The sequence below is a fragment of the Lonchura striata genome, chromosome 12 (genome assembly GCF_046129695.1).
Source record: "Lonchura striata isolate bLonStr1 chromosome 12, bLonStr1.mat, whole genome shotgun sequence".
Classification (NCBI taxonomy): domain Eukaryota; kingdom Metazoa; phylum Chordata; class Aves; order Passeriformes; family Estrildidae; genus Lonchura; species Lonchura striata.
The window spans coordinates 15750147-15860772 of NC_134614.1; the positions used below are offsets into that span (position 1 = coordinate 15750147).

At 45.8% G+C, this 110626-nt stretch overlaps 6 protein-coding genes across 14 annotated transcripts; 2 read left to right on the forward strand and 4 right to left on the reverse strand.

Moving 5' to 3' along the window:
• The first annotated feature begins 1834 nt into the window (after positions 1–1834).
• On the forward strand, positions 1835–44818 carry PXK (PX domain containing serine/threonine kinase like). 8 transcript variants are annotated; one of them, XM_021530984.2, is made up of 19 exons: positions 1835–2041; positions 10034–10084; positions 10748–10795; positions 14868–15054; positions 16945–17022; positions 17195–17268; positions 18099–18173; positions 19005–19109; positions 19268–19369; positions 19992–20153; positions 21410–21527; positions 21968–22046; positions 24201–24249; positions 25030–25107; positions 25493–25579; positions 26211–26280; positions 27153–27215; positions 30469–30503; positions 30773–33876. In XM_021530984.2, the coding sequence occupies exons 1-18, from the start codon at positions 1940–1942 to the stop codon at positions 30483–30485; spliced, it is 1545 nt and encodes a 514-aa protein (XP_021386659.2). In that variant the 5' UTR covers positions 1835–1939; the 3' UTR covers positions 30486–30503; positions 30773–33876. The 8 variants fall into 8 exon arrangements, with proteins under 8 accessions (XP_021386659.2, XP_021386669.2, XP_021386642.2 ...); XM_021530994.3 differs by having other exon boundaries at positions 27156–27215; XM_021530967.2 differs by lacking the exon at positions 30469–30503 and having other exon boundaries at positions 30773–30854; positions 33761–33873.
• On the reverse strand, positions 34625–39329 carry PDHB (pyruvate dehydrogenase E1 subunit beta). Its single transcript, XM_021530471.3, has 9 exons — positions 39169–39329; positions 38907–39014; positions 38773–38835; positions 38654–38689; positions 38256–38541; positions 37459–37569; positions 36800–36891; positions 36421–36562; positions 34625–36122 (listed from the first exon to the last, which is right to left on the reverse strand). The coding sequence occupies exons 1-9, from the start codon at positions 39298–39300 to the stop codon at positions 35977–35979; spliced, it is 1116 nt and encodes a 371-aa protein (XP_021386146.1). The 5' UTR covers positions 39301–39329; the 3' UTR covers positions 34625–35976.
• Positions 44793–47501, forward strand: KCTD6 (potassium channel tetramerization domain containing 6). The gene is made up of 2 exons (XM_021530898.2): positions 44793–44901; positions 46101–47501. Exons 1-2 carry the CDS (start codon positions 44875–44877, stop codon positions 46785–46787), a joined length of 714 nt encoding a protein of 237 aa, XP_021386573.1. The 5' UTR covers positions 44793–44874; the 3' UTR covers positions 46788–47501.
• A 937-nt stretch (positions 47502–48438) lies between these two features.
• On the reverse strand, positions 48439–65733 carry ACOX2 (acyl-CoA oxidase 2). The gene is made up of 15 exons (XM_021530854.2): positions 65603–65733; positions 64642–64908; positions 63303–63465; positions 60591–60742; positions 60233–60340; positions 59424–59543; positions 58834–58949; positions 58267–58439; positions 57034–57196; positions 56200–56390; positions 54909–55070; positions 53842–53947; positions 51716–51933; positions 49831–49960; positions 48439–49159 (listed from the first exon to the last, which is right to left on the reverse strand). Exons 2-15 carry the CDS (start codon positions 64799–64801, stop codon positions 49097–49099), a joined length of 2025 nt encoding a protein of 674 aa, XP_021386529.2. The 5' UTR covers positions 64802–64908; positions 65603–65733; the 3' UTR covers positions 48439–49096.
• Positions 65734–68417: 2684 nt separating this feature from the next.
• Positions 68418–96096, reverse strand: FAM107A (family with sequence similarity 107 member A). 2 transcript variants are annotated; one of them, XM_021530829.3, is made up of 5 exons: positions 95799–96096; positions 85022–85085; positions 75375–75549; positions 72113–72269; positions 68418–71705 (listed from the first exon to the last, which is right to left on the reverse strand). In XM_021530829.3, the coding sequence occupies exons 1-5, from the start codon at positions 95820–95822 to the stop codon at positions 71598–71600; spliced, it is 528 nt and encodes a 175-aa protein (XP_021386504.1). In that variant the 5' UTR covers positions 95823–96096; the 3' UTR covers positions 68418–71597. The 2 variants fall into 2 exon arrangements, with proteins under 2 accessions (XP_021386504.1, XP_021386514.1); XM_021530839.3 differs by lacking the exons at positions 85022–85085; positions 95799–96096 and adding an exon at positions 83658–83817.
• Positions 96097–99726: 3630 nt separating this feature from the next.
• FAM3D (FAM3 metabolism regulating signaling molecule D) lies at positions 99727–103889 on the reverse strand. Its single transcript, XM_031505947.2, has 9 exons — positions 103877–103889; positions 103029–103136; positions 102683–102703; positions 102074–102197; positions 101774–101832; positions 101365–101415; positions 100278–100362; positions 100009–100135; positions 99727–99816 (listed from the first exon to the last, which is right to left on the reverse strand). Exons 1-9 carry the CDS (start codon positions 103887–103889, stop codon positions 99727–99729), a joined length of 678 nt encoding a protein of 225 aa, XP_031361807.1.
• Between the last annotated feature and the right edge of the window lie 6737 nt (positions 103890–110626).

The window sequence follows — 110626 nt, forward strand, 5'->3', positions numbered from 1 at the left end:
GAAAGAGAGTGAAGGAAAAAAAAATTATCACAAAAAATGTATTGTCACAACATGTACTTACTGTATTTGTTCTTCTGAGGGCAAGACAAGCAATGGCAGATGATTTGAGTACTGACTGTATGGCTTCCCTGTCTTTGAGTGTGTGAACATAGATTTCCCTTTGTCAACTGAAAGTCTACACTTGGTAGAGTAGACTTCTGGCAAATTCATTAGTAAATCATCCGGGTTAAATTATTTTAGTACTGGCATAAGGTTGTTATACACTAAAAAACTTGTTTTAGGAAAGATTGAGGCCATCAGGGGTAAGGTGTTCAGTTGGTGGCTCATATAACTTTCTGGCAAAGCGTCTGTTACCCCCGTCTTCTCTGCAGCAGAAATGCATTTGAAATTTCCTTGACTGCAAATAACCTCAGAAGTTTTCTGCTAAGAAAAGAGAGTTTCTCCTCAACCTGTGATGAAAGCTACTGGTAAAACAGCTGCACAGCCAGAGTGCTGCACTCTTAGCCAGGTATTAGTCACACTGGAGCAGAGGGAGGTGTAATGTTTCAGGTGTTTGACTCCATGCCTTCTCTTTCTAAAGCCTGGAGTTTGGCCTGGTTGCAACCTGGAAGCAGTAATTAGGAAGAGGTTTCCTTTATCTCTTGTCTGTGGGAGCTGTTTCACTTTCCGTTTCCTTCCCTTCTGCCTCAGGTCACTGCCTGTCACTGGCTTTTGCTGGACAAAGCACTTCATCGAAGCAGGCCCCCTCCTTACCCTGCTCCTTGTTCACCTCCCTCTCCAGGTGGGAATTGTCTATGAACAAAATGAATCAGATCTGTGCCTGACCTCCAGGGTCACTGCAGGAGTAGTTTGGGGAGTTGGGGTTGCTGTTTCAGCCTGGCTGCTGAACCACAGCAGCACAGCTCATTTTCCTCTCATCGTGGAGCTGCAAGACAGAGAGATGAGGCTGTTTATGACATCTGCTCCAGGTGTATGACAAACTCCAGCTCTGCAGTCTGACATCTTAAGTGAGAGTAATCCTGTGTATGGTGTAAAAAGAGGAAATACAGACAGGTGTCCAACTTGTAGGTTCTCAAGCATTAAGTAGTATTCAAATAGAAAGTTTCTTACACTGCTGCAAAGTCATGCTGAGGAATTCAATTGTTAACAACTTTAAATCTGTGTTTTGAAAAACAACCAAACCAAAAACCAAAACCCCACAAAATACTGACTCCAAGCCCTAAATTCTAGACATTTAGTAAAATATACAGGATATTCTGATTATTTTATTAACACAAAACACTTGAAAGGTAAAGAGCAGGAAATGCGCCAACCCTTACAATTTTCCTGGTCTCTGTGGGAGGACCAGCAGTGTCTCGGGGCTGATTCCCCGGGGCTGCAGCTGCTATTGCCGCTGTCAGTGTCACCCGGGGGCACCAGGCGAGGAAAGCTTGAGCAGAAAGGCGCCTGCACTCATGGCCTCCCTCCAGCCCCTTTCCCCGTGATTGCCCGCCGAGACGAACCTCCTCGTGTCCCCTCTCCCGGCTGTGTCCCCCCATCCCGGCCGTGTCCCCATCCCGGCCGTGTCCCCATCCCGCCGTGTCCCCATCCCGCCGTGTCCCCATCCCGGCCGTGTCCCCATCCCGCCGTGTCCCCATCCCGGTCGTGTCCCCATCCCGGCAGGGTTCCATATCCCGCCGTGTCCCCATCCCGCCGTGTCCCCATCCCGCCGTGTCCCCATCCCGCCGTGTCCCCATCCCTCCCCGTCCCGCGCTCCCGGGGCGGGACCCGCCCGGAGCGGCGGCCGCGGCGCCGCCTGGCGGCGGGCGGTGGCAGCGGCGGGCGGCGGCGCTGAGGCCCCGCGGCGGCGGCGGCGCTGCCGTGTTGACAGCGGCGGCCGCGCCGGGAGCTGCCCCGGGAAGCGGGTTGGCGGCGCCGGTTCTCCGCTCCCTCCTCAGCTATGGCCTTCATGGAGAAGCCGCCGGCCGGCAAGGTGCTGCTGGACGATACGGTGCCGCTGACAGCGCAGATCGAGGCGAGCCAGAGCCTGCACTCGCACACGGTGAGCGGGGCAGGCCGGGCCGCGGGGGCAGGCGGGAGCGGCCGGGGCGGGGGAGGGAATGGAGGGAGCCGGTACCGGGGGGTGCTCGGGGTCGGCACGGCGGGAGCGGGGCCGGGCGGGCCCGGAGCCGAGCCCGCGGCAGCGGGGCCGGGGGTGCGGGCGGCGGGGGGCGCAGCGGGGCGGGCTGGGGGCGAGGGGAAGCGGTGCGGGAGGCAGCGGGGCCGCGACCTCGCGGCGCCCGGACCCCGCGGCGGGGCGCGGGCTGCGCTGCTGGCTCGGCTCCGTCCCCCTCTGTGTCCGCGGGGCTCCCGGGAGCAGCCGCAGCACCCCCGGGGGCACCGCCGGGCTCTGCGGGTTCGCTCCGCGGGGTTCGCGCTGCCTCGCGTCCCTCCGAGCCAGGCCCTGCGGGTTGCTGCCACTCCTGCCTTCCTCGGGGTGCTGCAGCCTTTGGAGCAGAGATGGGCTCCGGCTGCCGCGTTTCGGTGGCTGTGGTGAAGTTACACGTGAACGGGCTGCGTTCGCCTCCGGGTCCTGCCGTGTGGCCGAGCGGCGGCTGTGGAGCGCAGACCCCGCAGCCCCCGCCCCATTGCTGAGCTGTGCGGAGCGGTGGCACTCCGCAGAACAAGCCCTGCCGTCACTTGGGTGTCGCACATTAATTCTTTTGGGATGCTAGGACACATGCACAGTGCTTCCATAAGAACTGTCTTTGAGTATGCAGTAGTAATCCAAATTCTGTAATGTCCTGTTTGCAGTTATTTTCCACTTCCAAAACCGGGTTTCATTATAGTATGACCAAGCAGTAGCGTGAATCAGAGAACTGGCTGTCATTTCTGATTCCTGCTCTAGCTGAGAGCAGGGATGCTGGAGAAGAGGCCAGAGGTACTTTCAGCAGCAGGTTGTCCAGTGGGAAGGTTCCTTTAAATGGAGAGAGTGTTTCCTTATGTCCCTTACACATCTCTGACTCCTGCATGGTGGATTGCTTCCTGGTTCCTTGCATACCTCTAACCTGAACGACAATAACTGCAGGTTCACCGTGGGGTATATACTAATTTACAGACTGTCTTATTAAATACTCTTCATAGAAATAATTCGCACCTAAGAAATGGTTTATTTTTTGTCTGAGAAACTGCATTTATTGATGTTCCAGTCTTTCTCTGAACGAAGTTACTGATGAGAAATTGTCTAGGAGGTCTTGTGAATCCAGCAGGCTGTGGCTCTCAATTGGTGCAACTCCTCTTGTAATTAAGACTAAAGAGGTTTATTTCCTGGCAAGTGTGATGCTTTTTACCTGTTTCAATAGCTGAAGGGTGGGTGTGCCAAGTCCTGTGAGAAGTTGTGTAACTCCTAATACTCCCCAGTTAGCAGACCAGATTATGTTTCGTTAGTAGCTTGTTTCCTTATTATGCTTTTTTGTTAGTGCAAATGACAATAGCGCTTTGTGTTCTTTCCTTTGGTTTGTGTGATTCTGGTTAGAGAAGAAAAAGTCACAAAATTCTTTTAGAATGATCTCTTGGAAGAATTTTTGAAATCCAGACCCTTCTTGTTTCTGAGGGAGTGCGATAGCCCCGTCTTTCATCTCTGTATTCTGTTACTAATGGGTGTGCTGGAAAATTCTCTACTGTTTTCTTCTGATCTTTTCTTAATAACAGAATGCTGGAGCACCGTGCCTTTTGATTTAAAATCTGTCTCTAAGATACATCTATTAGTAATTGTTTGTTTTGCTGCAGAAGCCCTGTTGATAGCTGAAAGATGGCTTGAAGTGTGTTCAGCACAGATGGTTTATACAGAGCCAATGTGGGATAACAAAATACAGGAAGCCATTAATAGAGACTTGGTTTCTTATTTGATGTAAGTGGACTATTCTGTCATTTCAGATACTTCATTTTATGTCCCTGGTGTCTGAATAGCTTGTTTATTGGTGGGTGATGCTGTCCCTGATTTGAACTTTCCTGATTCAAAATAAGCTATAGAAACAAATCCTTGTCTCTGAAGAGGTGTGTGAATGAAGCACTTCTAAGAAATAAGGGTTGAAGTGTTTTTTGTGGGGTCTGAAAACTGTATTTTACTTTGTTAAATTATAGTCAGAAGAAAATAGATTGTCATTAACTGAATGCTTTTTAGTTTTCTTCCTCGTTCCACCTCAAAGTGGTATCTTTAAAAGATGTAGATCTATAAAATCCTTTATCCCAAACTAATCTTTGGAGAACTAGGCCTGTTCTAAAGCAAAGACAGCCATGATTTTTTAAAATTCTTTTGTCAGCACTATATATTAAGATTTTATAATGTTGTTTAGTGTTGCAAGTGTTGTTTTAAACTTGGGTTTGTACTTTTTTCCTGTAGATCATAGCTTTTAAAAGTGCCCATATGAAGATGGCTTAGGCTGAGTTTAGGTGCAACTTTAACATGGCAACTGAAGTAGTAGTTATATAAATCTCCTGTTGGTGCTGAAAATAGCCAGTCTTCTGAAAAAACAGCTAAGGAAAAGGTGAAGAATTTCAGGAAAAGCTGTAGACACAGTGAAATATCACACAGAAGACCAAAGCTTGTGTCTAATGAATAGTTTGCTTGTGTATTGTTCTAAGCAGTTTCTGTTAATTTAAATTTAGTACAACAGACTAGGTAAGTGTAAACTCCATAGCGTTGAATCAAGGGCTGTACTTGGCACAGGCTGAGTTTCTGTTTCCTGAGGCTGAAGGTGAAACTGAAAAAAAACAAAACTGAAAACAAAACCTGAGACTACTATGTTCTCACCTAGTTCTCCAGAAACCTAAGAGGGGATTAAGCTATTATTGAAAATGGACTTTTGAGGATTTGCACTTTTTGCTTAGTAAGAGTATGTCAACCCCCCATAAATGGGTTTTTAGATTGTTAGGGAGCCAACTGCCAAATTATCTCATAGGCACATAGGCTCAGCATACTTTGTTCAAGTCAGAAGAGCTCAGAAGTTCTTACTGGACTTAGGACATCTGAGCTGCAACATAATCTCAATGTTTTTGCATTGCAACAAAGAAATTGTTCACTGAGTTTTTATTTCTGTGTATTTAATTCCAGTCATAATTGGAAGAGGAAAATGATGCCTTTCTATGTTTGCAAAAGTTGTTTCCCTGGTTAAGTGTGTTACAAGCAGTCTGAGTTTTGTTGGAATTGGCAATTAAATACAATTAATTCTATAGCGTGGTGTTTATGGAGTCCTTTTCATTTTGAAAGCCAAAAAAATTCATATTGCAGGTGCATTCCAATGGCATCTCACTGAATAGATTTGAAATTACGAGAGCAAGCCCAGTCAGCTTCATTTTCTCTCCTTCTTTATGCTTCAGCCTCTAGCTCTGCCTGTGTAACTTCCAGGGGTGTGTTGGGCACCTTTCCACAGCCATGAGTCAGTCCCTTTGTAGGTCTGTGTACCAGCCTTTTTGTAGAAAATGAAGTTTTGTTGCTATTGCATTCCTTGACTTCAATAGGAGCAGGAGTACATCCAATATACTAAGCCATTTGCAAGTATCTCATCTTGATGCCAAATGTTGTGTTCTGACAACAGAGGCAATTTCAACACGAAAGCTTTAATAAATTTTGGCTATTAAACTTGCCTCATATTGCAATATTTCATCTCTGTGTTCACCATTTAATAGTGGTTTCTTTCTAGAGCCTTAAAATAGGACGCTATTTTCTTCCATGAAAATCTTGACATTTTCCTTATTAAGAACTATACCTGCAAGTCTGTTCAGCAGTAAAACTACTGGTGAGTTGTACGTGTTCTTAACATTTCTCAGTTCTTTTCTGAAGTAATTTTCCTTTTTCATGTGTTTCATATTTTGAAATTGAAGTAGTGAAACAGCCAGCTTTGATACAGTACATTGTTGTCTTAAAGGCATTTGGAAATGAACAGCTGAAATAAATCTCTCTCCTAACAATCTTTCAGAGTTTTTAGTTTTCCTTAAGCAGTGTTGAATGTTGACAGTCATGGCTGTTAGATTTGGAAAACGTTGAAAAAGCATTTATATTTTTCCTATATTGTTCCAAATAGAAAAATGGAGCCACATATTTCTAGGACTGTAGAGTTTCATTTAAAAGCTTGTAAAAGATTTTGTACATCTGCTTTACAAGGAATTCAGTCTTCTCAAGGCTGCATTCACTTTGGACAAAAACAAACATGAAGTTACTTTTAGACATGGCTTTACACAAGGAACTGTCGTAGTTCACTGGTTTCAGAAATGCAGTTCCTCCCCTGGATTTAGTCAGTAAACTTGATTATCTCCCACCTCTCCTCCAGCCTGAGCTCACAAAAGATGGCTCTTTCGTCACACAATTTTAATTATTCCAAACTTAGGGTTTCCACTGGTGATCTTACTAAATTAGTATTGCATTTGTAGGTCCTGTGAAGATTGTAGTCAAAATATTAGTTTCCGTATTGTACTTTAGTAAACCCTAATTAGAATATTTTTGTTGGCTACTGAGTATTTCCTCAAAAATTGTGAGTAATTTGACTTTCTGGTGAAGGTCATGGTGATGCAGAGCACTGAAAATCTGTAATTTCTCATCTCTCTCCAAGGTTTTTTGTGTTCACTAAGTTTCATTGCATGTCAATGTGTGTCCTATTTTTTCCCCTGCAGTTGTCCTACTTCATAACTTTCACTTAGTCAATGGCTGACTCATTACTACAGAAGGGATGCAGTGTGTGAATGGTGCAGCACAGACACACACCTGCATTGTTTAGAAAGTGGGGAAACACCAACCACTGCTGCTGCTTCTACCTCAGATGGGCTTAATGGCAGGCTGTGCAATAGCAAATAAATACTGTGCCCTGTAACAGAGAGGCCTCTGAGGCTGAGCAGCTCTCCTGATGTTGTTGCTACTTTTCACATGGGAGATTTTCTAAATAAACATTTAAAAGAGCTTCTTACTAGAAATTGTTCCAATCCAGCCTACTTAAGCAGGGATTGTATTCATGCTTAATTAGGCTTTTCTCTCTTTAATGCTTATAAAATAAAGCCCTTTCAAACTTTTAGTTGATGTGACCTGAAGGTGACCTGGATCTTTATAAGGGCTGGCTTTTCAAGCCTGTTGGATTAAACAGATGTAAAGCAGAAATCTGTGGAAAAAGAGACTGACTATCCTGAGCTGGAAATTTAGAGATGATTTGCTTAGGGAAACAGAATGTGTTACCCAATATTGTTGAGCTATTTCATTATAAGAATCTCTTAACTCACCACTTTTTTTTCCCCCTGTTTTGTCTCTGCAAAAGCCTTCTTTCCGGTTTGTTTCCTGTTTCAAAAACTAGGAATGATGATAAAGAGCAATTGTTAAACATTTGGAGTGCTTTGCTGTGCAATTTCCCCCCCAGGAATGTTAACAAAATTTTGCTGAGCAGCTCTGGGTTGCTGATGATAATGTTTTAATAATTGCTGGAGCACCAGGGACTAATCTTGGTGAATTTTGGGGAGAAAAAAACCCCAAGAAATGAAACCATCTAAATCTTGGCTCTACCTGAAAATGGGTGAATTCAGGGTAACATTAATCCCACGCAGTGAGTGTGAAACTGTTATCAGCAGTGTGGTTGTCACTGATCCATGTGGTTATATGGAAAATACTCCTTTTCAGAGCTCTATCCAGAATGCTGTAGTACTAGGAAGAACATTTTAGGAAATGATTGTGCAGCTGGGGTCATACATATTTCCCTGCTCCCAACCTCCTCCTCCCAGCACCTATTTCAGCTTTTTTTGACTAATTGGAGCAGCCAGGAAATGATCCCATAGGTAAAACTGCTTTGCTTGGCATCTTTAAAAATGTATTTTGAGCTGCTGCAGGAATATCAAGGTTGTGTCATGAAGTGGTTTGGCAGTACAGGTAGGAAGAGCAGCGGATGTACAAACCTTACCTGTGTGGAGGGAGCCAGGGAGGTTGTTTTGGGAATGGTTTTGTGGCTTGTCCTGTTGGAGGCTCCTGCTGACAGTGACCTTGCTGCTCGTGGGCAAAGCATAGGGGGAGGTTGTCTCTCTGCTGCAAGCTGAGACCTTTCTTTCCCAACCAGCAGCTGTTAGGGCTCCTTTGAAGTTATTTGGTAAACTGAGTCATAGGAAAAATTCTGAGCTATTCATGTAGGAGTGAAAGATGCCATGGGAATTTGTACAGGAGTGTAGCTAACATTGACCTCCCTGAGCCTGGTTGCTGATGCTTAAAATTATTTGCAAGAGTGAACTCTGGTAATTACTAGCTTTTTCTGAAGGCATTTCCACCCTGTTTTCCTGTGTTTGATGATGTTGCTAAACACAGATGAACCTGAGTGTGCCTCTGTTTTCCTTATGTTTTCATTTATTTCCTATGGGCAGTCCCACTATCAGGTTGTCTCAGAAGAAGACTGTTGTAATTCAAGTTTTTTTTCCTAACTAAAACAGAAGTTGGCAGAGCAATAAAGGCATTTATGCATTTAGACTTGAAGAGTTGAAAGCTCTTCTCTGGTCCTATGGGAAGCATATATCAGTGTGCTAATTATAATCCCACGACAAGTTTGTTGCCACACAGAGGCAATAGGAAGTATCAACTTCTCACTGGAACTCAGCATTCTGTGGTCTGCTGATTATGTGTACCCCTGGCAGATACTGAGAATGGGATTGTATTATCCTTGCTTTTCTACTATTACTGTTCTTTGACTTTCAGTCTTATTACCAGCTTTGGGGGAAAAGCCCCTCCACCAACTCAGAAGATCATTTAGGCTTTTTCATTAGTTGTATTGACAGGGTAGTCCTGAGTTGGACAAAAATTCATTATGGAGATGTGTGTGGTGGAACTTCCTTACAGACACAACTAATGGCCTCATCTGGAGAGTGTTTGGTCTTCTCTTTCCAGTTGCAAACCCTGTAATATAAGAAAGGAACTTGATTAATGCATTAGGCCACAAAAGCAGATATGGATGGGATGGGAAAATGCTCAAGTAAGTGTGGGGAAAAATAGTTGTGGCCCAAATAAGGTTTTTTTAAAATATAATCTTACAGTGAGAATGAGCTCTGTGTCCCAAGTTGTGTATCATGAGGCTCTCCAGAAGAGCCGTGTTGACCAGTGTGGTTGTGTGCAGTAAGATCCTTTCATGGTTCTTTAATGAATTTGTGTTCTGCCTGTCTTGAAGCATTTTCTTGGGGCTCAATAGAAAATGACAATCACTGGATAAAGAGCAAGTGCTACAAGAGATTGAGCAATAACTCAGCTTCTTCCAAAATCCTAGAAAAGATGAATGACTGCACATGGTGAATCATCACTGGTGTGGTTTTTCAGAAAGCAGCCAATGTTCCTTTGAGACTTGATGAATAAGCAGTTGCTGCAATTTTTTGTCTGTGTGTGAAGTAGCCTCTTCCCAAAATGCAGTAATGGTCACAAAACAAGGAAACACACATTAGAGGTGAATATGGGTTTCCAGGTGTCCCATTAATTGATTTCTGTCATATAGTTTCCAAAGATAATTACTCTGGTTAAATCTTATCAGCTCTGTGTATTGATGTTACTAGTTATGAGGATTTGGGCTTCTTGTTTTGAAGGAAGATACCATAATTATGATTTCAAATGGGTAAGAGGAAAGAATATGGAGGAGCCATGTTAGGCTGACTTTCTGAAAATAGACACTTTTGGTGTAGGTATTTACTGGCATTTAACTTTGTTATGGTGGTGGCAATAATTCCTGGGGGCACTTGTTAGATATTGGAGGTGGGAAGGGAGAGGTTTCTTCAGCTGTTGTGGGTAGAGCTGTGTGCTGAGATGCTTTTGCTGTCTTCTTCTGTTACTAAATGAAACCACTTGAGTGCCCCACAGGTGTGCAAGCTCCTGGAACTCTCCTTGTCCTCTGTGCTGGGAAAGCAGAGCAGAGCAACTGTTAGGGATGGGTCTGAGCAAACCCAGGTGTTGGATCTGAATGTTCTGCATTTGAATGTTAGTTGTCTTATTTGAAGAAGTGCCTAATATTTCTTCAGCTCATTAGTTCTCATTTCTAATTTTTTTCCCTTTTACTAGGAGTACATAATCCGTGTCCAGAGAGGAGTTTCAACAGAAAACAGTTGGCAGGTAATTTCTTAAGTTGTAGTTCATGTAACCGGGACTCCTTTTTTAGGAAAAGTTTGAAAATTGCCTATTGCTACCTTTTAAAATTTGAGCTGGAAAGAGAAATGTTGATTTGAAATTGAGAACATGAAGTGCTTGAATTCTTTTGGTCAAAACTAAGAGAAAAACAGTATTGCTGCCAGCTACAGAAGGCATGTTTTCTGCTGCAATTCTGAATATTCCAGGAAAAATGCCTGTCATGTGTTTCTACTGTGTGTTGGTACAACCATAAATTTAAAATCTAAAATTCCAGTTTGCCTTTCTCAGTGCTAAAATCACAGCTCTGCTTATATGAGACCAGTGAAACCAAGAAGTAGTAATAAAGATGAGTGTGAAAAATTGTCACATCTAATATAGCAAAAATGCCTTGTTTGCAGACAACTTTGCTCACAAGTACTGTTTTAAGGTAATTTTTAGAAATGCATTTTCTGTCTGATCAAGCTGTGATTAAAAACTCTTTTTTGCTCTCTGGCAATGTGACATAAATCCAACAGTTAGGCATTTGTACAAAAATTGCAAAAGAAGATAATTGTAAATGGGAATTCATTTTTTCTGATGGGATTTTGAGAAGTAAAATGCTAATAGAAAAAGGAATTTGTTTCCTGAACTTTGTATTTTATTTTACAGATCGTGAGGCGATATAGTGACTTTGACTTGTTGAATAACAGCCTGCAGGTAATTTTCACTCTTCATATATGAATAAAAAATGCTGTTAGAAGAATATATTCAGAATTGTGATATTTATGCCTTGTGGTATTTTTATATATTGTGGTGAAAGAAAAAAGCTCCTACCTAGTTGTAAAGAGCTGTAAACTGTGACTTCAAATGTAACATGAATATATACTTTTTCATCTTTAAGTTTTCTCATGTAAAAATTGAATTTTAGTATCAGCAGGATGAATTTATATAGAAATGGAGGAAATTGGCAGATGCTGAATCTTTCCCTTCAGTCCTGTGACTTGTTCCGGTTTTATGTGTTTTTATTTGTTCCTCCTTTGATTTGGAGAAAGCCAAGGCACATACCAACCTTATAAATTCAGCATTGAAGTGCTATGTGTCTCATTATTTATATTCGTCTAAAAGCACTACCAGATGCTGCTTCTCATGTGATGGTTTTCTGTGTCACTGAGGAGTGTTCCTTGGTCAGACACTGGACTTACTGTGTGTTTTCTTCTGCTTTTTAGGACAATTATTTCTTTTTAGTTTGTGTGGGAAAAAGCAGAAGTGTGAGTGTGTTTGGGAACGGGGGGAAGCAGCAGTGATTAACATCTACAAGAGACAAACTCATTACTTGAGATTTCCATACTGGGCAAACAGGATAAAAAGCGAATGGCACGATTTGAGGATAGATTTTTGTGACTTTAAAATTTTTCCCTTGTTAAGTGTTTCATGAATTCAAGAGCTTAATACTGCTTCCACTTCCCCCCTCCTCCCCAGATCAAATCAACTATCTGCTTGATGAGCCTTGATGAGCAAAACCCTGTAAGGATGTTGATTTGTGTGCTCTGAGAGCCCACTGTAACTGCTTCCTCTGCTGCAGGTGGACAGGGCCAAATCAGTCGTAATTCAACAGATGCAGCATGGTTACCTTGTGGAATTAATCTGTTAAATGTGCAGCAGCACGTAGGAACTTTTATCATGACCTAGAAACCTTCTCTGTGATGTGCTGAATAAATGCAATACAGAGGTGTCTCCTGCACCAGAGACATCCAAGATCTAAAATTAGACAAACACCCATGGGAACACAAGGAGTTGAGTTGGTACTAGTCATCAGAATACCTTGGGATCATTGTGGTCTAACATAGTTTGGATGGATATCACAGATTAAAAAAAATTGTGGAAGTTTTAAAAAGAAGGAAGAGTTCACTTTGCAGCCACCTATAACAAGCTGCTCTTAACCATGGGGGAACAGTGTGTTAAGGCATGAAAAGGCTTTGTTGCCTTCTCATTTACCTTTCAAATGAGGCAGCTTTAGTAGAGAAGGCAATGGACCTTTAAAACTTAAAATCCAGAAATGACAGGTACTGCAAAGTTAGGCCTATGTGAAAAATCTGTAAAGTGAAGGTAAATAGGTTATGTATGATGGAGTTTAGAAAGAAAAAGCCTTTTTATCTGAAATAGAAGCGGATTATAAAAGTGGAGGGTCCAGGAAATTATCTGAGAGCAACTTTGCAGAGTGAGACAAAGGGGAAATTGGAAACAGGAGAGACTAAGATCCAGGATAAAATGTCAGCTGCTTGGATGACTGGAAAACGTTAAAAAGAATTATCAAAATGTACCTCTAACTTAAATGGGAGGATATAAGAGGGTGGCTAAATTAGCAGGCCATGTGCTTTAGCAGTTGGTCTCCTGCAGTGGCTCTTTTCTCCCACTGTTTCAGAGTTTTTTATAAATTAATCTTTGTGATGCTGGAGCTGAACTTTCCTCATCTGTTAAGGCAGTAAAACACTTCTCAGATGTTTCCATCCAAAACTCTAAGCAACAATATTCCATCACAATATTCAGGTCCAGTGACATATTTTAAAACTCTTTAAGCTCTCATCTTGTATATATTGAAATTAGAGTAAACAAACAAAACTCCAAACAAATAAGAAGATACCAAACCCTAATCTTTTTCCTTCAAAGCTAAAGATCTGCTGGAAGAACTGCTGGAGCTTCTTTTGAGTGTAAAGCCCAAGTTCTCCAAGTTTTTCTGGCATACTTGACCTCTCTGTGTTTATGTGGATGTGTTTGAGCACAGTTGCAGTTGAGTTGGAATGCAAATTTTCTGTTCTTAATCTAGTGCTATGTACAGTAAGGATTGATAATTTAAAAATTGTCTAGGCAAAGGAATGCAGTCATGCCAAGCACCTTGGGAAAAAATGAAGTGTATATATGTGACCTTGATTTGTATCAGAAAGTTTCAAGACATGTTCCCTTGAACTCTCAGTTGTACCAGATTGAAAAGCTTCTTCCAGTCCGTTCTGCATTTTTTTCCTCTTTACTTATTTGACAGAGATCAGTGGAGATCATTCTTCTGTTTTGTCAAGTGAAGTGCTGGTACTGGAAGTACTGGAATTCACAGCAAGATATCTGGCTTTTGTGAAGCATTTTATTGCAGCTTTTGAACAGACATTCCTGAGCAGGCTGTGGTTTGAAGATAAGAATGTTAATTCCCAGGTTCTTCCCTGGCAAGCCCATCCTGGCTCCAGTGGTGAGCTGGGGCCACTGAGAAGTGGTGTCTGAAAGCATGTAAGGTCTTTGCAAGGTCAGGCTCTCAGTGAGGTGTTCTCTGCTGGAGTGCTCTTGCTGTGCTGTGCTGTGTGTTTTGGCAGATGGCTACAAAAACCTGGGCCTGAATGTTACTTTCTGTTGAAAAATAGTAGAAGTCTGATTTATGAGTTTAAAACAAATGATAGTGGTTGGAAAACCTGTGAATTAGAGTCAGTTTCTCTCTGATGGTGGCTAGCTGTCAGGTCAAGAAGGTAAAGGTGATGAAGATTTGACTTGCTTTTTAAGTGAGTAATTCTAGAAAAGGTCTCAGCTCTTGTTTAGACACTCAGTTTTTAATTAAAATGAGTGGTCTGCCAAAAGAGTTCTGTTTGTCTCTGGTGCTAAAACTAATTTGGTGAATTACTGGCTGTAAGTGATATATGGTTGCTTTTGGGTTTTCTTGCTGGTTTATAAATAGTTTCTGTAATTCAGACATAGTTATAGCTCTTTTTCAGTCCATAATTTGAAGTCAGAAAACGAGAAGTAGGAGAAGTGCTGAAGTTAGCAGAGGACAACTCCTGTGTTCAAATGAAGGAAGTAGAAAGGAAGGGGAATGCTCCTTCTGCCCCAGTTTGTTGAACTAATCCACTTTTTTCACTAGTTAAAATGAAAGTTGTTAAAACACCAGAAGTCCCAGTCTTCTCCCTGGTGAACTCTGCTTTAGAAATGAGGTTATTGCATCTGGTGTAATTGATTGCTGCAACATGCAATTCTTGAAGATAACTCCCATGGGAATTCAGCTTACCCAAGGCAGGTGCTTTGATCTGCAGGACAACGATGTGTTAACAACACGAAAAATGTGTTCTGGCTATTCACATGACGTAATTGAATCTAAACACTAAAGATGATCTCTTTGATCTAATTTGCAAAGGCTTTGAAATTTTTTTCATTGTCCTATTTTGAAGGATTTCTCTGATTTTTTCCCTTAAGTTTTGGATCTCTTGTGTCAGTATAATGCAATTAGCATACATCCCCTGGTATATTGCAGCTATTTCTGGGTTGAAAGATATATAGATGTTTAAAAAATGTACAGGAGCAAATTCAGAAGATAAAATGGAAATCTGCACTGTATTTGAAATTACATATTTATACATAGAGGCAGATGAAAGGTACTAATCTGCACTTGATGAAAAATGGTAAGGTGTGAATTGTTTTTGTGCTGTGGCAGAATAACGTCATAGAAAGAATCTGGCTGAAAATTGTCACTATTAAATATCTGAAAGTTTTGGGTAGTGATCTTAAATGTATGACTCACTAGCAAAAATTTGTCTCCTTGTATTTTCAGTGTTGTTCCACTTAATAATCTCTTCACAGTGGGATGTGAGCTGTCATCTGATTCTGATAACTGTGCTAGGAAAAATAGAAAAGCTTGTACATACACTGTACAAAGAGTTATCCAGCTTGCTGCTGAGAAACGTTTGCTTTCTGGGTTGCTAGTTTTATATCCTTGAGGCATTTTGCAAGCAAGGTTAGTAATTTTTCCTCTCTTTTTAAGATCTCAACTCTAAGTCTACCTCTTCCTCCAAAAAAGTTGATTGGAAATATGGAGCGTGAATTCATTGCTGAAAGACAGAAGGGACTCCAGGCCTACCTGGATGTGATTACTGCCCATCACATACTGTCTAACTGTGAACTGGTAAAGAAATTCTTGGACCCAAACAGCTATTCTGTAAATTACACTGGTAAGTCAAAAATACAGAACTGTACTTCACTTTGACTTCAGCACGTGCTCTGTATCTTCTGTGAATGCTGGCCAGGATCTACACTGAAGCATGGGGGGAATAATCTTCAAAATTATCCTACTGTGCCTGTGATTATTTGTGATAATGCTCCTCCAGCTCTGTGCATGGATCCTGCTGGGATTGTGAAATATAAATATTTGAATTATTTCACAGAGGAGTGAAGAGGGTCAAGATCTGTATAAGCAGAACTTGGAGGAGGAGGGTTGGTGAGAGTGACATCTAGTTTTCGTAATTCATAATAAATGAAAAGAGTTGCTCTTGGGAAATAATTTTTCTGTCAGAGTATAAGGTGGAGTTAAGTTTGTTAGCTTAGAGTTCTGTTGAAACAGACCATTTTCTGAGCCCTGAATCTTTCAAGAATTGTGGTTATCTTGTCCAGCTCCTACCCTTGCTTTGAGGTGTGATCTAATTTAGAACTAGTTGTTTGAGCTAGGTTGAGTACTTTTTCAAGGCTAGACTAAGCCAGATACTCTTTTCTCACAGATATTGGAAAGTCACTGCATTCCTTAAAATTATATCCCAGTGATCAGTTTCTTCATTGCTAACTGTTTATTCTTTGAATTTGTCTTACTGCAGCTTCAGCCATTGGATATCAATAAATATTTGTCTTACAGATTGAAAAAACTTCCTCTTAGTGATGAAACCCACTCCACAAATTTAGTTCATATACAAACCAACTTTTTGCAAAATGCAAAGCTTGTTTTCTTAGAAGCAGAGCCTGCTGAAGCAGGAACTCACTGCTTCCTTTTCACTTGTCTTTTTTCCCTCCCTTTATGTAACATTCTTGTGTCTTCAGCTTCAAAGTGCAAAGAACATTTCCCAGTATGATAAGCTGTGCAGGAGTTGTAAATTATTAGTAACTCTTTAAGGATGCAGTTTGTCTGGCTAATGCTGAGCAAGCAGTTTAAATTCTCAAGGAGGTGTTGTGATGTCTGTGTTAATTTTGAGCACTTTCATGAAGATTGTTTTTCCTGAAAGTTGCTGGGAATCTGGTGACACACGTCATTGCCTGTGGTCTTTAGAGATGCCATCAGTTTGTCATTTCCTAAATACTGGAGCAGAGAGATTATACTTATTACACATTTTTTCCTAGCATATTTCTGAAGAAAGAAGATACAGTGCAGAGAGATCATCACATCCTTACTTTTTGCTGTGTTTCTATGCCATGATTCCCTTGGCATGATTCCCTTTCTCCCCCCCAGTTCTCATTGAGATTTCCCCTCAAGTTCCTTCATGAATAAACCAGTTGTATTCCCAGCTGTGGGAGAATTCACTAACCAGATGGGTGTCCTCCCCCTTGGCCCTCAAAATGTATGAAGTCCCATGATAGCTGGCCAAATACCTCTGCCTGCACAGAAAAGGGCACAATAACCTGTAGTGAAACAGAACTAGTTTACAAACTACACTTAGTAATAGCAACATAAATGGATGTCAAAAAGATAAAAGCACTTTTACAGATGCAGCAGAAACATTTGGTGTTCTAATGTTGTGTACACCTAGTGTGGGAAATCTGAGCTGTGATTTAGACTTGGAAATGTAGATCCAGTACAGATAGAATGGAGATTGTAGGCTAAGTATTCCAAGCAGTGCTTTCTCTGTTTTCTCTCTGGATTTGAGTTACCAGGTTAAAAACTCAAATGCTTTCTAACTGTATTTTTATCTGGTTTCCTTTTGAATTGATTTTGCTGACTTTTAGTCTGAATTCCTGAAGGCTTCCTTCTGGCATTGGACCTTGCCTCATATGTGGATAATTACATTATACAGTGTCTTAAAAACATTTAAATTTTTTTCTTCTTTTTCTCCCTCTTTGTCTCCTTTTTTTCTTTCCAGAAATTGCCTTACAGCATGTTTCAATGTTCTTCCGATCAGAGCCAAAGTGGGAAGTAGTTGAACCATTAAAAGATATAGGTAAGAAGGCCATGTGTGCATGAAAACTTCTTTGATTTTTTTCCCAATTATGAGAGTTGTCCTAAGGTTCCAATACTGTCTTTGCTTACAGACCTTGTCCTACCTGCAAGCTGTGTGATTTGGCAGTTTAATTAAAGCCCCTGCTGAGTTTTTTCTTTACTTTTTCTTGTAGGTTGGCGAATACGTAAGAAATATTTCTTAATGAAAATTAAGAATCAACCAAAGGAACGGCTAGTGTTAAGCTGGGTATCTATGCTTTAATTTAATTCTTAAGTCTTTCTTAATTTCACTCAAAGTTTGATTTTGACTATCATGTGCGAGTGATGGGGAGAGAGATTGAAGAGCTCAGGCTTTGAGACAGCTTTGGAATCCCTTAGGTAGATGTGTGATGTGGAATTTCTTGTTTTTCTTTCCTCTGGTGGTAAATCCAGTTTGGAACTTTCTGTGCCTGGCCATTTGTTCCCAAACCTGCACCTCAGGATTCTTTACTTGTAATGATGTGGCTGTTGACCATAATATAAATGTGCTCACTGAAAATAATGAGATGAACCTTTTTAAAGTCATGGGTTTTCCTACTCAGACTTTTAGTTGTACTGACAAACTAATAGGTGAGCAGGGCATGAATTGCTCCCTCAATGAGAGTTGATTTTGCTCCTGTTCTGAAATGTGCTGCCCTGTTAGTTGTATGAGCACAGCTGTTTGTGAGACTTCACTGGAGAGCAGAGGTCACTAAAGCCTGTGGGAGGAGGGAAGTTTTTCTTGCTGCAGAGGAAGAAGGTGCCTTATCAGTTCCTAATGTACACAGTCCCCAGTTTAGGGTTGGCAAAGTTCATTCAGTGGTAGCAATGCATGTCAGGTCAGTGGAAGAAAAGAGGCAGTAATATTTATGGTCAGGATGTTTGTATGGCCTTATGCAGCCTCCTCATGTTTCATTTTGTATGTGTAATTTTCTTGCTTGCTCTTCAAAATATACCTTCAAACATGTGGCCTAATATGCCAAGGTAGAACATTGATCACATCTTCTGTATGGAATGCAACATGTATTTTTATGCCATTCTTATCCTGTTTACTTCCAGGCTGATCTTGGCCCTGATAAATACTTGTCTGACAGAGACTTACAGTATGCTGTGAAACTTCTTCCTTCCTGTTCTGTGAGTACTGAAGATTTTAAAATTTTGCTAGTATGAAAGTGTGTGTCAAGGACTGATCTTGGAAAAACACATGTAGCCTAGTTGGCATAGTTCGTAATTTTAGGGTTGCTTTCATTCAAGGTTTGCAAACCTTTTAATTAAATTTCCCATATACCATGAGGTAACATGTTCTCAGCACAAGTAATAATCCTGCAGGATTATTAAAGGAGATTCAGTGTTGTGGTTGATTTGATTTTTTTCCTTCTTGTGCAGTACTGTGAGATCATGAGCTTTTATTTAATCTCCTCAACACCTTCAGGCTGTTAGGATAGAACTGTTTAAGTGAAATTGCTAATCCGTGAGCTGGGATACTCCCAGGCAGCAGTGGATGAGGCAGTGGAACAAGTATTGTTATTTTTTCAGTTCTTTGGACTCAGGAGCATCTTAATAGAGCTGCAATGGAGGGTGTACTATTTAAGCTCCTGTGAAATGCCACATTATAAATCCAGTAGACATCTCTGCCTGAAAAACGGGCATTTGACTCCAAAAGGAGTCTCTGGAGTCTCTGTTTAAGGTTATTAAGCATGTGAAAAACTGGCTGAAACAGGTTTTTTTTTTTTTGTTGTTGTTGTTTTTAATTTATATGTTAATTGAATAATGTCTTTGTGAAGTTTTTTTTGCATTTACTGCAGGTTAAGACTGAATATTTTCAGTTATTCCGTATCACTGACAGAATCCAATTTACTACTTTAAATACACAATTCAGACTGGTATTTTTTTACTTGTGAGTTGAACACAAATGATTTAAAAATCTATCATCTGAAATTTACCTACAGTTTCTTCTTTTGGTAGCATCCCTATATTTACAAAATCACTTTTGCCATTGCCAACGAATCTTCAGCACTGGTTATAAGACCATTCAGTGAAAAAGGGACACTAAAGGACCTCATTTATAAGGTAACATCTTCCCCTTACCCCCAAGTCAAATGGCAGAACATATGCTGGAGTGACCATACATGTTTTTTATAAAAGTGTTTGCCATCAATTGCTAAGCAAACTAAAGCAAATTATGACTTTTCTAGGCATAGTACTTGATTCGTGTGTTTCTTTTAAAGGCAAAGCCAAAAGATCCATTCCTGAAGAAGTATTGCAATCCTAAAAAAATTCAAGGTCTTGAACTTCAGCAAATAAAAACATATGGAAGGCAAATATTAGAGGTAATTTTTTTCTTTATTTACCGGCTTTTTTGATTTATTATTTTGGAGGCCAGCTGGTCTAACTACAGAAAGTGGACAAACCTTCAGCAGAATTCAAAGCTAAATGCAAATTGAGATACACTGCTGAGTTGAATTTAGATATATTTGTGTGAGACCATTTATGACCCCCCCCTAGAAAATGCAGTTGGTATATGTAGAGCTTAAATGGGAGAGGTGATAATATAGTCTATTCCTTGTGTAACATGGGAAAGAAGTACCTCATAGCCTGCAGAACATGCCATAAATGCATGCTTGTTAGTGTGTTTTAAATTTTTTTAATTGAAACTGTTATATTCAGTAGAATTTAAAATTTTAGTTTCCAGATCTCTTTGGGAGGTGTCCATAAGCCTGCTTTGAGGATCAGCATCAAATATTTGTTTTGTGAAAAGTCCTACCAGTGAAATGGGAATGAATAGTCAGCCAAAGAGGATGTAGATAAAAGATCAAGTTGAGTGAGCATTCCAAACTGGGGCCTCATTTATTATGTGTCTGCTTTAGTATTGGAGCATTTAAGTGATGATCTTACAATCTTGAAAACATCAGACCATCTTGTGATGGTGCTTCTCTATTCAAATTCTTTCAGGTATTAAAATTCCTCCATGAGAAAGGATTTCCTTATGGCCATCTTCACTCTGCCAATGTGATGCTGGATGGGGATACCTGCAAGTTACTGGATCTAGAAAATTCCTTGTTGGGACTTCCATCATTTTATCGATCATACTTTTCACAGTTTCGGAAAATTAATGTAAGGTTCAGACAAGGAATTCATGCAAATCTTTATTCTCAACCTTTGTTTGTGGAGAACTGACTAGAATGAAAAAAAATCTCTCTCAAGCACCTTTTTTTTCATCAGAGCTTTACTCCATCAAATTGCTTTTTGCTTCCTCCAAATCACTGCACAGCAGTTCTGTTGCAGCACACTGGAGCGAGGCTGAGGCCAAAGGTAAACAGGTAGAGGGGGAGTGCAGGTGAGTGTTTTTGTGACAACAGTGCCAGCACAAATAGAGGTAAAGTGCAATTGTTTTAATATCTCTTTCCACTCTGGTCTGTACTTCATAGGAATTTGCATATTGTCTACTACAGTTTCACTTTTATGTCTGTACAGTGAGCACAGCTATTTACTTGTGCCTAGCTGGGAGAAGTAATCTTTGGTGGAGACTGTGAAAATTGATCAGATGCTTGCAGATTCTAGCTATTTAAGGGTTATTTTTATTTGTTTGAGGGGTGTCTGACTGCAGGCTTGCAAAGCAAAATATTTATCTACTGCAAAAATATGAAAACAAATATGCCTTGTTGCAGCAACATCATTCCCTGCCTTTAGGCTCTCATCGTAATAAATTCTGTGCAGCATCATGAGAGAGCTGCTTGCTGGTCTTGCTAAATAAGTTCTGTATTGTCAAAGAAATGATCACAAGTTCATGGTTAGTCCATATCTATTAGTGCCATCAAAACCTCTTACTGTAAGAAGAGCCTCTTCTGTTTAAACATGATTCAGAAATCTTGGAAATATGCTGTTTGGGAGATCAGCATGTATGTACAGCTTGCATGAACGTATGGAGGAGCAAAAGAGACTCTCCTAGGTTTGATTGGTATGCATTTTTTCCCCATCTTTTTATCTTCTTCCCTGTAAAGTGACAACTGATCATTTTATGAATCTCATTCTTTGCTATTTGACTTAGCTAGGAAAGTGTGCTTGGTTGGAACTTCTGTTGCTGTGCAGATGTCTAAACTGCTTTGTGAAGAGTTTACTACTTCACACATTTTTACAGAGCATGACTATACTGCTCTCCCATTTATACCATCTTGTACAAAAAGACAACAGAGGCTGCTGTAGCTTGTAGCATGAAAATTTCGTCTGAGCTACAGTTATGCAGGGAAATGGTTGTGGTTAGGAACTGCCTTAATGGTTCCTCTTTTCTGTCTTCACATGCAAGATCACTGGGTTAACCACTTACGAAGAACTAGCAAGGTGTGGTTTTTTTTTTCTTTTTTCCCCCACAGACTTTAGAGGGTGTTGATGTTCATTGCTTTGGACACTTGCTGTATGAAATGACCTATGGGAGACCTCCAGACATGATTCCAGTGGAGAGCTTCCCCCCTGCTCCATCAGTGTTTGTTGGTTAGTATGCAGTGCATAACATCTCAATCACAGCTGCCTGGGTACACTCCTAGACTTTTCCAAAGATGAAGTGTTGTGAAATAGCAGCCTGAGATCTTTGCACCCTGTGACAAGAAAGAATTAGTAACTTGATCAAATAGAAAACGTGTTCTTCATCAAATGCATGTAGTGTATGAATAAAACTTTTTTAGCTGAGTGATAAGGTAGTGTTTAACAAGTAATGAGATGCCTGGGTTCCCTTGCCTCATGTCTAACATTTTTGAAAAGCTTCTATGTGCAATAGTAATGCTATAATAAAAACCACATGCCACAGAGCTTCATCACTGCTTGGTTGATGCAATGCTTAGGGGAGCATCACACAGCAGTGCCAGACGTTCATTCTAAGTCATTTGCTATCCTGCTGGGCAAAAATGTGTTCATTCTTACTTTTTCTTTGGTAGTGTCAGTGTTGGAGTCCATTCTGACTTGTGAAGCTCTGAAGAATGGGATGCCAACTGTCTCAAGGCTCTTACAGATGCCGTAAGTCCTGTTCGACTTGTTTTATATTCATAGCAATGTTTTTAATTATTTTAGGAGGAAGAAACTTTCTGCTCTTGTTCCTCTTTAGAAAGATTTGCTCCTCCATCTCTGAGGGGTGTGTCCCAAGTGAAGTTGATAGGCTTTATAGAACCCATCCCTTGTTCATATGAATGTTTAACGTTCCTTTGCCTCTCGGTGTGCTGGAGCTGTTACATATGCATTTCATTTAATTATTTAGGGTTTGAATTTATCCAGCCATTCAAGTAATGCAAGCATGATTGAGATCATGTACAGATTGATTTAAAGGATTTAAAAAAAGGAGTCTTTTTGCATGCTCCCTTCAGACCTACTTCAGAAGATTTTGCTATCAGTTCACTTAGGACTGGCAAAATACATCTTTTGCTTTGCTCAGCAGTGACATTTAGACCTGCTCTGGGTCTGAAATGTAGTATGAAGGTTCTGTCTGTTTTCTTGCAGGGCTGGCTTAGGGGTTCTCTGAAGCATAGACAGAATGAATTTCCTTACAGGCTGCCCTTCAAGTTTGCAGGAAGGGATGAGGGCAGGCATGGGGACAAGGCCAGGATGCAGGAAGGGAGGACTGTCTGTGTGCCACTGAGTGGGGACCACCCCTGTCTGCAGTGCCACCCTGCCTGCTGGCACAGCATTCCAGGAAATTGCTGTCCCCATGCTGTGGCATGTCACCAGCATGCTGAGCATGGAACCACAGTTTTGGTGGGAGGTTCTTTCATTATTTCTTGATGTGAGATGCTGAAGCTGGGGCCTCCTCAATGGCAGATTGTCCATACCTAAATCTGGGTCTGATCTCACAGCACAGATTGCAGTGCATTTAGAGCCTGCTCTGAGGTTCTGATTTCTTAGTTGGGAAGAGTCACTGCAGCCTTCAATTCCTTTTTCTCCTCTCCTTTGCTTTTTAAGGTGTGAGGTAAAGAGAGCAATGTAAGCAGGGTAGAAACAATATAGGAAAACTCTGTGAATATTGAAATACACAGGTGTTTAAAGATGTTGAATAAACAGTCTATGCCCAGCTGCATTTGATATGTTAGATATTTTCATACCAGTACTCTTTACAAAAGTGTTCTACACAGATATGCAATGCAATTAATGTAATTTACAGCAATTAATATAATTTAAATACATATTTATTATAACTAGAAGAACATGTAATATGAAAAGGTCAAAAAGTCCTGTAAGCAAGGATGAACTTTCATGGATTTTTGAAGTATTTTGAAATTTGCTTTATTTCTAAATTTTTCATTCTCCTGAATTAACTTGATTCTAGATGTGAATTCATTTTCTCTAGTATAGCCCGTGATAATTTTCCATAGTGAATAGCAACTCAGAAATCTTTATCTTGGAGCCAGGATTGAGGTATTCTGTGACAGTTTTCTAGTATGTTCTCCAGCACGAAGTATCTTGAAATGGGCTAACCAGTTTATTTTCAGACTACCATTGCCCTCTAGTGTCTTTGCTTTGAATGGAAAAGGATTAATCACTTATGGTGTTTCTGCTGATACCATAGAGGGGAGAGCAAAACTATTGCAATATTTGCTTTAGTTGCCTTTTGTAGAGGACAGGCAAGAATGCAGATATTTTCAAATGTTAATTTCATTTGATCTTTCACATGTTCCTTGTTAATTCTAGGACAAGGGTTGTGCTAAGAGAAGTTTTTTAACAAGAGCATTGATTTTGTTTAGATGAAATTTAAAATAAAGTCCCTGGACTTTTTTTTTTTTTTTCTAATAAAGAATCCATACACTTTTAAGGAAAAGGTATTCTTTTTTTGGGGGGACCTTTCTCTGCCTTTGATAACTGTACATGTTCTATCCACTTTCAAAATAGCTCACACAAACCAGTTTTCTCAGCTGTAAGTAGTGGCTACATTCTGAGGGTTGGGTGCTGCTAATCCTACAGCAGTGCTTAGAAATAAAAAGCAGTACATAGAAATTTGTGGCCAAGGGTTGAGGACAGAGAAGCAAAAGGAAAAAGAGTAAACCCCTCTTTTCCCTTTTGCTTCTCTGTCCTCAACCCTTGTGAACAGTAAGTAAGCGAACAGTACCAATAGTATTCTCATTTTCTTTTCCTGTCTCTTGGGGATAATATTCCTCTTTTTTCTTTTTCTTTATCAACTCTCAGATTATTCAGCGACGTCCTGCTAACAAACTCAGAGAAACCACAGTTTAAGGTAGAGTTCAACACTGATTTGCTGATGTTTGTGGAAGTGCCAGGATGGGGGTAGTTACATATTGATTGGCAGAAGGGGTTGAGGAGAGCTGGCTTTATTTGCCTCTATGGCTGTTGCCATCAGTGTTTGCATTCCTTTGCCACACTGTCCCTGAGAACTGTCCCTGGGAACGTTGTCCCCTCCCTTAGAGGGGAGCACGATGTGACCCAGGGGTGTTCAAGGGCAGCTGCTGAACTGGATGGAGCCCATCTGTGTGACTGATGGTGATGCTCTGGCTGAGCAGAGGCTCTGAGCCCTGCAGGTCCCTTGCAGTGAGAGGAAACACACTGTAAGCACTTGTGGAAGCCAGTTTTGCTACCTGAGACCATCAGCACCTTGCTGCCAGCTCCAGCACTGGGGCATTTCAGGGGCACATCTGGTCCCACTGGAAGCTGCCCCAGGGTGCTTCTCCTGGAGGATTTGTGCCCTGTGTCTTGTGTTGTCGGCCTCATAGAAATTTGGGGATGTGTCTGGAGTCTCAAAGTAGTTATCTGTCCTTGCCTTTAGAGTATCCCTTCCAGGGTTTGGTGTTTCTTTGTCCCTGCTGATCTGTTGCTAGATTTGGAGTAGAAAAACATGCATCTAGAGTCTTCTTTCTGTTTCACTAAAGGAGTAATGTCACATCTTGGGGCTTTAGATGAGAAATGTCATCAGATGTATGGTGGGTGAGTTTTGATCAGTGAAGTTGTGCTTTCCTTTATCACATTTTGTGCTATGATTTTGTTCCCCATTCTGTATTAGATTCCTACTAAGCTAAAAGAGGCATTGAAAATCTCCAAGGAATGCATAGAAAAGCGATTAACAGAAGAACAGAAATTGGTAATGTCTACATTTCTTTATTTCCTACAGACGTTTTACATGCAGAAAGTGACTTTTTACTCAGAAGTGATTTTGAGTAGTAAAGGCTTTCACCAGCAGATTTACTTTCCCAGAAATGCAATATGAGGAGTTGTATCACAGCTCTTAACTGTATGGAATTTCACTATTTTAAGAGATGCAGTTTCACAGGTAGTGGCTCCCAAGTTAGAGGATCATTTTAACTTCAGTACAAGTCTCCATCTCTACCAGAAGGAAAGGCTAGAAATGAAAAAGGAAATCCAAGCATGCATAGTGACTACAGTGTGTTTTCTTGTATCCCAAACATTGTTTTCAAACATTTGAGATTCTACTATGGTCTTTTTCTATTTTTTCCTTAATTTTGCAGATTCACCAGCACAGAAGGTTGACAAGAGCTCAATCTCATCATGGCTCTGAAGAAGAAAAAAAGAAAAGGAAGATCTTGGCACGAAAAGTAAGCAATCTTTGAATAGGTTTCTTCCACAGAAAAATATGTGTTTATTTTTGTAATGTTTACCGTGAACAGGTTTAGCCATATGTACATGACTGTACTCCTTCCTATGTTTTTCTGTATTACTTCCTGGTTGTTTTCACTTCTTTAGCTAGGGAATAGATTTACTAAAAATTTAAGTTACAGTGGTAGCTGACTTGTATATTGGTGCAGCCCGTTTGAGGTTGCTGGATGAGACCAGTCTTGGTTAACAGCTCACACCCAGATGCTCTGCTCTGTCCTACTCCCTGGGGAGGTGTTGGAGCCTGCAGCACTGTCTGCATTCCTCTTCTTTTCTGGGGAGGGACGTGTGTGTGTGTGTGTGTCTGTGTGTATCTCAGTTTCCTTCCTTTCCCTTGTGGTCAGGGGGCACTGGAGTTCCCTGGGGCCTGGCTAGAGTTATTTGAGCACAAAACAGCCTTGCTGCTCTTGTAACCACATCAGCGTGTACTGGGTGTGGGGAAGGGGATGCTGAGCATTGAAAAACCTTGTGTGATGCAGTGGATGGCTGTTACAAATCTGTGTGTCAGTTCAATTCTTGCCATAGAAGTGATTATTCATTCCTATCTTCCATTTCCTCTGCTCCCTTTTAAAGAAGTCAAAGCGGTCTGCCAATGAAAGTGGGGAAGAACACTCAGCCAAATACAGCAACTCAAATAACTCAGGTAACTACAGAGAGAGGAATTTGCTTCTGCACAGCTATGTCAGTTTTGTTCTTATTACTGCCATTTTCACTCTGAAAAGATTTGGGATTACCAACACTTCACATATTTGACTATCAAAGCCTGGTACCACTGTTTTGGGTATTTAATAATAAGTAAAATTGAGGGCTTAAGAATCTTGTCAATTTTATATTTTCAGCTGCCTAATTTAAAGTAATGTCTCCTCTCTTCTATGCCCCATTCCTGAAAAAAATTATCAGTCTCTTCATTGTGTTTGATATTTGAGTTGAATAACAACAATGTCCATTAAGTAATGGGCCATTAAATAATGCAGTCTTCAGAGAGAGTTTCTGGTGATCTGTATTACATAGTAAGGTGTTAAGATGAATGAATTGCTCCTTCAGTGCCAATTTTTAAAACAACAGAGTCTTTGACAAATTTTCATTTAAAAGGTGTGGTTGGTACTATGGAATGAACAGATTACCAGAGTCGATTTTTTTTGGCTAAAATGTGTCCAAAACCAGCTTGTTGTGGAATACAGCAACTGACTGAATATTATCTCTTAGGAGAGATGGGGTGCCACCCATGCATTGGCACAACTCTTAATGTGAACAGAATTTGTATGATGTACTTAACAGCCTAAGCAACAGTAATGTTTCCCACTGAGAAATATTGGGTGCATTTCCTATGTCTTTGGGGCTTCTCTCATACTCTCTACTGTAAAGCCACTGTTGCTATGAGTGAGTATATTTCCTAAGATGTGCAAGGAGGATTAGATTTTCAGTCAATAAAGTTGGCCTGCCTCTAGCAATCTGTCCTGTCTGTGTTGAACTGCTGTGTCACAGCTGTAGTTACTTGACTGTTGTTTTATTCAGCAGGCTCTGGGGCGAGTTCCCCTTTAACATCTCCATCATCCCCCACTCCACCCTCCACAGCAGGTACGTTCAAGAATCATTACAGTTTTTATCTTTTTTATGTTGTTTTTTACCCCCTCTGCCCCTCAGTGGTGGTGTTATTCCCAAGATGATCAAGGGATGATGTTTTTCAAGGATGGAGCACCGAGATGTCAGTTACCTTGTGGCAGCCTGAGTGTGGGCATGTGCTATTTTTTGAGGTCACAGAGAACCTATTTTGTAATTATAACCTTTCTGAGATACACATGACATGATTTACCCAGGGTGTACCTGCTTGCTTCAAAGTCTGTATTACTCCAGGCCTACCCACATTGCAACTTTCCAGGCATTTTTTTGGGCCTCATGTTGCAGTATGCATTTGTTTTGGTGTTAATGGTCTGTTGACTCTGAAATACTGCTTGTCCATCCCTTGTTTCTTTGTTCTTTTTATTCCTGTACTGCTGTGATTTATTTTCAGGAATTTTAGGTGTGACAAATTTGGTGGCTTATGCTTCATAAATCTCCCCAGTTCTGCTACACACCATTGATAACCCAGTAGAGTTTGTAGAAACAAATCTAGAAACAAGACTGATTTGGGTAAAAATAGTATCTTTATTATTTTTGGCCAGTTCTGTTTTTCAGTTTACTGGGTGGCTGTGCAGAGAGTTTTGCTAATGTTTAAAACAGGGGTGGGAAGTGATGAAGAATCTGCTTGAGTGGGCAATAGAAATACTGTGAAAGTTTAATTACAAATCTGAATATTGAGCAGTAGTGGATATGCTTCAGTCTAAAAGACTGGAAGAGGAGCACTGGCCAATATTAATAATAAAAGATATTAACAGAATACATTTCTAGAGGGGAAGCAGCCCATGGCATTGCCATTTTTTATGGTGACTTTTGCCATAGGATTTTTAGTCCCAGGGACTTTCTCCATAGCACAAGTCATTAACCAAAGCAATGAAATCAAATTTGTCTTTGCTGTGCATAGTCTTTCAAAGGACACTGCAGTCTGTGTGATGTAATTCAAATCAGTCATGCTGAAATTCAAATTAGTAATTTCTCCTTCAAGTTGAGGGCATGAGAAGTGTGTATGGTAGGAACTAACCCGGTTAACCTAAGCAAGATAATGACTGTTACTGTGTAGCACAGTAACAGTGCTGTTCTCTGGATGCACTGACTGTGATCTAGAGAATTTGTTGCCAATCCTGCCAGGGCTTCCATAAGGATGTAGCTGACATGTGGCTCCAAAATGGACAGATGTATAGAAAGCATTCTTTCCCCTATAAAACTGCTGTTTAGTTATGTTCTGACTTGGATTTGTTGGAACTTGGTTGAAAGCTTTTTCAAGTTTTAAGCATGAGATGCAGGTTTATGTGCAGATGTGGATCAAAATAGCTCAGGTTGGTGCTCAAAGCTTGTCTCAGTCCAAACCATATTGTCACAGTGTGTCTGTTGGTTGTCTTGTGGCAGTGTGCTCCTCATGACTTGTGGGGATCAGCCCTGTCTGACATGGTGCTTGTACCCATCCTCACACTGGAGGTGCCTTAGTGAGCCAGTGGCTTGGATGCTGTTTATGAGGTGTAAAGCCAAGTGTCACATGTTCAGGAATGCTTTTGTGAGTAGAATTTGTAGAAGAAATTTCAGATATTAATTCTGAGAGAAAACTAGATTTTTTTTTTCACCAGCAGTGTTGTAGTTTTAGCTGTTCTAAGCAAGTCTGTTTTTACTGCCTTGAGGAAAGACACACTGGTCCCATGGCAGGACCTTGTTTGTGACAAGTGATGCATCTGTAGCTTGCATTTCTCTCTTCTAATTTCCTTGTACTTACTAAGGATATTTACCTCTGTACCAAAATTGCTCGTGGGTGTCAGTGTGGTGAGATGATTCTAAAAAAGGCATTGAAGCTTTCAGTCTGTCTAGTTTGGTATGGCTGTGTGAGAACTCGGGCCTCTCAGAGCATCCTGCTGATACAATACCACAGCAAAACTAAGGCTGATGGAGAAAAGTGCCCTCAAGAGAAGCTTCTGCTCTCATCCTGGCCTGTAACTGGTCATACATAGTGTGGGTGTGTGCAGAGAGAGACACTGTCCAAAGGGGAACGGGCTCCAGGCTGACTTGCCCTGGGAAGGAACCTCATGCAGGGGGTTGCTCACATGTTGAGAGGTTCTTTGTCCCTGAACAAAAGCCCTGGGAGGCTTGGCTTGCAGGAGAGTGCTTGGGAGAATTGATGGAAAACAGACTGAGGAATAAAACCATGGTTGGGTTCCGCTGTCTTACGGCAGCTGCAGCTGCAGGACGGAGAGCATGGCCTGCTCTGAGGGGAAAGGTGCCTCTGGAGATGTAGGCTCTATGGGCTCTTCTCACTGGTGAGAACCTTTTGGGCTGGTGGTGTTGCAGGTATTTGGCTAAATAACATATTTGAAATACATTGTTAGGTCAGGCAAGTGACTCTAATGTAACATCCTGCGTTTCTAACATTCTCCCAGTGTAGTTTTTTTTTTTTTTCCTCCACAATTCTTTGCTTCTGCTGGGAAAAACCATTCATTTTCTTTGTGGCTGTGAGCAGTGGCTAGGATCAGAAGGGGTGCAGAACAGTGTGGTATGGGTTATTTAAAATTTCACTGAATATTTTCTTAATCAGATAAGCCCGTAAGATGCAGCAAGATCTTTCAACAGAGAACAATTTGGAGAGTGTCACTTTTGCTTCTCTGGACTTCTCTGCAGGAATAGTTAAAGAATTAAACTTAACAATCTTTTTCCGTGCCAGTTGTTCTGAATCCTTCAGTATGACATATGTTTCATTGACAGCCATATGGTGCATGTTTCCTGCCCCTCACCTTCCTGTAAAACAGTTGGAATGCTGTAGGAAATGCTTTTCCTGAGTCTCTGACCACAAGTGTGAATACAGGTGTTAATACAGCAGGAAGTGTTTCTTGAACTGAATGGATTTTGTCTTCTGTGGCTAATCTTCCTGCAGATTTCTTTCTAAATCTCTCAAAATGCACATTAATCCTGTAGAGCTTGAATTATGGCATGTGCAACTGAAAGCATGTATGTTGTATTTGTTGATCAAGTATAATGTTTAGAGCATGGAAAATGGTGGTTCATTTTTCAGAATTGAATGAAGTATTGTAAATGTAATATGAAATAGTCAATCTACTGTCCTAATATTTGTCAGTGAGTAAGAATGTATTGACTTCTGTACTAACTTTTCAGCTAACAGTATGTTTTTCTTACTTTGACACGAGAACTGGATGATTAACTTGTGTCCTCTCTTTTTCTCTGCTGTCTTCAATAGAGCATGCATCATTTTGAACGTGAATTTTCAGAAAAGTAAGCTAATGCTGATTTATCTCTTTAAAGATGCTCTGTTTCTGAATGGGAAAGTTGGATGCAAATCTTGAAGTTGCTTAGTATTGGGAGGGAATGGAAGAAAAAAATCTGAATGTTCTTACAGATTATTTTAATGAAATACAGCATCTTTAAAAACTATCACTAAAATTATTTTCTTTGTTCACATCCCATTCTCAGCCAAGTTTTTAATGCTGTTTGCACAATTGCTGTCACTTTAAATTCATAATTAAGTTTTTGTTTCAATTCAGGCATCAAGTTTACAGCATCTGATTTACTTCCTATTCCTTTTAACACACTCTTTTAACAAAAATGTCCCTGTAAAAACCCTTGGTAAGTTCTTGTTTGAGTGTTTTATTCTTAAAACTGCATGAATGAATATGTGTGTTTGCAGGCAACGTCCCTCAACATATGTATTGGAAGGGCCTAGTGATAGCTAAGCACTTGTGTCAAATGTTTTTTCTAGCAAATAGAGGAAAATATTTAATTGTAGGGCAGAACAATTTCATCTGTAGATGTAAATGTATATGAATGCATGTGTGTGAACTAAGATTTCTTTTGCACCACTTGTATCAAGAAGGAAAGGACAACTTGGTGTTGATGACCTAACTGAAGTGAATGGATTTGAAGATTTCTGAATCATGCTCTTAATTAACAGGTTCAGTATGTAATGCCCATAGCTAGTGAGATTCTGAACCCTGCAAGTATTTATGTCTTACAGCAGAGCTCAAGTGTAAGGGTGTAATTCTCTGTTATCAGTTTCCCAAGAGTTTAACCACATGATGTTGTCACCAGCTCAATTTCAATAATAGTGAGTCCTGAGGAATTTAACAATTTTCCAGGAAGAAAGGTGATCTCTGCCCCCACTTCCGTGTCTTTTCTACTCCTGTAAAATAACCAGGCCAAAAGCTGAAGATAACACATGGAATCTTGGCTACTAATATTTAGTGATCCAAGCATTTTGTGTCTTTTTTGCCCTCTGTGTGTCAAACATGTGCCTTCTTTCACCACGTTACCACTGTATTTGTATTCCCTGGCCACTGCTTTATGGTCATTCCCTATTGCATCTTGTGCAACTACTTGCATGGTCTCTTTCAGCCTCACCTTGTAATTCCAGACAAAAATCTTGTCTTTGTTTCTGCAGTTCTTGCATCTCTTTGATGCCATTTCTTTTGTGATTAGCTGCTCTTGGTGCTTTCACAGCATTTTACCTGATCTGTTTGGAAGTAGGCTGGTGCAGGGTCCTGCCCTGACCACTTCAACCACTGAATGGGTACTTGGACTGTTCTTGGTCTTGTTCTTCCTTTGGCCAAGTTTTTCTCTCCTGGCCTCCATCCACGAGACAAACAGGACTCTAATGCTGGGATTGTTTTGTCAGCATTTCAAACAGTAAAATGATGTACATCTTTGGCAAGTGTCAAAAGCAGATTTGTATAAGTTAGAAGGCTCCAGTATGCAATTTATTTGTTTGTGCTGCCATTGTGTATAGTCTTGGTTACTTCAGAAAGCAGTTGATCTACATGCAACAGGTAGATTAAACTGTTTCAGTTGATCTCTGGTATTTCTATTAGGACTTTTCCTCTGGAAAGGAAGAGAGTGAAGATGAGCTCAATGTGTACTTCAAAGCTTTGTTTTCACAGAAGGCTTTCATGCCAATGAGAATTTCTCCTGAAGAGCTGGAAGAGCTACAGTCATAGCATATATAAATGTACACTGGCAAAATTGAATGCTTTATGTGAATACTCTGCATTTTGAGCTTGCTCTCATATGTGAAAAGTCTTTTTTCAAAGACCGGTACGGATAGAAAATGAGAGTTTTGAATTATGTCTTTCATCTAGTATAACTACTTGTTTTAATAACAGCAATTCTGTTTTTACTGTTACTTGTTAGTCTAAAAACAATTGTTGATAAGGAATTGAGAGACAAATGGAGCATGGAGAACTTTTGTCTGCTTTCTGTAGTTGAGCTTTATCCTTCATCAAATCTCTTTTGAGTCAGAGTGGCATAAAAGTTAGATAATTACTTGAATTTGCTCACTTCTAGCAAGCAGTTCTACTTCAGGAACAACAGTCTCTTGGTTGCCTTAATGTTGTTTTACCTTGCCCAGTATCACAGTTCTTGCTACTTACCAGTATATTCCTCTTTGTAGGTCAGAGCTACTGGAAGCAAGTGTTAATAGGTGTAATTTGTCTCTTCAGTCTTCCTATGGCATAACTCATGCTCTTGATGATAGTTCAGATTCGCTGCTGAGTACCAGGATATTAATAATTATGACCCTATTCCTTCCAAAATATGAGACAAGATAGGCCCATTATTGTTTGACTTGAGTAGCAGTGATGCTGCAATGTGCAGCAGCAGAGCTGCACAAGATCAGGGTGCTTGGCAGAGTGCCTGGGGTAAATAAGGGAAGCCACTTGCCTGGATGGGAACTGCCAGGAAACAGCTCCATGCAGGCCCTTGCTGCTGGACCAGCTGCATGTTCCACTGTGGGCTCTGGCTTCCCAGGGAGTCAGGACGTGGAGGCTGAGGTTGCATGTGAAGCAGAAAGTGGATGTGGCTGGCATAGAAAGCAAGGGACAGAGTACAAGGGTGGCTGGTGGGAACAGGAGAGACAGGCTGGAGGTGTGTGTGACAGTGTTGTGATTCATTTAGTCTGTCAAAGCAACCATGTGTTACAACATACTTGGAGAAAGTCAAACAGAACTTTGGAAGTGTAAAACACTTCCAGAAAACTCTATCTGCAGTTACTACTGTAGAACTGAAGTATAATCTGGCCAAGTGAAATGTTCATCACAGATACTACAGTGATGTGATTCTTCATTCATAGGAATGTCAAGTGAGTTATGTAAGTAAGAACAGGTAGTAAAATTTGCTTCCAGTCTTCGTTACTGTTCATATCCCAAAGAACAAACTGCCTCACTAGGGACAAAAAGGAGAAGCTGAATCTGGGAAGTCCCATTCAGCAATCTCTGTTTTCCTTGGTGCATGATCACACATGAGTCATGTTTTACATCTGAGTCCTGAGGCCCTTCAGGCTTCATTTCAGAGGCATCTCAGATGACATGACTCACCTGCAGATAGAGGGATTTGATCACTTCGGCATTTTCCATCTGTTCTGTTCCTCACACTCCACTGGCATTCAGGGGATGATGGGACTAATCCAGCCAAGCAGCCGCAGGCCTCTGGGGCAGGACATCCCTGGCATAATCAAACTGCACCTTCTCTCCCCACCTTCTCAGGAGCATCGTCCGTCCCCCCAGCGCCGCCCCTGCCTCCGCCGCCGCCCGCAGCTCCTCCCCCGAGCACAGAGGCGCCCGCGGCGCGGCCCGAGGTCAGCGCAGGCCGGGGAGCCTTGCTCAGCTCCATTCAAAACTTCCAGAAAGGAACTCTGAAGAGAACACAGACCTGCGACTACAGTGCTCCCAGGATCAGCTGAGGCCATTGGTCACTCCAGGATTCAATTCCCTCTCCCCCTCCTGTGCTGACCCTCCTGACCAGCAACGGACCCACCAGCACACAGCAGCTGCAGCTCCCTTCTCCCGGGTTTCAGCTTTCCTGGGGAACAGCACTGCTCTGCCCGAGTTGCTTTGCCATGCTGGCATAAGTACTCTGGTCTCTACCTGGCTGCAAGAACTGTGTTCTCTAGCTACAGTTTCAGGGGTACAGCAACTCCTCTACAGCTGAATAAAAAAAATCTGAAAATAGGAATCACCATGATGATGGTAAATTAATGCATTTTTGCTAGCTCCATTCCACCCCATTTTTCAAATTACAGGAATGTAGTTTTAGTCTGCTCAGTTTTTCAACTCTTTTCATGCACTTGTAACTCATCTTAATTCTTGCTGCATGGAGTCAACAATGTTTTACATAATCCAACCCTTAAAATGTACTGCACAGGTGAGGGAATTGGAGAATTAAATCTTATTCCCACCACGTTTGCTGGTGGAGTTAAAATGCTGTCTCATGAAGCTTGTTTAAATGGACATCCTACCTGCAGCTCCAGGGGAAAGTGTTTTTAAATGAGGAAGCAGTTGAAGTGGGAGGCTATAGGGCACTGGGATGTTATTGTTGATTTAATTAAATGAAAAGTTATTTTGAGTTAATTCTATCATTTAAACTTTATTGAAAGATCCTTTTTGATTTAAAACCTTAAACAAATTGCACTTTAAAGGATTATAGATAATCCATTTTTTTAAATTCAAGTACATCAGTGTTTGTTACTATGCAGAGAATGTCTGTACAAAGTTTCATGTAACCTGTGATATTCAGTCATTTTTATTAAAATGTTAATGGAATTCCTTCAGCAGCATGTGGTGGATATGTTCCAGTGGGATTCAACCTCCAAGCCAGACCTCCCAAGAACTGAGCAGCACCTCTGCTAAAGGAAATACCCTGGGAAGTATTCCTGGCTCTTCGAAAATAGGACCCAAGCTCTTCTGTCTGCTTACAGACCCTCTCCCCACATTTACCTGAGGGGCAGAGCAGACCCTGCTGCACAGGCTCCTCAAGGCAGCTTTCCCTCTGTACCAGAATCTGCTGAGGGAAGCCTGGCAGAGCTCCCTGGGATGCAGTGATCTCCAAAAGGCTGCTCTGAACGTGTCCTATCTCTTCATACACAGCCCACACACCTGCTGCCTAGGCTCAGTGCAGCTGAATAAACTAACTCATGTTGCACTGCAAGAACTATAGCAAGAGTGTGGTGTTGTCAGCCCAGGTGGGGAGTTAAAAAAAAAAAAAAAAAAAAGAAACCACAAAAAATCTCGAGTAGTAAAAGCAAAGCATCTGGGCACTTTTTTTTTTTTTTTTTTACTTCTCCCTTATGTGGCACCTAGTAAAGAAAAATTAGGTATTGTTTCCCATCACATAGTGGAAAGGTTCAGGATCTTTATTTAAGCTCTTGTTCAGAAACCTTTCTGCATTGCAGAGTGCTCTTCAAACAGCCATCATCTCTGAACCCAGCCTCTGGGTTGCCACAGCCTGTGCTCAGAGTTGCAGTGAACTGCTGTCCTGATGGGCTGGGCTTCAGTGATCAGCCTGATCATTTCTCTTTAATGAGCCTTGCAACCTCAGGCTCCTGCAGCTGTACAGCATTCGAGGCCTGCTCTTGCTCTCTGCAGCTCTGCACTCAATCACTGCTGCAGCAGGTTCAACACAGCGCCTCTGGTACTTACAAGCCAAGCAAAACCAGGATTTTTCCCTCACTCTAAATTTAGAACAGGGTTTCTCCACAAACAGTAGCACTAACCCAGCTGTACTGTTGAACAAACAAGCATTACCACATTGCATATAGGAAGTGTGGCTTGGGGGGTTACCCTATATAAATATTTTAGGAGGTCATTATACTTTCCCCACTGTACAAAAGATCATGGAGCTTACACAACAGAAATTATGCATATAACATGCCCAACACCAAGAATGCCTTGTAGAGCAGGATTTTAAAACATCTATTTACAACTTATATATTCAAAGTTTTTTTCACTGCAAATACTATATCCTTCACTTGAGGTATGCTGTTATCCTCTAAGATTTTTGCGTAAGGCATGGGGACATCAGCACCGGTGACACGCACAGCTGGAGCATCCAAGTAGTTAAAGGCAGGTCCTGAAACAGAAGACAGTGTCAGGTTGCCAAGTATTATGGTTTTATCTTGATTCCATTTCTGAATGTTACTCTATTTAAACAATTTTGTTCCTGAAGCTTTAATATTCCAGAAGGCAGCATTCTGGCTTGTTTGTGTTCATGCACTCTGGGGTTTGGTCATCCACCCTATGAAAATCTCTAGAGTGAGACAGCTCCAGCTCGTCTGATGTTACCTGTAACTCTGCTTTTGCCTGGCTTCATCAAGAATAATCAGGATTTAGAATAGGGAATGAGATCAATGTGCTGTGAAACTGAGTACCTTCCATGATCCTGGCACAGATTTCAGCTCCTACTCCAAACTGGGGCCAACCTCCTTCCACGGTTACCAGATGGTTTGTCTTGACCACGCTGGCTTCCACCGTTTCGATGTCCATCGGCCGAATGGTTCGCAGGTTTATAACCTGGGAGGAGGGAGAGTGTGATCCTGGCTCTGAGCTGAGCCTTCAGTCACCTCGGCTGGGGTACAGGGCCCCTCAGCACTTTCAGCTGTTCTGACTCCAAAGACAAAGATCCCTAACTCAGAAACGTGAAAGGCACATGCTGCCAAGGCACTTGCAAGCATTAAGACACTTGTAGTTTTGCAGAACTTTTTTTCCCCCACTTCAGGGATATAGAAAAGTAACCCAAACCCCACTCACCTCACACTCTACACCTTCTTTGGAAAGTACAGCAGCTGCTTCCAAACAATGGCCAACGGGTCTTGAGTGTGCTACTAATGTAACATGAGTTCCTACAACAGACACAAGTGGTAGAAAAAAAATCTCTTGAGATTTTAAGTTTTTTTCTAGACCAGGCTCCTTTCAAGGCAGCATTAGGATTCACTTCCAAATTTAAGGTTCTTATTTGAAATACTGAGCCCAGACATAACATGAAGAGCGGAAGGGTCATGTTAAGACACAAATTTTGCCCTTGAATTTAATATAGTTTTCAGATTATCCTATTCAAAAGTTCATATAGTTCAGGGGTAAATTATGAACAAGTGGGCTGAAACACTACAATGATCTCTTTTTGCATTTTTGACCAAAATCACATACTTAGGTGAGGAGAAAACTGTTTGAGCCATCACTACCCAATCTATATTACAGAACAAATCCTTTATGGAGTTTTTTAAGCTGAGAGATGGACAATCAGGTAATATTTCCTTGTAAGGGCAACAGAACACGAAACCACACTACTGGATAAAAGAATATTTGAAATACTTTCCTTTGCCCCGTGACAGCAGTACCCTGAACAGACAAAGGTTAGAAAGTCTCCAAGCATGTCAATTAATAAGGAAACAAATGCATTCTCAGCTTACCTTGCCTTTCTATTTTAGCTTTTCCAATGGGAATAATAAACTCCTTTGATTGTGCCTGTTCAGACATTTCAAAGGGAACACTATAGAGTAATTCACTTTCCAGCATCACAACTAGAAGGAAACATACTTGGATTAGCATGTACACCTGCAGGCACAGGCCTGCACTGACCACTAACAGTCCTGCAGCTCAGGACAGTAAACCCACCCAGGCAACAAGGGAGTGAGGACTATGTTTACAGAAGGAATTTTAAAAAATGTAAATCTTAAGTCTTTACTTCAATAATGAAATATTTTAAAAAACTTCTAAAACTACTCAGAAATTAGGTGAGCTATTTTACTTTTGGTACATGACAGTACAGTCACTAGTTTTAGAAAGATTTCAAACTTTTAATTACTGTTTGTGAAAAAATGAAAGTCAAAGGTTGCCCTGCTCTTAAAAAAGGACATTCTGAATTTATCATTTAAATTTCATGATCTATAAAATTGAGTTATATAGGCACTATATATGCAGGAATATAATAATATAATCCTCCTAACTCATCTTTACCCTTTTTAAACCCTTTATGGTAGATTTATAAATGCTTCCAGGTTTCCTGGTTGATGCCTGTGCAGCAGTACAAAATCACTCTGTTAGCATGGAGGGAAAGCATTAATCCCTCTGTGTCTTTTTACACACCCTACACCTGCAGCCAATCAACCTTGAGCGCTTTAAGGTTTAACCAATCTTTGTTTTTGTGGGGAAAACCAGCCATTCCTTAGGATCGGCTGCCAGGTATTGCTACGACCTCCAGGCTCACCTGGATTATCATCCCGGATGGATGCTTTCAGCAGCCCTTTGGCATCCTCCGAGCTCCAGGGGCTGACGACTTTGAGGCCGGGGCAGTGGCCGTACCAGGCGGCGAAGCACTGCGAGTGCTGGGCAGCCACGCCGGCCGCGGCGCCGTTGGGACCCCGGAAGACGATGGGAACAGAGATGGATCCTGAAGACATGTAACAGGTCTTGGCAGCAGAGTTGATCACCTGGTCGATCGCTTGCATGGAGAAGTTGAACGTCATGAATTCACACACTGGTCTCAACCCTGCCTATTAAATGTATTGAAATATGTTTTTTTACATAAAAGCATGAAGTATGCTATTTGACATAAAAACAGTTTAACCTTTAAAACCAGAAGTAGAGAAATGCAAATGTACAAACCATAGCAGCACCAACAGCGATTCCTGCAAAGCCCATCTGAAAGAGAGGAAAACCAAGGGATAAGCACCAGGGAGCAGCTGATGGAGGGATCACCACGATAGGAGAGAGGGCAGCCTGACCTCGGATATCGGGGTGTCGATCACCCTTTTGTCCCCGTACTTCTTCCAGAGACCCCTGGAGATCTGCAGGGCAGGAGAAAGGAGTCAGCGCCCGCCTGAGGCCCCTTCCCTGTCCGCCAACGCCTCCCTCGTACCTTGTAGGCGCCATCGTACTGTGCCACCTCCTCGCCCAGCAGGAAGACGCGCTCGTCCCGCTCCAGCTCCTCATCCAGCGCCTGGTTCAGCGCGTCCCGCACCGTCACCTGCGAGACAGGCGGGCTGAGCGGGGACACGCTCCCCACACGCCGGGAGTCACCTCGGCCCAGGGCCGAAGTCCCCTCACCGCCCGCCCGCCCCGGGGCCAGACCCTTCTCTGAGGGGCGCGAGCCCCGCTCGGGCGGCAGCGCTCCCCGCTACCTGAATGGCGGCGGGCGCGGAGAGGCGGAGCCCCCGGCGCTGCGGGAGCCGCAGGAGCGGGGTGCCGGCGCCGCGGCCGTGCGGGGCCGGGCGGGCGCGCAGCGCCAGGTGCCGCAGGGCCGCCGCCGCCATCTTGCCCGTGTCCTCTCGCCCTGCACCGCCGGCCCCGCCCCCGCCTCTCGCGAGAGCGCCCGCGCCGCGCGAACGGCGGCGAGGGGCGCGCGGCCTCCCTGCGCCACTTCCGGCAGCGGGGCGCGCGGGGCCCCCGCGGGGCCGCGCGCCCGAACGCCCCGCCCGCGGCCCCGGCCGGGCCCGCGCAGCCCCGCGGGGACGCGCGCGCGGGGACGCGCCCGAGCCGCCGGGCGGCCCCGTGGGCGGCGGGAACGCGCGGCCCGGGCGCGCCGCCCCGCCCCCGGCCGCCGGGGCGGGGCTCGCCGGGACACGCCCCCGCGCCGTCCCCGCCCGCGCCGGCGGCTCCGCTCCGGGCTCGGGCACCGTCCCCGCCGCCGCTGCTGCCGCCGGGCTCCGCCTCAGCGCCGAGAGCTGCGCCGTGAGTGCCGGGCCGGGCGCGGGGCGCGGGGCCGAGCCCGGGGCTGCCCCGGCGGGGCTGCGGACGGGAGCGCGGCGGGACGGGCGGCGAGCGCGGCAGGAGCCGGGCCGGGCTCCGGGGCCGTGCGCGGCCGGGCGCACGGAGCGGAGGCCCCGGGTTCGGGTGCGGCTGGCACAGGCGGTACCGGGTCCCGTTCCCGGTCGGGCGCGGCGGGGATGCCCGGGTGAGAGCCGCGGCGCCCGGCGGGGATCCCGGCCGGGACCGCGGGCTTTGCCGCGGAGCGGGCGGGGAGCGGCTCCTGCCGCCCGCGGCACAGCAGGCAGAGCCGGGCTCCGGCCGGGGCGGGGGTCGGGCCGTGCACTCCCGGGTCACTTTAAAGCGGGGAGAGAGGCAGAACGGGTTAGCTCCAGCGTCTTTGCTGAATCACTCTGATCCGGGGGAGAGTTCTTTTACCACGGTCTCGTTGGCCCTTCTGGCATGGAAACGGGCACTTCCCGGCTCCTGCTGAAGCCCTGGACCCCACTCTGGGCTTTCAGGGGGATTGCTGTCCCACGTACCTGTCACTCCTTGGTCCGTATGTGTGCTAAGCTCCACCTGTGTGTAGGCAGATTCGATGTTTCTGACGCCTGCCCTCCGCCTAAACTGTTCAGAGATATGTTTCTCATTGGAAAAACATTGGTTAATATCACAGAAGCAAAGTACATGGATAAACCCCAATTATTATAACTGGTCCTGGAAGGCTGAGTGCCTTGGGTTGCTTCAGCAGGACCAGGCTGGCTATTTAGAGTCCTCTTTTGGGTCTCTTATAGGAGGGCCAAAGTTGTACTGGAATGTGGGCTCAAATAAAGGTTTGGAATCAGGACTTAGAATGTCATAGAGCTCCTTGGGCAAGGGATGGAAACTTCAGGAGCTTGGAATTCATAGTGAAGCAATTAAACATAAAGGAGTGAAAATGTTGAGTGGCTAGCGTGAGTGTTTTTCCATCCTGCCTGAGGTAAAGACTGTGTATTAGTAAAAAACAGGTCAAGAAAAGCAAGAGCTAAGTTAACTTCTAATAAACTGCATTAGTCATGATAAACTTGACATGTGTTGAAGGCGGTAGGTGCTTTCTTTAGTGAAGCTGATCTCCTGAATTGCCAGAAAATTTGGTAACTGGTTGTTTTGAGAATGCTCCTCCTCCTCACTCCCTGGTTAGGGTGGCACAGAGCTGGAACTGTGCTCTGCAGACCATCAGCTCACTCTAGTTTGGTGGAGAACAGTCAGCACTGGTGCTGCTCAGTGTTTGTCAGTTCAGGTGAGTCACCAATAATTTACAGTAAGAACTTGCCTCTCAGATATTCTGACTGGCTGGGAAAGAGAGAGCTTGTCCCTGTACAGTGTAACTGTGCTGGTAGATGGAGTTTCTTCTCATCTTGTGAGATCTAAGTGTGAGAGGCAGGGAGCTCACAAAGGGGATGAGTAGCTGAAATGCCAAGTGTATGTCAGAGTTTTACCTTGCTCTTTTTCATTTTAAGTTGCCACTGCTAGAATTACTTCCATCTCTCTATTGACATAGGAATCAAAGGTAACTCTTGAGGTTAAACAGCCTGTGCTGTAATATTGATACCAGACTGCCCATGAAAGATGTAAATCCCTTAATTCTTTTGTTTGAAGAACTAGATGAAGAACATCCAGAGCAAATCAGGTGATCTGTGCCTCTGGACTTAGAACAGCTTGGTGTATTTCTGCTCCTCCTTTAAGTAACTGCACGTTGCACCATGGAGTGCTGGTAGCCTGTAGTCCCAGCAGTGTGAATGCCTGGCAGGGCTGTTGGCACCCCCTGGCCTGGCCCGAGTGTGTGTGTGTGTCTGTGTGTGTGTGTCTGTGTGTTTTCCCAGATGCAGACGTTCATCTGACTCTTAAATGCTTTCTTTGAATTTCAGCTTGCAAACTGGTTTGCAGCTCTGTTCTGGGAGAAGCCCTGCTGGAGTTAGTGGCACTACCTGTTGCAGCAGTGTTGCTGATAAACAGCCTTGTAATCCTCTGAGTCATAACATATGAAATAAGAGTGAGTGTTTTATAAATGCAGGTATCCAGTTTGGTGTGTTGGGTATAAAGTGATGACCTGAGTGCTTTTCTTGCTTCTCACCATGCCATTCCAGTTCTGGCTGTGCTGGGCTGTGGCAGGAGCCCCAGTGACCGTGTCACTGCTGTGTGTCCTGTCCCTGCACGCAGAGCAGTGTCACGACAGCAGGACTGTGGTTTGACACCATCTGTGCACTTCTGCTCCCACCAGAGAGGGACATCCCATTTGGCTGAACTGTGTCAGCAGTTTGTTTGACTGAATTTCACTTTAAATATTTTTTGTGGTTATCAAATGTAGGCTGCCTTGGGATATGACTGTGTGTCATCTGTAATTTGCTGTCTGGACAGGAGTAGCTGTGTTAGCAAGCTTGTCCCTGCATGCAGTCCATTGGTGTGTGACACAAGGACAGAGCTGGCTTGAGGCTGCCTGTGCTGAAGGATGGATGGAGTCTCTGCCCACCCCCACTGATGATCACTGTATCCCATTCAGGAGGATTTAAAGCATCATTGAAAGGGCACATGTTATGAAGGGTGTCCATCCTCAGCCTTGCTGTGATGTGGTTGGTGAGTCCTTAGCTCAGGTTGTCCCCAAACTAAGCTACTTTCACCTCTGAAGTTGTCTAGAAATTCAGAGCTCCCAGGCTGATAAAGAAAGTAGTGAAGAGTTGGGGTCACACTCGGGCATTTTAGGATGACCTCCTGGTATCATCCTTTTGTGTGGCACATCCTGCTCCAGCACTGGTTTTCCAGGGAGGTCTGTGTGTGCCTTGTGGTTCTGGGTCCTTACACAATGGTCACAGGGATTTCTCCATGCCCCTTCTGTGTTGAGGGCTAGGTTTGTTTCAGATGATTGCTCTTGTAAATTTTTTACTCCACAGTTACACAGCAATGCTGTGATCAAAGACTAAAGCATGCCTTTGCACTGGCTTGCAGTGGCTCTCTCTTTCCCTGATGAAGTCTTGATTCATCCGTACTGGACTTACATGCTGACCAAAATAACATCATATTCACTAGTTAAAATAACACTGATGGACATCTCTGCCTTTGAAATATTCTGGATGTGTAATTTGAGTTAATTTTATTAAGACTGCAGATCTCTTCTGTCATGATTACTGGTGAGGTTTCTGTCTGGCTGCATCATTTCACTTTCAAGTGATTATCAGAAACCTGTACAGTCTCATATGGTTTTAATGCATCTACATGTCATCCTCATCTTGTACTTGATCAGGATAACACATTCAAGTGCTAGAATTTAAAAGGTCTGGTTTATTGCTAAAAGTTTACAAACTGTACTTGAGTGACAATTCCAAAAAAAAAAAACCCCAAAACCAAAACCAAACAAAAAAACCACCCTCCAAACAAACAAATAAAAAAGTCCAAACCCAAAAAACAAAACAAAATGAAACAAAAAATCAAACAGCAAAACCCTGAAAGAATTCACTTCTTGCTTTTTGAGGAGTTAAAAAAAATAATTACAGAGGTTGGCAAAAGAGCTGGCGTTCCACGTTTATCTGCTGTAGGGGGATGTGCTTTAATGTACTCTCTTGAGGCATACTCTGTCTCTAATTTGTAAAAATAGGATCCTGGTATGACTTGTTCTGTACCTTAGTATTCCTTAGTCTTGTGTTGTCTGACCTCACTATTTTCATATACTGATTTTGTTTTTTTCACTCTTTAATCCACCTGAGATGCAGCTGGGGCTGTGCTTGTGCTGCTGGGTCCCAAAGACCTGACCTGCTGGACACTGTTTTGCCCAGGCTGTGGATTTGGGCAGGGCAGCAGGGCACAGAGAGGTGGGATGTGCTGTCTTCTTCTGTGGTGAATGAAGCCAACCTCATTTCCTAGGAATGAGAAGGGCAAGTTATCTTTTTTTGTTTGGGAATTAATTGTGAACATTCAGTTGTCTTGGAATGTGGGGCTCTGGCTTGGCTAAATCTTTTTGCTGCCTTTAGCTGGGGTGGCTGTATGTTGAAGTTTGTTAGTAACGAGGATGGGACCAGAAGTCTTGGGAACTGTGTGGTCTTTTAAGATGTAAAAATAAACAAAGCTGAGAAGCTCTACCCTACTTAAAACAAGCTGACCTAAATTTTCAGCAATTCTAGCAGAGAGGCAGGCTCTGGGTAGGGATAAAGGCTTACTGACAACTGGCTTCCCTGTCCTTCCATCGCTTGACAAGGTTGACAGGCCACCTTTGGCAAATCAGCACTGGAGTCTGAGGTCATTCACTTCCCCCTTCTTAAGCTGCCAGCCTGGCTGTGGATTTGCCTTGTGCTCCTGTGGACAGTCCCCTTGTTATGCAAGTCAACAGTTCAGCATCTTCTGGGAAGTCACAGCATGAATCTCTTCTCAAATTGCTTTTGTTGGAGTGTGTTGACAGCATGTTAGATGTCCTTTGGCTTGTCCCTACAGAGATTGCTTTTGAGAGTAGGCGTCTGGAAAGTCCTTTCATACTCTTTGTCTGTAGATTAATGTTCTTGCTATCAGTTGCAGTTCTCCACTACTGAATTATTAATTCTGCAGTGAGGGATTTTTCTTTTTAGTGTTCATTGACTTTCATGCTCAATTTATTTTTCTGAGCAGTTTGAAACTGGAGCATGGGAATGTTGACTAATATTAACGGATCACTTGTGTGACCTCAGAGGTGGCTAAATAAACTTTCTTAATTGGGAAAATGGCATCTGTCTTTCAAAGTACTCACAGTTTCCCAGGTGAAAGGTTGCTTGTGAACGTGTATTGCCCTCAGAAGCACATTGCTTGTTTTTCAAGAAAACTGGGATGTTCAGGCAACCAGTGGAGTGGTTACGTGTGCTCCAGAGACAGTCCTGTAGGTAATGTGATGGGAGAAGGAGGGAAAAGAGGGTTTGCAGATTCTCCTGCTAGTGTGACTTTGTAGCTGAATGTTTTCCTGGCAGAGAGCCTGTCTTTGATTGGAAAGCATTCCCCTTGGTGTTCTTGTAGGTACTGATGGTTTGCTGTTTTGTTCTGTGTTTGTGTGTGCTTTTTCCTGCAGGAAGATAAGAGGAGAGGAATTGTGTATCCTTTCAGCAGCCTTCTGTTAAACTTGGAATATCACAGCTCAAGCACGTGAACAGATGGATAATGGAGACTGGGGATATATGGTGAGTGCAAGTGTGCACTGTGCACTACAACTGGGCTTCCAAGGTCTTGCAGCAAGAATCCTTCCACATCTGCCTTGTGTAGATTGAGCTTCAGTTGTGAGAGAAGGAAAACTATGCCTGTTAAAATAGCTTTACAACAGCTTACACACCTTCCCTGGAGTGCTGCACCTCCTGTGCCATTTGTGGGGAGTGCCCAGGTTCACATTTGCTAGGGACAATCAGCCAGGACTGAACTGATGCCTTGAGCTCCCTGTTACCGTTTTCCTAACAAAAATGCTGAAAATAGTTCATGCTTTTTGCTTATTATTTTAAGGATTTTTGTCATTTTATTTATCAAGAAAAGTATTTTTTCTTGTAAATCTTGTGTTAAACTAGACAAGCACATCTTATTTTTCTCCCCTTCTCATTCTGCTGCCATGCATATGTCTCTTTTCTCTGGCTGGCTGCAGTCCTGGTTTTTAGAGTTGGTGGCCAGATGGGATTTATGTTCCTTTCTCTCTTGCTTCCTCATGTGCTATCTGGAATCTGATGCAGACTGGTTTGTGCTCTGCTCCCCACTTCTATGCAGCATGCTAATTTGTTAATAAATATTTCTTTTTAGAATTAAAAGCTGAAAGTTCTTTTTCTCCCTTGCCTGTTTTAACGAAGCCTCTGAGCCGAAGTGTGGATTATTTTGATTGTGAGCTCTTGGTCCCCTATGTTTAAACCTGCACTGTCTTCCTCTTTTGAGGGATAAAAAGAGGCTTAATGTTTGTTTGGCTTTTTTTTTTTCCCTGTTTTTTTGGTTTTGATTTTGTTCTAGAATGAGAGCCAGATTGTGAAAGTAAGGAACATTGCTGGTCCTCATTCTGACTAACTTGTTCTTCAGGAAATTTCTCTTTTCTCATTTCCCCATCTGTAGAATAGGAAAAAACTTGCTGCCCGAATGCTAAACTTGATCCTGCAACAGTAGCTCAGTTGTTAAGATTTCTAAAGCATTCTGGAAATGTGCATTCTGCATGCTAAGTACCATCCTGTCTAGTTGCCAGTTGTGCCTTGTTGCTAGGTGGCTTGGATTTGTTCAGGTTTGAACAAATAGAGGCGTTGAACAGAAGTGTGATTTCCCCCCAGTTTTCCAGCAGTATTTGCCAGGTGTGTCAGCAAGGTGATCGAATCTTCTTGTTGGGGCTTGATAAACTCTGCAATTTCTCTCTTTCTAGATGACTGATCCAGTCACGCTAAATGTGGGTGGACACATGTATACGACCTCCCTCACAACTCTAACGAGATATCCTGACTCAATGCTCGGGGCCATGTTCAGGGGAGACTTCCCCACTGCCAGGGACTCTCAGGGCAATTACTTTATTGACAGAGATGGACCACTTTTCCGTTATGTTCTTAACTTTTTAAGGACCTCAGAGCTCACTTTGCCACTGGACTTCAAGGAGTTTGACCTGCTCCGGAAGGAAGCAGACTTCTATCAGATTGAACCCTTAATTCAGTGTCTTAATGACCCCAAGCCGCTGTATCCTGTGGATACCTTTGAGGAGGTGGTGGAGCTGTCCAGCACCCGGAAGCTTTCCAAGTACTCCAACCCGGTGGCTGTGATCATCACGCAGCTCACCATCACGACGAAAGTCCATGCACTACTGGAAGGCATTTCAAACCACTTCACCAAGTGGAATAAGCACATGATGGACACCAGGGACTGCCAGGTGTCCTTCACCTTTGGGCCATGTGATTACCACCAGGAAGTGTCGCTCCGAGTCCATCTCATGGAGTACATCACAAAGCAAGGCTTCACGATCAGGAACACCAGAGTCCATCACATGAGCGAGCGTGCCAACGAAAACACAGTGGAACACAACTGGACTTTCTGTAGACTGGCACGGAAAACAGATGACTGATTCTGACTCCACAGGAGCCACTTCAGTGATTAGCAACTTAATTGGGCAGTGTACCCAAGAGAGTCTGGATTTTGACTAAAGCAACAATATGGGCTTTTTTTATACGACTATTTATTGTTTATCAGTGAGGACTGGAGGAGTTCCATTCTCTAGCAGCTCTGTTCTTTTGTCCAGTTCAGAAAAAAAACCGTGCATGTGCCTGTTCAGTCAAGACACCTTTTTGTTTGAAAGAGGGAGTCCGAAGAATCAGTACAATAGGGTATTTTGTGTCATTAACACAATTCTCTGACTCAACTCAAAGTGCTAAAATTACCTCTTGTTTAAATTGTTTCTAATTCATCTAATGCTATGACACTGGGAGCAAGAAACAAAAAGATTTTAAAATGCAGTTGGGGAGAAGCTGCTATTGTGTAGACTAATTTAGTTTCTAAATCAATAAACAGTATTGTAATATTCTAGGAAAACAAATCCCACCCTTTAAATGTACTTGATAAGTACAGTTTCTTACAGTTATGACAACTGTTTCTTTCTATGCATATAAATCAAGCAACCAAATATTATCTGTAGCCATGGAAATATGATTACAAATATTTATATTGGATTCTAAATGCAAAATGTCCCTGTGGTAGAATTCATATTTTTAATGCCTGGTGCAATATTATTCCCAAGTGTAATGCCTGCCAGAAGAAGCTAATAAAAATGTGAAATACAGAATACTGTTTTGTATTTTCTCTTTGTCTTTTAGAATTTTCATACTTAAAAAAGCCAACCAAACAAAAAGCCTCCCACCCAAATTCTGGTTTTTGTGCTGTGGAGTAGTTTGGGTGTTCTGGTAGGGCCCTGGTTTCTTCAATTAATGATGTAATTTGTTCCTTTTTATGTTAATCAGTTGATTAAAATGTCATTATAGACAAAACTTGTGTTCTGAAAACTGCTTTAGTTTGATAGAAAGATGGCAAATATTTGTACTGGTTAAAGGGGTAGGGATGGAGGAAACACAGGGCCTAAATACTTGTAGCTGCTAATAGAGTTGCCTGGTTTGTCAGCACTTTATGTGGTATTTTATATATATAAATTCCAACTGCAGAATGCTTTTAATAGTGATGTTGAAGTCAAGGCACTCAAATTCTGTGGCTTTACTTAATTTCATACAGACATTTCTACTTATCCTGGTCCTTTTGTCATAGTTATTAGTAGAATTTCTGGTTATGATCTAACTTGATTGCAGCTGGGAGTAAGGGCGTTGGTATCTGTTTCATGGAGTAGATCCTGTTCTCCCATGAAGTTCTTGTCCCAAGTAAGTGGGAGCTTTCCATCCCATATCTGGCTCTAAAGGCTGTCTTGGGGGGTATTTCTCTGTCGTATTTTGTCTCTTCCTGTTCATACATTGCAGGTTTTTGACTTATGCAATAAGAGGCAGCAGGGAGAGATTTTTTTCTTGCTATCAAGGAGGAAAGAAGCAGAACTGATGAAGCTCAGGAAAAGTTGTTTCTTTCTTACAACACATGGTAAGAAATATTCGTGTTAACTGGCATTGAATTATAATCACAAGATGTTCTTTGCAACACTTCATTTATGAGCAAATTAATGACTGGCCTGGATCAGCTTGCCCTTTCCATAATTATGAAGAATAATAATTAGAGAAGCAGTATTCCAAATAATACACTTTATTGGAGCTCAAGATTTATAGAAAGGAGCAGCCTGTTAATGGGAAGGTAAATTCTTCAGACTGGAGCTGGCATCAGCTTTGTCTGCATCTTCATTAGGCAGGAATATTCCAGTACTGAGCAAATCAAGAGCTATTTTAATTGTCAAAACAGATGCACTTGTTAATATGCTTTCTGATTGAAGAGAACAACTTGTTCCTAAAAACTAATCATGATTTCACCATGGATTTTTCAGTAAAGTTGGTTGTTTTGGGTTTTTTGAAGGCACTACATAGTTACAGCACACTGAGAGAGGGTTTACAGTGTGGTGGTGGTTTTTCTTCCCCTTAATCATCATATAGTGGATTTAAAAAGAGAATAAGAAAGTCAAATGAGAGAATTTTGATGCTGTCAAGACACTTCAGGATAGAAAACAGTGAACCCTGGACCATTCCTGACTAGATTGTCTCACAGCAGCAGGTACCACTCAGCACTGTTGGCATCTGTCTAATTGCAAATGGCTGGCTGAGAATCTTTCATACTTGTTGTAACTGCAAGTAAGCAACTGATTATTAATTCTGATTAGTCATTACTGATGTTTCATAAATGTACTGCTGCACAAAGAACAGGAGGAAATGTTGCCCTTCACTTCGAACATGTTCTTCATAATTTCGATAGCGTGTTGTGCAGAAGTGGCTTCAAATACCTCTCGTAGGCTGGGCTCATCTGTTCAGAAAGAGAATGTGGAAGGGAATTAATGGCAATTAAGAAGGGAAAGGCTATTTTTTTTTCTTAAGAACAGTCTCTGAAATACATAAAGCTGCACTACTTAAGAAAAAGAAAACAACCAAACCAGCAGCTCCTTCAACTATGTGCTAGATTTTTTTCCCCTATAATATGTTCTGTCCTTCATCACCAGACACCACACATCCCAAAGGGGACAGCATGCTATTTAACCTCAGAAAATATGCTTGGACTTGAATGTTTACTGAAGGCAAATTTTGTGTTCCACTGTAGAATTTCAAAGGGATACCAATTACCACAGTATTACTCCACAGGATGTATGAATTGAGAAAGCCAAGTGCTAAAGACCATGAGGGATCAAATGACCTCATTTAACACTTACACTCTTTCTGGTTAAACATATTTAAGAGCCCAAGTTTTGCACTAGTAGAAGCATTAGTGAATAGAAAAGACCCTGTATTTAGTGCTGTTCCATAATATGTAAACAGACTTTTATTTTAGCTTATTCTGTACAATGTGATACAAAGAGGAATTAAAAGCTCTTAATTACAAAGAGGAATTAAAAGCTCTCTTATTTGTACTGCTTTTGTTAGAAGAAAAGCACTTTGTGCCCTGGCTGCTCTGGAGGTTGCCCAGCTGTGATTCATCCCTACCTGGTTGGTGGGTGACTTCTGAGCCCACTCGTAGAGCCGCTGGTAAACCTGCCCGTCGTAGCTGCCGAGAGCAGAGTTCAGGCTCTGGTCCGTGAAGTCAAAAGCGTCCACCAGTGGCACAGCATCCTTCCTACAGAGCACAGGAGTGGCATTCCTGTTACTGAGAGGGTACTGCTTTGCAAGACGGGAAAATAAATCAAAGATAAGCTTGGCAGTTTCCAGGTTTCTCCTGGAAAGTTGTGCCAGTTTTCCTCCTTGTCTTTACTGGGTGGGTGGAAAATCCTGCTTGTTCTGATTCCTCAGAGACATCTCTAGGTGACCCTGCCTTGGCAGGGAGATTGGACTAGATGATCTCCAGAGGTTCTTTTCAACTGTAATAATTTTGTGATTCTGTGATGTTCTACTAATGCCCTGAGTTGTGTGCACTGTTGAGTGGGTGTTTGCAGGGTCTTCACCCTGGCTTCATCACCTGGGCTCCATCCCTAATTCAGGACTCATGTCAGATGTTTTCTCAGTAGTCTCTTCCAGTTTGTTCTTTTGATTTTTGTCTTTTCTTTGTTTCATTTTTCTTATGCTGTATGTGTGTCTTATAAAATGGAATAAGGTTCCTATTAGATTGATGTGAAGTTGCTTTGCTGATCTTCAACCTTCATCCACCTTTCAGAATTTCTATTAATCTTATCATGAGGTGCTGAGCTCTTCTATTTGTGTCTGTAAGAGCAAAACAACTGTGACCCATCCAAGGGCCCATCTAGTCCAGGGGCCAGTGTGGCAGCATGGAGAACCAGAGCACAGGCAGCATCTCCTAAGCAGGAGATTGTTTCTTTTTCCTCATCCTTTCATCATCCTGGGTGTAGGAGGTTGTGCTGGCTGTACCTCATACTTGAGGTACCAGGATGCAGAGTGGTTTGCTCAAATGTCAGCATTTCTATCTTCCAGTTCCTTTTGGGGAAGAGCTGTCTGAGGGTTTGGGAAAGGCTGGGTTTTTGCTACAGACCAGGAAGTGGTTATATTCTTTCTACTAACTGTAAATATGTAAATACTCCATTCTTGAATCCTGTTAACAAGACATGGACTAACACAGAAATTGCAATGAATTCCAAAGACAACATGTGAGGCTTTTGAAAATGTTATGTTACACTTATCACTTAATTCAGATTCTGGTAATCAGTTCTGAAACCCCTTGCTGTTTGGCTCAGCCCTGTTCAGCCCTTGCTTATAGTGTGTTCTTGTTTCTCTCCTGGTGGCTTAGGTAAATTTTAGATACAGTAGCAACTCCTCTCCACCTTAAGTTAGTATGTTCTAAACAAACAGCACTGAATAGTGAAAGCTCAACCCTTTGTCAAAAAGCCCCTGTGAGTGTTGTGGTAAGTGAATACCTTAGCTCAGAATTCACAGAGCTGATAATAAAGGGTGTTGAGCAGATGCATCTGAAGTAGCTGTAGGCAGGATTGTTTGGGTACCAGTTGCAGCTCACCCATGGCAACAGAGTAGGCTGTATTAGCTGTGACTTCAGCAGATTTTGCAATGTGTGATGGGTTGCTGTGGCTGCCTCCTGCCAGTGTGCTCTGACTACATATTTTCCTGTTTTTACTCTACTGCAGATGGTAGAAAGTGTTCATTACTTCTTCATTTATAATTTAAGACTTCATGTTACAGAACTTTAGAGATTGCAGAGAAGCTGGACACTTGGGTCTGTTTTGCCATGAAAACAAGCTCTGAGTAGACATTTCAATTTCCAGCACTGCCAGGCAATGGAAGTAAAAACTGAATGAGGTGAATTGACTGTGGAGATGTTGCTATAGGTACAGCAGCACCCTTTTATATCTAGCACTTTTTTATATCTAAACTGGATAGCTGTGTGTGTCCTGCCAAAGCAGCTCACCGAATGACAGCCAGGAGGTCCAGGTAGGATGCTGTGACCATGTCCATTTGAGCTGCAGATGTGTATCCATCATGCAAGAAGGCCCCTGAATTTGAGAAGATCCCGTGTAGTGCAAAGAGGTCACAGAGATGTTTCATAATCTTCTGGATGCCAGCCTTGGTCTCGAGTTTTTCCACAGTTTCTGCAAAGTTTTTCACTGCAATGTAGTGGCAGTGAGCCTGGAAAACAAATGCAATCAACAGTGAATGCACCTCAAACACTTTAGTAGGCCAAATGACTCAAATGTTCTTGCAAAGAATATAAAACCTTTTCATTTCCCTGGCACTTCTCCAGTCTGTATCCTTTGTTTGCTGGTTGACCAGGCCTTTTGCATTCATGGCTTACAGTGACAGCAGAAGACAGAATGTGTAAACAGTCAACACTGTGGTATTTGTAAACTCTAGAAAACTGCTTCAGAAATCATGCTGGTACTTATTCTAAGTAGTTCTGATCAATATCCCAAAGAGTTTATGTGAAGGAAACACATTGGAATGTGCTTGTGTGGTAAGTGAATGTCGGTTGTACATCAACAGGAGAAGACTCCTGTTGAAGACCTTGGGCTCATGGTACTTTGGGATGAGTGTCTACAAGGCTTCAGCTCTGGAAACACCACTGTCACAGAAAAACAACCAAATTTACCTCCCACTTTTGTGGTTTTAAGTCAACTAGTAATTTCGGGGTCACACACTAGTAGAATGTTTGACCCAGAAATGACAGAAATATAGCAGAGATGCAGAGATGAATTAAACTGACTCTTGCTATGTTGACACTGCTGGGGTTGATTGGTGGTGCTGGAATCTGTGTGGGTTCACTCCCCCACTGCACAGTTCCCTTCCAGCTGTAGGTGTAAGCATGGCACACCTGCACTGCAGCTTTTCCTGCTGGCACAGTGAAGCAGCAGAGGTGGAGGCCAGTGTGGACTGCAGAACGTGCTTGAGAAGCTAAGTGGCACTGAGTGGCCACTCAAGCAATTGACCTGTGTGGAGTCTGAGCCACACAGCTGAGAGCTGGCAGGGATCAGTTCATAGAGCTGCCATGCCAGATGTGTGGGTGAATCATCAGGGAAGGTATGGAATAAGAAGTAAATACAGAATTGCCCCAAGAAGGCAGCAGTATATAAAAAATGTAAAGTTATGGGGAAGAGTCAAGAGGTTTGGATGACATTTCCTGTCCCTGAAATACTTAAGAGAATTTAGGGGCCTGGATCCCATTTTCTGAAGAGTCTAGCAGCAGCACTGATAATACCACAGCCAGCCCTCTGCTTATGTTAGGCTCTTCAGAAATAGTTAATGATGTTAAAATAAGTTGTGGATCTGACTCAGAAGGGAAGAGAAGGAAGGCCTTCACCATAACTGCAGTGGAATTGCACTTAATTACATATTGAAAAAAGAACTTTGGTTTTGGGAGATACAGAACTATCAATAGATTTAATTTTCATTAATATTTAGGGCTTTTCTCCCCTCTTTTCTACTTAATTCTGTATTAATTCACCCTTGTTTCAGGGAACAAATGCTGCTGTCCCAATGCTACTTCAGCTGAAAGCGTCTCTTATAAATTTGAATTATCTTTCAGCAGTAGTTACCATTGCACTTACCACTGGTTTTCACTCTTTCCCCTGCAGTTATCTTTCCAGCAGATGGAAGAAGTACGAGGCATGTTTCATCCTTTTCTGTGACTCCACCAGCTTTCAGTGGAGTGGCTTTAGAAAGATCCCTCTGGGCACCAAAAACGCTGGATTCTTATAAAAAGATGAGTGTTGGCTGGAGATGGTGGGGTTTTGTTGCAGGATATGGGAGGTCTGATTCTGCCAGTAGTGGCAGCATAATTGTAAATGCATTTTTTCTCCCTTTCATTTCTCCTAGTCTTTTTCTACCTGGTCTATACAGACAGCAAATTTTTCAGATAAGGAATTGCTTCTTATTACAACTTTTCCACCATGCAGACCACAGTGACAGGCTTTTTGTGGTGTCTCTTAGATGCCAACAGGAAACAATAAACAGCACTTAGGCTTTAAGCTAATCATGCCATTTCTCTTGCATGTTGTTTCATAAATACAAATATCAGATAAGCAGACAAATTTTGCTAACCTTTGCAGCCTGCACCAGCTGCACTGTGCACTGGTTCCACGCATCGTGCTTTTTGACTCCAGACTGGATCAAGTCCTGTAGTTTTGCTGCTGTACTGCTTGTGAGCCTGGAAAATTGAAAAAGCACAAAGCATCTTGTATGTGCATCCCACCTGCATGAATTTGCACTTGGGAGTTATGTGTGACAGAAGTGCAAACTGGCATTTCTGATATCTGGAATTATCTACGCTCAGTATGAGTGAACTAGATTATGCAAAATCTAAGTATAAATTGTGAGAAGAACCCAAACCACTCTGGTGCTGAAGGATTTCTGCCTTCTCAGCTTCCAGGGTAGTTTACCAGGGGTTTGGCTGAGCTTTTCTTGGGTTGTGTGTGTGTAAGGAGAGTTTGCAAAACAAACAGTAATACTGGACTGCTGTCACATTATGGTTCTCCTTTTCTACATAGGGATTCAAATCCTGTTCCCACTGATGAAGCTTTTCAAAGAGTGGCTGTTTTTACACTGGTTTCAATGACAGTAGAGTTGTCTTTTTACCTGATTTTCAGAGGTGGCACCTATACAGCCCATAACTATGTACATAATTCTGAGACCACTCATGATGTAATTTTTGTTTATGTTAAGTTACTGAATGTGTGTAATTGAAAGGCTACAGACAGAATGAGAGGCTCTGTTCTTGCTATGGCGCAAACTGAAAACAAACATCACTTTCTTAGGTATGTGAAATTTTAAGTTTCTAATAGAATTGCTCAGGGTCCAATAAAGATTTTACTGCATGGCAACTCAGTGATGTGGTCTAGGATTTACTTTAACAGTGTCAACAACTCTGTGAACTGTAGTTGTTTGGTAGCACATGGCTTAGAAACTTCTGAGTGTGAAAGCTTCATACTGAATGTCTGGTATGGCTGTTAATCTTGCATAGCCTTCCTTTCCTTTTTCAGGAACAGATGGTAGCAATCCTAGTTTAACTTATTTTATTTTACCTCTCTTTAAAGCAAGGAAGAAGCTCAGCTCTTAACACATTTCTGATGTCAAAGAGAGAAATTCTGTCTCCCATCTTCTGTACTGACCTGATTGCCACATGTTGATAGGCCTCAGTGTAAATATCTGGACTGAGAAAATCCAACTTGTTCTTGGCTGGACACTTCCTGTGTTTCACTGCAGCCAGATAAGTGACAGATGGTGGCACAGGCTGGCCAGCACTGGCTGCCATGAAGCACTTAATCAGGAACCTGGGAAGAGGGTAACAGTCAAAGCAGGGTATGGTGGGCATCTCCTCACAGCAAACAGACATGCAAAAAGTAAAGTGGGCTCAGGTGAGCAGCAGCAAGGTGTGACCCATCCCGTCAGGAGCCCAGAATGGACTTGAACAAGTAATGACCTTTTGTTTTGCATGCTGCTTACAGTAACCTGATCTGTGGTGGGTCTCAGGGGTGGCCTGGCTGCCTTATTTAATACTACAGCAATCCATAACGATGTTTTTTTCAGCAGAAACTTGCTGTGGCTATATTAGCAGTCTAAGCAGTCTAGTGATTAGATACATTATCAGCTTTGCAACCTGAGTCTCAATGCTCTGGAGCTTTAACAGTGAGTCTTACCCTCTGCCATCCCCAAGACACAAATCACATTATGTTAACACATGAGACCCTTGGGGAGAGCATTCCCCACTTCCTTAGTTTTTTTGGTACCTCTGCTATGAGCTAGACTGACCATGTCTGGAATTAAAAGGGTACAGCATTTCTCTTGACTTTGCTGTTGATCTTGCAAAAAGCAGCAATGAGTGCAGAAATGTCTGCATGGCAGCATAGAGCAATGTGGTGGCTCTGACCCTTGGAAGTACCCTGGTTTTCTCCTTCTAGTAAAAACATACATTATTGAAAGTTCAAGCAGCTGTAGTTTCTTTATCCTGTCTCTTGATAATCATGAGTCTGTGTGTCTGGAGGAAAGTGATGCTCTTGGAATATGACTCATGCACTTTCAGTATCCAACAACTTTTCTTCCTCTGAATCGACCCCACTTTATCAATATTGCATTACATGACACCATTGTCACACTGGTTACTTAAAAAATTAACCACAAAACTTTCACAGCAATACCTCTGCTGTGCTACCAGGCAAGGAGGAAAATGAGGTTATGCAGAACAGCACCTGCATACGTCCCCAAACCAAAAATAGAAGAGATAATCCAGTTCCCACACACTTACATGCTTGTTAGACTGAAGGCATGAATAGTTTATGTCCTGAGCTGTATTTTTAGATGGTGCTGTGAGAAAGGAGTAGCTGGTTTTACTGGTTTTGGAGAAGTGGTAAAGGTTGAATAAATGGGGGGCATACTTTTAGACAAACACATTTGAATTGTTACCTGGCAGTTTGCAGGAGCAAAATGGTGTTTTCCCCTTCATAAATACAAGAGGCAAGTATTTTGGTATACAAGGAAGGCAGTCCACTCAGCAGGGAGTAGCCATGGCCCCCACAGGCCCGGAGACAAATCTCCACTCCTGCCGTGCAGTGCTGAGTGATCACAGCTTTAAAACCTGAAGATAATGCATGGAGCTGTTAAAAAAAGAGAGAAAAAAAAGCAGAGTATTACAGGTGGAATCTTCAGAGTAAGTTCCTTTTTTAAATTTTGTGCAATACCTGGGCATGAAATCTCTGTCAGGTTCCCCTTTGAATGGTGGTAGCACCCAGTTCCCTGAGCCTGACCTTTGGTCTCTGGGATGCTGCACGTGCTCCTGCTGGGCACACTGTAGTCAGTTTATGCATTTTTGGGTTTCTCTCAGCCAGTTCTGGCTTTGGCCACCTTTTTTCAGAGTATGTTTTCATTTTAAGCACCTAATTGCAAAATATTCTGTTCTGTTTAAAAAGTCGCACTTTTGGTTTTGGCTCAGATGTATGTGCATGCACGTAGTAGATGAAGTTGTGTAATAACACTGTGCCACCAGCTACTTGGGACAAGGTTTTGGACATGCTTTTCAAGGACTTTTCACTCTGCAATAGTTCCTAAAACAAAAAGTTTGGGGTGGTACAACAAATTCTGTTGCTGACTGGTTGCAGACCTGAGACACGTCATTTGAACTTCGTGTTTTCTCTTTAGTCTGTTCTTTAGTGATGAGAGGAATGCCTGTCCAGTTTGCTAAAATACTTTTAACATTTAGAGAACAGAAATGCTGTATGAGTTAATCCTGCTGAAGCTCACCTCTGGCAGCATGTCAAAGTTCTTCTTCTGGATCTCTCTGTACCCCCTGTTGAATAGCTCCTGCAGGTAGTCATTGGTGAAATGAAAGGCATAGGCTGCTGCCAGCTGGGGCAGCAGTTTCTCTTGCTGAGTCTGGTAGTCAAGGATTTTTGCTTCTTGTTCCCTGTTGGAAGACAGCTGATGAAGCAGGGAAAGTGTGGACATGGGCATAGCTACTGTTACTTTACTTGAAATGAATGAAAGTGGTAGAATGAAAATGGCATTTTTCATTACCAAGAAGCAGTGTGTGAACAAGACTGAGCTGACAGTGTGGCAGCAAATCTGTCCAGCTTGCTGAGCTATTGGAGAAACAAACCCAAAAAAAACCTAACAATGTAGAAAAGGCTTTGTGTGGTCAGTCAGTACAGAGGGGAACAGGGACTGCAGGAGGGGAAGAGAATGAGGCCTTCAAGGACAGCAAGTTGTTCGGTGTTCCAGAAAAGGCAGTGGCATTGCACCCTGATAAACTTTGGCTTATTAAATGGAATCTTTGTGGCCCCATGTGTAAAAAATGTTTCCCTGAACATATTTGAGTCTGAATTATTTAAAGTTTTCTCAGCTGTTTTTGGGTGTTCTTTATCACTTCATGTGGTTGATACATTTAGGACTTCAATAGATGGAATTGGTTATTACAATAGTTCAGCTGCTGTGGTCTTCTGTTTGGTTTGTGTTTGAAGTGAACCATGTTTTGACTAGGATCTTCCTGCTTTTGAAAGGGTATTTAAATAGAGATCTTTGTAGTCAATTCAAATTAATGTATTTCTTGAAAAATAATGGGGATTCAACACTCAATACAATTCAGTGCTCAAAGTTTGAATATTAGATTTCTGGATGTTGGAAGGTATTATAATGTTGCATCCACTAGTATGACACTATGGAATAAGAATGAATTCAGCAACTTGTCCAGTTTGTCTGGATTCTGCTCAGTTATGGGATTACAGGGGAAGGCCAGTTATAAAAGAATAAGTTGCCTGTGTGAGCCACTGACCTTTCAAAGTATGAAACTGAACTGTAAACATTCTCTTGTACTTTGACTGAAGCTCATTAATGTAAATAATGGGGAAGCATGTTTATCATGCCCTGTCTGGAAATCAGCCAGTGATGGGCTGAAAGATAAGATGAAGAGAAGAAATACAAACGGGCACAGGGGAACACAGTGTACAGCCCCCTTCCCACCGGGACACATGGCATTACCCAGGCTTTAGCTTGGACTGCCGGCGAACCACCGAGTACCGGGTGGCGATGGTGCAAGCCTTCATTAGGGGTGTCAGAACCTCGTCTGAAATGAGTGAAATGCGCACTGCTGTCATTGTGAAATAATTGATCTTCTGTGACCCCTGTCTTACATAGGTGCCATCTGGTCGAACCTAGAGTAGAGAGAGGCTGTCAGATGCTGCCTTATTCAGTACTACTATGGTTGTGTAATTGCTATGCACGGAATAAGATGGGCGTGAAAAACCTTCACTGAATGCAAACAATGCTTTTTATGTATGATGGATGGAAGACATCCATTTGAAGAGACAAACTTACTGTTTCTGGCAGAGGTACATTCTGCCTGCCCCATGATCCCCAGCTTCTGAATATGGAATTCTTGACAATGACTTTCATTTAGGATCCAGGTACCTTCTGCCCTTGGTAAAACCTCAGAGACTTGCTAATACTCAAAGGAAGATTTTTGTCCCAAATTTAGACAGGTCCCTGTTGTCTCTCTGGCTGTGGAATGAGTCTGACAGCAAGTTTGTGATGTGAGTCCACACATACCTCACAAAACTTGCTCAGCATGTTCTCCCTGGGGACACGCACATCCTTCAGCAGGAGGTAGCCATTGTCAGTGTGCTCAAAATTCATTTTGGGACCGATGTCTCCTGCACTTATGCCTGCAGCAGGAGAAAACAGCCTGCTTACTTCCACTTGAACTTCTTGCTCCCCATTTTGTGTCAGAATGGGGACCTCAAAAGAAGGGCATGGTCAGCTCTGCTTCTTCCCCAGCATGGGGGATCTTGCCTGCAGGGTGAAACAGGCATTCAAATGCCTTGTAGTAGTTTGTTTCCATGATCCATTGACAGGTGGCTCTGTGCTGGCTAGGGTCAGAACTGAGGTGTTAATGCAGAGGTGCTCAGAGCAGCCCAGGCTTCGGGTTATGTCAAGGGCTTGGTCTGGATATGGCTGAAGATATGTTAAACTTTCCTTCAGATCAAAAGGAAGTGGTTATTGATAACTACACCTTGGCTATCTCTCTTGGCTTGGTTTTGGCAATTATAACTCTCCCTGGGCCCAATGTTTTAGAAAACATTTAAGGGCAAAATAGGCAGAACACCTGCACAAGTGCTGCAGTGTCTGGGGTTATTTACCTGGGCAGAGGGAATGGTCCTGAAGGCTGCGTATCTGCACGATGAAGGGATGGATGCCATAGCACTTCCCATGGATGTACAGCTGAGCAAAGACCACTGTATGGGTTGCTGATCTTCCCACTGTGAGAAGAAAAACAGCCCCATTCCCTTAAGCAAGATACAACATAAACAGTTAAGAGAGATCAGTACTAATAATGTGTTGGGTCTTAGGTATGGGTCAGCACAAGTGTGTGCTGGAAACCTAAATCAGCCTGCTCTTAGCTCTCAGAAGTTGCACCATCATTCTGCCTCTGTTGCTGCCCATGAGGCTTGGATTAACAGTTTTGTAACAGAATATGAGAAAAAATAAACAGTTTGAGCTAATGTAATGGTGAGAGTGGGAAGTGCTGTGGCTGTTGCAGTTACTTCAGTTATTTTCTGTGAAATACCTTCCTGAAGGGAGCAAAGAATTTCACACTTGAATCCTTTATGCTGAGACTGTCTGATGACTCGAATCCTTATGCTGATGACCTCCCTGCAGGTTTTGGTTGTCTGAGTATTATTTAAAAACAAGAGAAGATTTATTCCTGCAGCGGCAAGAGCTTTTCTGAGTGAAGTTCTTCAGCCTGCAGCCCAAGAGGTTTTTGTAGATGATGGTGGCTCCTTTATGGCCTTTGAACTTGGACAACCCCCTTTCTCTTACTTGCTTGTTCATGTGAGTATCTTTTATTGAAATCTGCTAGCACCTGGGCCCTCAAACACAGAACTTAACCAGGGTATGTGGAGTAACTGAAAGAGGCAAAACCCAAGATATTTTGTGTGGTACTTACTGTCTCCAGGCCACCACTTCATGGCAGAGATCTTTGGTGTGTTCAGTATAAACTCCTGAGTAGCAGTATCAAAGACTGCTGTAGTTTCCAAACCCTGAAGATAAGTGCCTTTAAAAAAAGAAATTAAAAAAATATCTATGTAGCTATCTTCTGGTATATCACAGGGATGGAGAGAGTGAAGGATCCCTGGAAGCTGGCTGTGGCTATTTACCAGGGTTTTGTGGTTATCCTTCTGATGAGAACCATGAACGAGAACCCAACCACCCCTGTCCCAGTAAAGGATGGACAGTTTGGAGTCAAATTCCCACGGGAATCTGGGCTGTGTCATAGAGAAATGCTGTTTTCCCTGCAGCCTTACCGTGTCCCAGTTCAGTCTGCGCGTAGCTTCCAATGAGCCTGTGCTGGGTGGCGAGGGGAATCCACTTGGCAATTTGTTTGTCAGAGCCCAGCACTGAAATACTTCTCATGAAGACGCGGTGCAGGAGGAACGCGACATCTCCCGACAGTGCCCTGCAGAGAAGGCACAAGGGGTGTTTGTAAGGGAGTGAAGTTCCAGGCATGTGATGAATGAAGCAGTGGCACTGCAGTGGTCACCAGACAGTACCACCTGCTGCCTTTTGTTTTCTGCCTTGTCATACCTTGCCCAGCACCCAGCATCAGCACAGCATTGCAGGAAAAGTGCCCTTCCAAGCTGCTTTTGTCTCTTCTTTCATAACAGAATTTGCATATGTGTTGCTTGCTCATTTCACTTGGTCTTGGAGGAATTATCTGTTCTAAGTAGCAGATGCTAAGCTAAAAGCACACACAACCCAGCTCCAAAGCTCCTGACACTCTGTGAGCATTTTATATTTTTATTTTACTTTATAGGATTTTTTTTCTTGATTATTTAAGTCAGATTTTGAGGTTGAACTAAAAAGAAAGAGCAAAACAGAACCCAACTTAAAAAACCCCAAACCCCAGCAATTCACTGTGAGGCATATTAGACTGAATTACACATGTAGTTATGTGGGACCTGGATCTCCTGAACCTTCCCATTTCCATTCTGAAGAAATACTATGTTATGTTGGGTTTATTGCTGTGCTTTTTGCCGTTTGTTTGCTGCCTTTTGCTGTCAGTGAGCAATACTGGGGTTCATGAAGATTTGTCCTGAATTGAGATGTTATTTTCTTGTAGAAAAATGAAAATACATCCAAGTAACCCCTGGTCCTTCACCGTGACCATCTGCATACACCCTAAAAAGCAGTATTCCAGAAACTGTGTATGGGAACTTGGGTACAGTGATTTCCATGGTGCAAATGAGAAATTTATTTAAGCTTTTTTCTGTGTGAGAAATAATAAGAAAACATGAGGAATATAACTATATCCCTCTTCCTGGGATTCCTCAGAACATGGTTGAATCACCTCACAGATACAGGTACATGTACAAGTGAGTGCCTGTGCTGTTCTCAGTAGCTGAGTGGCTGTTAGTACATTGCTTTACTGCAGTGCTCTAGAGAGCATCTCCTTTCACATAGATACCTTCTATTGTTAACAAATGACTCTGACCTTTATTTTATACTGGCCCTGAGAGAGAATTAATCATGCTGAAACAGTGTGTGTGTGGGGGGAAACATGAACAAAGAAGTTAAAGGAAAATTGCTTTGATTAACAGAAAATGACTTAATGAATCCTTGGCAGCCTGGCCAGAAATAACGTTCCTTTAGCTGAGATTTGAAAAGCTGTATTTTAAATTGTGTGATTCACTGTGCCTGGCACTGAGAGCCAGGGTTCTGTCATAAGAGCTTGGTGCTCACCTGGAGTTCCATGAGGCAAGAGGTGCCCTGCCAGACAGCTCTGCTCCTAATCCAGCAACTGGGACAGCACAAGGCTGGTCCTGCTGCAGCCTTTGGCATCAGGGGGCCTGATAAAAGCACACCTGGGTGGGATTTTTTTTGTTCTGAGGGAGCAGTGGAGAGCTACTTTTTAATGGGAATATAATGATCAGGTCCAAGAGCTCCTGATGGCATATTTCCCCCTTCATTAGTTCTGCTTGCTGTAAGTGGTGAAGAGCTCAGCATAAAAAATTATCATCTTTCGTATGATGGGGACAATTTTCTAGCAGTGCCTGTCAGCATAGGGCAAGGAGTAATGGTTTTAAACTAAAAGAAGGTAGATTTAGACTAGACATAATGAAGAACTCATTTTCAATGAGCATGGTGAAACAGTGGCACAGGTTGCCCAGAGAGCTGTAAACATTCCAGGTCAGGCTGAACAGGGCTCCAAGCAACCTGATCTAGTTGAAGATGTTGTTGCTCATTGCAGAAGGCTAGACTAGATGACCTTTAAATGTCCTTTGCAACCCTAACTGTGTTATGAGTCTATGAAATGCCAAAAAGTGGCTCTGAGTGTCAGCAGTGCTGTGTAAGAGACAGGTATGTCTTCTGAGTGACACTTCTGAACTTGCACCTTCCTACTGGGTATGTGACCTCACCAAGCAGACAGCGTGCCCTGGGCAACAGCCAGCCAGGAACTGACTGAGCAAAGGGGGAAAGGAGGGGCAAGCAACTGAAATGTGTTAAGAAAACTTCTAAAGGAAAGGACTGTGAAAATACTTTGTTCTCATTTATCAACAAACTAAGGTGAGTTTTTTCCTTTTTGTTTTTACTTTTAATAAAATATGTGTTTTCTATATACACAAAATGTAATTTTTAATTTATTTAGAAGTCAGTAATGTAACCGAAACAGCACCACTTCCACTTCTGGTTATATATTTAAAAATGTCTAAGGGATGGTGTGAGAGCTGCAGCACAAATAAGGAGGTTGCTGAAGTGGAAATCTGTTGTGTTTGTGAACTGATGTGATCTATCACACTGTACCCATGTGCTGCTCTATGAGAAGTTCCTGGTTGTGTACCAGCATTTTCCCTTTTCCCAAGTGTGCTGCTGAAGTAAAAACCTGCAGCACATTTTTATCCAAACTTAATCTGTTAGCTGTTGGCCTTTCCCAGCCTTTGCTAAAGCTGATTCTTGTTGGCATACAAAGCTTTTAACAAAAAATTAGTTGTACATTAAAAAAAAAAAAAAGAAATCACCTGTAAATGTACTTATATTCAGGTCCATTCTCAGTCCATCCCATCTCATGCATCTTTTTCTGGAGATGAACAGCCTTCCTGACTGCTGCTTCATACCTCTCATTCTGGGTCTCGAAATACTGATATTCTCTGCTAAATACAGGGTCAGATTGGATAGCTTCCACTGCAAAGCAACACAAAACAGTTGGTTCTCCTGGGGCTGGGGAAGTGCAGGCAGTGCCTCAAGCCATGTTTGGGAAGAGCAGGCAGGACTGGACTCATGGATACTGATGCTGTGATTTTTGGGGTGCTTGAAGGCAGGTTTTGTTTTGCCAGTTCTGGCTCCCATGGCTGTCACATCTAACTCTGAAAAGCAGTGGGTTTGGGGAAGCAGAAGGGGAACTGAGTGGGCCTGAGAGAAGGGTCTGTTCAGTGGAAATGGTGACCCTGCAAGATAAGGCACCCTCCCTGGTCAGGAAGGGAGAGGTGACTTCTGGCAGAAGATGCCAAGGATCCTTCTGCCTCCAGCTGCTGTGAGGGCAGTAAGGGCTGTAGTGAGCTGCATTTTGCCCAGAGTGTGGAGAGTTGCATTAGCCAGAGGGTGGGTTACGCCTGGAGCCTGCTGGGTCTCCTGCTTGGGATGTTACCAGCCCATTGCACTGTTGCACAACAACTCAGAGTCACTTTCTGTGTCAGTTTGAATACCCCCTTGTCCATTTTGCCTTAATACCTTGAGTCTATTCACGTGGAAGGTTATGCTGAACTCCAGTGGCACTGTGAAGAGGGTGATCCCAATGGCTTTGCTGTTTTCCTTTGCTAAGTATAAGTATAATATGGATGCAGTTACAGAGACAACAGAGAGGGTTTTTTCTTCTATTTCTTCTGAGTGACAGTAATTTTTTGGCACACCTATCAGGAGTGAGAGCAGCTCAGCCTGGTTGAGCCAACCCACGCAAGAAATTCCCACCTGGATGAGCCTGATGTGCCAAGGAGGAAAGCTGGCTGTGGTTCACATGTGATGTGCATTTCTGCACAGCAGCACCAGCCCCTGCATGCATTTCCCTTGCACATGGATGCTCGACCCTCAGTTCTTGTATTCCAGTTTAACCAGTCTTGCCAGAGACAGGGGATGGGAGCAGGGAGGAAGAAAAGCTTCAGACAGCAGGAGTGGCTGCGGAGGAGTCATACTGATTTACATCAAGAGAAGACTCCAGCTCCACACTCCCACTTTTTAAACAGATGGGGGATAAGCAAACGCCCAGGAGCACAAACCCCACTGTGCTGCAAAGGAGGAGCAGAGCATCAGGACACAGGCATGGTCTGTGCCAGCCCCCATCAGGGCCTCGTAAGGGTCACTCACCCACTGCCCTCCGTATCCGTGTCTGCTCCGCGCCGCCGTCCAGCAGGGCTGTGAGCTTCTCCACGCTGAAGGAGGCTGTTTGCCGCTCGCTGGCGAGGTCGGGGTTCACGCTGCCGAGCACTGAGCCCTGAGAGTGCTTGCTGGTCTCCAGCAGAGCCATCCTGGAGCCTGCGCCGCCCTGCAAAGGGACAGGGCTCCCTGTGGATGGCTGATGGAGGCGTTGGCACAGCGACGAGTGGTTTGGGTAGGTTGGCCAAGATGTTGTACCTGCACAAGGGTTGCATTAATATTTAGGCACTATCCTGTCCTCACTGCAATGGACAGTGGAGATTTATGGCACTTCAAGGAACTCAAATTGCAGTTTTTACGACATATTTTAAAACATAAAATATTTTTCTTTTCCCAGTCTGTCCCCAGTATTCTATGAGAAGTTCATGCTGGAATATCCCACTACTATGTGTTAATGTTTATGGGAGTTTCTGATCCAGGGCTCACAGGCACTGGTGAAATGGTGACCCTGTTCAGCACTCTGCCTGTGCTGCCTCTGTCCTGGGGGATCAGCTTTACATTAACCCCTAAATCCATGCTGGTGAGATTGGTCGCAGGACACTAGTAAAAACAAAAGCCATAACGAGTAAAAATAAATCATATTTTTCCTTTCAAGAGGCTGCTGCCTTTCCAAATATCAGATTACTTTAAGAAATACAAAGTCGGGAAACCACGGCAAATGTGTCATTAACTCCTGCTTTTTCATATATTCAGGTCTTTAGTCCAAGGAGTTTCCCTGGAGAGGGAAAGGCCTCGGGGCAGCGCGGGGCACACCCGCCCGCGGTAACGCGGCGCTGCCCTTGAGCCCTCACGGGGAGCGCAGGCAGCGCCGGGCTCGCCTCGGCCTCAGCTTCCTCTTCCGCGAGGAAAGCGCCATTCCTTTCTCTCCGTGCAAACGCGGTCCGCCACGTACCTCGGCTTAGGCGTCCTCCGTGGAGCCGTCCGGCCGCCGCCTCCTGCCCGGGCCGCGGCTCCCGAGCGCTGCCGGGGACTCTGCCCGCGGCTGTTCGGGCAGCGCTGACCCCTGCAGGCGGGACAGCCCCGCAGCCCCGCTGCACTCGGGCCGGTTCTGGAGCCTTGGGATTGCACTGCCAGCCCCGTCACCGAAGGGACACGCTGCCCTTCTCCTGCTGTTGTTAATTCTGGTTTGTTGTTTTGGAAGCCTGCTCCGGGTGGAGAGCAGCACGCCGGGGCTGGCGCTGCTCCTGGCCCGGGGGTTTGGCGCTGCCCTCAGCCCTGCCCGCAGTTCGGGTGCGGGGCCGGGATGCGGGGCTGGGCCGGGTGGGGAAGGGAGCCTGGCACGGGGATGTGCTCCCTCACCTGCCGCGGCCCTGAACCTGGCCCTGCTGGGCCCGGGGGGCAGGAGATGGGGGCTCACATCCCTCACAGGACGAGCGGGATTCCTGGAGAGGAATCCAGCAGCGGATCCCCCTGCCCACGGCTCATCGATGGGTCTGTGCTGCCGCTGCAGACCCACGCTGGAAACTGCTTCGTCAGGAACGCGTGGGGTTCACTTTACGGAAGGCTTGCTTTAACATGGGAAGTTAAGCAAATGTTGAGACATCGGATGTTGTTATGGGTAACGATAGTTTTAAGCCTGGAGCTGAGCTTGTTAAACTGAGCCCAGCAGCCACGAGGAGCAGCAGTCAATGAGAGCAGCCAGCTGCAATGCAGTGGGTGGCTCAGGGGCAGTGGAAGGTGTGTTCAGGATCACTGGTAGATTAAAGATGCCATGTGGCTCCATCACACTCCCAGTGACAGGGTGTCGTATGGATGTGCTATTTTCTGGTCTGTACAGCACAATATTCCATCCCACAGTGACTGGAGGTCATGATGGTTGGGAGGCAGTACATCCTTCTGAAGTGCTCTGTGGGATTTTTCCATTTGTTCGTACATTTCCTTCTGCTGGAGTCAGGAGTGCTTGGCCTTGTGCTTCCTGACTGCTGTTTGTAAGTCATTGAGGCGTCTGGCTCTCCTGAAGGGAGGGTCAGGGATAACAGATTGGAAAAAAACTGTCCCTGAATCTCTTTGCAACCTGATGTTCATGCAGGTTTATATTTGGGCAGGCTCAGGTGCTGCCTGAGTAGGCCATTGCCAATCTGTTTTAGTCTGAGCTGGAGAGCCACCGGAGCTGCACACCCAGCTCGGCTCCAAGTGCCTGTGGATGCCCAGAGATCTCATGGGCTGTGATGAGAATCAACAAAACCCGCAAGATCACCTGGTCATGGTGTGTTGGAACACACCCTCATTATTATGTTGCTGATAATTTTGCATTTTTGCCTATTTTCATTAGGCTGGATCTCACCAGTATCATGGCCAATTCAAGGTTTCATAGAATGCTTTCATCAACACAAAACTGTCTAGTCAGTGGCAGTTTTAGATAATTTTGGGAAATAATCTCAGTATGGAGAAATACTTAGAATAGGCAGAGGCGAATTCCTGAGAAGGGGTGTCCATGGGAAGCCAGGGCTGGTCTGAGGGTACCACTGGCTTGAGGAAGACAACCAGAACTTGCCATTTCTGAGGCAGTCATGAGGAGTAAATCAGGCAGTAAAATGTAAGTGTTCCTTGACAGGAAATTTCACTGCAGCAAATTATCTAGGAGCACTTCAGGAGTGAGTGCATAGGAGAAGAGATCTCAGCATGACCTGGATAAAGAGCAAAGCTGGTATTGAAAATTCTGGCAGTAAGAGAAATCCCAGGCAATGGAGTAGTTTGAGCATAGCTAAAAGGTTTTTATCTTTAAAGAGCAGAAGTGATTGGTTCTTACTCTCTTCCACAGAAGAGGAACTGTCACAATGAACAACCATTGGCATCCATGCATGGAAGGAAGTCTGTGATCACTGACAGGAGTTTTGGGGCACAGCCCATTGAAACCTCACTGCTTGGGGCTGGGAAGCGTTGATAAAGCGTTTTACAAAGTCCTGCATGAGTGCCCTGGTCTCACATCTAACCAAAGGCCTAGAAAAGATTTATCCCTTTGAAAGGTTTATGCCAGGAAATGAAGTACACAACCTGCCATGGTAGGGTAGCAAGGGAGCTGTTATTGTAAGCATCAAAGAGGTGGGAAAATGTTTTGTGAACCTGACCTGGAATAACAGGTTTAGTGAATGAGACCACACCAGTGCCACGGGGAACACCTCCCAGTGTGGCAAGCCCCGCAGACACCTGGTGTCAGAGAAATGCATCCAAGCACCACTTTGGTCTTGTGCTGAGTGGGCTGTTGGCATCTGTGCTGATAAGGATGTTACTAATTAGATAGAGAAGTCCTTTTCATTTGCTTTGCTGCATTCAGTTTTAGTCCTGACTCTCAGGAACCATGGTGTGTATGACCTGCACGTGTGAAGCATCATCTCTTTTTCTTATCTACTACATCTGTGGTCTTTGGTTGCTGCTAAAGCAACTTTTCAAAATGTTTAAATTGGCTCACTAGTGTGAGGATTACTTTTCAGTTCAAAAATGTGTTTTTAAATTAAATCCAAGGATGTGTTTTCTTGGCTTTGTGTGGATTTTACCGTGCCAGGCAGGTGGGCATCCATTTAGAAATCAGATTGGAATTTCAGTGCACAAAGCCCTGATTTGCAATTCGTGTGCCCTTACACTTTCATCAAATTGACATAATGTCTGGGGATAAGCAGTGGATGCAGGGTTGGGTGCAGATGATTCGAAGAGCTCATTGATGAGTGAGTTAACACAACATTAACAAAGAAATTGGTGTCAGACTTCACTGTTTTTTATGTTCATTCAGTTTATTTGGCTGTCATCTGTTTGTATCCTTGGAGCTTTTTCAGTTCCTTGTGTAAAAGAGCAAAATATACAGTTATAATTTAGTTTATTTCTTCAGAAGTGTCCACATTAAACAGTGAGTTAATTCAGTAGAGGTGCATGACACATGATTTTATATAAATTTATAACACCAACACAGAATACAGACTATATACCACATAAGCAACATACACAGTGCAAAACATTGTCTCCCATCAATACTCTGATAATGTGTACCTTCTGGATACACCAGTTTCATTCAGGAATGTGCTTTAGGGGCATAGGGAAAAAAATAATGCAGAAGAAATAGAGACACAAAGATACCCCAAAATCTTCCTGGTGATTCCTACACTGATTTTTTAGGGTGCCACCTGCTCACTGCTGTTCCATGAAGCTTAAGAGCATTGGTGAAAGCTGTACAGGTTCTGTGTCTGAGCCCAGCTGGGGGTTATCAGTTCAGAGGGATGAGAAGAGCTGTGCTGGAAAGTGCTGTGGTGTTTAAGCCAGTGCTTCAGCAGTAAAGGGATAATTTCCCATGTGCCATCTCCGAGGGCTGGAGCCTGGAGCTCTGCTCAGGGCTGAAGCTCTGTCTGCCCTGCTGTGTCCCCAGGTGCTGCCTGTGCTGGCTGCCCCTGCTGGCAGCCACACAGCCCGTGGGGTCTCAGTGGGCAGCTGGGTCAGGACTTTCTGCTGTTTCTCCACTGCTGGAAGGATTTCTTGTGACTCTGCTAGCCCAGTCTGAGTTAGGACAGTGTCACCCAGCCCTCCCTCACCCTTTGGGACTTCTGCTGGAAATGACCCAGACACCCCCAGCCACAATGGACTGTGTTGTGTGCAGCCCCTCTCTGTGCTTGGTGGACAAAGACACCTTCTTGATTTATATTTTCTCCTCCAGGTAATGTTTGAATACTTAAGAAGAGCAGCAAAATCCTTTCTGCCTCTTCACTGCTGACCTTACTGGATGGCTCCCACCCAAGGACTTGCATAAATGCCCCTGTCCCAGCCTGGGTGAGCTGATAACATGGATTTCACTGGTGCATATGGAGCGACAGATTGCCTCTCCTGGAGTGCATTTCCATCTGTGGCAAAATTACAAATTAATTTGCTGAATTTTTTTGATCTCTTTGACCAAGGTTACTTAACCTGTGCCATAATTCCTCACAAAACCTCAGCATAATAATTCTGGTTACTTAACACTGCTGTTACCTATGGAGTATCATGCAGCATTCTTTACAGCTATATACAAGCATCCTTAACAACACTTTTTTTCCTTGGAGAAATCTGGCTTTTTTTTCCCCTGTGAAAAAATACTGGATGCTGCTCCTTCCTTATGGTTTTAATCATAACCTGTATAAAAAACTTCACAGTTGGAAAGGCTGTTAATAGCCTTTCAAATTTTGTTTGACCTATAGTGACAATATGCACTGGATTTCTGAAATAAAATCATGTTTAGAATAAGCATATGAGTAAGGCCCTTAAAAACTACAGCAGAGACAGTGCCATGAGATGGGAAGCTCAAGGACTGAAGCTGAGCTAAGGGCTTTTATAGTCCAGTCTGTCACAGAAGCTCCATACCTGTGTCACTGCTCTTGACACGTGATGTAGCTAAGATGTTTTACTCAAACTGACAGGTCAAGCAACAGCCCTCTGAAATGAAACATCCCACTGGACCAGGAGACTAGAGGATGGATTAGTAACTTTTTTATAAATATGTATAAATGCCCAGTTTCCCTTAAGTTACATATAGATCCACTGAAGATGTGGATAATAAATGTTGATTAACCAGGTATTACCTGCCCAGCTGACGAGGTCTGCTGAGGCCATTTGAGAGCCAGTGTCCAAAGGCAGTTGGTGAGTTATGCTGTTCAAGCTTTGCATCAGGGTTGGTGTGAGAAGCAAGAAGCTGAGATTTTCCTGAAAACACACTTCTAGCTCTAGATGTGGATATCCCAGGGCACAGGTGCCCTGTAAGTGTGACAGGCTCTGTCCAAACATGGTGCAAATGCACCGTCCACCTCAGCTTGGCTATACCAGCAGCAAGAAGAAGCTTTATAAACTGGTAACTGCAATGAGGCAGCTCTAACCTCTGGAAAAAGGGGATGAGAAGCACTGACAAGTAGTTTTGCATCAGGACCTACATGCCCTGTGCTCCTGGTGCCCACAGGTACCAGCTGCATGCAGGATGGTTAACAGGACAGCCTGGACCATGGGACATGACCACATCATCCCGTCTCCATCACAGGGCATTTCTTGTGGGTCCCTATGGTAGCACATGTCCAGCTCCTGGGCGAGGGGATGAAGCTCAGTAGTGCAGGGGCAAGAAGCACTTTGTCTGTCGTCTGCTGCATCCACAGGGATCTGCTGCCTGGTCACTGGAAACACCCAGCCTTTGCTTTCTGCACAGAGCATTTGCCCTCCACCTGGGAAGTTGATAGAACAGCCCAATGTATTTTCTGCCTGATCATGGAACTGCCCAAAAAGCCACTTTGAAACGGCTGAAATTCTGTTTAAAGGTGTTTGTGAAGTATAGCTGAAGTATAGCTGTGCTGCTCTGGTAAGGGCACACAAGGTTGGTATTTCTGATTGTACAGGTGTGCTGCTGAGACACACAGCTCAGCCACGCTTGGCTAGCACACTGGTGCAAAGCCAGTGACCTTTGGGAAAGCCATTATGGTCACTTGGGCTGTTCTTAGTAATACACAGATTGTCCCTTTTAGTTACCAGGTTTTTAGGAGGCTCTCCAGAGCTGCAGCTGCCCTCTTGTCCCCTTTTGCCTGGCAAACCTGCCACCACAAAGAAGCAGGAGTCCCCCAAGCTGTTCCTACACAGACTTCCCTGTTTGAAATATTCACTGTGTCTCTAGAGTTAACCAAGAGTTAGCTGGTGGTTAGTGTGCACCCACAGTCTGGGGGGGAAATAACACAATTCTCTCTGCATCCACTTGTGTGAGTACTCTGGTGAATACTGCACTTTTCCCACAGTGATTCCCTCCTGGTCTGGGGAAACCTTTCCTGTGCCTTCTACTGGAGCAAGTGTTAATAACTGCAAGTAGCCCCAATGGCGTGGCTGGGAATGTCCACCATGTACAGAGATTTCAGTGGGGGTGTTGGCCTTGGTAGGATCCCGTTGGGTTTTGGCAGAAGCTATGCTGCTTTCTCATCCCCCGTCACCGTTGATGTTCTTCTCAGGTTTTCCTTGACTTTAATGAATTCTGGTGCATGGTCTTCCTGCTTCTCCTGCTCTTTCTCCAGCTGTAAGAAAGAATTCATTGTACATATGAAAGGACGAAAGAGCATCAGCTACATTAAAACACAAGGCTTCATTATTGCTGGGTCCAGTTATGATTGCCCAAAGCAGTTTATTATTGCCCCATGCAGTTTAGGGTGCTTTGAACTAGAAAAAAACCCCATGGACACTGTGTGGGACCCAGAGGAGAACCAGGGTGAGTGGTGTGTAATGGGGTCTTGGGTGAAGTAGTATAAACATGTGAGGATGAGAGTGCTGCAGCTGTGTGGGGCAGCAGTGCAAGATGTATTTTGGTTCCCATTTTATGGAGGGGTAGCAGTGCCTTGGGCTGAGCCTCAGCCTCACCCATCTCCCCTGTGACTTATATCAGGTGGTTAGGTTAACCTAAGGATGGCTGAAAGCTCAGTTCTACCTGGTCCAGCCTCTGGTGCCTCTTTAATAGCTCTTTTTCAAAAGGAGACTGCAATTTCTTTGCCTCTTCCTCTTCCTTCTTCTGTTTGATGAGCAGGTCTCGCCGTCGGTGCTCGAGCACTCGCTGCAGCTCTGGCTTGCTCTCCACACTCAAACCTCTGTGGATAAAAAGCAAATAAATGAGAGCATCTACACCTGGGGTGTAACCACTGCCAGCCTGGCAACCCCAAAATTTGTCTTGGTCCTAAATGCAAACACAGGAGACCTGTGTTCCATGCGATCCATGAACCAGCCCTGATCCACAAATCCATCCACAAGGTTTGAGGCTGTTTGATGGTGCCTTGGGCTGCCTGCTGGGGGTGGACACATGTTGCTGTTCGTTTGGTGCTGGAAGTTCGGCTGATCCCATTGCACCAGGGTACCACAGCTTTCTTTGTCGGTGTGGAAAAGGGACCTTCCGTGGGCTCCTGCTGTTACTGGTTTTAGCGGCGCCAGGTGTAGATTCAGCGGCGCTGAGAACACGTGCAATAATGACGATTTTTTTCCCACCAGCAGGGGTAGTCATTGGGCTGCAGTAGTTGTCCTGGCAGATCCTTCCTCCCCGCGCATCCCATCTGAAGCTTTGAAGCTTTGCTTCATCTGAAGCTTTGCTTCCCAGCTGAGGGCGATCCCCCTGCTGACATGGATAGTTTTGGATCAAGAGGCCAAAATGGACTGTCCTTTTCTCCTGGAAGCCGGAGGATTTGCTGATGGCACAGGTGCCTGACTCCCCTTTGGCCACCTGATGCATCTCAGGTGAACCTCTGTTCTGTGAGGGGTGGGATCATAGGAAAGGAGACACAGCAGGGCCATGCACGCAGGGCTAAGTGTGTGGCAAAAAGTTGGAAGGTTCCCTGGACAAATTTCAGAAACCTCACACTTTGGATGTTGCCATACCTGAAGTAGTTACAGATGGTGTTTGGTGTTCCTATGCAGGTCTGTGCTGAGAGAGGAGGGGAGGACCTCCCCATGCCTGTGCTAAGGGTTTGCCCAGGGTGCCCAGGGCTGGGAAGTGCTGTTAATGTAAAGCTCCTCCTCAGTACCAGGACGTCTCTGCTGACCAAAGGCTGGTTGTTTTCAGCCAAGGTTGTTTGAAAGTAGAGACATCAAACCCTGTGGGCTGTGGATTTCTTGGCAGGGTAGCAGCTGCCGAGGTGGTACCTCACATCAGGAGAAGCTGAACTGGCAGGCAGGAGAGAGGAACCACTCTCTCCAGGTGCAGAAAACCTCTGCACTGTCACAGCATGGCTGGGACCCAGTGCTTGCATCCCTCCAGTACCACTTTTAATGATATTTCCTACTGTAATTTCTTTTTTCTTTGCCTAATGACAGGGCAAAGTTCACAGCAACATTGTGAAGGCAGCCATAGCCTTGGCCCCAAAGCTTTCATCATGGTGTTTGAAGCAGGAACAATCATGCTTTTTGAAGCAGGAACAACTTGGATGCTCCAAAATTGCTTTTCCCAAGGCTTGAGAGAAGGAAAACGTGCCTTGGCTTGCTGGAGACACAGCTTGCAATGTTGCCTGTAGATTTGTTACTATTCTTTGATTTAATCAGCCTGTGTTAGTGCCCAGAGGTGTTGAGTAAGATAAGGATTTTGTTACACAAGCTGCTGATTTCAGTTGCTTCTCCCTGCTGCTTGAGGGGGAAAAACCAACCAAAGCAGAAACAGGAGCAAGTCATAATTCCTTCTGTCTCCCCTTCTCCCCTCTCTCCCTCTATAGTAATATTTAGCAGGAAGCAAAACTGGTAGATTTGAGAGTGACAAGAAACCAGCAACAATGGATTACTTCTTGCATAAAGGTTTGTTTCACATATTTGCTGAAAAATACTTTCAGAGGGAGGTCAGAGCCTAAACAGGTTTAAACTTTGCTTGAGAGGGGCCACAGGAGTAGGTGGTGCAGGATGTCTGTGCTGGAACTGCCTCCTGCCAGCACCTGGTGGCACACGTGGATGTGACACGGTGGCAGGCACAGAACTGGAACACAAAGAGATGATGCACTTTGTGTTTGCCAGTGTGATCTGGTGCTGCAGGGTCTGCACCTCCTTCACTGCCATTCCTCTCTGCTTCTTCCATTGCAGGGGTGTCTTGTTCCTTTGCTTCATCTTGGTTAGACTGGAATAATGTTCTGTGAGATCAAAGACAGTGCTGGTAGGTGACCCTTTAAACTGAGCAGTATCACTAGGGAGGAGATGGTCACTGTCAAGCCAAAGACTTTTAAAAATATCTGGCTGGTATAGTGACATCTGCCTTGATGCCAGAGAAAGGTCCCTGTAATTCTTCTGATTCTGGGAAAATCAAATCAAACCCAAGCCCAGCCAGTGCCAGTATTGATTAATGCACCCTGCTGGCAGGCTTGATTGTTCCCTGAATTAATATACGTGTCTGGTTCTTCTGATGACTGCAGTTCTTTAGAACAGAGGCTGTGCTCCTTTTAATTAGGCAGCCAAAGAGCTATTGTGTCAGGGTATTTCAGGGTGTTCAGAAAATGTCAATAAAAAGCCAGCAGATTTTTTTCTGTGCTTAAAAGCCTCTGAGCAGAATATGATTTCATTTCACTAATGTTCAGACAGTTGGTACAATGGAATGATGTAGTTGTAGGTTATTGATCATTGTTATGGTTTTCTTGATGTTGTATCTGTACCACCAAAGAGTTAAACTGGGGTGATGGGGTAGGAAGTTAGGAATATGAATTCTAGCCTGTCTTTACCCATTTGATATTTAGGGAGTTGGTGAGTAGCCTTGTGCAGATGATCTCACCCCACTGCTACCTCAGCTTTCAATGGCTGCATCCAGCCTGCACCTCTTCCTGCCTTTGTATTGACCTTCAAGTGCACAGGAATGCTGTACATTGCTGGGGACTTGGCAGATCAGTGATGGAGATAGAAAAAACAGAAAACCTCCAAGGGAGACCAAAAAGGGGATGTTGGGATGCCTTGCATCTTCCAGTGCTTGTGACTCTAAAAAATGCCAGCCAATGCTTCAGGATGGCAGAGCGGGGGCTTTTCGTTCTGCTTTATTTTTGTAAAAGAAATGGTCACATCAGAGAAAAGAGGAAAGGATACAGCCAAAGACGACAGGATACTGTGTTTGCAAGTGAGGGGATTTACCCTGCTGTTCCAGCTTGCAGTCTGTCACTATTACCTGTGCCTCAGCTCCTGAGCTCTGATGCACCTCAGCACCTCTTGGGCTGCTCCAGTGGCAGGCTGCAACCTCCCCTTACCTTTTGTGGTTCATCAGCAGCTCCCTGTGCAGCTCTTGATGGCTCTTCGAGGCTTTTACAGGATTTAGGAGCTTTTTAGGTTTGATGAGGTCTGGGTTTCCATCTATATAGTCTGGGTGAGTCAGGATATTCCCACCATCTGGTCGCTCCCGCTGTATTTCCGTGTACATTGATGCTGGAAGAAAAAAAGAGGTGTTTGCATGAGAAGTCTCACCCTGCTTGGTGTGAGAACCCCGGGCAAGACAGAGGAGAGGAGCTGGTGCTTGTCCTGGCTGCTTGACACCATGTCAGAATCAGAGTGCATGTGCCTTCATGTACTGGTGGGGGATTTTTAGAGGTTTTAAAAAGTACTCCCTTTGTGTTGTTGATGAGACACATATTAATTAGATCACTTAAATTACTTGCCAGCCACTCACTTCAGTGGCTGCAGAATTTAGTGCCAAGGATTAATTAATGCAAGATAGATCTAACTAAAACTGGAAGCAGCCATGGGTGTAGACTGTGTTGAGCTGCTGCTTTGGGCATTCTGGATGAGGCTGTTGGTCCCATAGCACAAGGGGATGCTGTGGGATTTAAGGGGCTTCTTGAAACACTGGCCTGAGGAAGTCTTGCTGTATCTGAAACTGCTTGTCAAGGAAAGATTTTACTGATACCCTGCTGACCTATTCATCAGGATTGGGTCCAGTGCCAAGAAAAGCATCCTTCGCCCATGCAGTCTGTGATCATGCTGCAATAATTTGTATGTTCTGGATGTAAGAGCAAGAGCCCACTGTTTTGGAAGGCATGGCAGCTTGGATTTCAGGCGAATCACAGAGCATGCTCACTGCTAGTGTTTTTCAATTCCATTACATTTTCTCTTTACAAAAAACTCCTATACAAAGTGAGTGCAAAGCACAAGTTTTAAGACAAACTGCATGTGGTGGGCTGTGTCTTTAAATGAGCACAGTAGGTCTGCCTCCAATTACTCAGTGTATGGTCTAATCAGGTGCTCAGAAAGAGCAATTTATTCCTGACTATTCACTTGAACAATTTGGAAGTTTACCAGTAAGAACCAAAAAAGTCCCAGGAAAAGGGTGTAGGCAGCTTCATGTCTTTAAGTGTCTCATTATTACAGTATTTTTTGAGGCCTACTGTGAAGTTATATGGGTTGATGGAGCTGGAAGAAAAACAGTTGTTCAGTAATGTTGCCTCTTTCTCTTATTTCATTCTCATGTATAAAAGGAATAAAACCTTTTTAAAAGAGAAATCAATAAAAAAAGCCCAGAGAAAGCAGGCTAGGTCATTCTTTCACAGTCAGTAAGCACTTAAAAATGTGAAGTGGATTGCAATCAAACAAAATTGTGTAAGGAATAATACTGCTAAAGAAAAGATTCAATATCAAACAACTTCTCTTTGAATGTTAATGTGGCCAGTGCCCTACTGCTTTGGGCACAAAGGAAAACAAATCAGAGCCCATTACAGGAGTGTAATTGGGGTGAATAGTTCGGTACATATTTAAAGGGTGCTTGGAAGCTGCAACCAGTAATTTTTTGTGTCACATTATTTTCCTCTAGGATCACACATTCCCTTCTGCTGGCAGAAGGGAAGGTGGTGTGGTTTGATGTTTGGTGGCAAGTGCCAGGCTGACTCAAACCCTTGCAGGGCTGGACTCCCCAGACTGAAACTGGGACCTCAGCCTTGCCTTCCAGAGAGATGCAGGGACTGAAGAACAGCCAAGGGTTAAGGCAGTGCAATTTCATGGCTAATTTTTGTTAGATGAAAGACAGGTTTGGAACAATGAGAAAATGTATCAGATTTTCGCTGGGGTAAAATGGCTTCATTTTTTTCTTGCCTTATTTCTTTTTTCTTTCTTTCTCCACAGAAGAGGCAGAGAAAAGACAAGGAAGGAAGGTACAAAAGCAAAGGTTTGTTTTGGCATGAATGAAGTGGTTGAACTCCTATTTCAAATGGCAAAGCTACATCTTCATTTTTGAAACAAAAAGGTCTCTCCATGGAGTAACTTCAATAAAATGCCAGGTGTTTTTAATGGAAGCACAGTTTTTGGAAGCTGTGTTAATAGACTAGGCTTAATGTTACTGTGTCATCCCACTGCCCTTTCCTGCTGTTCCTGTGTAGTCCAGAGCTGCCTCCAGTGACACAGATGCCCACAGTTGCTTGTGTGTTGGTACCAAATCCTGATGCATGTCAGGAGAAGGGCTGGGACATGCCCATCTTGGATTTGCCTATCTTAAATCCACTTGATGTGCTCTGCTATGGGATAATGCTGTGAGTAGCGAGCATGGAAGGATTATGCAGCCAACCAAGCCTGAAGGACCAACCTGAGTGTGTAAATGGCTGAAACTCAAGTGACTTTGGTATCTTTCTCTGGACCAATTAGCTCTTGTGTCCTGTTGCTAAGCTCTTGGGGCATTGGTGCAGCACGGCTATTTATTAAATGCTGTTTTCCCCTGCCTTCATGATGTATGTTTTTCCTTTTGCAACTCAGGACTGGGAGTCCCTTCTTCCCTACCCCAAGACCCAGATTTTGGGAGATTTGCTTGGGAGATTTGCTTTCTCCATATCCACGTAGGTCCAATACCCAGCAATGCACACCCATGGAATGGTGTCATCCAGTCCTTCAGTCTGGGCTTGTGGTGTTTCCCCAGACACCCAGCATGATCAAGGAAGGGCCCCTCTTCTGTCTTACATGGCATTTTGAGGGAACACTATGTTGAGCCTGGAGGTTTTGGATGGGCTAATGTAGTTATTTCCAGACTGCAGCAATCTAATGTTGCATGACTGAGGCTTGCAAAGTAACAGCAATTTATCAACCTATTTACTGAAGGCAGATAGGGAACTTTTCCCTTAAACTAGTACAAATTAAGAGAAAAACTGGGAAGGAAGGAGTGGGAGGAATTGAAACGGACTGGAAGCTTTTCTGCACCAGTTCTGTTAAACCAGCATGTGAAAGTCCTCATGAGGAGTGCAGTTTGCCTTAATAATCTGCGGGGGCCAGGACACAGCAGGTACTTTTGTGCTTGGTTTTCATAGCACTAGAGGTGCCTAGGGGTGTGCAGAAACCCACCTCGAGGGTTTGGCTTCCCGTGGGTGTCTGTACTGCTGCCCCAAGGACAAAGTCAAAGCCCTGACAGGGACTGGAAGGAGCCTTAAACCTCTCTACAAGAATAACACTTTAAACCTTCAGAAGCTGCCAGCCTGGAACAATTCAAGAAATGTCTTCATTTACACTGAGCAGAATAAGAAAAATGAGAATATAAAAATACTGGCATGTTTGGAGCTTGGGGTTATGCTGAAGATGGGGCATCCTTTCTCCTCAGGTTGGCAAATAGGACCCAGTGCAAAATATCAGGGAGTAGATCTATCATCTCTGAGACCTGAGGTAATGCATGTTCATGTAACAGAGACAGAGTGCTATCAGCCTGCTTTTTGTCATTATTTATGGTGCTGGAGGTGTAAATCAAGCCAGGTCTCTGCAGTGGATTTACAGCAGGATGTCTGTTTTTGCATGATTCAGCTGCAGATCAATGAACAAGGCTCTGCTCCGGCACCTGCCTGGCCACCATCATAAATCAGCAAAAGGTGTTGGACATTTTTATTTTGTTCTTTGCAAGATACAAACAAAAAAATACATGTGGATGTTAATACCCCCTGCTGCGCTGAGGAAGACAATGTGACTTTTTAAATAGGTCTGCTTTGGAGTGTTGCTTATAAAAAGTAACTCTGTTTGCTTCAACGCACTCAGGCTTTTGCTTGCTTTTAGGTAATTTCCCTTTCCTCATTTCTAGAAGGTCAAGGCTTTCTAGGGAATGTGTGTTTCCAGCTGCTTTTCTGTTAGTAAAAAGCAAGACTGCCAGGATGAGGATGCCAGGGCCCCTGGCAGGTACTTGGACATCACACATGGAGTTATCTCCTCTCTCAGCTGTAGTGCGAAATGAGCCTTCAGTCTCTATTAGTTTTCTAGGAGACCACACACAATTCTCAGCATCTTTGAGGTGGCCCAGTGAGCAGACACCCTCCTGCCCTAGGGTTGGGACTGACTGGAGGAGAAAAGTGACATTTTAATATCTTGTTCTGTTCTGACCTAAAGCAAACCCCAAATTCCTGCTCAGACCACCTGGAAATACTTTTAAATCCCCTAGTTCCTGGGAGAGTTGCAATAAAACCATCACTCTGCAATCCTGGGACAAATTGTTTCCACTTCTGATTATGCTCAGCCAGAATCTTTTTGGGAAACGGGATATCAGGCAGCTTTGGTGCAGCACTAAATACTTTTGAAAGCATGAATGCTACAAATATATATTAAATATGCTCTACTAGGAGTGTAAAACAGCGTGTGCTGCTTGGGGTGCTGAGTGGCTTTTGTGCTGTCCCCCAGAACAAGGAGAAAGGTTTAACCTGCTCCTGGAGAAGAGGAAGAAGAGGAGGAGGGAGAGGACTGGCTCATGCCCAAGGGCAGGCATTGGACATGAGGGTTTGGCCACAGCTGGAGCTGGGCTATGCTTCCTTTGGCTGCTGCTGCTTTTTGGTTTTCCCTCACAAGGAGGAGATGCCCTTCACAGAACATTTATTTAGGATTAAGCAACTTGTCTCCTGGTGGTGGATTTCTGTGTAAGCCCCTCTGTGTCAGGGCTGTGCACTGCTGCTGGCAGCCTCTGCTACCTTCCTGTTGGGATGGAAATAATCCCCAGGAATGTTAAAGGGATTAACAGTCCTGGAAAGGGCAGGTAACCTGAGGGATGCAGCTCTGTTTATGGCTGCCTACATGGCTACAGCTGTTCTTTACAAGGGAAAAATGAAACAGGTTGGAAATGGAGTTAATCCATAGCTATTGGATTTAGAAAGCTGTTGGATTTAGAGTGGAGATCTGGGGTCCTGCCCAGCACCTGTCAACTTGCACCTGTACAGGACAATGGAGGGTGCAGCAAGACAGCAGCTGCTTTTTGCAGGTTTTTAAGTGAAATGCCTGACCTGTGTTTTGCCAAGGTTTCCTGACATCCTGCCCCCTGTGACAACTCATTTTTTCCCTGCACATCCTTCAGCCCTTTCCCATGCCACCTGCATCTTTAAACTGCAAAGCTGTCAGTGCTGCCTTCTGCAGCACAGGTCAGTGTTCAACTTTAGCTGAAATCTGGAAAGCAAATGTAGTTCACAGTGTTTTATTTCTACTGTCTGTGTCATTTGAAAACTGAACTAGAGCATCTCAGAAGAGTTTTCTCAATAGGGCCAGATGATGACCAAACTGATTTTGTTAAAAATATTGTATTGGCATCCATTTCTGGGCAGATAATGGGCCTTTGGGAAATGCCACCCATGTAAAAACAGTCAGAAGGCATTATTTTGGGAGTGAGATCTAAGTCAGAGGACATTTCTGTCTGTAACCTTGTGAGGCCCTGTCACTTGTAGAAGGGATAAGGCTGGAAAAAACCTCAGGATGTCCAGGGTCAGAGCCCTGGACTGGGTTTGTAAAACCACTGATCCAGAGACTACTTCCTGAGCAGAAATGATCACTTACAAATGTGGTTACGGGGAAGAACCTCTGTTTTTCTAGATGCCTGGGATTGATTAATGAATTAGTCTTTTTTAAAGAACCAAGAGATTAATGAAGGGCTGCTGACAGCAGCTGGTCATACACGTCCTGCAAGTCAGGTGGCTGCAAAGCCAACACACCAGTGTGGGCCAGCAGAGCGAGTTTAAAGCTGTTTACACAAGTAGCCTGAGCCTGGGGAGTAATGGGGGTTTCTGACACTTTTAACTGCAATTATGGGGGGAACCATCCCTTTTCTGGGCCTCAGACCTGAACAGCATCCAGTCCCTGGGGAACCCTCCTTTCCTCAGGGTGAGAGTACTGTCTCTTACCCCTCTTGGGAAGGCTGAGAGGAGCAGGGCCTGTCCTCACTCCCCACAGGAGTTTCCATGTACAGGTGGAGGTGTGTGGGATCTTTAAACCAGCCTCTGTTACTTTTAAGCACTTGCATGCTTCTCTGTTAATCAGAACTTAACTTTTTTTTTCATTTTAGAGTATGAACTTTCTGTCAATGTATTTCCAGTGTCTGAAGTGCAGCTGGAGTTTGGCTCTACAGCTTTTCTTGTGAGAGAGTAATGGCAGAAAAGGTCATGCTATATGTTAAGTCCTACAAAGAATGAAGGTAAAAGTTTGTTATTGGTTTTGGATTCTTCAATTGATGGCACTTGCTATGATCTTCCTAGTGTTAATTAACTTATTTTAGAAATATGGAATAGCTGGGGTTGGCAAAATGGGAAAGAATTCCATGTCAGTCTCTGAAAGCCCTAAAGCTTTGTCTGATGACAGCAGCTTTCAGGTGTGCACCTGAATTGCAGAGGATCATCTGCCAGGAGGACAGCAGGTTTGACCTCAAAGTCGGGCACTTGCTTGAGGAAGCCCCTTGTGCATGGTCGGTGGGTTCAGGTCAGAGGGAGGCACCTGGATTTGGGGCTGCTTGATGGGGAGGCTCGCAGTGCCTGGACACCCTTTGGTGGGTGAATCCCCACAGCTGAGCCCACAAAATGTGCCTTATCACCCCAGTAATCTGTGTGCTGCTGTTACAACAACCTGGAACAAAATATCTGTAATTCACATTAGCCTAATGACTGCTGTGGCTTACTGCCCTGGTGATGGATGATTGTGACGTTAATAATGATAATAATAATGATAATAATAATAATAAGGTGAGCTCAAAGATTGGCAGATGCTAAACATTACCCTCCCTGGGTGAGAAGGCACCAGCTCCCACCCTCACCGTGATTTTCCTCTCCTCTGGCTCCAGCTGTGCCAGCAGCTCGGGAGCACCTCATACCAACAGACCTGGCACAGTCCCCTGTGCTTGTCACCAGGCGACCGTACCTCTGATAAATGATCTGTGTGCTCAGGGAAGGAGTCAAAGAGCCTTTGTCTGCTTTTAATCTATAGTTTTAAATAATTGAGCAAGGCTAATTCTGGTATTTATAATGCAATAGGGTGAGTGTAACTCGATGTGACTGCTTTGGGAAGCAGTTCCCAGCTATCAAGTGGCTGCCTCAGGGCAGCAGGCACTCACACCCCAGGTCCCCTTGCCTTCACTCAGCCTTGACAGTCAGAAATAAACCCCACGGGGTCACAAGGTCAGAAAGGCAGAGAAAACCCTAATGAAAATGTAAAACAGGGCTGGAGAACACGTCTCTGCAGCTCCCAGCACTGCTGCCACGTGTCACCACTGTTCCTACCTCTGTGTCTCTGCTGAGCACATGCTGGGGATGGGGCTGCTCACCTGTACAGCCAGTGCTCCCCTCCAGCACAGCCAGCATTCTCTCACTGGTGTAGCCAGTCTCCCCAGTTTGTCCCCAGTCCTCTTGCCCTTGCTGAGCCCCGTGCCAGCACTGCAGCCCCCAGGGCTGGGTCCTCCATCTGCACCAGCACTGCACCTGCCTAAGGGAGCACAGAGCAGGTGCTGGGCTCTGCCCTGGCTGCTCACCTGCCATCACCAGGTGAAGGACTCTGGATGTCACCATGGTCATCCACTGAACTTTGCACATGGATTTAGAAGAGAGAAATCCCACCAGGGTTGAGGCTTGCTGAGCTGTCTGGCATGTAGAAGTTACCAGCTGGAAATACTTGTACTGTCAGGCAGCAGCAAAGTGCCTCTCTGCTGGCAGGCAGGACTGGGTGTGCTGGTTAATAATTTCATTTAATTACCTTGGACTGTGATAAGCAAAGATAGCAAGGCTGGGATCTTTGTCTGTTAGCAGTCACCAAGACGTCCCATGCCTTTTACAAGCAGCATGTGGAGCACTGGTTTAGTTTTGTTTGACTGTAGCAGATGCTTAGCAGTCCCTCTTGACAATCATAAACTTAGTTTTAATATCTCACCAAATATTTGTTCTGCACATTTGCCCGCCAATGACAGAGATGCACATCAATCAGTAATGAATGCTTAAAGTTAAAAGGTATTTTGTTAAACACAGAAAATATCCTCCTATGTTGACTTGTAGGGATCGCATTAGCCCCCTATCCAGCCCGGTGCTTCTTCAAGAAGGTCTGAATTGCAGGATGGGTATTGTAAGGGAATTTCTTGTGATATATGGAAAGGCAGAAGCAGAAGGGCAAGCTTCTCAACCAGCTACAGAACTAGTAAAGTAGCATGATATCTCAAATAAAACTAAAACCAGGTCCCAATTCACCTGTATGCACAGTGCAGAGCAATCCCAGGGGATGAAGCAGCCCATCCCCGCAGAAGGGAGCACCAGCGCAGCGAGGATCCCCGGGGCAGCTGGGGGCCCTGGGCTTACCTGATTTCCTTAGCGAGGCCCTGGGGAGCCCGGGGGGCAGCTGCTGCCCTGTGCCCCACGACATGGGGCTGCGTGGCCGAGGCTGCTGCCGCCCGCCCTGGCGCCTCGGTGACTTCTGGCCGCTCCAAGGAGGCTGTCCGGCCGCTGGCAGGTGTGTGCGGTGGCAGCAGGGACGGAAGGTCACGGGGAGGTGGCAGCTGCGTCCCTCCCTGCTGCTCCTGCCACCCCACCAGCACCTCCCCGGGCGCTGAGCTCAGCTGGCAGCACCGCTGGCCTTGCTCACTCTTCGGTGCCGGTCCCTCTGCCGCCCTGAAAACTTCTTCCCTTTGCTCTTTGTTGCCTGATGGTGTTTTCCCAGGACAGATGAACAGGCTGATCGCTTTTCCTCGCCAGAGCAAACAGCTCTGTGCGTGCCCAGGCACCCGAGCTGCCTGCTCGGCACAGCCACTGCTGCTGGAGGAGAGGTCGTGTCCCTGCTCCACGGAGGACGATTTCTCCTCAACGTGCCTTAACCACGCTCCTGGAGAAATCAGATCGCCCCAGAGGAAGCCGCACGCCCACTCTCTTTAGCAACCACTGCAACAGCCAAGCCGGCACCAGGGCAACCGCTCGAGCTATCGTGATTATTCCCTGGCATGTTGCAACACCCCGCCATCCACCAAGTGCTGCACAGGGGTAAGGGCTGCCAGAGGGAGAAGCAGCCCCTACACGGGGGCAGCAGAGCTTGTGTGATGCCACAGCATTGCTGCCCCAGGTCTGCTGCTGGAAGCAACCCCTGCCTGAACTGGGCTCCTCATCCCCATCGTCACTGTGGCTGGAAGGAGCCGTGTTGGCTGTCCCTGAACTGCCACAGCCTGGGAAACCAAAGGCTGCAAAGGTGGGGGAGAAGAAGGGGTTAAACCACTCCAGAAACTCCTTTTGGCTCTTCAGTGGGTTCTGTGGTCTAGTTCTGCCCAGGTTGCCCAGTGCCAGCCTGCAGGTTCTCAGTGTCCCGGGCCCAGGAGACTCAGGGTGAAGGAAAACCATTTCCACACAGAGGAAGGGGATAGGGAAAGCTGGGGGGGCACCACTGGGGTGCCCAGTCACCTTCACACTCTGTGGCACCCAAGGTTGCATTGTCCAGGCCATGTCATGGCCTGACACTCCTGGTCCTGTGAAGGACTGGAGAAAGAAGCCAGGTTTTCACAAACATAGGGGTGCTCTTTCACTTACTTTCACTTTTCCACAGTTTGCACCTCTCCACATCTCAATGTTTTCTCCCATCCCAGCCAAGGGCTCAGCAGCACCAGGTGTGAGCCGAAGGCCCAGCCCCTCCCAGTTTCCTCCAAAGCTCTTTAGGGTCAGCATGGGCTGCTGGCACTCACCTGAGCTGCCACTCCCTGGCTTCTTGCTTCCACTTGGACCCTTGGACTGAAGGGAATATTCTTTCTGGATGAAAAGACAAGAGAGAAATGAGAAAAGACTGTACAGGTATTGCTCTATCACAGGAAATGAGACATAGGAGAAGTTGCCGGTCCTTTGCTAGCAGAGACTAAAAAAAATTATTATAATTTTTAACCTCCTGAGCAGGAGCTGTTCAATTTAATTGACATGAGGCCTCAGATGCAGGAGAGGAGAGGCAGGCTGGTCCTTACTCCAGTGTGTGTGGTGTGTGTCTGTGTGCTTGTGAGTGCAGTCAGTCTGACCTGTCTAGCCATGGATTACTCACAGGCAGGGTTTGGAAGACCCCACACAGCTTTTGCATCTAAACCAAGGCTGTGGCAAAGGAGAAGCCTTTAAGTGGGGAGGTTATGCAGATTTCTGCTCAAGCTGTGACCTCACAGCTGATGTGTGCCCCACAAGATTTTCATGGCCCAGCAGAATCCCCTCACATCATGTGTTGTCCTGTGGTCTGTCTGCTCATTGCACATTCCAAAAATACCATTTGGCTCAATTTGAATGGAAAAGAAAATGGATACACATCTGTGCTATTCCCCTTGGGTCACCTTTGAACAAGTTTCAGGTCTGTGAGTTCACTGGAGATGTCACAGGGGGATGAGAGCATCGATCTAAACATGTCCTGAGCTCCCAAGGAAGTGTGGTTATGGCTGGTGGATGTGGGAATGGAAAAGGGCTGTGATCCATCAACATCTGCTTTTAACTGAGTAAAATCAGAAAAAGGCCAGCTAAATTTTCTGGATATATTTCTGATGTACCCTTGTGCCTGACCAGCTGCACATCTGGGCTCCTCTCCTGCAGAGAGGAGGAGGAAGTGGGTTTGTGGGGTGCTGAGCCAAGGGACTTTTCATGGCAAAGCTCTTTTTCTAGGAGCTCCTTGGAGAACAGTTCTCTTTGCCATCTAAATTAGTAAGCAATCTCCCCCTGTGCTCCTGTGTCTTTGAGATTAACAAAAAGCCTTTGTGCTGCCCCTGTAGCTCCCTGAAGGTTACTTTGTGAGGGTGTTGATTGCTGGGTGAGATTTATCTGGAGTGGCTCCTGCAGACAAGGAGTTGCGTCATTCACCAGCTGCCCTGTGTGTCTTAGGAAGTGGCTTCATGTCCAAGGAGAAGGTGACATAGGGAGATCATTCCAGCATCACCCATTGCATCTCCTGTACACAGGATGGTTCAGTTGTCGCTGGGAATGCTGCAGGGGTTTTTTTGGGAGGTCTTCCTTGGAGGTATCACCCCAGAGGAGTGAGCCCAGGGTGTCCCTGAGTCAGCAGCTGGCAGGCCCAGGCAGCTCTGGGATAGCTCTGGAACAGCTCTGGTACAGCTCTCTGACGTGTGGCACAGAGGGCTCATCCCTTGGGAATTGGGCTCTCTGTGATGGGGAAATGACATGGTTTTCTCATTCAATGGGCACATAAAGAGAAAATAATGCTGCACCAGGAGTGTTGCTGGCAGGTGGCTGTATGGTTATTAATGAGTAATGGGAATAGGAAAATGGTTCTGGAGAAGCCCAGAGCCAGGTTCTTGTTACCAGGGCTGTTCATTAGATGGACTTTTAGCTGCTGATATTGACTGCTGGTTGTCATCTCTTTAGCCAATTGCTGTGGCAAGAAAGGAGCTTTCTTGTGTGGACATGTCTCCTGTGTATTAAAAAACCCCAGATGTGTCAAGCCAGTTCCCAACACCAACACTCGCCCTCCCTGGATGGGCAATGCTGCCCACTGATACGAGTGCAGTGACAGTGGCAGTGACAGTGTGTGCCTGCTGAAGAGCCTGGCTGCAGCTGGGAGGGACAGAGCAAACAGCTCTGCATGGATTTTTATTAAATCTCCACTCTCAGCATGGGGTTGGGATGGCAGCATCACTGCCAGTCATGTCAGGCTCCCAGTCTGCAGGCAGAACTTTATTCTGCTCAAGTCATCTAGGGCTGGACTCAAAGGCCTGCTGCAGGGGGCCCTGGAGGCTGGTTAAACATTTGCTCTGCTGAGTTAATGCTTGATGTGGGCTGAGGTGCTGCTTTGTGGTGCTAGGGGCTGGCTGTGCAGCCCAGCCTTCCCTCCCACCCTGTGGCACCAGCTCCCAGCACAGCCTCTGTGCAATCCCAGTACAACCTCAGAAGTCATGCTGGTTGCACTGTGGTGGTGACCTCGGTGGTGACAAAGCCAAAAGCAGGGAATGTGTAGGCTGGTCAGACCATGCTGGGGCCCTGGTACCCTGTCACCTCTTGGCACAGGTTGGTTGGTAACACACTCCTGCTAATCTCCACTGGAGCCATTAGTGTATTTGCAGAGCAGGACAGCTTTTCTTTGCACCTCCCCAGCTCACCAGGGCAGTTAATGATTGCCCAGGTGATGGAGACTTTTGCCTGCTCCCTGTGGGATAAATTAGGTTATGGCACTCTGTCCCCAGCCAGCTGAGGGACAGGTGTTATAGTCAGAGGGTTTAATTTATCATAGGGAGGGCTCAGATAGGGAGTTTGTGTTGCAGTAAATGGGCAGAAAATACCTGCTATTTCCCAAACCCTTCTATTTCCATGTGAAAACCACTTCTGTGTGCAGTGTGACTGCATCTTGCCAGGAGTAAAAAGAAGCAATAACATCTAGGATCAGATAGAAGCACTGTGCTCCTCTGCACTGAGCAGGACAGTCCTGGAGACATTGCTGATGGGAGCAGGTGCTGCTTCTAACCTGCAGGCCAGCTCCTCCTGCCTGGGATCCCCATCCTGCTTTGACCATGTCAGTGAGGACACCCACTGTTTCAGCTGGAATTAGCCTGGTGATTAAGTGGGTTAAATCCCATAGAGCAACACAAGGTATAAATAGTAAGTAGTTCCATGCTTTACGTGCACTATTCTGTGTTACTCCCAAGCATCCTGGGCATCTCAGTGTCCTGGCAGGACTGTTCCTGGTACAGCAAGGAGCTCCTGCAGCAAATGTCTGGAGGCAGCATCACAGGCATGGGCTGCTTTGGGCCACCAGCTCTAACCACTGTCCTCCTCCCTGGCTCCCCACTAGGGGAGTGCAATGCTCCTGCTGAAGCTTAAAGCCAGCCAATTTGAATAAACCATTAATCAGTGTTATTTGTCCCATGTGGGTGCTGTGATGTTTACTTGTAGCACAGCTGACAGTAATTTTGGACTCTGTTTGTGCTCTGACGAAAGCAGGGAAAAGAGCCAACAGCACGGTCAGAGTGAGAGCCATGGAAAGGGGGATGAGAATGGCTTCAGTCAGGTTCAGATCAATACAGGTGCCATTAAGATGCAGTATCAGAGCATCTGTATTACACTGTAGCCAGAGTCAGAGCTATTGAATTAGGTAAGAAATTGTTGCAATCTGATCGGGGTGATAAAGAGGTATAAAAGTAGGCAATGTGTGACTGTCCCACATGTCTGCTTTGGGAGGGAGACACCATTAGCAGGGTGAGACATTGCTCAACCTATTTAGGAGTAGATGGACTCAGAGAAAGGTACTTTGTCCCTAAGGTGCTGTAGCAGCTCCTGACATTGGTGTGCAATTAATGACCACATCCATTGATTAAAATAGTCTTATTGCCGAACATAGAGACTTTGAAAGGAGTTGTCATGACCAGGAACAAGGTTCATTGATGGCTGGGAGATCAAAGCCAGCATTTCTGTGTCTGATGAAGCCACAAAACATGTAGCTTAGAGGTTAACTAAATTGTTCTCTACCATTGCTTTTGATTAACTCCAAATACCTTTTGCTCTTTTCAGTGCTCTGTATGAAAACATCTCGTACATGCCCCTGGACTCTGAGATGCCATCTGAGCTGTTGCCTAAATATCCTGTGTTATTGCTGAATTTTGGTCTATCTCTGCTAATTTGTGGCAGCTGGGACTGATCCAGAGACATCAATGAAGTCATCCACTGGAAGGAACTTTGGAGGATTAGTAAGACTTTTTTCCCATCTGTGATGTCAATGCACAAAAATCTGTCAGCTCAGTTGTTTTGCTGCAAAGTCCTGCCATGTGAGGTGTTGAGGTTTATTTGATTCAGCAAGTTGGGGTCATGTTTGCTGGGATGACACCGTGTTTTTGGTAAGGAGAAACACAGAAAATCAGCAACACAGCCCAATGCCTCACACTGCTGCTTATTCCCTGAAGGCATTGGCCAAAGGAAGCGCTGCAGTTCAGATGAATTTCCAAAATTTCTTGAGGGCTAGGAAAGGCAGTGTAACATCCTGATCCCTCTGGAGTTTACAGACTGGGCTCTGCCCTCCTGGTGGTGGTCAGGATGAGGCTGCTCTCAGGATTGTTGTGAGAAACTGCATGTTCCTGTCTCTTGCAGAGGCAGAGCAGTGCCGGGTTTGGGAGGGTTCCTCCTTGGCACGGAGCTTGACTGCACATTCCTGTGCTCCCAGCCCATTATGGGACGCTGCTACATTGGCAGATTTTGCAATTGGGACGGGCAGGCTCCCAGGAGTCGGTGTCCAGGCACATCCCAGCATTCCTGGGCCAGCAGCTGCTGCCACGGCGTTGCCCTTGTCATGGGAAGGGGTCTTGGAGCCACCACAGCACCCAGTGTGTGCCTCAGCCCTGCCCCATCGCTCCCTGTCCTGTGCCCGTGCCCAGCCCTCCATGCACACCCGCCCAGAGGGAGCTGGTTTTTCAAACCAAGCTGAGCTTGTATTACTCCTGGTCCCTGGCCACAGCCATAGCTGATTTCACTATCATATTGCAAAGGACTCTAAGAAATATCAAGTTATTGGTGTAAGATTTCATTGCTGGTCTTTTGACCTCTACAAGTCTGCAGCTTTTCTTGGGTTGAAGTGAGCTGAGGGCAGATGCATGTGGCCACTCTCACAAAAGCAGCCAGCAGCCTCAAGGATATTTCAACCACAGAAATTTGTAAATTTAGGCTTACAGAAGGGGATCAGGCTCTTGGTCTGCCCATGGGGTCAGGCTGACACTCCTCAGCTCCTGTGTCAGTGTCTGGGAGCACCAGCCAGGTGGCCACTTAGCTGCCTAGTCGAGTAGAAAATTGTAAATGCTTCAAATAGTGCTTGGTGTTATTTTATTCATAAAGAACACACAATTTGACACAGATGAGTGCTGTGCTGACCCCTGCCTGTCTTTTTCACCAATGTCATTCTCCCTCCCAAATCCCTGTGGCCCCAGAAGGCAAGCACAGCCCTCCTGTGGTGTGAAAGCTGGCAAATCGAGTCCCATGTCACCGACTGTCAACTAAAAAGGAAAAAAAAAACCTCAAATAAAGCAGGGAGGCAGCAGCATGGGGATGGAGGTTTGCTGGAGCTGCCAGCCCGGGGCAGGGAGCTTGGTGGAACTTCCCACCGTGGCTGAGCCAACACTGCTCCCAGCACACGGCTGGGGAGGGGGAGTGCAACACACCAGACCTCAGCAGAAAACTTCCTGCAGATTAATGAGAGCAATCAGTGGCAGGGCTCAGCCCCACAGCAGCCACTGCACAAGGCTCGTTTGTCAGCATTGGAGCTGGCTGTGAGGCCTGACATCCCACTGAGAAGGGCACGGAGAGGCTCTTGGCACAAAGCAGAGCAGTGCACACACCGATAGACCAGCTGTTCTGCCTTGATCCCTAAGGAAGTCCTGGCTTGCAGTTCATTGCTTTTTAATCTGGTCCCTTGCAAAGTGCAGAGCACACACCACCTCTGCATACCAGAGCAAAGCCAAATTGTAGCCCTGTTCACTGTTGGAGATACCTGTATCACCCACCTTGGTGTTGTCAGCAGCAGTTAAAAGTTGTTGCTGCAATGGATAAACCAATTTTTACGTGTCTCAGGAGCTTATTCTTGCCCTGTGCTGGAGATATGATACCACTGCTGATATGAAAGACGGCTCCACTATTTCTGGGGATGCTGCTGATTGCACAGGAAGAACATCAGTCACTGGCACAAAAGGACTCCAACAGCTTTGGAGTGAATTGTTGTCATGCTGCAGAGAGACCATTAAGACACTCTAAAATGCCTTGAAGAATGTTGTTTTGCGAAAAGTGAGGCTTATGCCACATGATTAATAGGGACAGTGTTTATTTCTGGCACAGTGTCATGCTGTCCTGGAGCTGCCAGGCTGCAGTGGCATCATCACTCAATTTCACAACTAGGGACCATATGTTAGGGGCCAAGGATAGAGCTGCCATCAGAAATTTGCTCTTATGACACTCCCCTGTTGGGCTCTTTACCTGCCCAGGGTCACTTGAATTGCTCCTTACCTTGGAAAAATGGAGTTTGTGAAAAGCAAGGGCAGAAATGCCTGACCAGCCCCAGGCACTGCTGGTAGCAAATGGCCAAAGCAGAGTGGGGTCTGATCCCTGTGTGCCAGCTGGGTCCTGTGCAGAGGAGACCCCAAAGGAAGGGGCCAAAAGGGAGGAAGTTTGGCTGTTGTCTGGGATGAAATGCCACCTGCCAGGCTGCAAATACCACCACGAGCTGCAAATGGAGGAGGCAGAGGAGGAAGACATGAAGCATCCCTGTTAATGCAGGGTTCAGAAGGAGGCAGCAGATGCCACTTAAGCCCCCCAGGAGCAGAGAGAACCAGTGAAGCCTTTAATTACTTTAATCTATTTTTATTTGAGGACTGCTGAGCCATCCCAGAGCCAGCAGCTGCAGCATTTCCCATGCATTGCTGTTCTTGGTCTCTCCATGAGCACATAGTGCACCTCCCCTCAGTCTGAGCCCTCTCCATGACCCCCTTGCAACCCCAGTGCTGCAGGCAGCATTAGCCAGTGCTGGATAACCTCTGCTCTCACCCTGGAGGGTCTGGCAGCAGATTCCTCTGTGTCCTGCTGAGCACCATCACCCGTGGATCAAACCCTTGTGCCGCTTGTCATGTATGAAGGCAGAATTTCAGCCTGGGCTAGCGGTGTCCAAGTGAGTTGCCAGTCTCACTGAGGCCATTTGGGCTCTCTCAGGACCAGAATCTCAGCCTGTTTGGTGGCAGGGAGTGAATTATATTAGGTGTTGGAGCTGGCTTACTGGTGCTGTATAGATGCTTGGGATGGAGAAGTAAGAAATCAAGCTACAATCTCATTCTAGGAGCTAGAGCAGCCCCATTGTAATGAGTTTGGCTTCTGAGAGCTGGGATGCTACAGCATGTTACTTTAAAAGCTACAAAAGCTCAGAGCAGTGTCTCCACTTAGAGTCTCCATGTGTCACCATCTGTGGGACCTTAAAGGGTTGAAAGAGAGGAAGGCAAGAGACAGGATAAAGTCACCTTAAAGGGCTTCTGTAGAAGTTTTGGGACCAGCCCTGGCCCAGCTCTCCACTCTTGACTGTGCTGTCAGACAGATGAGAGGACTTAGAGATGTTTGCTGTCTCATGATAGCATAACCATTATTTTCTGGGTGTGTGTTATTTTTGCCCAGAAATGGGCTTTTTATCACTAGAGTCCCCATCTTGAGGCACTTTGGGACTTTCCTGCTGTAGTTCTCATCCCTGCCTCTCTAAGCAAGCTTGTTGCAGGCAGCACATGCAAACCCTTCTCCCCAGGAAGCTCAATGCTCAAGGACTCTGAAACATTGTGGCTCCTGATTGCCATCTGGTTTTTGGATTGCTCCCGGGGCCAGTGCCACCAAACAGCCTTTGGCATTCTGTGACTGTCAGTGGACTTGCTCTGCTCAGGGATGGCTGGGGCTGCAGTGCCTGAGCAGGCAGGGTCCCTTGGAGGGATGCTTCCAAAGAGCTGGCAGGGACACTGGCTACCAGCTTGGTGAAATACTTGTCAGGGAGAGCCAGGGAAATCCCACTGTGCCTGCAGCTCTGTGGAGCATGATGGAGCAGAGGTGTCCCTGCTCACTGCCTTGGAGTAATATTTCCTCCCAGGTGAGAGGGGCTGCTGGACCATGGGTCTTCCTTGGGGTGTCACAAGGTGCTGGCTGTTTCAGACCTCTTTGTCCTTCTGTGGCACAGGCTAAAACACTTCTCTGGCCAGACTCTGGGGGTCCCTCACTAGTGGGGCAATTCATGCTTGTGGGGAAATCCCACCAGCAGCTCCCAGGAGTGCTTGTCCTGTCCTGCTCAGATGGAGGAGTTTTAAAGGATGTTCTCAAAGCCCTGTTTTCAGCATGGGCAGCCAGGTACTGTGGTTTGCCTGAATAAGCAGAACCTCTCTCCCTGGCACTGGCGTGCTGCCCCTTGTTGTTCTAAACCAGCCACAGAGCAAAGCTCCCTGCTCAGCAGCAGGGCTAATCCAGGCTCATCTGACATTAGTGTAAACTGACACTCTTGGGAATTTGGGGACAGAGAACTTTCCCTGGGGAAACAGCCACTATGCAAACTCTGTCTTGAGAAAGCATGGAGAAAAGAATTGTAGAGGTGCAGGTGCCTGGGAACAACCTCCTCCACTGCCAGAGGGTATGGAGCATCTGCCCTGGCACCCTGGGAATCTCTTGCTGATGAGGCTGTGCTTTCAGATTATTTGAAGGATGTTTGCTGGGGTTAGAGGGATGTCAGCCACACCAGTGGGGCTGAAGCCCTGCAGAGCAGAGGAATCAGCAGGGAATCATCACCAGCTCTGCAGCACGCACGAACCAGCCTGTGGCAAAGTCCTTGCCTTCCCTTCAAGAGAAGGGCAGCCCAGCAAAAATCTGTGTCTTGCTGGAGCCCTGCTGTTGGCTTGGGCCCACAGAACACTGGTGATACGAGAAGAGTTTTTTTGGGACTAGATGCAGCCTTTTAAAATAAAAATGTCCTCGGAGCCATGCTGGCAGCCTTTCCGGACCCTTTTGTTGTGGAGCTGGGGATTGCCTTGCACTCCACAATCCACTACTGTAATCCCCTTGGAGTGCTGTTCTGGACTAAGCCTGAAAGAGGTGCAGCTGGGACTGCTAATGCAGGCTGTGCTGGCCAGGGGTGCTGAGCCCTGCTCTGTGCTCTGGGTCCTCTCTGGGCTGCTGCTGACACATGGGCTCAGCCCTGGCAGGTCCCTGTGCCCTGAGCTGTGCCTCAGGTCCCTGAGCCCTGGTTCTGCAAGGGCTGGGGGAAGGGAAGCTTTCCTGTCACCTGGACTCATCCTGCTCTTCAGGAGAGCTGGATCCTGCTGTTCACACCCACCCTGGAAAGGCAGCAGAAAGAATTGTCTTGTTTTCATCTCCCACCAGCATCAGCCTAAGGGTAAAGAACCAGGAGCTGCCAGTCAGACGTCCCTGCTTGGTGCCAGCTGGGCAGTGGCACAGGCTTTTGTCAACCCAGGCAACATTCGGGAGGCTGAAATGGGAGTGACATCTCTGACCTTTTGGTACCCATGAAAGTAAAACTGTCTCAGCTTTTAGGAGCTGCCAGGAAGCTGGAGAGCCTGAGCTCCCAGCAGCATTTCAAAGCCAGGCCATTCAGTGCTGGGCTGTGGTGGGATCGTGGTGTTTCAGAGAGAGGGAACAGTGGGCAAAGTTGTCCAAAAGCAGCCTGGTCTGGTGGTCAGGAGGCTGGCATGGGCTGCTTTGTATGCAGCGGGGCTTAACTGGGTGGCACTGAGCCAAGCCTGACCTAACCAGCTTATTTCCCTGCTCCCAGTAATGCCTCTACAAATGCGCTGGGGCCTGAAGGTCAGGGCCACGTGAGCAGGGGCCTGGGGATTAGCTGTGGGCAGAGCATGGCTCCTCCTGGGTGTGTTGTAGTCCTGAGCCACAGGAACAGCCACAGGAACAGCCTCGGCTCCTGTGTGTGCTGGAGCCAGCCCTGCCTTGGGAGCTGGGATGGGAGCTGGAGCAGCTGGGGCTGGCTGGGAGCAGCACCTCCTGCACCTGGCACTTGTCAGAAGTCCAGAAAAACAGATACATCTTTACTACTCCCACTCCAGCTCTGATTTTCCTTCTGGGTGTTGGTCACGCTGGCCAATGGCCAGTTTTTCACATGCTTGCCCTGCAAGGGTGTCTAGCTTTGGCTTTGGAAGAAAGTCCAGCAAGTTGGCAAAATTCTGAGAGGCACTTAGTGACCATACCTCTGAAGGCCTCAGTCATACTCAGCTGAGCATGAAGGGTCCCTGTTGGGGCAAAGGGTCACCTCTGTCCCCATTCCAGTGGAAGTTATTACCTAGTGTAGTGCACAGGAATGTTTCTCTTAGACCTGGGAGATGAGCTATGGAAGTCTTACTCCAGACAGGGCATTGCAACTGAGCAGGGATGATGCATCTCTAGGCACTGATGTCATAAGCCATGGAAGCAAAATGACATGCAACATCCTCATCACAACCATCTCCAGCCACCTCTGCAAGGCTCTGACTCCATAAAACTCTCCATTTGGAGCTATTTGACCACTCTCCCCAGGGAATCTGGAGGACAGGGATACGCGTTGGTGCTGTGGGACCCGGCCCAGCCCCTCCCTGTCCTGGGAGGGAGTTGGCATCAATTCCCAGGCCAAGAAACACTCAGGACTTGCTTTGCCCTGCATCTACAGGAGACATCCCAGAGGCTGCTGGAGGCATTCAGAACAAATCTAACATTTCTCCCTAGAGAACAAAACTTTGTCTGTCCTAAAGCCACACTTGCAATGCTCTCACCCCCTCCTTGCTGTCCTGAAATCCCCGGCAGGCCGCGATGCTGAGCCCATTAGACGGAATTACTTAACGCGGCGCTGCTGGGAGGCACCACACCCAGGAGCGGTCCCTTCCCTTAATCGCGGCTGCCGCAGCACGCGTGGGGCAGAGCGGGTCCCATGTGAGCACAGGGTGCCTTCTCCATCACCTCTCGCACCGCAGCCCGAGGAGAACCGCCCCGGCAGCTTTTTACCTTTTTGCCGTGAGACGCCCCCATGGTGGCTGCGCAGGCTGCGGGAGCCGCCGGCTCGCTGCGGTCACGGCCCCGTTACAGCGGCGGGGACAGGCGGCCCTGCTGCTCCCGGCCCCTCCGCCGCTGCTGTGGGGAGCCGAGGGTGAAATCCAGCCCGAGTGTGGCGGGCTCGGGGGGGAAAGCTCGCTTTTCCTCCCTTCTTCCAGCACGTGGAGAACTCATTTTCTTCATGCACCTAACGGCTGGCTCGCACCCAGGCTCTGCCCGGGCACAAAGGCAGCTTTCATGCTGTGGATGCCCGGTTTCTAAGCCGGGATCCGTATTTTGAGAGGCTGTGGAAGATTACAGTAATTGCACTTGACAGGGCAAGATGTCACAGGATGCGGATTCGCCCAGCTGCGGCCCGGCACCCGCAGGTCCTTGCCTGTGGCATCTTTCCTAGATACTCCTTTGGTGCTTTGCCCAAATGGACCCTTAAATATAAAGAAAGATTATCCCTCTTCTGCCTCTGTATCCTGGCTCCCAGCTCCTGTTGCAGCACTGGATTTTGCAAACTTTGCTCCCACAAACACCCCAGGTTGCCTGTTTGCTGCTGCAGCCTTGGTGCCTCCTGTGACCCCAGGTGAGCCCAGGTTACCTGAAGCTGCATTCTGGGAGTCTGGGCGGCTCAGGCTTGTGTTTGGTGAAGATTCTGGGGATGCAGCACAGTGCAGAGCAGCCAGGTAGGTGCCTGTCCCTGCAGTAATACAGCTTTCAAAATGCCACAGCACTGCAAAACTTCATTTGGAGATTGCTGTCCCTGCACCCACTGTCCTTTTCAGATCCATTTAAAGAAATTAGTCAGTTCAGTTTGACTCATGAATTCATATTTATTCTCTACCTCTCAGTGTCTGGATATTTAAAAAACTCTGATTTATTTATCAGGACACAGGGACTTTGGCAGGAATGACTCTTGAAAACACTGGCTGAAGGTCCCTGCACAGGAATTGCATTTTTAGCTCTCCCTATTTCTTGAAAATAGTGATGTACCTTAGTAACTGTTCTGTGATGGATTCAGAGCTAGTTTTAACTGCCTGTAGCATGCTGAAACATAAATTTCCTTTATTTTGGCTTTAAACCAGATTTCTAATGTGCATTGCAAGGGGTAGGAAGAGTTTCCTGCGGCTGAATGGGGCTGGTTGTTTTTGGGGCTGTAGTTGATGCTGTGCTCTGGTTTGCCCTGTGGAGCCACCTTTACAGCTCTTGGGCTGTTTTCAGTTTGCTTTATGAGTGAATCTAGATCCTTTGAGGGGCTTAAAATAGTTGGCATATTTATGCTGGCAGCTCGCAGGGCTGTTGTGTCTGCTGGTTGTGTTATTTCTTGCTGTGCCATGGGTAGGGATGATTCAGCGCTGGGGATTAACCGCTGTTGTTGCAGCAGATTTAGGGATCGATTTATGGCAGAGGTTTCCCTCAGTACCATCAGGTGTGTGCTAAGAGCATGGGAGGATAAGCTGGGATAAAATACTACACCTCTTCGGGGATTCCTCTGTGGTGGCTGTTTCGGGGTTTTATTTCAGTTCTGCCTTTGGAAGCCCTTACAGGTGTTACACAGTTTATGTGGGGATTTTTCCTTGTTTAGGGAAAACTGATAGATTGGTGGTGTTGAGTTTTGGATCCAGGGTTTTGTTCCACAGGTGGCCAGCACAGAACAGGCTGTGTCCTTTCCTGGCCTTATCCTGCCTGTGCTCCTCACTTCTGCTCCCCTGGGGTGACCTGAGAGCTCCCATAACCCTGTGAAGTGCCCGCTAGGAGCTGTGCAGGGGCTGTTGCATGCAGAGAAGGCTGCTCCAGGAGAAACACTCCATCCTCATGTTTTGCAAAACTGCTGGTCTGCTTCAGAGAATGGGGAAAAACCAGATACAATCATCGGAAATTAAAGTCTGTATGTGATGCAAATTCATCCTTGTCTCTGATGGCAGATAAGCCCAGCCATCACCCGTGGAGCTCATCTGATCCCAGCAGCGCCGGGGCTCGGGGAGGGGCTGGGAGCAGACCGTGCTTGGCTGGTGCATCTGGGCAGGAGTGGGGGGCAGATGCTCCCCAGGACCTGCTCGGTGCTGGGGAGCAGCGTGGGGACTGCTCTAGGAGCACTGTGGGGCTTTGCTGCTCGCCTTCGGGCAGGGATCTTTGCTCTCCCCGTGGTGCCGGCTGGCCCAGGCTGGGCTGCAGCTCCCGGTGTGTGGCTGACCCAGCGGTGCCAGCCCGGGCGCGTTGTAGCGCTCCGGAGCGGTGCTGGCCCCGGCTCTACCGGTAAAAGGCTCCCACCTATTGGTTGTGTTGCACAACTTCAGCTGCCCAAGAAACCCTGCACATCCATCCATCCATCCATCCATCCATCCATCCATCCATCCATCCATCCATCCATCCCTGAGGACAAAGCAAGGCTGGCGCAACCCTGGCATTATCCTGGCCTTTGATAGGGGTGTGCCACAGAGGATTTAGCTTGGATTTAACCTGGTGTAAGAACCTGATAATACGAGAAAGGCTTCAAAAATTTTTTTGTCATTATGTCTGCTTATCATCATCACTCTTGAACACCTGAAAACTACGGGTGGGATGGACTGCCTTGAGACCCATAAAAAGGAGTGCAAACCTTGTGCAAAATGTGGAGGGAAAAGCGAGGGGCAGAATCCTTGACCTTTGCCTTTCCCCTGCCTCCACCACCATTGCCTGCTGTGGGACACCCTAAGGCCTCCATGACACTGCCTGCTTGGGGAGGAACCCCTGATCCTGCAGCCCTGGACTGAAGTCAGGAGTGAGTTGTGGAACCCTTGCCTGCTTCTGTGTCCCATGGCAGGGAGGGAGCACCACGAGTGGACCAAGGTTTGGCTGCAGAGACCGGGCATGGCTCCTTCATCCTAAGGATGGGTGGCTGCATCCCAGCCAAACTGCTCCTGAAGTTGGGGGGGCAGATAAGATAATTCAAACAGCAGAGAAAGAAGGACAAAACCTGCTCTGCTCCCCACACCCTGTCTCAGCAGCAGCCAAGGTAGTACGGTGAGGTGATGACCTATCCTATGCTTTTAAAAGTAACCTTAGTATTTTCGAACTTTTCCCTACTTTTCACTTTCTTTCTCTTTGCCTCTCTTTCTATTAAATCAAAATCTATCAATTTTTTTGGTATCAACATTTAATCTTGCTTGTTTTTTTATCTTGTTTTTGGGAAGATTTTGAACCTTCAAAGTTCTTTCTATTTTATACATAGAGACTTATTTTCTTTGCTCTTCTGGGTTTAAACCAGTTTTTAACACCCAGGAATGATGCTTTGGTCTGTAAATATTAACCTACATTGCTGTGTGCTATCCCTGTGGATTTCTGGCCATATTGTGGCTGTAGGAGACTGTAGGACATTGGCAAGAGCTCCAAGGGGAAACCACCAAAGTCTGAGCATCCCCAGGGATGACTTTACCCTGTGCCATGTGAGGAGGGGGAGTCCTGTGTGCAGGGCTGTGGGATGGGTGATGGTGATGCTGGACTGGTGGCAGAGGACCTGGCATGCTGTGCCTGTGGGAGAAAGTGTTGATTATGCTTGAAAATGGAAGGCAGAAGGTAGTGTTTTGTAATTAGAAATCTCATTGAAGAAATTTACAAAACCTTCTACAAAGTTTTTAGTTAAAAGATAGAAAAATAAAATACCCCAAATTGACCCATTGATGAGGATGGCTTGGCTGCAGTCTGGCCACGTGTCTGCTCTGCTCTGCAGGCACTTGTACAGCTCTTCTCCAAGCCATGCACAGTTCCTGCTGTGAAACAGCCAGTTCCCATGAGCAGGCAGCAGCTGCTGGGCTCTGTGACCTGGCAGTGGAGAGGCTGCAGTCCCCACGATGGGGCTGGTGTCCCTGTGTGACTGGTGAAGCTGCCCTCCATGGCAGGCTGGAGTTTGATGCTAGTCCATCTTCCTGGGGGCACAGCCCTCCATCTCCAACAGCTCAGGCCAGCCCTCATATTTATTTGTCTCTCCATCATTTTTAATGTACTGCAGGAATAAGAGAGAGAGAAGATGAATAAGGAGGTTGGAGCAGTGCAAGTTGGAAAGGTGGCAAAAGCTGCAGCTCGGTTTGGCGTGGGGGACAATGCCACTGGTGCTTGTCTTCTGCAGGCAGGTGGGTGAGATGTAGCTTGGGGGGTGCCATGGAGAGGATGGAACCTGCAGGGGAGGGCCATGTACCTTTTCAAAGGGGCTCTTGTTCATCAGCCCCTTTGCTCCCAAGAAGATCCAGTTGTCCCGGAAGCCCAGCTTGCCCACGTGGCTGCTGCCCAGCTCCGTGAAATATGCCCGTACTTTGTCATTCATCCTGAAAGAGGTTCAGAAGGTGTTACTGTGGTGCCAGCTGGGTATCCCCTCTTTTTCCCTCTCTGTTGGTGGCAGCAGCATGTCCAGCTCCCCCAGCTGAGTGTTTTTGGGGAACCTGGTGTTGCTTCCATGGGCAAACTTACTTTGTGGCAGCATCATCGTAGCTTGCTGTCAGCACAAGGGTGCCACGCTTGATCCCTTGGAGGAAGGTTTGCAGCTTGGTAATGTCTGGGAGAGAACAGCATTAGGGAGAGAAAAAAGGGATTTAGTAGGTACTTCTGCACGGGGGAGCCTCCTCTGGTTTGGTGGGAAATAACCTGACTGTGCTGGTGCTAGCCAGGATTTGGGTGAATGGTGGGCTCCCAAATGATGCATTCCCCATCCTGTGTTCCCACCTGGGCTCTCCTGCAGTGCACAGTACTGATGTCCTCCTTTTGGAACAACTGCAGGGTGGAAATTCCTCCTGAACTTTGCTTGCTAACTCTGAAATCCAGTTGTGTGACTTTATCTCCCAACACACAAGAAATGAACCTGCCTGACCACAGAGACGCTTTCCCTGCCATCGTGCCTCTGGCCGTACTGGCAGAATTGCTCCTCATCCCGCATCTGTGGGATGCTTGAATCCAATGCCCCATCTAGTGGCACATGAGCTGACTGCTGCCTTCTTCCCAGTGCCTCTCCCACCGAGCATCTCGCTTGTGCACTTGGAAATCTCATTGTATTGAGATTAAATCTCCTTAAAACTCCAGAGTTACCAAGAGTAGGTTGAAAACCCAAGGAATGATTGAGGGGGCCAGGTCTCCCTGAGCTCCTTCATTTATCCTGCTGTGAAAGGCAGGGGAATGAGCAGCTGCTCAGCCACCACCAGTATGCAAAAACTGAGTTACAGGTTGCAAAGTATCAGGATTAGTGTAACTACCTGATCTCAGAAAGTACCTTTCTCAAGTCTCAAATGCCTTAGTTTATTCAGGTTAGTGAAATCATGTTTTCCAGGCTATTACATGCTTGTAAAAGGAGTGAGAAGCCAATCTTGGATGTGGAAGCATTGTGAGGACTCCAGGCTTGATGGCCTCAGGGAAAGCTGGGCTTTTACCACCCAGACTGGCAACTCTGGTCAAAGCCCACTTGACTTTTTCATTAAATACATGGCAGAGAAGCAGCTGAAGCGGCCAGGAGTGCTGGTGTGAGCCCTGGCTGGGAAGCACCAAGGAGCAGAGTGTCTGTGCTTACCTCCAGAGTACATGTCGAAGGCATCGGTTTTCAGGAGCTTCCCAGTTGTTCCTGAAAGGTTAAAATTGAAAACAGAGCACAGTGAGTTTGCACTGGGGTAGCTCTGGGCTTTGCCTGGCCATGAGTCTGGGGTGCCCTTGCAAAGTGCTTTGCTCTTCCCTCAGTAACTGCTGCAATGGTCACTGTGTTGCTTGGAGGAGTTTGTGGAGCTGCCCAGGTGGGTTGGTTCCCTTCTCACTGGCAGTGCTTGCAACCATAATTGTGGCTGTGCTCCCCATGCAACACCAGAGGGATGTGCTTTTGGCTCAGCCACAGTGCCTGGGATGGGGTTTTCAGTGGCCTGTGCTTTCCTGGGGAAGGAAGGAGCCCTGGCAGTGGGGAGAAGGGGATCAGTGCCTGTCTGACTCACCATTCACCAGTGCAATGTTCAGGCCTCTGCCAATGTTGTTTTTCACACTGCTCATGAGGCTGGAAAGGAAAGCAGAGAGCACCAGTGAGTGCAGGGATGCAGTGGAGATGCTGATGCCAGTGAAACTGTGGTGGGGTAAAGTGGCTGTAGATGGCAAAATAACCAGAAGTGGTAGCAAACAAATCTAATTAATTTTTTTTTTAACCACAAATACACTGTGATGTGCTTGGCAGAGGCCAAACTTGCCCTTTGGAGGCCAGCCCAGCCACAGCTGCCTTGTCCCTGCCATGTGCTGCTTACACCAAGTCTTCAAAGCAGATTGAGGGTCCCACCACATTTGCAGCACCACTGATGATCTTGAAGGCAAAATAATTCTGGGGGCAGCTCTTCTGGTTCCCACACTTGTGCCGGGGCAGCCTCTCACCTGTGAGGGAGGAGTAGAGCTGAAAGTCCCCATGGGGACATGGCTTTGTCCCCATGGGGAGACACTGGCCATGTCCCTGAGGGGCTGAGCGGGGCTGGACCGGGATACAGTGCCCCACTAAGGGGGCAACACCTGGACCAATTTCTTCCATGAAGGAGGCTCGTCCTGGGGCTGGGACCAGCTTCTTGTTTGAGGTTTATGGTGCCGAGGCCAGGTGCTGCTCCAGGTGTGACACATGGTGTGTGCCGGGAGCATTCGGAGCTGGTGTCCGGGGCAGGACCCTTGGGGCTTTTCTGCCCAGAGTTTCCCCATTTTTGGCCAAGGCAGGTGCCTGCCAAAGACCCCACTGCTGTGTGCAGTAACAAAATCCCCCGTGTCTGGGAGAGGGGGATTTTTGCCTCAGGGAAGGGGCTCTTGAAGGAGATCCCACGTTTCCACCCTGAACCCTGGAGTGGAGTTGTGTGATAAAGTAGAGCAATACTCACTGCTGGGCTTCTTTGTGGCACCTGTGGATATCAAGCAGGAGGATTAGACACCCTGGAGAGCTGCTGGCTCTTCCCCAAGCCAGGAGCAGCTGTTCAGGCACCTGCTCATCTCTCTAAAACTGCTTCCCATGGTTGCAGGCATTCCTGGACCCACCCACTCCAGTGCAGCTTCCCACCATACCACACTGTCCCATCCTGCCCTGGTGCTCAGAGCTGGTGGCTGAAGCCTCAGCCAGAGACTGCAAATGCAACTGGTCAGAGCAGCTTTACCCAGATCTGGGGGCTGGCTCGCAATGAAGCCTCTCCCACCTCCCTCTGGATCCCTCTGGAGCCCTCGGCGCCTCACCGAGCCAGCTCCGCAGGCTGATGGCTTTCCAGCTGTGCTGGAAGTACGTCTGCATGAGGAACCACGAGCCCAGCAGGGTGAGGAGCAGCACCAGGGACCGGATCACACCTGCGGGGTGGGAGAGGGGCGGGCTGAGAGCTGCAGCACGGGGCAGGCCCTGGGTCATCCCTCTGGTTTATCGGGATTTGTGTCCCCAGGTTACCGGGACAGGGTGACAGCCAGTGCTTGCATGGTGTGGGAAGGCAGCTAACAATCCCTCACCCTCCAAATGGATTCTGATCTCTTAATTACCATCTCCAGAGTACGTGGTGATGCTCAGATAGGCATTAGTGCTCTGCTGGGAGGCACTATTCATATTTCTCTCTATGTTAAAGTAAATCTGATAATTAGTCAGAAAGCTATGTAAATCCAAATATTTCTTATGTTCCCAGTGCTGGGAAGGCTGCTATCCCCCAATTAGTCACTAGCTACAGCCGAGCAGCTGCTGATACAACTGTGATTGGCATTTGGCTTTAAAGCAGCGCTCATCAGAGCAAAACGTTCCAGTCCTGCATGGAAAGAGAGCAGAAAAATGTACTTTTATTGTAGCTGAATGGCTCTTATGGAACCAGGAACATCTCAATAGCCATCTCTTCCCAGTCACAGAAGGTTTCACCGGGAAAAATACAACAGGCTGAAATCGACACAAATCTTGTAAAAACCTGATGCTTATAGAAGGGCCCTTTCCCTTGTCCCTGGCAGGGGAAGGGCAGGGTTGCTGGGTTTGGAAGGCATCATGTAGATGAGAAAGAAGCATAAAGAACCAGTGAAAAACAGAGAGAGAAAAGTAAATATCTGTTCCTCCTTACTTGTTACCCGCATGGTGGTGGGCACACAGCACGGCTGGGAAGGACTGACAGTCACAGGTCACCCTGAGGAAAGAAGGCAATGCCTCAAAGAGAGCCTGAAAGCCACCAAAGCCGGGCAGATTCTAGATGAGAAGCTAATTGCTATGTTCAGTCACACTTGCAATAGTGAGGACATCATCAAAGATATACAAATTCTTCAACCATGCAGAAGGTCCCACCCTGATTAAGTCCTGGAGCAGGCTGCACTGCTCGAGCTCACTTCCCTCTGGAGCCTCAGAACCCTCCCCTGTCTGCTGCCCCTTGTGCTCCTCGTTCCTGTTCTCGGTAATGGACCAGCCTTTTCTGTACTGCTGATAGCAACGAGGTGGACACTTGCTATCACAGTTCTGCTGCATTTTCTTCTGGGATGATGCAGGGTAGATTTCAAATATTAGGCACTTCAAAATGCTGTCTGAGGACACGCTGTGACCTGCCTTTGCCCAGTCAGGGGAATCTCTGGGAAAAGGAGAAGGGAGAAGGGCAGCCCCACTGTGCTGAGGAGAGCAGACAGCTTTATGGACACCTGACTTAAACTCAGAAATATTTCCACCTGGCCAAATCCTGGGATGTCTTCACCCCGTGGGCAGGCAGTGGTTGTAATTTGGAGCATGAAGTATCTCCTGCCCAGGAGAGTCCATCTGCTGTCCCCTGTCCCACTGCCACCCTGACCGATGGGACAGCACTGCCACCCCACATGCTGGGCTCCCCAGGGGCTGGGAGCACTCCTACCTTTGAAATTCGGGGCTGCCGTCTGTTGAACCTCTGTCCTGGCAGCCACGCTGGAGCCCTGCGGCGAATTGTCACTTGTGAGATGGGTGCTGAGAGTTCACGAGCCTAATGTCAACTCAAGCAGCCCTTCAGTAATGTTTGACAGAAAATTTGTAAACGAGCTGTGCTGAGAGCTGCTTTTCCTGTTTGAAGGGTAAATAAGGAGCAGCGGGCCGTGGCAGGGCTGGGCTGAATGGTGATTTCAGGCTGCTGCGTCATGAGGAAGGAGAGAAGAGCTTGTCCTGCCCAGCCCTGCTGCGGTCCCCTCCCAGGGCTCGCTGTGTCACTGACCTGGCATGGGGCAGCCCTGGGCTGCATCCCCCCTCAGTGCCCCGAGGAGAGGCTCCCCATGGCTTCCCCTGCACCCAGCGGTGGGTTGCAGCATCCCTGCCTGGAATTTTTAGGCAGCCCCATCGGTTTCAGCTGATGTTTCTGGCACTTCTCCCCGTGACACTGCAGCAGGGACAGTCTGCCAAAGCTGCTCCAGCACGGAGCTACCAGCTTCCCATGGGAGACTGACCCACCTGCATTTTAGGGGAAGCCTTGGGAGGGATTTGTGTCCCCCCATGTACCAAGACAAAATGTTTTTGTTTGTGTATCATCAGAGCAGAGCTTCCCAGCAGCATCTCCCCTCTCTCTGAAGCTGTTCCTCTCAGAGGAAGGCTGGCTGTGAGCAGGAATCTGTCCCCACGGGAGGTGGCAGGGGGGGGTCTGTGATGCCCAAAGCCCCTCCCCATACCCCAGCCCTCAGCACAGTTATTCTGAAATGGATTTAAAAGCTTGTGTCAAAGCTGGCATCAGCAAACCCATTTCACTGAGCTGGTATAAGATTCACAGACCTGAAAAAAGGACAGGTTAAAGGTTTTAGAGGACAAACATTGCCTGCGTCTGGATCTGGGAGAGGCAGCATGAGGCTCTTCCCTTTTGCTCCTTTCAGCATGGAGTTTATAAAGACAGGGACCCCCTTCCCATTCCTGGCTCCCCCAAGTGCCTGATCTGATGATGGGATTGGAAAATGGGGCCAGTTCTCACAATCCCCCTTGGCAAGTTGTGAAGACTTCAAAACTGGTATTGGTTTGCCTTGGGAGCTTGTCTTCCTCACAAGTGCCATGAGCAGAGCCTGGATCTGGTGAGGATTCAGACCTGGGGTGTGATTTGAACACAGTGAGTGGAACAAAACTCCACCCTAAAACATTCCCTGTTTGGTCCCCAGTCCTACAGTGAACATTGGCCTCACTGGGGCCCATTGCACAGTCCTCTCCTTCACCAAAGTTGTGGTTTTATTCTTTGCACATATTGATTTCATTGCAGAGGAAGAGAAATGGAAAAATAAACCAATAAATGCCAGTGCTTTAGGGAAGTCATATATTTCTTTGGGCTATTTATCTTCACCTTAATCCTAGATAAAATTTATTGGGTGGAGTCCCTGGGTGCTGAAATTCCTAGAACCTGATTGCATTACAAAAGAGTGGCCCTGTCCTGGCATTTCTATTATATTGTTTTTTAATTGTTTGCATTGATATTTTTTTTTTTATTTTTCTTTCTAGAGTTGTGCCAGAATAAAAGGCACCTGTGCTCTGGCATGTGCCAGAGAGCTGCTGGCAGGAGAGGGAGAAAAGAAGGAATTGTTATAGGTGTTAAACAGAGTTAGTTGTTTAATAAACCTCAAACTTGTTTGCTTAAAAAAAAAAAAAAAAACCATTCCAGGAACAAGAAAGTTCTTGGACAAATACTGCTGCAGCGGCTCACGGTGCTGTGAAGCAAAAGCTCCACCCGAGGCTGCTCTGGGCTGAAACGCCGCTTGGCGGAGCTGAGTCCCTGCGGGAGGAGCAGCCGGATCCCTGCCCTCCGGAGCCCTTCCAGGATGCACCAGGCAGTGCTCCTGCTCTCCCTCAGCGCTGCAGAAAATCCTGACTTCTTTTCCCCACAAACTTCTGCCTTCCCCCCCGCTCCCCACCCTCTCCCCCCTTTTTTTCCTTCATTTGAGCCCCACATGTCCCTCTCTCTCCCAACAGGTCCCTGACTGTGAATTAAACCATTTTGGTGCAGAGTGGGATTGCAACTCCAAAAAAGGTGACTGCCAGGTGTCCATGGTCACTGAGTCACTCATCCAAAAATAAAAGCCTGCACAAGGGTTTTCCTGCACAACTGAATGCAGGGGTGCAGAGGAGGGACTGGCAGGATGGGTGCATGTCCATCCTGTGTTCAGGGTTTATCTCCACAGGAGAATACTACAGTGCCGTTTTCAGTCTCAAAAGGAATCAGTCTGACTAAATTTTGCTGAGTTGCTCAATAGGAGAGTGCTGTTTGCTAGAGAGCTTATAAATTTTCTTGCTTATAAAAATGCTTGACCAGCTTCTGCATCCACCAAATGGTTGGAGAGGGCATCTTATGGCAAAACTGGCCCTGGCACAAGCCTTCAGTTATCTGGGCTGTTGACCAGTGTTTACTGCTTTCTACCAGAAAGTACTTGGTACCTTGTGTCCTCCTACCCTTCTGTTTAGGCTGGTTTCTGAAAATTCCATGATGCCATCAGTTTTTTAAAAGAAATAATTCTGTCCCTACTGGTGCCGTGTGGGCAGCACCAACCCTTTCAGCAGTGCAAGAGAAAGCAGACGATATCCTGAGCAGCAGCTTGACCTTGGACGAGCCCCACACTTTGCAGAGTGCAGACCCTGCAAATTCATCCGTGGCCATGAGGATCTGGCCCCCACATCACGGAGCTGATTCCAGCACATCACAGCTCCCTGTTGGCACAGGGAGTTCCTGAGCTTAGCCCATGACACCAGCACAGCTGTGCCTCACGGAAAGGATGCCAGTGCCTGGGGCTTCCCCTTCACCTCCTCTCCCCTAATCTTGCAAGAAGGAAGAACAATTAAAACCTTTCCCAGGCAACACCCTAACCTGCCAGGAAGTCAAAGGAAAGCGCTGCAGGAACACATCCTTTCAGTCATGCTCTAGAAGCCGCGTTTCCCCACGGGGATGGACAAGCCCACGTACCGCTCAGCGTCCCTCAGGGCCGCGCCGTCCTCTGCTGGGACATCCCGGGCAGCTGAGCTCCATGTGCCGAGCTGCCCAGCCCTCCGTGACTTGTGGCACCTCCCCAAGCCTTATCTCCTGCCTGCTGGGCTGGGCACAGCCCATGGGCCACAGTAGCTGTAGCACCCACTCGGGAGGGAGAACAGCTCCTTGCTGCGGCCACGAGTGCTTCCATCAGAGCTTTCCTTCACTTTGGCCCTTGCCTTTTTGGGAGACCTCTCCCAGGGTGGGCAGCAGCCTGGCTTTCTGCTCTTTTACCAAAGCAGCACGTGGGGCTGACACGGGTGTTGCAATGGAGCAGGTGGGCATGAAGCCAGGAGTGGTGTTCCCCAAAGTGGGGTAAAACCAGAATAACCTGATCGGCCAGGATTTCCCCCCAGCTGTGCTGCATGTGTGTGGGCTGGCCCTGAGTCCTGCTTCTCTGCCTGTTATTTACAGGAAGCTGGAGGTTCCTTTTCCAAATAAGCATTTATTGATCCAGCAACAGTCCTGAACTCAAAAGGAGTCCTGAGTTAACTCAAGGTACACATTTAGGCTGTTTTCTTTTTAATCATTAATCATTGTTATTATTATAGTTCTGAAGGAAGAAATCACTCCTGAATTTAGCACTCTATTTTTTCCAAAGTCGAACCTCATTTACCTGGCAGCCAAGAACAAAAGTGTTCCCATTCCTTCTTTCCTTTTTCTTTTACAGCCTTACCACCTAGAAGAACCAAATGGCTTCTCTTGGAGCTTTTAAGGCAATTTTCATCCAAGAACCAGTGGAGAAGTTGTGGGTCTAGCAGTGACAGCACTGTCTTTGGGATTGCAGCTTGCACAGGGCTGGAGCAGAGCCCCTAAGGGACCAACGCTGCTTCCTGATGATTAGTTTAATACCTGAAGGTGAGCCCTGTATAAAGCTGTGCCCTGAGCTTTTCCTTGCTTCCCCCCAACTCTGGTCCTCAGTGCTGGGCAAGAGGTGCAGGAGGTGCAGAACTCCGGGGGAAATCACAGCCTCTCAACCAAACCCTTCCAGACAGGGAGCAGCAAAGCAAACCCATGCCTGGGCTCTGCATTGGGATAATTATTGCCCTCTGAAGGAAATTTTAGCTGTGGTGAGAATCTGAGCTTAAACAGCACAGTCTAAATCAAAACCTTCTCACTCTCTGGGGAAATATCCTTCCTATCAGTTTGTTTAGCTGCTGGCAGTAACCAGCTCAGCTCAATAACAAAGTGCCCTAAGCCCTGGAGCACCTCAGCTCTGGTCCTGCTGTGTCCCCCTGCTTGCTGGGGACTGTAACACCCTGGGGGAGGCCTGTTCCAGGGTGAGTTTTACCTCCTGTTTCAAGGGACCTGAGGCCTCTATGGAGATGGAGCCATTTCTGCTGCTTGCAGAAGAAATGAGCAAAAACCATCAGCAGGGCCACGAGCCTCCAACAGTGAAATCTTGTGTGAAATGCTTCTGCTCTCTGGAGCTGAACATTGCATCCAAGATGTTTCCCTGAAACCACAGGAGGGGATGGGGAGCTGTGGGCTTTCCTTGTGGCACACGCTGGTGTGGGGAGCCCTCATGTCCCATCTCTGCATCCTGTGGTAGCCCAGATTTTGCCCATCCACTGTAGCACACAGCAAAAATGGGCTTGTAAATCCCACCTAATGTTAGGGAATGTGTCAAATGCTGGGAGTGGGGCATCAGCTTAGTTTTGACTCAGCCAATAAATTGGTGCAGTGCAATTAAATTGCACCAAGCCTCATTCGCAGGCTCCTCCAGGGGGTTCTGCATGATATAGACAAAGAGGAATTAAGAGAAAAATAATAGATGTGATATCAAAAAGTTGCCAGATTGGGGAATGAATAATCAGTGTTACAAAAACTCACTGCACTGTGATCAGCACTCTGGTAGACCAGCAGGAGCGAGCTGGTGAATGAGGAGCTGCTCTCCTCCTCCCTTCATGTGTCAACACTGGGTGCATTGACCCTCAGGGAGTGGTGGTGCCAAGAAAGTGGCTGCAGGACTGTCCCTCCCAGGATATGACAGTTCAGCACCGGGAGGAGGTTTTCCCCAAAGATCCCTGTTGGGCTCTGCAGTGCCCAGGAAACGCTGCTTTTCAGGAGTGTGCTCACTGGGATAAAATGATAGATTCTCTTAGGAAGGGTTTGGCCACTGCTAAGCACAGTGGGTGTATGGTTTCGGATTGATCCTGCCGAACTGCTGCAGATGTTGAGTGTAGCTCCTGTGAAATGAAACGAGCTCTACCGTCTGTGTTTGTCTTGTGTTAAACACCACCTGCACTGCCCGCACGCCGCATGCCGGGGTGAACGAGGGCGAGGTCTGTCCCTGCACCTCCACCTGTGCAGATTTTTCTGTCCCTGCACCCCCACCTGTCCCTGCGGGGATTGTTCACCCTCCACGGGACAATCCCGCTGCCGTACCCTCCTCTCCCCTCGCACTTCTGCTCCGTAACCAGCCCTGCTCGTGGCCAAGGAGTGCCTCACGCCCGAACAGCGGTGACACATCCCGGGGGTTCCGCGGGTCACCGAGCATCCGGCACAGCTCCCTTGTGCCGGATGGAGGAATTGCGTGAGGACAAGGTTTTGTAGCAGGGCTGATGTAACAGTGTCGGACAGGAAGGCGAGGCGGCGCTCCTTGCCTCAGGCTCCCGCAGCTCCCGGGGCGCCGCCTCAGCGCATCCCGAGCCCGCGGTGGGCAAAGGGAAACGAGCGGAGGCACAGCCGCTTCTGCAATTAAACGAGAAACCAGCTCGGGCCCGCTAAGCCTCTGGTCTGCGGGCCCAGCACAGCCAATCTGCTTTTATTGTTTTGCAGGACTCCTCTGCAACCCAACGATGACAAATACCAGGAATTAGCGCAGTGTAATTACTCCATATTAGCTGAATTCACAGTATAGACACAGATCATAAACAG

Coding starts and splice junctions, on each gene's coding strand:
- PXK (XM_021530946.3), top strand. CDS start 1,940: ATGGCCTTCATGGAGAAGCCGCCGGCCGGCAAGGTGCTGCTGGACGAT. Junction 17,269..18,098: donor AACGGCTAGTGTTAAGCTGG/GTATCTATGCTT, acceptor GTTTACTTCCAG/GCTGATCTTGGCCCTGATAA. Junction 26,281..27,152: donor CAGCAACTCAAATAACTCAG/GTAACTACAGAG, acceptor TGTTTTATTCAG/CAGGCTCTGGGGCGAGTTCC.
- KCTD6 (XM_021530898.2), top strand. CDS start 44,875: ATGGATAATGGAGACTGGGGATATATG. Junction 44,902..46,100: donor ATGGAGACTGGGGATATATG/GTGAGTGCAAGT, acceptor CTCTCTTTCTAG/ATGACTGATCCAGTCACGCT.
- PDHB (XM_021530471.3), bottom strand. CDS start 39,300: ATGGCGGCGGCGGCCCTGCGGCACCTGGCGCTGCGCGCCCGCCCGGCC. Junction 39,015..39,168: donor CCGCGCCCGCCGCCATTCAG/GTAGCGGGGAGC, acceptor CCTGTCTCGCAG/GTGACGGTGCGGGACGCGCT. Junction 38,542..38,653: donor TCGCTGTTGGTGCTGCTATG/GTTTGTACATTT, acceptor TACATTTAATAG/GCAGGGTTGAGACCAGTGTG.
- FAM3D (XM_031505947.2), bottom strand. Junction 102,704..103,028: donor CAGCCTGCGGAGCTGGCTCG/GTGAGGCGCCGA, acceptor TGATATCCACAG/GTGCCACAAAGAAGCCCAGC. Junction 100,363..101,364: donor CTTCGACATGTACTCTGGAG/GTAAGCACAGAC, acceptor GTTCTCTCCCAG/ACATTACCAAGCTGCAAACC.
- ACOX2 (XM_021530854.2), bottom strand. CDS start 64,801: ATGGCTCTGCTGGAGACCAGCAAGCACTCTCAGGGCTCAGTGCTCGGC. Junction 60,341..60,590: donor GCAGACTGAACTGGGACACG/GTAAGGCTGCAG, acceptor CTTTTTTTAAAG/GCACTTATCTTCAGGGTTTG. Junction 58,950..59,423: donor GGACCATTCCCTCTGCCCAG/GTAAATAACCCC, acceptor CTCCTGCTGCAG/GCATAAGTGCAGGAGACATC.
- FAM107A (XM_021530829.3), bottom strand. CDS start 95,822: ATGGGGGCGTCTCACGGCAAAAAG. Junction 85,086..95,798: donor GGGCGTCTCACGGCAAAAAG/GTAAAAAGCTGC, acceptor CTTTTCATCCAG/AAAGAATATTCCCTTCAGTC. Junction 75,550..85,021: donor GCCAGGGAGTGGCAGCTCAG/GTGAGTGCCAGC, acceptor TTTTTCTTCCAG/CATCAATGTACACGGAAATA.